Source organism: Oxyura jamaicensis, chromosome 10 (genome assembly GCF_011077185.1).
Source record: "Oxyura jamaicensis isolate SHBP4307 breed ruddy duck chromosome 10, BPBGC_Ojam_1.0, whole genome shotgun sequence".
Lineage (NCBI taxonomy): Eukaryota > Metazoa > Chordata > Aves > Anseriformes > Anatidae > Oxyura > Oxyura jamaicensis.
Window position 1 is genome coordinate 3699199 of NC_048902.1, and position 140544 is coordinate 3839742.

Here is a 140544-nt window from a genome sequence, read left to right on the forward strand (position 1 = left end):
TCAGAGGGTGGGTAAGTCCCTTTTTTTTTTTTCATAAAGAGCTGGCTGTTGTGTATTTAATATCTTAAAATGTCAACATTAATTTCAGACAACTTAATATCTTATGTCTGTTTCTCTTTTCTCCAGAGCTATCCCCCGCATTCAGTCTCACCTACAGATATAAATGCCAGTCTTCCTCCAATGTCTAGCTTCCATCGTGGCAGTACCAGCAGTTCACCTTATGTAGCTGCCTCACACACTCCACCTGTCAACGGATCAGATAATATTCTGGGTAAAAAAACTCTTCCTGCATTGTTCTTCCTGCCTTTTTTTTAATTTACAAGAAAATGCAATTTAGGACTGCAACATGCACAAAGTTAATAAATTATGTTCATATAAGTAGTACTGGTGTTACAGTTTGCAGAGCTGCCATTTCCCCAATGTACTGTGCTGGAGAAAGGCAGGAAGACTGTTTCTTTGGGCTTCAGGGAGCTTTATAAACTGTATCATAAATTCCTCCCTTAACTGATTTGGAGATTACTGAGTAGCCAGTATGGTGGCTGGTTTAACCTCTTCCATGCTTGCCTAGAAATCACAAAATATAGTATGATGATCTGTTCTTTCCTTCCTCATCCTTTTGATCAGCTTGGGAAGAGTTAGAAGAAATGAAATGTATGCCTCCTGTTTTCAGTGTGCCTTTTTTTCTTTTCTCTTTTTTTTCCCCTGAAGATTGTAGATGTAATGATGCACTACATCTCTTTAGATACAGATGTGGAAATTAAATGGTTGTAGGTGACCTTTTTCAGTTTGATGGGATTTGCACTAGGCTTCATTTTAACTAAGCAGAATTTAGTTAGAGCGACTGTATTGGCTTGGATTTGGGAATACGTTTTAAATAGCGAGTGTTGGATGATTTGGGTTTCTGGTTTGAATGGTTCATACTCGCATCAAATGCAGTTTTTTTGACATTAGAAGTTGATTATTGCAGAAAGGAGATTCACTTTAAAGGGTCTGTCTTATACAGTAAATGAGATTTCAAAGGACTCAGGTCCTTCCTGTGTTTATATGGTTAGGTGTTCAGACATTCTTTTGTTTTGGTGTTTGGAGCAAAAGGGCACATCAAGCTGCTGACGTGCAACTAATGACAGGAGTGGCAGCAGCTTGGCGGTTAAGATCTTTTCAGGGATTTTCTAAAATAGACGTGAGAGTATAATATAGGGAACTAGAGCAGGGGAACAAGGAGATGTGCAAGGAGCTATTCAATGCATTCAGCTTCTAGAGTTAATGAAATGTGCAGCACTTCAGTGATAGCAGTTTAGGAATAAGCTGCAATGATATAATTAGTATTTCTATTTTCTCTTCACATTTCATTGAAATCAGTCTGTGATCTTAGACAGCAATTTTGGTCTTTTTTCTAACTACGTATACTTGTTGGTCCTTAAGTTATTATGGTGATACTGTGTTTGACTTTTAAGAGGAGAGCATATATATTTAATTGTTTTAATGAAATCTTTTAAGTACATTGAGAACTGATTCTATTCACACTGACTTCCTCAGAATCTCCATTTAAACGGTGGTTGTTCAACTGTATGTGATGAATAAAATAAGAATGAAAGATTTTCAGCTTGAAAAATAAGTGTTGGTTTGCTTTCCATGTTACAGGAAACAGAGGAAATGGTGCTGGAAGCTCACAGACAGGTGATGCGCTTGGAAAGGCATTGGCATCTGTGAGTAGAAGTTAAATATTCAGATCTTAAATGATGTATTTTGATCATAGCTTTTGATCATAGTTATTTGTGTTAATTTTGTAATACCAAATTCGGGGGGGGTTGGTCATGTGTGAAGATAATGTACTATGTCATATACAAGATAATCATCCCCAAGAAGGCAAGTGAAAAACTATGCTTTTATTTGTAGAAGACGAGTTTTGACTTATTTTTAAACAGCATTTGTCCTAGATTTTTTGGTCTCCTGAAAAAAGAAAGTTGTTTATACAAAGTAAAAGATAATCATAAAAAAGTTTAGATTTCTATTTTCTTTTCTATAGAGTTCTAGTTAGTCATATGTTTCTAACGTTACTCTTACAGCACATCTTGCCTCAAGGTTCAAATGCATTCTCGGTGGCCTTATAAAACTGAGAGGTTTTGAATGCTGTCTTGTGTAACTGTAACTTATGGAACAGGTTTTAAAATGCTATATGTGCATAAAGTTTGAATTTTAACCCTTGCTGGAGTCAGGTAAAACATTGCAAGTGCCTCCAGTCTGCTAACAATGTAATGCTATGTTTACATATGCATGTTTACAGTGATTATTTCAGTGTTAATACAGTTAAATTAAGAAATAATTTATACGGAATGGTGATTATTTTCAAAATAATATGTATCAATTAGGTCTTGTATTCAGTACCTGACTTAATTCTCATTATATGAGAATTTTCAGACTTAGAAGTGGTGACTGGGGAAGCGCTCTGTACTACTTGTGCTTGGCAAATAGACTAACTCTGATTCAAAAGAAATAAGTGACTACTATGCAGCCCCAAAAGAGTGTTGCATTCTGCTTCTGTTACCTCATACCAGCAAATGGAAATGTGCATAGTCGTGCAGATCCTATTACTCTGCATCCCTCAAAGGGTCGAATGTTAAAAGATCACCAGATCAGATAATGGCTGTGATGTCCATATTGGGTAGGAGAACTGTGACCTGCTGGCTTCGAGGAGAAAAATGTTGTCTCTGTTGCTTTTGGGGCATCGGCAAGTATACGACAACACACAAGCACAGAGGGCAGTTAACACTCCCTTTTTGTCTGTTTGAGACCTGTCAGAAAAGAACTGGGATCAGTTTGGCTCCTGGAAATGTAACGCTTATGCACTTTAGGCTGTCCATTACTCTGCAGATGTTTTAGGATGTCTGTTGTTCTGCAGCCCGACCAAAATTTGTGTTAAGTTTGACATGTCGGCCAGCAAGACCTGTGGGACTTTGTGATGTTTTCCATTGCTCTTTTTTTTTTTTTTAACATTTTTTTCTTGTCTTTTTATTGTTTTCCTATTTGAAAGATCCCCAGGTATCTTTGCCCAAGTCCCTAGCTTGAGAAATCCAGGCTGGTGTTTTGAGAAGAATTCTAAATGTATTGGGAGTGGAAGTCAGGGCAGAAATGTTTAATCTAACTGGTGGGTGGGCTTTGGTTGTCATAGAAACTTGTTTCTGTCATCCCGTGTTGCTGCTTGGCAGGAGCAGCCAGGTCATTCCATAAATCATTTCTGTCGGAGCTGATGGTGATGCATTCCATCTGCTCTATCAGTGCATGCCATAGTCTGCACACTTCAAATCCCTCGCCTCATCCATCTGCTCCCCCCGCGCCCCAACACGCACGCCCCCAGCACGCTTCTTGGGCTCCTTCAGGAGGGAGGGCAGCTCGCCCAGCCCTGCTGTGGGGAGGAGGGAGCTCCCCTGCCCAACAATTTAGCCCGCGTCGGTCTGGTGGGTATTAAGCCCCGGGTTCTTGTCCGGTTGGGCAAAGTTTCAGTTAAGTACTGCAGTTGTTGGAGAAGGCACGGTACGGCTTTCTGCTAGGATTTTGGACGCTACCGCTGCAACTGCTGAGAGGAATTTCTAGTTCTAAAATGCTGTTGGTGCACATCTTACAATAGGCCTTTCATGTGCGAAACATCAGAGGATACGACATTTGTTCTTCAGTTTAGGTATTAAAGACCATACAGAATAGTATGTGATTAAACATGTAAGGCCAGATAATACATTTGCAAAGGTTCTTTTATTTTAGGTTTAAGCCTGGATAATTGTGGTCTTAATCTCAGGGTAGGCAAGAAAGAGAATTGTACATGAAAGTATTTACACAAAGTTCCCAAAGCCCTGTGGATTATGCATTAGTTTGGATAATGAACTAGTATAGATAGAAAGAAAGGAAAATCTGGGTATTTGTGCCATTTCTAATGTGTTTCCCTGAACATTTGCCAGACAATAACCCTTTAAGATTGTGCCCATGGAGGGTTATATGGCAGGAGAAACATCTGGTTTATTTCATTGCCTAATGCCAAATCAAAACACTTGGTCTTTAATTTAGAGGAGATCAAACAGGAGGACTGTTTAACTTTGTTGATGATATCAGAGCTCTTTGTGATAACTTATGTTTTGATTCCTACCTCAGAACCAGGGTAAAGGCCTTTGTACCATCGGGTAGTTAAATAGCCACTGGTCCCCTAACAAAAGAAAAGAAAATGTAGGGAAGTTGACTTCTAAAAGTAATTCATGAATTAAGTTTCTTTGTTGCTTTAGACTCAATAACATTAGCATAACAAAGCCTAACTGAAATGTACACTGTAGTGTTTAAAAAATTGGACTAACAGCTCTGAGGTTTGGCTCTGCAGGCTCTCAATTGTATGGCTTTTGTCTAAGCGCCTTTTCATTAGACCCTGGCATATTGGCACCCTGCTGATTGGAATGGACCATGACTGATGGGAGGAGGAGTCTCATTTGTTGCAGTAAAATGAGTCATGTTACCGTTTAAGCCTGGCAGAAGGTGTCAGGGTTGTTCATCATTGGTCATTTAACAGTACGGCAGCCAGGGACTGCATGCGGGATGAATTCTGACTTCGTGTTTTATTTGTGGCTTCTTCTACTGTGGCTGCTGCTGCTGCTTATAAAATACAGTGAAATAAAATGGGCAGGTGATGTGCTGGAAAACAATCAGTTCCAAACAAAGCGTGAGCTCCTTTGTTATTCTGACAGAATTTTATTTTTTCAGTATCTTTTTATCTGTCTGTGGAACTCGACAGTTCTCAGCCTGGCACTGAGTGCCTGACCACAGTTTCTTTTATAGTGATGTAGTTTGTTCTCCTGGGTATGATTTTTGTGTCGTGTACAAAAGGGATGAGACGTTTCTATTAAGGAGGCGATGGTCTTTTCTAATGTGGGATAGGCCAGGAAGAAGCAGGTGGTTTTTTAGGTCCTGGTTCTGTCTCTTCACAAAATACAATATGCAACTTACCCAAGTCCCAGTTTATTGTGAGCTAAGTGTTGAACTGTCGTACTGGCTGTGTGAAGAGACATCAGCCACACTGCCAGTGAAGATTTTTTTTTAATTGCCATCTGATGACTAACAAATTGCGGTCTCTGCTCAAGTAAAACAGGTTTGAACTGGTGACCCATAAAAAAATATGTTCTAAAGTCCATAGCTAGCTTCTAAAACCATTTAATTCCCTTTGCCAAATGATTTTCAGGAGACTTTTTGAAATTTTCAGATTAAAGCTTTGGATGTTGTGTCTTGTATTTTTATCAGGACTTACTATGACATTAATAGCAAGGAATAAATTGTTGCAATTGGAGATTTAGTATCTAAAGGGAGCAATTGATACTGAAATAAGAGAGAAAAATTCTTTGTGCTGCAATATGTAGAAACAGCAACAACATTTCAGGTGGCTTTTATTTGAGAGGCACCAGTAGTAATGAGAGCTGAATGCTTTCCCCCCATTTTCTCTTGTGAAGAATTAATTTTTAATTTTTAGATGAATGTGACTGATAAAATCTTCTCTCTCTTATGACTGGGAAGTTGTTTTTCCTCATTTTTTGAAGATCTGTTTGTTGTAATTATCTGTGTACTGTTAACTCATTTATAATTCCCCTTCTGTGATTAAAAAAAACCTGTAGTTTGTGCTATTGGTAAAGTAGGAGGAAGTTCGATTTTGTGCCGTTATCAAATATGGGCTATGATTATTTTGACAACTACCTTAAAATTAAAGTTCTCTAGATGTTTTCAGAACATAGTAAAGCACAGCTCTTTTACTGTGTATCTGACATGTACTGACATAAAACCATCTTGTCTGTTCTTAGATTTATTCTCCTGATCATACCAGCAGTAGTTTTCCATCAAATCCATCAACACCAGTTGGATCACCATCGCCTCTTACAGGTAGAGACTAACTGTTGTCAATAACTTGTTTGTTTTTTTGAACACAGCCTCCTTGCAATCACTATGAAATCAGCAGTAGCTTCCCTGCATAATTGGTTCTATATTTTGTTTATTTTTCCATTGCACGGGATCTAGATTTGTAAATATTTTGTTATGAGCATTCGCTTAAATCCTGGCAACTGACTTTGAAAATTAGCTCTACTAAAACAATCTTTGAAAACATTGAGTAACCATATACTGTCATAGCTGTGATAATGTCTGGACAGAGAGGTACCACTGGAGAGAAAGCAATGAGCTATTTGTTGTTTCTGTTACTGCTAGTTTCTGAAGCTGTATGTAAAAACTGTGGCAACTTGCATTAAGAAACACAGCAGGTGTTTGTTCCTTCTCTGAAAAATAGAGTAGTTTGTGAGAGCATCCATTTTTTACACTTTTCATTCATATCTTTCATGAATGCTTTCATTCTACAGGAGAAGAATTTCTGACATTTTTCAAAATAAATGTGCTGTATTGCAGCCACCTCTGTCACCTGTGCTTTGTGTGTTACTGGTGTGAATGTGGAAAGAAGCATTCCAGCGTGGAGATGAACTGTGGGCAGCTGCCTACAGCTATTAGTGGGTAGTGCAGCTTTCACAGACACTGTGGCCTCAGCTGTCTAGTAAAAGTCGAACAGCTGTTCTCCATACAGAGAGGACTGTGAAAGCTCCATTGACTTAAATTTGTTGTTTAACAAAGAACTAGAATTACAAGCAAGATGATGTAACTTTAACCCTGTTCTTTCCTATAGTTCAATTTAAAGTTTATAAAACATTTCCCATTCTCTGTTTAGCATATTCCTACGGATTCCCGTCTGTTGGTCACTGTTCCGCGGGAGTTGTTTTTTGTTTTCTTTTTAATAAAATTAACTTGTAGTGAAAGATGTACACAATGAGTTTGGTTCAAAACTTACGTCATCTGGATGAATAAATCAGTAAAGTTATTGCATGCAAAGTAGTGTCATATGCATACATATATGAATATGCATATCTGTGTATATAACATCACTCAAAACTTGCATCATTTGTATTTCACCAGTGTTTAATGAGGACTGTTCTGGTTTTCTGTGTACTTAATGGATTAGTGAATATCTGACATGGCATACCTGAACAGCTGCTTTGGGCGTTTTTCCTGTAACTGGAAAATCCATGTTAAATTGAGTAATGATGGGATTAATGGGGTTTTTGATTTAGTGATTACTGTTGACAAAAATGTCTTGTGTATCCTTGTTGTGCTGAAAAGGCAGGTCAGACCAGAAAAAAATTATTCTTTTCTTGCTAGGACGAAAGCAAATGTTGTAAATAGCTCTGTGGCTGGAAGAAAAGTTCCAACATTTCCAAGTAGTTGCAAATTGAAGCTCCCAGTTTAAGTTCCCTGACTAGATACCACACATAAATTGGAGCATGAAAGAGCTACCTAAATTATGTTTTTAGAATGCAGGTTTTGAGGTCTCTGAAGCGTGGGGTTTCCCTTTGTCTGTTGATGCCTTTGTTGGAACCTCTATCAAACATAAAACTCCACAATTTGCACGTTGATTTGCATTCTTTACTCTGGATTCTGGTGGCTAAGACAGTAGTTTATAAAAGCAAATAATACTGAAATCCTTCTCAGCCACAAACTTAGCATCTGCTTTACAATTACACACACTGCCCTCCTCTCTCCCCCCTTTAATTTCAGCGCTGCAGAATTTATCAAGCCTTCGGTAAATTGCTCCAGTAGTTAATTACCTTCATTTATGAATCTGGACTTTTATCTTTGTTCCCAAATGAGTCGCTAAGAACACAATGAAGCACAATGAAAAGTAATTACTACTATATTTATTGTTACTTATACTCCCGGTAGCCATTTTCTGTCCTGACCCAAAAAGTTGCTGCAGATAAAACAAATGTCCGATGCATACTACAATAACGTATTTTGGAGCACTTTGTTCTTCACGGTGATTTTCTTGATTTTACAGTTAGTTCTTTGTTTACCTGGCATTCTTAGTGTTTTCGCTTTGACTAAGTCATACTTCATCTATTCCTCATCTGTAAATTACAACTGGGAGATAGTAACTTTGTGAGACATTCAGGTGCATAAGCTGATGTTGTAGTATTTGGCAGTTTTGTTACTGACTTTTTCTTAGCATGTATCAGGACTAACAATTTTTTTTTATTAATTGAAGTAAAAGCCTTGAAGACAACAGGATGAAAAGCCCCAAGAACCCTCATTTATTTAATTTCTAATTTTACATAAGCACACTTAGAGCTTAACTTCTTGCATAGTTTTAATGATCGTGTAGTTTCAATGCTGCATACGTGAAGTTTATATACAGATTGGGGTGGTGGGAGCTGTGGTATCCTAAGAATCCTTCTCCCAGGATCAGAGGTATTCAGAAGGGTTTGGGCAGTCTGGAGGATGCAGAAGCAGCCCCTTGCTGTCTCTGCTGCGTGTTTGTTTGAAAGGGGAGCAAGGGGATTAGGGCTGGGCAGGTTCTGAGGGGTTGAACAATACTACAGTGATTACTATCGATGACCCCTGTAAATCCTAGCACTTGCCCGGCTTATTTGTTTTTTTTTCATGCTGCTATGTTGGTGCTGCGCTAAAAGCTGCAGTTGTTAATTGCAGGGCTTGTGGTGCCAGGATGCTTTTTAACATAATTGGTGGATTTCATGAACAAACTTCTGTGAGGGGGAGTGGAATGAGGAAAGCAGGAAATCAGTGCCATCTGGCAACCTGCACAGACATGGAAACAGAATCTGCCACTGCTTGCAAAGAGCACTAGCGTTACTAGAGGTGTGGTGAGAAACTGCAGGTTGCTGTTGGGTTGTTCGTTTGAGAGGAGTTCTGGGTTTGGATTTCTGTTTTCGTTGTGATAAGTCCCACTCAGTTTTCTTCTGTGCTTTCCTTAAGGAAATCATACCTTTTTCCATTAAAAGAAATTCACCATCAAACTAGGTGCACAGGCTTACTGTTGTCCCTTGTTTTCTGTTCTTAACAGTTTGCCTTTCTGCTTAATGTTCAGCTGATGCTCTGCTGTGGGAAGCAGCATACCCAGTCCTGTTAGCAGCAAGCGCTCATTAAAGCCAAAACTATGGTCTTGTCTCTAAAAATGAAATTTTGACCAAATAAAAATTCAAACGTTGCAGTGAGTCAATGTATTCTTAAGCTATTTCATTACTACTTTGCAAAATCAAGCTGGACTCCAGGCGATATTTCAAGTTCAGGAGTGACAACAATGCAGGGGGAGACTGTACACCCAGACCCCAAGTAGCTGTGTGAAGTGAAAATTTGTAATTATAACCTTACTCACTGATGTATTTTAAGAGAATTTGAGTGCAGTTATGGTAGCTTTGGTCTTCTATGAAACCGGAGAAGTTTTATTTTTATTTTTTAATTGGAAAAGAAATATTTGAGTATTTTAATGGCTATGCAAGCTTTATTCCTTTTCCTAAGTAAACCACTTTCTTTAAAAGGTAACTACTTGCAGCCCTCTGAACAAAGGAACTCTAATGTTATTAAACCTTTTCCCAGTTTTCCAGACATAGAGCTCTGGCTGTTATTGAAAGAAAAAGCCCACAGGCTCTTCCTTTAATGAGCTGCTTTGGATTGTATGTCCATAATTTATTAATGTAATTGCTTTATTATTACATTTGTATGGCTGAAAGGAAGCTGTCTCTAATGGACATAGAATTTCATGTAGTATCTTTATAAAAGATGCATTATTAGTTGGTGAGAAAAATACATGTTGTACTACTTCAGGCTTTGTTTAAAAGTACTGCTTTATTAGTTATTGTGTTTCACGTGTAATTATTCCTAAATTTTACATGATAATAAGTTTTTTTCAGATTAGAATTGATACCTATTTGAAATTGCAGCGTATAGGTAACGTATATAATTAGGGAAATTGCAGTGTATAGGTAACGTATATAATTAGGGCTTTGTTGCACGACGATTCTTAAAGTGAAATGAAATCTGTTCCAATTTGCCTTGAGTATATCTGAAATAAGGAATGGAAATACCTTGTGTGTACTTTTACTCTTCTAAACTTGGAATGCATTATGATCTAAAATTTATTTTTCTAAATGGATAAGTAAAAATAGTAAAGAAGAAAAGTAAACAAGGTAGAGAAGCTTTTAGATCTAGTTTTAAGTTTTCTTCTTTCGTAGAGGGGTGTCACATGAAAATGTCTTTCCAGTTATTTTTGATTCAGTGTCCATTTGATTTCTTCACATATTTTTAATGTAAATTGTAATGCTGTTAAAGATATGCTTACATATACTGAACATAATCTGAAAAAAGAAATGAGCAGTCTTGTGGTGAGATTTGCAAAAGACAGGTATTTAAAGTACTACATGTATTCGTTTACTCCGTGGTTTTTTAACGTTGAAGTAGTTTGAAGATGTCACTGCTTTGTAATCAATGTGTCTAAGCCTACAGATGCCAGGAGATTTAAAAAAAAAAAAAAATGTCCCTTAATAAGGCAGAATGAAGGAATTTGTCCTCCTCTATAAACCCATATGTTGGCTTACCTTTATGCAGAGTATGTTGGTTTTAATTATGTTAAGAAATATAGCATCTGTTTCCTGCTTATGCTGCATAAATCTGTGACTTAACCTAGACGATTTTGACAGGTGCCAGTCAGTGGTCTAGGAGTGGAGGACAAGCCCCCTCATCTCCAAACTATGAAAACTCTCTACACTCCTTGGTAAGAGTTGCTGAAAGCAGCATAGTACTTCTTACTTAAGAGCTGAAGGCTTGTTTTTGTATAAATCCTGCATATCATTAAAGGAAGCAGTAGGATAGCATTACAAATGAATTCTTTGCTAACAAATGGCCTGTTCAGTTGAACAATATAAGACGTGCAGGGTGTGTCTTTCACCATCTGTTCCTTGGGCATGAGGCTTCTGTGCTGAGGACAGCTGGTGCTAAAGCACTGTTATGAGATTCTGGTACCTTTTCACAAATCCATAGCTAATTCTTATCTAAAGTTCAGTCTGCAGAAAAGATAAAGACTTCATGCCTTCGCATTTACTGGTCCTTCCCCCACTCTCCTTGAAATGGTAATCCCTTGGGCTTGTTTCATTACACCGTCATTAAAGTATTAGTCTATTTTTTTATTATTATTATTATTGGGGAATGTTCATTTATTAACTAGTGAAACATTTTTCAGGGAAAAAAAAAAAAAAAACAGGAAATAACCTACAGTATTGTAAACTGATGGATTTGGAGATTCAGCAGAAGATTTAAGTTACTAACTAATTTCTTAAATTTCTGATACAGCATCAGGAAGAAAAGGGGAAAATTTTGAGGGAACACTGAGAGGTTTTAAATACCTGTTAATATTTCTAGTTTCCACAGCTGTAATTCATTTTTTTTCCTAACAAGAACAAATTTAAGCTAAATCAGTTCACAATATTTTTGCAATTAAATATAATTGATATGTACATCCTAGAATCCTAACATAACTGCAGTGTTAAATATTAGCCTTTTCTTATCTTGATATAATCAGATTTCTGTTGCATTAACTTGACTAACAATTTATTGCTGACATGCACATCAGCTGTTTCCTCACCTCTTTTTTGAATTAATCTTAACCTGTGCTTTGCTTCCTGTTCTGTCTTGACTTTGCCAGAAAAATCGAGTTGAACAGCAACTTCACGAGCATTTGCAAGATGCAATGTCCTTCTTAAAGGATGTCTGTGAGGTACTATTTCACTTTAGATGGTGCCTTTTTGTGTTTCAATTAATGCTTCCTTCAGATTCCCTATTAAAACTTAAATTAGTGTAGCATATGACCCATCTTTTGACTCCAGCATTCTGCTCTTTCAGTTTCTAGAGAGCTGCGATGTCAGAATCTGTTTTGCTTTGCCTTTTTTGGTCTCTTTAAATAAAAGTAAATCTAAGACAGAGACCTATTCTGCAGTAACATAGAGAACTTGGTTTTATTTCTGAGATACCTAATCTGTTTAAAGATCAGTTTTAGAAAAACAGATTTAGAAAAACAGTAACTTTTGTCCAGTCTTTTTGTAATACAGCTTCTCAAAATGCCACTGCCTCTCCTAATTGTTACCAATGTGGTGAGGCTGATTTTATGATCATTCTTTCTTGTCCTGTATTAGACAGCTTGTTTTGTAGTACTTCCTTTTTTCTTGTTCATGCCATGTAATAGAAGCTAAGTAACATTAACCTTATAATAAGCTTCACTTTAAAAGCTGCCACCTATTTGTGGAATGAATGCTATCTCAAGCAAAATCTTCAGATACCTTTTCTTTTTCCTGTTTGTTTGTAGTGCTGGTAGGTGCTTTTGAAGTCTTTTGATACTGCATTTCATCTTCTGTCTTTAATGTCTCCAAGGTAGAAACTGTTCCAGTATAGTGAATCTGCAGATGCATTCAGTAATGACTGTTGGTGTTCCTCTTCAATCCCAACAGCAGTCTCGAATGGAGGATCGCTTGGACAGACTCGATGATGCCATTCATGTACTACGAAATCATGCTGTGGGGCCTTCAACAAGTCTATCAGGTGGCCATGGAGACATCCATAGCTTATTGGGACCATCCCACAATGGGCCAATTGGGAGCCTGAACTCAAATTATGGAGCATCTAGCCTTGTAACAACCAACAGACAAGCATCAATGGTAAAGATGTTTTTAAACGTGTATATCATTGTGCAGGGCAATTACAGCTGATGCTTTAAAGTTATCGTGGAGGCTGTTGCGTTAAAACTGTACTGTTAGATTCATATCTTATCAGGAAAAAAACTGCTAGAGATTCTCATAGAGGAAAAGGTGGCAGGCAATCTGCACCTGCTATGGGTTTCCAATTAGACGGTTGGGTGAGGGGTGGGCAGAAATGAGGGGGAGGAGAAAGATGGGAAAACTTAGACTTTGGCCTGGTCAGTGGCCCATAAAATCCTGCTGTGACCATATGCAGAAAGCTGAAACTTTCTGCTGAGAGCATTTCAGCTTATACATGCATTTTTTCCAGATGTGTAATAATTGGCAGAACAGTTTTCTCCTTGAAATGGTGAATAGGGAGATTGAATGGGAAGAGCAGTCAAGAAGGACTGAATTTCAAGTGTTCTGGTCTGGAAAAGCTGTTTATTGTAAATTGGAACTAGTCTTCAATAGCAGATGCTGGCAGAGGACTGGGAGGAAGCTGTTGGAATGTGGAACCATAGTGTGTGCAGGCTCAAAATTTTAACTTTTTTTTCTAAATGAAAAGGAGTTTGAGCCCAGCTGTAGTGTAAGTAACAATGAAGAGGAAGCAACTTCTAGATTAATCCCTAAGAAGAGTTAAATAACTCAGTCCATCTCTTTTAGTTTCTTTAAAAATGTGAGCTATTCTGGAAAAATGTCGTTAATTTTTCCATAGATCAGAAATATGTTAAAAGAATTATATAGTAAATGAAATCTCTTTGTAGAGTTGCTTACTTCCCTTTTTCTTCCTTTTCATTCAGCCCTTCTCAGAATGCTTACTGGAAAAAAAGCTTTTTAAAAACATGCCTATTTTAGTGGTGCCATGTGTTTGCATGTTTACAGTGTAATTTTAAAGACCAGTTACATGCTGTGAAATTTTCTGTTATAAAACATATTCACAGCTGGGTACTGCGTGATCAAGGCAAAATTTCACCTATCATCAAAATAATTAGGTACCCCAATTGCTGAAGGGTTTGTATTCTATAAAACAGAATTAGTTCCAGGCTCTCCTATTCGCACGTCACACATCCATTTATATTAATTTCAGAACCACTGCAGTAAACATCAAAAAGAACTGGCTACTTTCTATAAGCTGTGTGTGTCTGGGGACGTTTGGGAAGGGAGGTACTTTCCAATGGCATATCCAGCTTTAGGTTTCTATACAAGTTCACAGTTGCTTTTAGTAATGAAGGAAATGATACGTAAATACTTCAGAATTTTTTAGTGCTGCCTCATAGTATTTAATGAATGCTATTAAAGGGAAAGTTTTTACAGTGTTCTGAAATTTAGTCATAGAAAAGAAATCCTTTTTTTCCTAGGTCGTAATGGTGTGGGGTAAAATGAGTGACTGAAACTTGCAGTGACTAAATGGTTCTCTGGCTTGTGACACCTCCTCACACTGCTGCTAAGTCAGATACACATAATGCCCAAATGGACATAAGTCTCTGTTTCTGTTTTAGACTAAGCTGTGATATTTTTTTTTATCGACTCAGTTTTGATTAAAATAGGTGACAGTAGGAGATGACTCTCCAAAACAAATAAAGGCTCCGTGGCCTGCTGTAGTTTAATGTAGTTGTGTAATTTAAATGTAATGTAGGCTTGATTTATCATGTAGTGATTGATCTGCAGTTTTGACTGAAGGACGCTTGCTGCATGTCAGAAATATACTTATGTTAGGAAACTGAAAAAAAAAATGCTTTTGTGTTTATCCTCACTGGGTGAAACAAACTTGCGGATCTGTTTTGTCTTAAAATGTGAGTCAGCTAAAGAATTTCTTGGATTAACCTTAATTTTGTTACATCAGAAAAATTGGCTCCAACAGAAGGCATCCTGTTGTGGCCTTGCCTAGTCCCCAAAGAGCGCCCTTTGACATCATTTGCAATCACAGGATCCCAGCACAGTTTAGCATGGAACACTGAATTATGTACAGAGCAGAGGCTGGCACAGCTGGCTGTAGCGGTAACTGGTTTTATTAGTGACAACTGCATTGCAGTGATGCCCCAGAAATATGAGGTGTAATTCTGCAAGTATTCAGTTCTCAATTCATTTCCAAGTAGTTGTTCTAGTACTTGCTTTTCTTGAGATTGAGAATGTAGAAGAGCAGGAAATTTGACACACAGACAGACCTGTAAGAGATTTCAAACAGACCTGTAAGAGGTTTTGGTCAGAAATTAAATTCCTCTTTATTTTAGAGTCCATACCATGAAGTTTAAGAAAATACTACAGAACAGAAATACCAACATCGATAAGCTTGTTTCCCTATTTTTGTTTATTTGATGTGCTTGTAGGGCTTTTTGGTCAAGAAGTGTTTAGTGGGATTCAGCAATAAATGAAACTTCCTTGTTTGAGGGGGAGATATCTTTATACAAAACACTTTTGTTCTTTAGCAAAAAGAAAAAATAGAAAAATAAATTTAATTTCCCTTGAAGAAGATGATCTTGGCAGGAGGAGCTAGGAAATGAGTAATTTAACTCCTTTTTATGTAATTAGTGTAACCAGACATGGTTTTATTTTAACATTTGCTTAATTTTTGAGCCAGATTTATTTTAAAACTCTAGTTGACTTCATTTCCTGTTCACTCTGAATGGTCTTGTTTTCTTTTTAGCTAGGCTGTCCATTAGACTTATTCAAATAGATTTTTAATATCTCAAACTCATCAAATATTTGCTAAGTGGCCTTTGAAGTTGATTTGTATTTTATTTCATGTATTATTGGAAAGTTAAGTAGTAATACTCTTTTTGTTCTTACTCAAGCTGCTTTTTATTTGTCATTGCAATACAGTGGAAAAAGAACAGCCTGAATTGATTAAAAATAAATAAATAAAGGGCCTCTGGAAACTCAGTTAAGGATGAAACTCAATCCTCAAGTTAGAGGGTTTTTTTCCAGGTACAACAGGAATCTAAAAAAAAAATAGTGCTCTCCCTCTGCCCGCCCCTGCCTGCTCTAGCGTAGTCACAAAGGGGAGAGTTCAGCAGCTTTGCCCACACCAGCCTCTGCTCGTGTCTCCGGTGCTCGTATTTCTCTGCAGATTGTGCTCCTAGTGAACAACTTGGAGCTGCCCAAAGTGTAAAAACCTTGGTTCCAGAGCCCTTCTGCTCGTCCTTCTGGTATTTGCTGTAGTTCAAATGATGTTTATGACCATGACTGATTCTTTTTGCCAGTTCACAAAAGCTTTTATCACTAAGTTTAAAATTGGTAATCAAACAGAAGCACAAGCTGCAGAGCTGATGTTAACAGGAGAAAGGATTTCATTTTGCCACGTCACCGAGCTCTCCGTGCAGCAGTGTGTCGCCACTTGCTGTGCTCTGTCCAGTTTTTATTTAGTTGTCAAAAACACCCGGTTTTCTGGTTTAGATCCCAAATCTTACTGCTTAAATCAACTGGAAGAAGTTGTGCACTTCGTAAATTTTGTGTCCGAGTGTCTGCAGGTTGTCTGACGTGCTGCAAGGCTTTCTTGACGTGCATTAAAAAGATGCAGCTCACCCAGTAAATTACAACGTGACGGTCTTGCCTACAGGACTACTATTTTCCTTGAACTGTGATTTCCCCGACGGGGATACAACTTCACTGGTTTGCTTTGAACCCTAAATACGTACTAGGCTGTCGGTACGTACAAAAATAGGCAGCGGTGAACCCCGAAGCGATCCGAGCGTCCTGCGGCGGGTGCGGTTTCCGTGCTGGTTGCTTCTCCTTTCCCAACCCGTTACGGCTGCGGCGTGCGGGACGGGAACGCGGCCTCTCAGCGCGCCTTCCCCGCTGGGCCCGAGGGCTCGGGGCAGGGATTGCGGCGGAGGGACGGCGAGGGCGAGGCGCGGCGAGGCCCGGCGGGTCGTGCGGGAGCGGGCCCGGCCGCGGGCCGCAGCTGTATGCAAATGGCGGCCGGCCCGCACCTGGCGCTGCCGCCGCCCGGCCCCGCTGCGCGACGGGGGGGGGGGGGGGGCGCGGCCCCCCCCCGCGGGGCCTGGGCGGCCTGAGGGGAGGACAGCCCCCGGCGGGGGGGATTTTCTAGGGCCGCGGAGATCGGAGATGAAAACTTGACGTGGTGGTCGGTTTTGTAACGGTGTAGCTCCTAAGGTTCCCGCATAACGCTCGTTAATCTGAACTGTATGCTTTGAGTTTGTAAACCTCTTTACAGAACCAAGACGTGGGCTTGAATGCAGTTTTTATTTCTGATCTATTTTCTGCCTGTATCAGAATGGATTTGTTAATCTGTCGCTTCTAGATTAGCTCTAGATTTGAGAGTTGCCAGGGTTCTGGCAGCTGTTAGGTTTGTGCACAGCTTTAAGAAATTTTTGCCTCCCCCCGCCTCCAAGACTAAGATGGGGGGGGGGGGGGGAACTGCCCTCAACGTGATGAATAGTTTGTAGCTTGAATAAAAGCACCCTCGTGTGTTAGGACTTAAGCGTGACCAGAAGAACAAAATAAAACCCAACCTGAAGGGCAGAACCAGCAAAAGGCTGGGTTTTGTAAGTTGCAGGGAGCGTGAGTTCCACCTTCACCTTGGAAGGGTTTCTCTCTTGGCTGGAAGAGCCACGTCCTGCCCCTTACCTCTGGGGAACTCGAGACGCTCACAAGAACTGGGAGGACCGTATCCCTTAGAAATCCTTCCAAACAAAGCTTATGGCATAAAGGAAGACAAAACGTACTTTAAGAAGCACAGATACCCTGCAGTATGCGAGGTTTTCCACAGAACTGCAGAATCTGTGGCAGCCCAGAATGACCTGATACGAGCTGTGGGTTGGCAGGGTTGCAGAGGGGGTGGTCCCCCCCTTCCTTTCTTGTTCGTGTGTGTTAGCTTACAGGAACGAGTGTGTATTAAACAAAGGATAAACTTGCATAGGGGTATTTATCTCTCTCTGGGTAAAATCCATACTAAGACATGAAAGGTAAAAGCTGCATTAATTACTCAAGAGGGATTCAAAGCTCAGCAGTTTACTAGGATTGAAGGATTTATTGAAAAACAGTGGTTCTCATGTGTAACTCCAGGCAATAAACCTATTTAATTAAAGGCTTAATCTTCTAGTTGACATGTTTGCTACTGTTCCAATAAAAAGCTTCATCTGTAGCCAATTTTTGTAACTATACAAATAATAGTAGAATCCCTCATCTTTGTTCTTTTTTTTTTAACTGTTTAATTGCATTATGTTGGTTACGTTATAAATATTTAAAGGACTTCTGTCTCTTTAGGAATCAAGAGCCTTAAATGGCCCATATTCCAATTTATTTAAATTCAGGCAGTTTGTCTTTTACCTCTTCCATTTTCAGACTAAAGAATAGTATTCTTTTAATAGATGTTTGCATTGATAACAGTATTCTGTATTCAGCACCAGGGTTGTTGCTTTTTTAAAATAAATTTGCCTCTTCAAGCTATATATTTGCACTCACAGCTACATTACATAAGTATAATTTATTAAAGTTCTTGCAAGATTGAGGTTGTTTTTTTTTTTTTTTTTTTTTTTTTTTTTTTTTACAATTTCTTCTCAATACTTCTTAAAAATTTAATTGTGTTATATTATGAAAGAAATTATGTATTACATGCAGGGGGTTGTAGGAATAGTTAGATGCCTGGATTATTTTCATATGATAAGATTCAGTAATGGAAATAGACCCAATGTGTTTACCTGAGGAAAAATATTAAAGTGAATAAAATAATATTTTGAAATTAGATGTATCTTTTCCTACTCCTATTTTAGCAATCAGGAAGTGAGGAGACTTTTTTTTGTGTGTGTGTTTGTCTATATTTAAGTGTGTGTTTGTGTACACGTATATATATACATACACGTTCACAAGCAGTGAAAATTACTCTTCCCTGTGATTTTCATTAAAGGATCAAAATTTTATGAGTACTACAGTTGATAGCCATAATAGTTTAAAGCAATCTAATGTTACTCAAATCTTACAATCAGGTATAAATCAAGAATAAAGTTCTGTAGTGATCTGTGGGATAATATTGAAAAAAATTGCTATGTTGCTACATTATTCCAAACAGGTGTTGGTCATTGTTTGAAGCATAGCTTAATCCAATATGCTGTAATCAAGTGGTTTAGTGTAACAGCATCTTTCAACTAAATCTCTCCCTTACTGAGGTAGAACTTGAACTCTGGTCTCTAATCCAGCAAATACTTTGTCTTTTGAACTTCCAGTTTGGACTGTTTATTTGAATCACATATTTGACTGAAATGTTTGCTTTGTTTTTCTTTAGGTTGGGACTCATCGGGAAGAAAGTGTCAGCCTCAACAGCAACCATTCAGTTCTTCCCAGTTCAGTTTCTGCTCAGAGCACAGAACTAAATCATAAAACACAAGACAGCTACAGAGGTAAATTTCCAGCAATATTAAAAGCTCAATGGTGTCAGTAATAATGTAGAGCCAGGGAGCGTACAGACCTTGGTAAATGTGCATCAGTACAGAAAGGGGATAGGAACATAAGAAGAGTTGAGAAATGAGAATTAACTTCAATTCTAAATCCTATAAACTACCACTGTTAGGGTTTCCTGCAAAAACTTGGAGGGCATCCCTGTGTTGGGCTTGTCCCTGTATAGTTTCAGTAGAACGCTTTGCATTACAGCTGCCTTATAGCTTAAGATGCCATAATGCCGTTTGCAGCGTGGCAGCCATTTCCAAATCAGCCAGGAGGGTTGCAGAGTGAGCTGATGACTGATTTCAATCTGGCCAATGAAAGGAAGTCTCTCCACACAACTGTTTACAGTTCGCTCAATTTTTAGCCTAAAGAAGTAAGCTATAGGAAACAGAAGTCAGCTTATTCATTAACATGCTTGCTCCATTTAGGGATGTGTATTGCAGATTTGGCCTAGCCCCAAGCCTCTGTCACTGCAGCTATGCCCTTAGATTTGCAGCCCAGACCCGAGGTGCAAATTTTCTTACTTTGCAGAATGACCTTCTGTATTTTACAGTGTCTTTCTCTGGTCAAGCTACTCTTGATTATTACAATTCCTTTACAACCTCACGACACGTGTCCAAGTACAGCAGTGTTACCAGGATATCTTTTACTTCTGTTACCAGAGCATGGTTCCTTGTGTTGGCTTCCCAAACTTGCTGTGTTCTGGCCTGCCATCTGCAATATCTGCTTAAGGTTCAGTTACAGGTAGAAATACTCCACTCCTGTGATAGTCACACTGGTCTGTTTGCTTGCAGCGTTGTCAGGTGGCTTGCAGAGCCAGTCTGTGGCTATAGGTCCAACAGAAATCAAGTCTGAACATAAGGAGAAGGATGAAAATATACATGAACCCCCCTCATCGGATGACATGAAATCAGATGATGAGTCCTCCCAGAAGGATATCAAGGTTTCATCTAGAGGCAGAACAAGGTGGGTCACTGACATGAGCTACTGAATTTGTGTTTAATTAGCGCTCTGTGTAAGTTGTAGATTGTCTTTAAGTTTAATAAGTTTATTTCAAAGCTTTTGCATTACCTCTGTGCATATGAAATATAAAGACAGATAGCTTACAGTACTTGTATCTATTTGAATGGAAGATTTTTTTTTCCAGGAAAATCACCTGAAAATTATGCATTCCGTTGTGTAAGTGCCTTGCCTATAGTCTGCCTAAAGAGATAACTAGCATAAAAGAGACAGTCCTGTCCAGTGTAGAGGATGGAAGTGTCCCAGACATGAAATCCTTGTACCTAGGCCAGGGCTCCTCTTCTAAATGGGAGCCAGTAGTTGTGGAGAACAGTGGCCTGAAAAACTATAGACTGGGGTGAATATGATATGTACATACAATTTCAGAACTCTTTTTCCCTCCTCAAACCACAGACCAAAACAGCTGGAACTCACACCAGGTAAAATGCTTCTGGATCTGCCAAATAGGCCTGACACAAGCGTTGAAATTTGAGATAACAGTGAACGATCTGAAACTTGCAACCACAGGCAGTGGAGTCTATAGCATCACAGCTGCTTAATGACATTTTAGTATATTAATTTTAGTGGAGGAGAGGCTTTGTAGCAGTTTTCGACTTAAATGAACAGTCCTATATGTGGGGGGAAAATAAGGCTACACAACTTAGTATAGTAATTTTAAGTGAAATTAAAAAAAAAATTAAATGTAATTGTTCAGGCCTACCTTGGACATTAAAAGAAAGAAAAGTTTTCAAACTGACCAGGTAGATCTTTAACAAAATTAAAATGTTTTAAATAAGCGCATTAAATTGAAAACTACTTGAATAACTTTTTGTATAAGCTGACATATTGGAAACCAGCAAAAGCTGTTGGTTGAAAATGATTTATTCTTCACCTGAAAAGATGGCTGAGTATCTCTAACTATTTGAACGTGTGTCAGTAATTGAATAAAGCAGTAGTTGGGGTATTTCTTTTGCTTCAAGGGGCCAGCACACTGTACTTTCCTGGAATCATTTACCTTCTGTAGACAATATCGTGTGGATATTCTTCAGGCAGAAGCCATTGAACGTTCATTTACAGGAAATTACAGGAACAGCAAGAATTACTTTTGAGTACTTAAACATTAATTTCTAACGTTTTTTTGCTTATTTATAGTTCAATATACAATAGAGTAAATGGGAAGAAGTTTTAATTTCATCAGCTGAGAATTCTGAACTAGCACAGTGACTTGTTTGAAGTCCAAGTGAAATTTCAATATACTTCTATTTACACTTTCTTGCAGCAGTACTAATGAAGATGAGGATTTAAACCCTGAGCAGAAAATAGAAAGAGAAAAGGAGAGGAGAATGGCAAATAACGCTAGAGAACGTTTGCGTGTACGAGATATTAATGAGGCATTTAAAGAACTTGGCCGAATGTGTCAGCTTCATCTGAAGAGTGAAAAACCACAGACAAAACTGCTTATTCTTCACCAGGCTGTGGCAGTCATCCTCAGTCTAGAGCAGCAAGTGAGAGGTTAGTAGCTCGTCATTGTGCTGTGGCAATTTGCAGGGTGGCTTTGTTCATGGAACAGTGTTGGTCTCCTGTAATCTGCACAACTCAACGCAAATCACTAAGGGCACGTTAGCTGTTCTGTAACTATGTCGAAATTCTTTAGGAAAAGCAAGGAATTGCTTTCAATTAAAAGAAAGGAAGGATGGGAGTGTTAGGTTTATATTTTTTTATGTATTTTCCTAGCCGTTTTGCTATCCAAGTTTTCTAGGCAAACCAGTTAACTAAAACATTTACACGTCTTGCTTTACATTTCAAAAAGTGCTTATTTAGTAGTACAGAAACTTTATCAAAAATAAGGGATGTGATTTAAGATGAACCCCACACGACTGAAATTTAAAAATGCGGCGAATTTAACTGCATTTACTTAGCTTTTTGCATTAAGCATAGTTCGGGGAGGAAACCTGCAGCTACTTGAATTGAATCGAGGTTGGTTTTGCATGTATTTTCTTTCCCTGGTCCCTTTTGATTTTTCCAGGGAAGAAATAGGCTTATCAATAGTTGCAGAAGGAAGAATTCTTTTTGCAGTTCACTGTCTTTAAGGAAAAATACTTCCTCTGGGAATCACGTTTAGATCTTCAACTGTTCCGTTTTCATTTGTTGGTGAAGCTACTGATGACTTTTAATCTCACTTAATGACAGAGGTGTTAAAATTGTGAGACACCTCTGTCCCTCAGGTGGCTGTCACTGAAACTGGTGAGCATTCTTTTACTTTGCTCCCTTGGACTATAGAATAACCGTCTTCCTTTGGTACCTCACTGATGTAAGCGCATCAATAACTCGAATTCTTTCAGATGTGGATGTGGTCAGTTGCTTAATGTGCTTCATCTTTGAGTCACTGATGTCACTGAAGGGTGTCAGTGTTTTCTTTTTGTGTACGTTATTTTCATTTTCAAAGTTGTGGCTTGCCGTAGGTAAAAGCAATTGGTTAGTCTATTGGAAGCTACAGAGTGAGTTTCCTAATGCAAGCTTAGCTACTTCATGGTAAGGATGAGACGCAAAGGGTTTTCAGAGTTGTACCGACAGAACTGTTAATAAAAGGCGCTGTCTCCAGTCAGAGATCTTGCATGGAATATGCAGAAACTGTGATTATGCTGCAGACAAATGAGATTAAAGTTACCAGAGCTTTGTGTGGCACCAGCTAGTCTTGGCATCTCTGAGACTTTGACCTTGGGAGTTTTTTGGTCTGAAAATGCTTGCCTTGCTCTGGAAGATAAGATTGACTATTATGAAGAAGTCAGAAGAACATAAATGAAGCATGTTTTAAGGACTGAAAAACATGAGGTCCATCTCCCTACTCTTACAGGCCATACAAAGCTCTGCATTAAAATGAATGAGATCGCTTTTGCCTTGGTTGCTTCCATACTTTATGCCTGTATTAGAAATCTTTTCCTAAATGTATTGGCAGTTAATTTGGACTTAACTTTATAGACAGTTTAAATCAAGATTTTTCCCTTCCTCATGTTTACATCTCACCTTGTACTTTCCGCACTGTGCATTTGAAGAAGACTGTCACAAGCACACCATGCCTCTTGTGAGAGACTGCATTCCTCATATTCTCTCTGGTCTTTCTTCGCACCTGTTCCAAGCTCGATTAAGTATCCTAAAACTGAGTGCCCAGAGCTTTGTGTGGTATCCAGAGCTTTTGCCAGTGCATTATATAATAGCATAAACCATTTCCTCTCTCTGCTGGTAAAGCATCTTCTCATTTTTTGATTAGTGCTATTCAAAATGAAACATTTCAGATGTTAAGCTTTAACTGTAGGCTAGCATTTTTATCTCCGTTTCCTAAATCACTGTAAATTAACTTCCTTTCAAAGTTTCCATATAATTACATCTTCTTTAAAACTTAAAGGCCAGCCACATTTAAACTAAGAAAACTGTAGTTCAGAAAAGTTACTTTTTATTTTTTTTCCCAGCAGACTCTTTGTGAGTGATCATCTTACGAATTCCAGTAGGAGGCTGTTGATAATGGTTTGAGTGGAAGGACAATTAGCAAGTCTGTGCAAAACTGCCTCTGTCAGATTTGCTAGAGAAACACCCTGTAAGATGAAGAGGGTTCAGCAGACTGCAGTTATTAGTGGGGCATCAGTGCTGTAGAAGGGAAGGGCTAAGAGTTCCTGTACTGAGCTCGTGCTGTCTGCTCTGTTCTGGCAGTTACTTTACAGTTAAAAACATACTCGCAATCCTAAACTGCAAAACACAGTTCACTGATAACAAGAAAAATACCTCGAAATGCTGATTAAATTCAATATACACTGAGGAGAAAAATCACTTCTTTCAATTGACAGAATATGTTGCATACCTTTGTGTCTTTCTGGCACTGAGATTTGTCTGTTGTCTTGATTCATGAAAAGCCATTTTGAAGGACAGAAACAGGTGACTTTTAGGAGCTGTAAACTATTTGAAAACTAGATTCACATCTACATCTCTGAAGCTAACTGGAGAAGATGAAACATACTGATGGAAATATTTTGATAGTTAGTCCACAGCTGGCTATTATAAAGTAGTGGCTTTATAATGTGAGGGGAAATAAGTTTTTTTTAAAAATAACCTTTTTGCTCTATATGACTGAATTGGAAGAATATGATGATAACCAAGATGGGCGGCAGAGAATTAGCGAGTTAAGAAATTCTGCCTTCTCTAATGAGCTAATACTTAGGGTGAAGAAAGAAGCGTTAGCATGACTAAAAGCAGTGTGATGTCAGAAGGGTTGGTATGACTTCAGCATAAAATGCAAAAATGTGTTTCATTTTGTTGTAAACGGCGGACATTTTTCTCTCAGCTTGTACTTCTAGCTACTTTTTGTAACAAGGGAGGCAATTTTTTGTTCTTCAATATTTTTGAAGGTGTACCTAGGCAGGTAGTAAGTTGTGTGTTTTGTTGTGTTTATTATTATTATTATTTGTTTGTTTTAAAATAGTAATCTATGAGTTGGACTTTCAGTAGGGCTCGTCTGCAGCTTTAGGCACCTGGGCTTTAACACAGGGCTGTAAGTACTCAGGAAGAGGAAGCTGCAGTGCTATTTTTACTGCAGTGATTAATGTGTTGATACTCCCTTTGGTATCAGCATACAGGATGTTAAGAATCATTTTTCTGTTACAGAGCGAAACCTAAATCCTAAAGCAGCCTGCCTTAAGAGAAGGGAAGAAGAAAAAGTTTCTGCCGTATCGGCAGAGCCGCCAACACCACACCCAGGAAGCCACCCTGGCCTGAGTGAAACTACCAACCCTATGGGTCATATGTGAACACCAGCCAGGTATGTCTTGTCTAGAGCGGGGTGGCTCTGGTAACATTTCTTCTGTTTGTTGCTTTTTATTGGCTAAAATTGGGAAGACCTAGATACCTTTATTCTCAGCTACTGCGCTGTCATAAGTACAAACTTCTTGATGCAGCTAAATACTTCCCTGTTTCTGAGCATGAGAAAAAGCATGCAGATTAATGTAGTTTTATAATAAAACAGAAAAACAGGAAATTTTAGTGAAATTCTCTCCATTTGCATCTGTTTTTACTGATGGTTATGTCTCTTGGCTCAGGTGGCCTTCTTGGAATGACATGAGAGGAATAGATAACAGCCTGCTAGATAAGCCAAGAATAATAGAGATGAATTATACATCTTTAAGTGGTCTAAATATCACCTCAGTTCACTTAAAAATCCGTGCATTGTGTCCCAGGGCTGGTAGAAGCGGTTGGAGGTACTTCTCATCTGAGAGAGGTTTGCTGTCTGGCTTAGGGCCAGTCGTTTTCACTCCTATCACTTGCCCAGCAGAGACCACGAACTACCTTAGCTATCTCCACTGATACGGATCGTGAATTAAGACTTAAAAAGCAATGCTAACAGCTTTGCAAGACAAAAGTGTTTCCAAATGCTCCAAATAGTTCAGTATGAGATGGCTCATTTAAAACAGGCTGGTGGGAAGGCCTTATGGCAATGAGTCTTTTCTTTCTGAAATTGTTGATTTGGGTTTTATTGTGTGGTATTTATCTTTCTTTGTTAAGTGGGAAAAAAATGTCTTTAGCAAGAAAAAATGCTAGATATTCCATGTCTTTAAAACAGTAGTGTTGTTGCCACTTTCAAAAGAGTTATCTACACAGATCTGGTTCGGTGCTGTTCAGTGCCCTGATTTTCATCTGAAATCATCTGAAAATTTAATGCTTTGGCAGGGTGCTTCTGTTGTTGTTTATATAGACAGTTTCATTTCTATTTTAGCTTAAGGTAAGAGTATCTTGCCAGAATGTATCCCATGGAAGTGTATTATTTCCTGGTGTTCTTTACAAAGCAACAGAATGGCATTTAAATCAAGCCTTATTTGAGTTAGAACTTCCCCCATTTTCTTACAGGCAGCTTCTTTCTTCATCAGCTAGATGGATTTATTTATTTGTCTATTTTTAAGGAAAATAAGGTGATATGAATTCCTTTATTTTACATATATATATATACACACCAGAGCAAAAGGCTGTTTTTGATTAGATAATTTTTGATTTACAGATTTTGTATTTTGTTTCTTGCCATATTTCAAAAGTTTCTTTGCTTTCATAAGAGGCACTTTCAAAAACACAGCACTATGAAATAGCAATAATTCTGCAAGATGACTAAAGCATGAAGTTGACATGAGAAGATTGTTACAGGCTCTTTAGGTACAGGGTAATGCCTACCTTCAACAGAAGTGATTTAAATTAGGTACCGTCTCTTGCACATTTTACAAATAAGAGTACAAGAGTCAAAGTTGAATGAAATTGCAGTTTCTTACGTCTGAGTTTCACAGATAATAATCTTTCTCCTATACCCAAAGAGTCTAAATACACACCTTTTCTGAGGGTAAGCTGTTCAAGCTCAGTAACTCTCAGAAAAGCAGACCGTTATCTAGCTTTTATTTCTGATCTGGTTTACTTCATGCTGGTTTGGCATCCTTATTAGTTTGAGAGAACCACAATACAGCAGTTCCATATTTTTAACCAAACTAAACTGTTGAACTTAGGAATTGTGGTAAAGGTTTTTAACTGCTTTTACAGTAGAAAAGTAAAAAGTGTCCTGTTTTTATAACTTGTTTCTAGGATGTGAAGGTTTTAGTAACTGCTCGGTTGCATGGCTAAAGCTAGTTTGTTGATGTAAATGTGGTTCATAGCAGAGTGCCAGTAACTGAGCAGGATGGGGATGGAGCTGCCTTACCTTCCGCATCAGATCAGAGATCTGATAGCTTTTATGGAATTGCTGTGTGTGATGGATATGCTTTGGGGAAAAAGACTTCGGACCCCTCGATGTGATTTTCTTTTGCACTTAACTGACTGAAAATGCCCTAAATTACATTTAAAATTAATTCAATAGTGTCATATTATGCTTCTTTTCCTAATACTCTTTTGATCTCCCAAATCTCTTTCTAGAATTCCAGAATTATTGGTAGGATACACAGAAGGTGACCTTTCTTCACAAGGACACAGACAACTAACGTTATATGAAGACACAAACCTGACAGGAGAAAACACTTGAAGCAAGAAACCCAAATGCAATCTTATGATCAAAGCTACTGGTCAACACCTGCATCAGGATTGAAGATACAAGATCTTCAGATAGAATTTCAGCCCGTGAAATACTCTGAACATATCATTCTGTTGCAAGCAGTGTGTCGCTTCTGCACAATCAGAGACTGTTGTGATCTCTCCACTCATTGTGGAAGTTGCCTTGTGCCTAAACTGAATTGACAAATGCATTGTAACTACAAATTTTATTTATTGTTATGGAACTGTAAAGGTCTACATATAAAGGGAAAAGTTAACATGTTAAAAGCTGATAAAATTTCAGCTGGATGCCAGCATTTACTAAAGCTGTTCACATTCAGAGAACAAAGCAGTGACAACCGTCGACCCGTAGCATTCCCAGCATACCTATTAGTGTCTTAAAAAAGGAAGGGAAAAGTCTTTTGTTGTCCTTTCCTCTCCTTTTGCCATATGACTAGTGTTTTCCATGCAATAGGAAACTATTCCTTGGTATAGCTTTTTTTATGTTATTTTTGGTCTCTGGTAATCTGAACAGTTATGGTCATAGTTCCCCCTCCATGCTGAGCTCCATGGTTCAAGCCAGTAAGAGGCCTCCTGAAGGCTGCATGCAGGCAGGAGCAATACTGTGACCATAACATTTCTTAGATTTAAAAATTGATTTTTATTTTCCCTCAGACTTTCCTCAAATGTTTTTTTTTCTAATTATAAACAAAACCTTTTTAGGCTTCTAGGCTTCATAGTAAAGCTTGTAACGTGAAGTGTAAATTGGGTGGGGAGAATCTACTTTGTTAGAGTTGCTTTGTTTTCCGAGCAGTAAGTACTACATATAGTACATGTAAAGTGTTAGCTGTACGTAAGCACAAAATGCATTAAAATACAAAGGAGATTTTTTTCAGGCTGCAATTTTGGTGAATAGTAAAATCCTAAATTCACCGTGGCAGGTAGTGTGATGATATCACCACCAGTAAGGTGGGCTTATTTAACTAATGGAATATAAGAGCAATGGTCACCGACTTTTCCTTACTGTATACATCAATTATCTTGTCATTTTTGTATGGCTTGTCAGTGGAGAAAAAAATCCATGTGAATCAAGTGCAAACAAATGACCCCTCCCAAGCCATATTAGCATTAAAATGTTAATCCACCAGAACAGTGTCCATAAGTATTCCTTTGTCACAAATGTGTTGAAATGGTTAAAATCCCTTTGAACTTCCATGGAAACTGTCTTCCACTGCAATGACCATGGGAGGAAATTTCCTAAGCCAAGGTTGTCTGAGCTATTGTTATATAGTGCATCGTTCATCACTGGCAATTGGTTCACACACAAACCAGGAACAAAACAATATTTTTTATGAAGTCATTTAATTTGAAAGAACAAAAGCTGGATTGTTAAAATAAACTAATGAATTTAAGCTCATGTTTTGGATGGTTCCTAACAAAACAGTTTGTGAAATTAGTGGACTCATTTCTATTACTTTAATTTGCATATACCATCAATAACACCTGATTATATCTGTGGCCTTGTTCTTCATTTCAGTGTTTTATCAGCTAAAAAAAATTTGTTGCTTATGACGTGTGAAAGTGATCACGTGCCACTGCCTGGCCTTTTTCCTTCTAAGCTTGTTGTCTTTTTGGCTATATTAGACTTTGCAGTATGCCCAGAAGCTTTCCTTCATAAAATAGAAAGAAAAAAACATTTGGCTTATTTTTCACTGTAGCTAGTCTTTTATACAATAATCTTGTAAGAAAATTTCTTGAATTCTAAATATTACTCTTTCTAGATTTTTGAAATCGAAAAAGTTTTCAGTAAAAAGTTTCTTACTTTATTTTACTATATTAGGTAGTAAAAATGTAGGGTTATTTACCATAACCTGTTCATTAATATCAGAAATTTACAATAGCATTGTAAGACCATAGTAGGGTTCTAGCATACCGTGTAGTACCTATGGAGTATTGTAAGAGCTAATTGTCCGAGATGAATTGCTTCTCATCTTGTTCTCCAGTTTCCATTGTTGGTTTATTGCAGATTTGTACCCTGTGTCAAATTTCAAGGTATTGCTGATAAACCTTTCCAACCAGCAGCAAGAAGTTCAAAAAATTTCTGTCAATGTAACAGAAAACACTATGTATATAACATTTATGTAGCAATAAATGTGCCATCTTTTTTTAACATGGTAAATCAGTGAGTTTTTTAAATTTCTCTCTCCTCTTAGGTAATGTGCTGCTTGAAAAACACTGGCAAAGCATCATCTGCCTTTATCCGAATAAAACCTAACAGACATTTTCAAAGCACACAGCGTGAGTGGCAGGTGTGAGAAGTGGTCTTGCTGTTCTCCTTGAAGCCAATGCAGAAATTCCCACTGAGCTGAGGAGGAGCAGCACCTAACCTGCGTGCGTTCACAAAAGGAATTGCACAGGCAGATAGCAAACAGGGCAGAAGCCGCTCCTGTAGGTGCGTGCCTACTGCTGTGTCTTGCTCCTTCACTTTGCCTGTCCTTAAGATGGATTTCTAAGATCTAAGCCCCCTTTGCACATTGAAGTTCACAGTGCTGAGTTGCTTCTGAATTGTTTCATGCACCTGTGCAGATTATATGGAAAAAACGTCTGCGGCTTAATCTTGAAATTAAAATGATCAAATTTCCTACCATTTTTCTTCCTAGTGCAAATGAAAGAAAACAGAAGTGTACAATGGTCAAGGTGTACAAAATCAGACAGAAATCTTCATGCAATTTCTAATTAACAACTGTTTAGGCTACAAAATTCAAGCAAAAAGCAACTCCAGTTTTGTAGAATCTTTGTTTTTCTTCAACTCTCCTCTAAAGTAAATATTCCTGGGAAAAACTCATCAGACAAAAAGGCAGATAGAAATGCCATACGTACAACTTAAGTGTTGAACGGAATGTGGTGTATGCCAGTCAGCATGGCTACCGCGTGCTGCCTCGTTTCCCATGCTCGGTAGTGTCGTTTCTCTGCGATGATTGTTATGTTCTAGCTGAGGTTGTAAAAGGCTTGTCAGCGTAGTTACACCGGGAAGTCTTTCTAATATGTCAGAATTTCTATCACAGGCACGTCCCTAAGGTGGTCTAGCCAAATACGGGAGATGAGGCCCAGCCAGGTAAGTGTCCTTCAGTTGTTAACATTTATTAGTAGCTGTGAAAGAGATGCCTTGGTTCCCTCCCCAGCTCAATGTAGAATCTTAAATTCTAAATTAGTCCAGTAGTAATTCTAAATCCAGGCTTTTGAGTATTCATCATCACTCCTGTCCTCTTATTTTTGGGTGAGTCTTGCAAGTCTGTCACATTTTCGGACAGTACAAATGGCATTTTCCCAATCTTTCTTTTCTTTACCACACTTTGCTATCTTGTTTGCATATATTTTCTGATCACCGATCATTCATTCCTCTTTTTTTTTACATTTCCTTCTTTTTCTGCATTTTATTACTTGCTCCCTTTTTTGACTGGAAGAGGGGCATGTTGGGATACCCTTAAGTAGATAAGATTGTGCTAAGAATCTCTGAGCAGAATCTGCAATACTGCGGTAAGTTCTCCTGTAAACTTAAAGCATCGGGAAAGTCTTAAAATGGACTCCCATCTTTCTTTATCCAGCACTAGGTAAAAACTGTTATAAAAATACGATTCTAGATTCTTCATAGAAGAGTTAACATTTTCCCCATTAACATCAGGAAATCTCAGCAAACCAAAACACAAATCTCTTTTTAAAAGCCTAGGTACTAGAAAGTAAAGTTTGTTTTTGCTTTTCATTGGTAACACTCATACCTTGTGTGTTCTAGTATAGGTAACCTGTTGACACTGAAATGTCCTGTAGAAGGAAGAAATAACATGTCCCAGTTTTAAAGCCTAGCAGCATTTCCAGAATGGGATGTAAAAAGGCCCAACAGAGATGATTAAGGCAAGGTGCAGGCAGAGCTGAGCTCCACCGTGCAGCTGCCCAGGTCCCGGGGCATCGCCAGCCTGGGGATGGAGCCTCAGCCCTGCAGAGGTGCTGCCCTGCCTCCTGCTGCTCGCCTGCCCACTGCAGCAAGGCAGAGTCCCTGAAGCGGTGCCGCATGCAGAGTATGGGACCTGGCAGAACGTGCGGAAATGGTGCTAACAGGGACTGCGGCTATCCTCCTTTGTCTTCCCTCTGGGTCTCCTCTGTCAAACTGCAGATAAGTCAGGTGCCATTTGCAGGAAGAGTTTTGTACTGTTTCAGCAACATTTGTTTTTCTGAATGGTTAATCCCACCATCAACACGGATGCCATAGCAAAATCATGAGAGTTTATCCCCTTGTGAAAACACAAATGTCCTGTTCAAGTGATACCCCAAGCAACTGCATGTGCATGTTCGGCATGACTTCAGCTGGTGTAGATGTTTGATTGCAGCCACCTGGGAATGTTTGTATTGGACATAAACTGCACAGATCAGGCCTAAGGCTCCAAAACTGCAAATCATCTGGGTTGTAAAAGGAATCCCTATCAATTCTCCTAATCCTGAATTTTCAAACTTTCCGAGGCAATTAACAGTGTCTGTTAATGCTGTTAACAAAGAACTGATTTAAAAAATAAAAAATAAAAAACAAATCTTAGAGTGGTACCAAATATCAATCCAGATAGAAATCTCATCAAAAAGTTGATCGTAACTGATCCTGGAGGGCAGATCTGTTAGAAAGTCAGTGGCTGTGCTAAATGTTTCGGAAATCTGGTTATTTCAGTTAAACAGAGGAATAATGACATCAAAGCAGTTTCATTTTCAGGAGAGATCCACTGGTTTTTTAGAGTATCATCTAAATGAAATAGTTTTTTTAAAAAGGAATGAAATATAAACTACATCAGTAAGAAAAGTAACTGTTGCTCAGTGTGATTGAACAGATGAGAAAGTAATTTCCATTTAGCTCAAAATTCAGTCGATATTAGACAGACTCCTGCTAGTCCTGGATTTACAGAAAACTGTGAGAGACATCCATGCAGATCATATAGCTGGAGCAAATTCTGTGCTATTTCTCTTCCCCTCAAAGCTCTGAATAACATATTAAGTTACATTTGTTTTGCAAAACTCAACAATTCACATCTTTTAAAAATCCCGGAGGAAGTAAATGGGCATCATAGTAAAACTTTGGTACAAAATGAATACACACCACCTTCTTGCTAACTTGGTAACAGATTTTTGTCCCTATTTTCTTATTTGTCTGCTGAGGCTTTTTCTGTCTGCCTTTGCTAAATGTTAATGGCTAAGACTTGGGAAATGCCAGAGCAGATTGATCTAGTTTGCTAGGTCACTTATTTACATACAAAGAAATTTGATGGGTCCTTACAGAAATTCTGACACAAAATTGTGCACTTACTCGGCTCCTCTCTATCCAGCCTGCAAAGAGGAGAAAGAAATAGTGGTGGTGGAAATGTAGAAGTTTGGTGTTTCATAATCAAATATGACCAAAGAACTTTGATCAACATGAGTAACTGTAGCAATCATTACAAAAATAAGTTCTCCAAACCAAGTTAAGAATCCAGCTGTAGAATGAGAAGTCTGAGTAATAGAACATCACTCAGCCTTTTACTCCCCAGCACTCCTAAATGAGCAGAGACGAACAGTACTGGAAGCATTAACTTACCACAGAAGCAGAAACAACCACTAGCCATAATTTGTGTTTATTAGAAAGACATCAAATAGCCAAAGTTTTCCATATCTGATCATTTGCTTAGGTCCAAACTTCCAATCTATATTTCAAAGAACAGAGCGGATAATTTCCAAATTGGTGAGGCTATTCCTGTGCTACTTGCTCCTGTTCAAATTGTTTCTGTTCATTCAGTTTTTTGTTTGTTTGTTTTTGTTTGTTTTTCCTTCAACTTTTACATTAGAACAAGCTTTTAAATAAATCTCGCAAAAAAAGAAATACCCTTATCAGCATCTCGTCCCCTTCCTCTTGGCTTAATTTTGTTTGCTGCATGACCAGAACAGGTGCTGCAGACTACTCTCGAATGACGTTCTCTGACCATTGAAACACTGCTTTCAAAATCAGATGAGTCATTTGGGGGCATTTGTGGACTATGTTTACTGTACTGGCCTCATTCACTCAAGCTAGAACCTCAGTTTGCTAGAACAAAAAGTACTCATCTCAAAAAAAATTTGAGCGTGTTTCGAGTTGTCATCAGAACAGTCAGTGGACACTTGCAAAAACTGAAGAAGGCATCGCAATATTTTCTTTTAAAGGTGACAAAGAAAGGAAGGAAGTCTTGCAGATACACTCTAAGTTGTGTTTGTACAGTACCTAGCAGAAGAGAGCTCACAAATGATCCTATGTATGATACAAAGACGCAAATGCTAATGTATTTAATTATAAATATAACAGCTAAAGTCCATTAATTCTTAACACTACCTAATTAAAACAAATGCACACAGTATCAATTTAAAGTCCATGGCTCTGTTTCTAGCTTTAAAAGAGTAACAATTAAATGCCCATTTAACTTGTTTATATGATTAATCAATAGCTGAAAGTGTAATTATACACAAAGTTTTTTAAATGCTCTTTCCTTTCCTAGCACGCAAGAACATAAAATTCAAGTACAATAACGACATCCAATATAAATTAGTGCCTGTCATTATCCTGTTATATAGAAGTATAAAAATGTATCAGTAGAGTTCTTGATATAAAGTATTTTTATATAGAGATATAAACACAGAAACTGCATTTATAGGAGCATCAGGGGTATAAGGGAAACAAGTGTGAATGAAACCAAAAATAGCATGTGTCTGCTGTACTTTGCTGTCTATTTTTCTGGCTTAGTTATTTTACATATCCAGGATAACTGATGAAAAATAACCAAAACTGCACACCACTTAATTCTACAGTTTCTGTAACTGTTGGCTTTTTAACTGCAAGGTTGTGCAAACCGAGCTTTCTCTACACACTTCCATTGGTCTTCCTGGACTACCACCTTCCCTTGCCTCTGTCCTGTCCCCCTGCCCCTGCCCCGCCAGCTCAATTCCACTGCCTCCAAATACATTTTCTAAATAATACTGGTTATGAAAAAGCTTCAAACTCTCAGTTTCCTGGTAGATGCCCCTGCTGCTTACCTAATGAAATGATTAATGTAGTATAGGCCTACCATGCCAGTGTGAAGAGCAGTGGTGAGATTTAACAATACGAGGTTTCTTCTAGTTTCCACGGGTGTTAGAGGCAGTTCTGCCCCTCATACCTGTGCCGCTTCTTGCCTGGCCCCTTGGTAACAGACTGTTACCATTCTCATTTCCAAACAGTAATTTATGGGCAGTAAAATTCTGTAGTAACAAAGAAGAAATATATACAAACCAACAGTTCTTAATCGATTTATCAGAAAGGCTAGGTTATTTTTGCTGCAAAACCTTAGAGATTTCAACACAAATTCTCAGGATGGTTCCCATGGTTAAATTCTGTAAAGTAATAAGTGCTAAAAACAGGAATTAAAATTAGAAAGCAACAGGCAACCTGGGTAACCATCTCTAACTGTACAGATAAGGATGCCATGCCAAGACACAGATGAAATGATTTGGGGATATGGAGGTTGTTCCACTGGTGGACCGTGCATGCCCCTCTTACTGACCACCTTCCTCTCACTCTTTCCTAGTCATGTCCACGCTTGGTGTGCTTCATATACCTCGTCATAAATCAGTTCCTAAACTCCTTAAGGTATCTGCTTCTTTCCTTGTCACAAATACAAATGGTAAAAGATTATCAATAACCTGTTCATTAGAAGAAAAAAAAAACGCCACAATTTAGCCCACGTATGTTTTCAATTTATTTCACATTATTCTGTAATATTTTAAGCTCCATATGGAACAATGAGAAGGACATCTGAAGGAATTTTCATCTTAGATCTAAGTTGCGGTATTATAACCATATAATTCTTCCCTTCTATATGTTTGCTGGAGTAATTTTTAGTCACCCCATCCCATTAAAATTCCCTCCGCCCAAAGGCCCTTGATCCCATATGTACAGTTTATGCATGGTCCCATTTGAGTGGGCATACTTTTGCATTTTGTACTGAGTTCATATTTTTTTCTTCACAGGTCAGAAATCTGAAGCTCACAGATCTTTCTGGGTGTTCCACAATTCACAAGGTAAGGATATGTGCAACAGGTCAAATTGTTAAGCTTCACTGCTGCGTTTTTATTAGAGAACTGGAGACAGAAATACCAATATAAAGACTTACTTCACTTCTCTCTAAGCGAAAAGAAAACTGCGTTTGAGAGCAGGAGGGTGGGTGTGGGAAAGTAAGTATATTGCATCTGTGATTTTATGAAGTGATTTGGAGACATCTATTTTGCAACAACTGGGAAGAAACTGGGTGGGTGGTGTAGAAGAGGGGGAATTGTGAAGACCAAATGTTTAGCTGTATTCAATTGTAAACAGAGTGATAGTCAGTAAACAGCCTCTCTGAGGAGAGCAATTAATAGGCACATGTGAAGAGATGGAAAAGAAGATGTATCCTTCTTCATCAGACATGAAAGAGCAGGCTGGACAGTGAGAAATTAAGCATACTCCAAGGAGGCCACACAGCTGAGTGTACATTCAGCTATGAAATGTAATGAGCTAGGAAAAGGAGGAGTGAGGGGGTAAGATAGGCAGTAAGAAAGGAGCTGTAAAGTAACAAAGCACAGAGCAACTTGTTCTGCGAGGAAGGGAGCAGGAGTAGGGAGCAGGGAGGTCTGAGCAGGTCAGCTCTTTCTGTGGAGGGGTCAAGTTGCAGAGTTTTGCAGGATTATAAAGAGTGATAAGATAACTCAGTAGGTAGCCACAAAAATAAGATAAGAAAACAGAGGAGGAGCCACTGACATAAATGGCGCTTCACTGTGATTCCTCTGCCTCTTGCTACATCTGAAAGCAGAAACCTGTGGCACTTGGCCAGTTTGACAGGGAAAGCGATAAAAATAAATTACATCCTCTGTTTCCAATACAGACTGAGATGTTTCCAAAAGAGTGGGGGAAGGGTTCTTTACAGGGCAGAAAGGTACTCACAAGATCCAAAACTCATTGTCTGTTCTCTATAAAGTGGTGTCACAACTGACTCCACAACATATGTACTCAGCTCCAAACGGGGATTTGGAACATTCCAACTCTGGGACCGGCTGATTTCGTGAACGTTCAGCTGAAAGAGAAATCCAAGTTCAAAATGAAGCAAATGTTCTTTTTTGTCTCTCAAAGAGCACACATGAAGCTGAGAAGAACAAAACAGAGAACCTGAGGCCAAGCAGTCTGAGATTCCCAGTGTCCTGGGTGGTCTTTACTGTTAAGTTCTATTAGTGTCATGTGTGAAGAATGTTTTCCTACAAAACCTGACCAAAACTGGGATAAGATAGATTTTCCCAACTATTTTGATTTACAGTTCAGCATGAGCAGAATGCATATATAGTAGCAGTATTTTTTTGGTCTAAAGTTGCAAACCAGGTTTTGTACCCCCAGTTTAAATGGAGCCTACAGAAGCAGGTCCTATCTGAGTTTCTTGGCACAAGTGGATGTGCATTTTTGCTGAATAGGCAGCTTCAGCAAGATTAACTAACCTGAGACACAGCACTAACAGAGTATTTTTGCAAGGAGGAAAAGAAACCCTGTCCTCTTGCATAAGCTGTATTCTCAGGTTTGATATGTTCTGTGTGGATCCAGAGAAACTGAAGAATGCCATGACTTCTTCAAACCTTTTGGTAGATGTATACCTGCAGGTGATGCATGGAGGAAAAAGATTTCTTGTCACCTACAGGAATCACATCCGTGGGTGACATAAGGCATGGGAGGACTATGCATCTTAGCCAGCTGTCCTGTGTTTAGGACCATGCAATTGCCCTGGTAGTTATCTTCTACCACTTTCCCACTCAGAAAGCAGTCCAAGTTCTCCATTTAGCCACATATTACAGACTAAGCCATCAGTTCCACATGAACTAGAAATCAAAAGTGGATCTGGTCTTATGGATCCAGAATAAATATATTATTCATCTTACCTGCCCGATTTGTTTCATACCACTAGTGATTTTCCCAGAGACTGATTCTGCATATGACTAATGGCATTTTTGTAGGGTCAGACATTCCAAAGTTGTCTATTCAAGGGAAGAAATTTCATGTTTCAGCAACTGCAAAATGTTGGCTGCAGTTACTACAAAGAATGGAATTGCAGTTAGTCTCCTACAATCTTTATAGGCATGCCTGAAAAACAAAGATGTCAATATTGCAAGTCTGAGAGGTCGGTAAGGCAGTGTCCTTTGCTGACAGACAACAGACTGTGCATGCCTCAATACTCCCACTTGCTGGGCTGGTAGAAATAATGTTTATTGTGTGGGCAGAGCAGCTTCATTTTTAGGGCAGGGGTGCTGCCTCTGTGGTTCTTTGGAATCCTCTTTGCCAGAAAGCAACCCTGTATTATCCTCCAGAGATCAGCCAGGGCTGCTCTCCCATCTGTTCCTGGATCTGCACCTGTTTTTCATTTTTACCAATAGTGGCCACATGGCCTAAGACTGGGGAATACAAAGAAGAAAATGAATGTGTAGTTGAGGCACTGGGGGGCTGGACTTAAAAGTTCTGAGTTCAAATCCTGACTGTGCTGCATAAACTTGGTGAGTCCTTTAATTTCTGTCTGACTTAACCTTATCTGTGAAAGACGGAAGGGAATGATTATGGGGCCTCCTCTTAAACTTTTTAAACAAAGAATTGGAGTAAATTGTTCTTTCCTCTTTGCTTGTATATCACCTAGCACAAAAGCCTTTTACAGAAGTGGAAACTCAATGAAATGCGTCATTGATGATTATGAAGATCAAACGTGTCTCCCATCCATTTCCTTTGCATTCTGTAAAATAGAAAGGAATTTCCTTAGAAAAATTGCTCAATTTCATGTGTATATGGCAATACATCTTAGACATAGCTCCAGTAACACAGAACTGGGTACACAAGGGTATTTTGAGTGTTTATCTGCAACTGCAATGTGTAAATCCAGTGTAGTCATTCTTTGTTGATCTGGGGCTGAATCATAGTCTAGCTGTAGAATCATATTCAGCTTCAGAGACATACAGAGGTAGCATGCATATCAATTCCATGCCTCCCTCATGTCTTGCACTGAACATCTTTAATTTGCCATTCTACACTTCTTTATACTCCTTACACTCGCTTAGAAAAGAGAGAAAACATTGCCCCTTCTGCCTGCTCATTTTATTACTTGCTTCATCAGCCACACTGTGTTTACACTCTAGTACAACAGTTTGGCTGCAGCTTGTGTTGATAGCCTGTAGATTGCTTGAGACTAGATAAAGAGGGTAACTACTGTCAGGTGCCATGACAATTCTCAGCAGAACATGGTAATGCCATGCAAACTGGGGACATGCTGACCTTGCTGAATGTTGTCAGCTTCCTTAATAGTCTCTTAAAGTGCTCAGAATCAGAGAGCCTTGAAAGTCACTCTTTGTGAATTCCCACCACAGGTACCTCTGATGTGAAGAATCCTCTCCCAGTTTTTCTGGCCTAACAGGGGATTTAATTCACTACAGCTGTTCGTAGAGCTGTTTTTCACTTTGAGCTTCATTCAAGTTCTATTGAAAGCTGCTGGGATTTGTCATTGACTTCAGTGGAATTAGGCTTAGGCCTTTATCAGAAAGTTTGCTGTTTGCTGCAAGTTTGATTTCCATGTGATATATCTGGAAGCTTTCAATTATCACAGTGCCTTTGAAATGGGAAATTGACAAACTGTTATCTCTCAGAGCTTGTCGGGTTCAGGTTGGTCCCATCAGATCACAAGCAAATTTGTGCCCAGTGAAGATGCTATTGAGTTTTTTACATTTGATCCTTATTTCAGGATTTATTATTATTATTTAAAAAAAAAAAAAAAATCAGTCACACTGTCCCTTTCCTTATTGAATAATTCCTTTACATCTTACCTGTAAACTCCTTTGCAGGTAAGAGGTGCAGGATTATGCAATTGCCATTTGAAAAAAATACTGTTACGTAAAAACTGTAAAATTCTCTTATAGTCTCCTCAGCATCCATAGCTTCTGCTGCTTCAGAGACAAGGCAGAAGTGAACTTTGTCTTGATTTTAGTTCATGAAATACAGAGTCAATGATGATTCCAGTACCAGCCACCAGTTGCTTATCTGTAACTGAGTGCCCTGTTAACTATCAAGAAACTTTAAAAGCATTTTTTTTCATACATCCATAAATGTTTTGTTAATAAACGTCAAATAAAATTGTCCAGCTATTGTTTTCTTGCCCAAGGCCTTCCCTTTCTCTTTGTGTATTGGTAACAAATTATTTTTGCTTCCCTTTTAATTAAATGCAAACATTCTTAATTCTTCAGAAACCCTGGAAAACATTTTTTAGAAGAGTAGATGCCTTTTCGATTTTTGCAGTGATTTCATCCTGCAAAATCATAGGCCATAGCTTATTCGTAAATGTAGCCTACGTGTTCATTTTTTCTTGCATTTTAGGACTGGCCTTTAGATCAGGTTATTATTTTATTTAGAATGATGAAAGATGAAATGCACCCACATATGTGCACACCCACACCCTACAGAGCTAATATACTTGGCTAGGAATCAGCTACTGATTTAGCTTGTGGCTGAACTCCTACCAGTCCTTCTAGTGTGATGGAGAACATTTTTGCCTCCCATGTTGGACTCTTTGTATTACTATGGAACAGTTTTTCATTCCCCTAGTTTCACATGTTTCACTTCCAGCTGCATCAAGGGACTAAACAGGTATCATTAGGCTGCAAAAAGTGAATGTGGCAAGTGAGAGTGGGGAAGGAGTGCTGCATGAATGCATTCAAGGGTAGAATCACAAAAAAATGTGAATATGAAGGCAGTGTCAGAATGCAGCTGCTGCTTTGGGGAAGGCGGTAAAGGAGGAGAGAGACTCTGCCAGCCTGCAGGGTGTATATGAATAAGGTGTAGCTGCAGTATAAGAGGGTGGTTTTGCAAGTGTACTAATTGCTGAATTCTGTGCTTTAAAAACTCTGCAGAGTTTTGCACACAGGCATCTTCCCTCATCATTCCAAAAGCCAGAAGGGAGAAAGGAATTCCTCAAATTACACAGCCAAGAAGAGCTATGTTCATACTGTTAGAGATCAGGAAGTGGAAGGGTATGGGGTTTGTCACAATCACAGGTACTTCCTATGGGCTGAAAACAGAAGGGGGAAGTTATATTTACTTAGTTTCTTTCTGCATAGCCTAGCCTTGCCTATCTACTTTTGGAGGCCTTTCTTTCTATTTACTTTAACAAATAGAAATGAGCATGGCATGACCTCAAATGAAGGTGAGAAAATTTTATTATTGTTGTAATGAGGTATCTTTGTAACAGGTTAGATTATCTTATTCATCTGGTTAAATTGCTTGCCATGATATCTTGTATTTTTAACATGTTATAATCAGGAAAAGTAATTTGGTAATTCTGGCAACCAGAGTGATACCTGATGAATGAGACTCTTCACTGCCAAAAGATTTTGGATTTATAATAAAATATGTAATTGCACACATATTCAACACTTGGGCAATATATTTCTGTTAAAGTGCCCAGTCCCATCTCTATTAAAGTAAATGGAAAATCTAATTTTTTTTTTTAAATCAATGGAGATCTAAACATTAGGCTGATATGAGGAAGATCTGTCAGATAGTCTAATGGGGGAATTTGACTGTCCCCCCTCTCTTTTAGCATTTTGCAAAACTTTTGAGTGGAATAAATTAGGAATTAGGTCATTTGGTTTTGATTTCTAAACATCAGGTAGCTCAGTTTGAGATACTGCCCCACTTGGACAATTCAGGAGCATCCTTCACAACATGCCAGTCAATCGTGCTGGATCTTCAGTATATAAGATTTATGGTAAAGAAACAAGAAAGCAGACATCCATGAATCTGTAATTTTTATACATTGTAAGGAGGATAATACCATAAATCTAATATGTCACTGTGAGCCCAAATTAAAATTGTTTTGCACTTGAGACTTGATGTCTGATTTTGTCTGAAATTTGTAATAAGGAAATGGGCAGGTATTTTGCATGACTCATGGATTAGGTGTTTTGTGTCAGTTTCAGAAAACTTCAAGAGACTTGAATACCATGTTATCCTAAACGCTACCTATTCACAAGTGCTGTGGCCCAAAGAGGCTGTTACGGTCATTTATTGTGACCTGCAAGCTGCAGAGCACCTCCTATAGTTGTTACAGGGGTCCATACCTCTCAGTGCAACCAATACATAGTTATTAGAAGTCAAGAGTGTGGGTCAAGGTACTACACTGAATTATGGCAAGCCCACTGCAATCTGAGGTTACTTTTCCTCAGTGTTTAAAATTTGTTTCCCATCTCTCATCTGAACTCATTTTTTTATTATTATTATTATTTTATGTTACTGGATGTTGCTCTGTCTTCACCTGTGCCTACTGTTAGACCAAATACCTCTATAGTATCTCCTTGTATATTCTTATGCACTGCAATCAACTTTTTTACTTTTTCTTCTTAACCACATTCAAAGTCAAATAAATTATTTCTGATCTTCATTCATTCCTAACTCTATATTTTGCATTTTCATGGTTTGGATTATACCAATTCACCTAGCTGCTACTGACCTGAATCACCAATCAACAAAGTGACTTTTAAATTTTGCTTTAGCTTCATGTGTTTGTATTTTCATTGTGTCAGCAAAATGATTACAAACAATTAGTTTTCTTGCTTTTAAAATGATCTTAGTAAAATTAGGCCTTGGATGGAAAGATATTTGACAGAAATTTGTAAACATGCTTTGTTTCGTATATAAAATGCTGTTGTAACATTTGCTTTTCTGGTCTTACTCTTTATTTACTGCAGTTTTTGACATCTGTCCCTGTCTCTTTTCATCAAATATTTATCTGCAGCAGCTGAAAGAACCTCATTTGTTTTAATTAAAAGTAAGACCACCAAGCTGGGATCACATCCTCAGCTCTTCCATGGCTTGCAGAGACAGTAGATCTTGTGAGGTTTTCCTGAGGGTGGCCCACTGACAGGCTTTCCTCCACTGCCTGTATCCTTCTTTTTTTGCACCGTGTTTATTTTTGGAAAGACAAATGTAATCAGAGCCACATTCTGGACAAAGAAACTTTTTGCAGTTAACATGCATGAGAAAGAAGGAAGATCATGTTGTGGTGTGTTTGGTGCTACATTGTAAGAATCCATTTTTTAATTTGAGTCTTCTGGAATGGAGTTATTGCCACAGAAACAGGGGAATTGTCATAGCAATAAAGCCTAAAAAGCCTAAAAAAAATAATAGAAAAAACTTCAGAACTATACCTTCTATGTCTTCTAAGGGGCAAAAAAGCCAAAAAAGTCAACTGGCTTTCTAGAGCCAGTGGTACACAGGAAGGATCAATTGACATAAAGTTAGCAGTGACCCCCAGAACACATGCAGTTGGTATTATGCTCTTTGGGAATAATACTGGGGCATTTAGTGAAAACACTTCTTTTTGACAGAGATCTGTCACCAAAGAAGGAAGTGATAAACTGCTATCTTTTTTCATTCCTACAATGTCAGTTTGAAAATACAATGCTATCACTACATATAATTCTGTTAATTCAGTTAAATCCTGAAAGGACTGTCAGACCCAAAAGGCAAAACTCTGGCCTTGTGAAAATCAGTGACAAAAATACCAGTTGATTTTAAAAGATGCCAAAATAGCATCAGAGTATTTTTATTTTACTCCAAAAATAAAATATGATTTCCCATACCGATCCTACTGTTCAGACAGTGAACTCCATCACTGCGATACCTTTTGTGTTTTGGCTTTTATTTTGAATGCAAATACTAAGTGATACAGGAATATGGTACTTTGAAGTGCCGATGGCTTTCTGTTAATGGCTTGGGAATACGGCTAGCACAGCTGCCTCCATATTGCTTGCGAACTAAATTCCTGTTTACTTTGCAAAACTTGGTGACAGAGTATTAGTAATAACTTCTGAAATTCTTTCATTTGAAGTCATCTTTTTAAAAATTATGAAATCACTTCAGGAAAGATAAACATAGCTAGTGCATTAACTGTCCCAGTTGAAACATCTGGACTCTAAAACTATAGGTTCAGAACTCTCAGCAAAATTCACCAGGTATATCTGCTCAGTATTAACAGGGCCAAGTTCGTAGCATTTTTCTTAAGAGGGATTTGGACCAGAGCCCAAAGTTTCCCTCCTTGATGATAATCTACACATCACTGTGACGTTACTTTCCTGCTCAAACACACATACATACAGCATATACACAGTCTCGCTTGTGTTTTTCATCGTTACAGCTGCAGTATGAACAATGTTGGACCAAGCAGGGAGAGCAATAGCAGCTGGAGAAAGCTTTACTACAGACACATTAAGGAGTGAAGTGCTATGTCTCCCCTGGAAGTGAGATAAACTAGAATGATAAAGCAACTTTCTGTGTTCCATTTGTGGAGACTGCACTTGCTAGTGAATCCACTCCTGCACTGACAAAAAAAAAAAAAAAAAAGGAAAGATCCCATCTTTGGGACCCCCAAATATTGTTTAACCAATGTGGGATGCTCTGATGAAAGATTGTCTTGTAAATGAAAGAATGCCATAAAAATTGTAGCTGTGCTTACTGATCGCAGTGTAACTAAGTGATTAACATCCACTGAAAGGTGAATGTCTGGTTGGTATCAGGATTCCTTTAATAACATATGGACATGGAAGCTTAGTGATTCACAGACCATGCCCAGAGCGACTGTAGCACCCATGGCTACACAAAAGTTGGTAATTGGTTCTCAGGGAGAAAGGATAAGTTCTTTAAAATTAAAAATTGTGTTAAAAAAAGAGAGGGAAGGAAGGAACAAAGAAAATACAGTACACCATTGTCCTAGCATGAAAATGTATTTGAACAAGTACTACAGCAGCTGATTCAAACTGAGGTTTATAGAGACATTGTGCTCATTCATGAGAAGCCTTACTTTACTTGATGCTCCAAATTAAGATTTCCAGGCATCCCATTTAATCTTCTAATCCAATAATCCTAAAATCCAGCAATTAAAGAATGTTTTGACAAAGCAACCTGAGGCTCATTCCTCTAATTATGCTGCACAGTTTAAGCTCACTGACTTCAAATACGTAGGTTTGCCCCTGTAAAACATATACACAATGCATCTGAGTTTACTAGATTAAGAGACACTTCTGCAGAATGCAGCCTATTAACAGCTTGGACAGAGCTGAAACGCGATCAAGACATTACCACTCTGTAGAAACTGTCCACATACGAATTATGTTTCCTTGCTGTGAATGAATGCAATTATAGTTCTAATACCAAGACATAGCTGAGATCAACTACTATTAAAAACAAAACAAAACAAAACAAACTATTAAACTATTAACAAAATAGTATTTAATAAACAGCTTCTAGAAATCCTTCTCATTCTGTCATGTGGGTTGGATTTGTCTTTAAGCTCTGGTGTTTTCCATCAGAAAGTGTGGAGTCGGATCATTCAGAATGAGAGACATGAAATACTGTTCCGGTAGAGAAGCCATGGGGAGACTGGAAAATTTGGTGATGCAGATAATTTATATTATGTGTTGCTTAACTGAAGATAATAACAAAAATACTTCTACATGTTCTTCCTGTGCTAGAATTGTGCTTTGTCAAGCCCAGTTAATGCTCTTTCCTGTTCTGTTCTTAGACGTTAAATCATTCCTTCCTTTATTGAGCTTGTTTTTTGATTTGGTAGCTGGTATGTCCGCTAACAGATATCTACTAAATCCAGACTATCTCTCTGTCATAAAGGACCTGAGACACCTTCCTGAGACACTAGTTTGACAGCTTGCCCCTTGCAGTCTTGCCACTATACACAAGAATCTGCACTGCTGGAACCAACCTAGACAGACCAACTTCCCACATTGGACTCACTCTCTGGAAGGAAGTCCCAGTGACTAAGACCTACACCAAGTTCTTCCTTGTGTTCCACTCCATGTTCTGATTGTCAGTCTGCTTTGCTTGTCTGATTGTAATGGTTCTGTGGGAGGATCTTTAAATCTGCAAAAACGATTCCCTGAAACAAAGTGACGAACAAATTAGGAACTTGACTAATATCTGAAATGGCTGGTAGATGTTACTGGAGGGTGGCTGCGTTTCTGGCACCATACCAAAAAAAAGTAGAATGAGGAAAAGGTGGGGAGGAGCTTACCAGGCATCAAGTGATAACCCAAATTCTTTTATTTTCCTCAGTTGAAGATGCTGCGGGTTGAAGATGGAAAGACTGGTGAATACCTGGGAATAGAATTACACAGCAGGCCTGAGGTAAGCAAAAGAACTGCTGGACTTGTGGAGAGGAATGCAAAAGGATTTGCACTACGTGGTAACATATGAGAAAAAAATGGAATGTAACAGTTTGCCCCAGTAGCTGAAAGAGAAACTAAAGGATGCATTGAACCTGTTGTAGCAGAAAATGTATAGCAAAAATGTATAGGAATATTTATATGATATAATGTATAGGAATACAAATGTTAAGGAATACAAAAAGTAAATTGTAATCTCTAAGCAGCAAAGGCCCTGTAGATGATGTTCTGGGTGCTTAAAGTGGGTTCAAAAGGTATTCATTTCCAACAGGCCTTGAGATGCCTTTTCAGAATCCTAAATCAGGCTTGGTTAAACATAAAGCCTGCACTATTGCAGTCTGATGCAGCATGTCTCTGGCAAACTACTTGTTTGCTAGCGAAACAAATTACAATATTTTCTTTGTGAGCTCTGTTGACCTTCAACCTAGTAAGAGGATAAAATGTTAAAAAGCACAGAAATAGACAAGAGCATTTTTTACAAGTGGAACCTTCATAATAGCAAGACTATGTCTGTGTGACAGGAGGACTTGGGTTGTTTGCTGTTTGTTTTGGGGATTTAAGAGGGTAATGAACAAAGCGATTGCAGGAGACAAAGATATGCAGCTTTTTTGTTGTCCCAGCAATCTAGGGGAATTGAATCCACTGGAGCGCCCGGAGTTCATTCTTATAATCCCTTCATTAACCCTTGTATTCAATGAACCCTCAATTTTCCACTGGATGTGAATTGCATTTTGCTTGTGTCTGCGTCCACACTTTTCTTTCAATTTAATGTTGTGTAGGTTCTTTGTAGTTTTTCTTTCCTTTCAGATACACCTTTTTATTATCAGGCCATGTCCAGTTTTTCCAAGGTTGACAGCATTACTATTAAGAAATGCAGAGTAAAGTGATATTATTCAAGTGACCATGCTGAGTCTTTCCTCTTTTCCTGATGGTCTCCCATTGCTTCTCTGACTTGTGATTTTTGTGTTCTTATTTTATACACACTTTTTGCAATTCTTTAATCAGAAGCTAGGGGGTTAATTATTTTGTATCATATACATATTGTACAGGCTGAGAGGAAAGCCAAAGATGAGCAATGTTACTCTTGGGTAAACACATTCACCCATATCAAACACTCCTCATTCTAAAAAGGTGTTGCTATGCACCTGCTGTTTTAATTCGTACTACCTTATTAAAATCAAAACAAAGTGTCAGTTCTGGAAACAGCTAGACTGAGGGAAGACAATGACTATGCTCCAGTCAATGCCAAAACAGTCTGCTGGGACCAAATCCCTTCCTGTGAGGCACTGAAATGGGCTCTTTCTGCCCATATTTACTCAGAAAAAACTTTGTGTAAATTGGTAGTGCTTCAAATGTTCTGTCTGCCAACAGGAGAATCATACATTTTGTTACCTGTAAAGTGGGGGGATACAGGTCACTGACTGGACGAGTGAAAAGGAGTTATTCCAGGAGGTACATACAGCACCTGTTTTAATTTCATGTTGCAGTGCTGCTGATATCCTGTTCTGTGTCCCAGAATATGAGATAGTAATATGTATTACTTCAGCTTGGAAAAGATGAAAAAGAAAACATTGCTTATCAATAAACATAGACGAAACTGTTCCTCGGAAATCAGGTGACCTGAAACTTGGCTTTAGCAACTCTAAGTCTTTGGAAAAAAAAGTGTGCATTAATTTTCATAATTTGAACAGCATGTAAATAGAGATTTTTTGAAGGTTTAAGATGAACAAAGACTTTTCAAGTACAAGTCCATCAGATGCTTAATTGCAATGAAGAAAAAAGAATGAAATACAAATGTCAAAGTACACACAGAAGAATACTCCAGGAATATCTGCAACTATTTAGTGAATAACTGAAGAGATCAGACCTGCTTTCCAAGTCTAGAAATTCTTTAGTACACAGATGGTCTAGAATTCAGTGGGAACAAAAGTATCACATCATAAGTCAGTTGTTTAACATACTCTGTGTTTATATAAACTATGGGTAGACATAGCATTACTGTAATGTCATGGTTGAGAAATAAGGCACTCAGAGGTCAGAAAATGCAGCACAGGTCAAACCACAATCATAATTCTTCCTTTTTTTTTTGCTTTTGCATGAAAATATGAGATTGGATGTTCCACCGACTTATGTCAGGGCCCTGAGTGCACTAATAGGACATGATGGCCTTGACCAGACTCACCTGGGACTTCCACCTCACCCATGGCCTCAGGGGCTTCATTTAAGCTCAGCCTTTGGCTTTCAGTCCCTATCGTATGCTATGAGCTATGCTATAGGTGTGCTTAGTATCTGGGTTTCGGATTAGCCCTTGCTGCTACTCTTGAACCTTCCCTGCTCTGTTGCTGTGGGACAGGGCCCTACCTGGTGAGGTTTCTGCTGTGCTGGCTAGTGTCATGTTTGGCTTCTTATGCAGGTACCGTCCCACACTGTACCCTGATGACTTGTGCTTTATGTTACCGTTAATGCTTCTAAAGAGTGAGAGTGTGACTTTCCTGCGAGGTCCTACCTTCCCCGGAAAGACTTGGAGGCTAAGTCTGGATTCAGACTTTGCAGGTATGGTTCACCAGTAAAGGGATGAAAAGCAGTTATTAAAATAACTACTGCAATAGGGTGATAATGTGATATTGATGAATTGTAAAAAAACATCTTTAAGAAAATGTATTTTTTCAAAATCTTGAAGAATATTTAAGAGTTAAAATTTGTATAAGATCTTACAAAACAATTTTTACTGGCCTCCCAAAATTTGGCTTTCTCTTTAATATTTGTTTTCAAGAATTTCTAGCCTTTAGTTATGAAACCTGAAATTCTTTTTAGCCAAAAGACAACTTAATAATTTGGTGGTTATAAACTTGTGTCAGAAATACACAAGTGCTCCATCTCTGCTTTTTTCTAAGTTCAGCAGTTTAATAGAAAAGTCTTTTAAAAGACAGGAGGTGAAAAATTTAGCATCTTTGAATTCAGTGGCTCCTGGTGATTTCAAGTGGCCAAGACCTTACCCAATAGCTAAAACAGAAAGATCATTCTGCCAAATGAAATGTTTCCAGAGGAGGAACGGGGGAAAAAAAAAAAAAGGAGGAGATGTCTCCTGGCAAGAATTACAATGCACAAGAGAAACCTGACTGACAGAAGAGATACTGCTCAAAAACATTCTCATGGACAAAATATGTGCTTACTTTGCACAGCCAAGGAAACTTCAAGTATTTGAGAAAGAGGGGGGAGTAGGGGTAAAGCCTTAATCTGTTATGTGTTAGTGAGGTATAGCTAGAAAGCAACAATCAGTGGCTCTGGGATCGGCAGTGTGAAAGCTCAGGTCAGTACCTAAGCAGTCTTTACTCTGTTAAAGTTGATTTGTAAGTTCCAAGATGAAATTGTAAAGACTTTTTCAGAGTTGGAAAAATCTGAAGTCAAAAAGAGACTGAGGGGAAGAAAAAAGGCATCAAAAGAAAAATAAATAAATAATGGTCTTTTGAAGTTTTATATTTAAGGAAAGGGCTGGATTTGTGCCTTTAAAGCAAACCTTCTTGATGCTACAAATCCAAAAAACTCACTGTGGCCAAAAGCCACATTGCATGTACTTACATTTGAGAGGAAGGGGGAGGGAGATCAGTTCACAAGCAGGAAATGGCTTCCAGGTGTCTTCTCTATGCCGGCACACAACTTGATCAGTACAATCCAGTGATGGCAGGCTCAATACTCCTAGCTATGTTGCCCTTTCTCAGGGATTTAGTCTATCTGTGCCTTATCACTGCCCTTCTCATGACAAAGCATGACTCTGGCTCTGGAGCTATGCTTGAACTGCTTGCAGGCTACAGGTGACTGACAAAGTTACAGGCAGGCTTTCACCTTTGAGTATGAGCATGTGGAAATAAGCGGGGTACAAATACATATGGCTACATCTGTATATGCACTCATACCCTTGTGAATAGAAGTTGAAAACATCTATTTCTGGAGCTGGACAACAAAATCAGGCACTCTCCTTCTTGTGTTGTAGAAGGAAGGAAGTAATTATATGTGGCACTCTTTCCCTCTCAGCACTCTGTACAGCTCGTGAAGGTGGAGAAAAAGATCTGTTTCATTTATTCTATTCCAATGTCTCATCTGTCCATTGCCTCCACCCCACTTCTCTAGTAGCAGAAATACTTTCTTGTTGGATATTATGCTTTCATTGTGCAAGTATTGTGAGAAGAGTTTTCTGAAACCTAATTCCAGCTTGTTAGTTAAGAATGTAACAAAAAATAATGAATTTATATATCTAACACAGAAGAAGTTAAAGAGTACACCTTAAAACTTTGTTTTGACCTTTTCCTCATGGAAAAGTTTGAATTTGTAGTATAAAACAGACAGAAAACAGACAGAAAAGTGCTGCTCTCCATTCTACAACATTATTTACATTAGTATGAGACTGTCACGATGCAGTAAAATATCATTTTTTTTGAAGTTGTATTCTGTGTTGGCTAATTTTTTGGTTTTTCAGTAAACCAGAATCAATTAAAAACTCATCACAGACCATGATGTTGGGGGGGGGGGGGGGGCCGAGTAGGAGAAGGGGGGAAGAAATAATAATAATAATAATAATAAAGTAATATTTTGAATATATGGTACTTCCAACAAGAGAGCATTTATTTGGCTGCAGAAACAATGAATAGCTGCATTCTCAGTACTGATGAAAACTTCTCCATTGTTGTCTCAAGAGATATTGTTTTCACTGTGTTCCCCAGAGGATCATTCTAAACAAACTCCTTAAGGTCTGAATTCAAGTGTAAAAGTTTTAGTGACTATTTTATTTTTAAAGCCGGATGAAAGTATTGCAGTTCCTTAGCTTGGAAAATGATATACAGAACGATAGCTCGAAGACATTCTCATGGACGAAACATGTCTGTGACACAACAGCAGCTTTCTAGCACAAAAGAAGGATTAATAGAGCAGCAAGAAGTTTAACTTTTTTTTTTTTTTTTTTTACACATGCAAATATTCAAAAAAAAAAAAAGTCCTAGAAAAAAGTAATCTGAATTACAGAAATTGGCAACGTATTTTCACGTCATTACAAAAAGCATTATACCAGCCAGCACCCTTCCTACTCAGACAATGTCTGTAAGTTGTGGAATGGCAAATGTTACAAGCCTGTATTGTGTTATTTATTAACATTTAATGTGGCAGATCTGTAAGGAGTCAATCAACAAATTTCTCTTCTGTCATTGTGTTTTCTGACAGTAACAAACATGCTGATGCTACAATGCTCCTACATCACATTCTGCGTCTTTGTATGCCAGCACTGTATATTCAGTTGCTGTTGATTTTATGAAGCTCTGAGACATTTCCACATGGGAGCAGGGTCACATTTCTGTTTTTATTGTTCCACTATAGCTTTTAGTACTGTAACTTACTGTCTTTACTTCTCGGTTCATAAGACACCCTGAGAAGCTTGAAGCTGTAGCCTACCAATTCTGTTGTCAAAACAGGAAAATTGGCTGACAAGAATTATCTCTCTGAGTATCTAGTTACATTACCCACTTTTTGTCCAACTGTTTAGCTTCTTCCCAGATCTGACTGTTTCAAAATTAACCATACTACTCCTGCACCATATGTTCAGATGCCCCAAGGGAGAACGGAGTTGTTTTTCAATTGGCTCACTGTCTTTTAATGAGGCAGGGGACTTGTGACCTCTGTGCGTGGTGGCTGATAAATGGTAAGATGTACCCACACGTACTCACAGAAAACCTGCAAACACAAATGTGTTGTGGATAATCTCTAGCATTTACTAGGGAAAAGCAATCTTGTGTGCAAACACTTAATCAAAAAGCTAATGCTTAATAGTATGTGATTTTAAACTGCCCATACACAAGTCTGTCAACATTTATTTCCAGGTTCTCTGATCCTCTTTATTAGTTTCCTGTCTTGCTTTCATCTTTACCAAGTCACAGAAAGTTGTTGTTGTTTTTGTGTATTTTTTTCCCTTTTGTTAATAAATAATTTTTCCTCTTCAAATCTGTTTGTATTTCTTAAGGATTTGAAAAGGTTAAAAATGTTTTTCACGCTACTGAAGGAAAAGCGTGTGCTTAAACAAAAAGTGTTATGTAACTTATATAGAATAATATCACATGCTAGACCTTTATGTTAGGATCTGATCAGATAAATGAGCTTTGCCTTCATTAAAAGCTCTAATCTTGATTATAGTCAGGGCAGCCTTTAAATAACAACTCCAGAGTTTTCCTCTAAAGGATCTTTTATGTTCTGGTCTGGAATTTTTCAAATAACTAAGAGGTTTTGTTTTGTTTTGTTTTTTGGGGGGGAAACAAAAGCAAAATTTTCTTCCTGACCATTTTTTTTAAATAATTGGGTGATCATGGAAAAACTTCCCCTTGGCTCTTAACTGGGAGTTATAAATACCCACAAGCCAAATCCTAGTCTGGGTTTATTTCTATTTTCTTTTTCCAAGATCTCCTTTCTGGAGATGTGTTTGAGCCTTAGATCTCTTGCCTGTATTGTTACAGAACTGATGAAAGTCTGAGATCTCAATCAAAGGCTTAACAAAACAATAATCCTCTATTGCCCTAATTCTTCTCTGAAACATCTCTCTCTGACAAGAACAGTCCTTAAGCTTTTACATCTTTCTCTGCTTAAAATTACTTTCCTAATTAGAAAGAATTGTTTCCTTCCCAAGTCTTTGTGCCTGAAGAGCACTGTACTTATTGGAAAGAGTGTCTCAGCTCTTTAGCCTCCCTTTCCCCCAATATTGTGACAGTGATAACACTTCACATCCCTCAAAAATTCCAACTTCCTTTTTTAACACACAGAAGAATTCAGTAACATTCTTTACAATAAGCCTAATTCCATTTGTAGCAAGAATCACACAGATTTCATGCTTAATGTAATCACTTCCAAGGAAAACATATTTTAAAATAATTATCTTTTTCAGATATATACATTTTATAGACTTCTATACTTTGACACTTTAGGACATTATTTAACAGGAATTAGAATCAGAATGTGTGCATGCAGTATAGGCAGAATTAGTTGAGTATTACACATTAAGTAGGGAATGTAAAACAGATTTCCATACCAGAGGATTTGTTTACTTTTTTTCAGCTCAGCAGCTGTTCATCCTTACAGGTGATGAGGCCCCATTTCAAGAAGTTGCTTATGCAGGAATAGTACTAGTAGCTTCAAGTGTCTAAGTAATCCTGCACATCCTGAATTGGACACAAGCTCAGATGCCAGCCTGACTAGGCTTCAGTCATAATAAATTTACCTGCCAGCAAATTTTAGTGTGCTAACTGCTGACATGGACTACACCCATGGAAGAAGCTCCTGACAAGCTGCAACAAGATTTAGGAAGGTTCTGAAAAACTTAGTCATAGGGCATAAATAAATCATTGTGTGCTATTAAAGAAGATGAATTTGAGTCTAGCTCAATACCAAATAGTTCACGCTGAATGAGATGACTCTATTAACTGGTGCAGATTTGAATAGCATCTGAATGAAACTTGTTAGTGCCTTTACAATGAAGTCTGCAACATGAAGATGTGATGATGGCCATGGTTTATATGACTAAGCGGTTGTTATACCAACCTAGCCAGCAGGCATTACTGCACCTGATTTGACTGCCTTTCTTCAGAAGTGAACAGAAACAGCTGTTCAAACAGCTGAATGTCTTTTCCTATCCCTGTGACTACCATTGTTTTAATCTGAGAAGAGTGGTTGAAGCTGGAGTAATGATCTCTTCTGCACTTACCAGTAACCCAGTGTAGAGATGCCACTAGTGACACATGACAGGGTCTTCAATTCATCTCCCCTGGAAATGGACCATTTTTCCTCATTCAAATTCCCATCTCAGTAAGGACACTGCAATCATAGAAAAAGTCCAGAAGTTAAGAGTGATTAAAGACAAAATGGAGAGGCTTTCATGCAACAGATGTGTGAAACCTGGTGCTACTGAGCTGAGATTGTAAGTAACTAAGATCGTGAGGTTGCATAATGCAATGAATATCATTATAAATATTTTAGCACTGTCCTACTGAAAAAGAAGACAGCATATAGTAAAAAATAATTGGATTAAAAAAATAAGGTTTTACAAGATCTCTCACTCATCTGGGTAACTAAATGCAACAGTATATTAATCTAGTGACATTAAAATATAGCAAAATAATTAAATGAGTTACAATATCTTCTTATATTTGCTTGGCCAGATATCTTTCTCTCCAGAAAAAAATGTTGATTATTAGTTGGGAATATAAAGAAAGTCTTTATGTACTCTGGGCACACATTGTATTTTTAATTTGAGGGAAGACAAACGTTCTGGGAAGTAATTGCTTTATTCTGAGAGTACTCACTCTTTATAGTGAGGTACTCCTAAAATCACTTCTGAAAACCTTTGAATGTGTGGATTTACGTTTTTGGAATTCTAAGTTTTGTTTTTGTGACAGATGCTACTTACACCTTTCTATTGACACCAGAAGATGAATGTAGAATAAGTTGTTTCTATTTGCTTTGCAATTGGTCACAGTTCTACATAGAAGTTTTATATTTCTGACTAAAATCTAGTTTTGTATATATCATTAATGATTAACACAGGTGTCTGTGCTCTAAAAAGGTCTTCTAAATGAAGGGTTACCCTGTAACAGCTTATATAGTTTGGCAGGTATGCTATTGGAATACAAGAGAAAGTGAAGGAAGGTTTCTTTTTTCTCAAAGTCTCAGTCTGCTAGAGGCCATTTGTTGCTCTAATGAAGATAGCAGATTGAGAAGAGAAACTTGTGCATCTGGGCAAGTGATAAGATTAGAACAGAGAAGTGCTGAATTGACCTGAAACCTAACAAAATCTACAAAACAGATCTGATCTTTCTGAAGAGCCAGTGCAGACCAGCAGAAATGTCAGAGTAGAGAGGCCATAGAGAAAACTCCAAGTGCAAGGTGACTGCATCAACAGTAGTCATGGCAATGGGAAAATTCTCTGGATTGACAACAAATAAACTGATCAGGGAAAATAAACTCAACAGCTTTACAGGTCCATATGAAAACTTGGAGGAAGCTGAAATGCACAGCAAAGCCAGCTGGCTGTTCCTGAGGGTGGGCCCACTGCCAGACAGCTGTGACAGGAGGGAGCCAGCCCCAGTAGCCACCCCTAGATGACCTGGGCTACCCTGGGATTGACTGATAGTCTTTATTGGTAAGGGAGAAGTTGAATACGCTTTGTGCAAATAGCTGCGGATTCTGTTATTCATTATCTAAATATATTTATACAGTCAGTGTCCCACAGTCTGTTGTGTTCCAAAACAATCAATAGTAGAAAAACCTCTCTGTAAGAGCACAAGAAGAAGTGTAATCCATTTTTTCCTCCTTGAGAGAAGTTGGAAGGGGAACTCTGAGCAAGAGCTTTGAGACAGCTTACCAAAAAGAATCTTAGATCCTCTTTGCTGCTAATTTAGAAATTGAGGTTTTGAGCCTCTGCTGTGATTACTTTTTTTTATTATTATTATTTTCTAATGTGATTGATTGTTTATTTTCTAAATGAATAATGCCTCCTTTAATACTCTAGCTTCACATATGTAAAACTGAATGCCTGGATCTGGCTGGCTGTAATTTAAGGATATGTTTTAAAGACAGGCTAACATTCTGATCACAAAAGAAAGCTATCGGAGGCACTGCATGAAAAGTACAGGTTAGAAAATTCGCAAAAGTAGATTTGTCTTTCTTCAAAGATTAGGGATATCTCTGTAGTGAAGTGTTAGAAGACACACAAATGTGAAGACACTGCCAGCTGCCTCTGCTGTTTCAACAACACTAAACAAATATTTTCATTGTACTCTGAAAGAGAAGCGTCACTGACCCCCCTACCACTCTTACATTTTAGTATGGGTTGTTAAAAAAAAAACAAACAAGCAAGTATAAGATATATATGTTAGGATGCCATATGACCTCACATTCATGGATTTCAGAAAGGAAAAGATGAGTGTTTCCACATATTCTTTTTTTTATTCTAGTGAAAAGAGTGAAACTCATTTTCAGTATCCAGAGTGTCTACACCTGGGGCCTAGATGAAGGGAAGTAGGTAAATAGTTCCAAGTAATTAATGTAATGGCTCAGAGGGGCCACAGAAGCAAAGAGGAGTTTCCCCATTTTAAATGTTTGCCTTCATGCCTTGCCCAAAGCAAAACAAGCTATCTGTCTTCTGGTTTGCATTCTCCCAGTGAAAGGTTCCATTTGTCTTATTGTCATTCCAACATATGCATCGTTTACAGCTTTCACTGCTTAAAATATGTAAGTACTGTACAATGCAAGATCTTTGTTTGAGCTTTTAAGTTCTTCTAGAATTGTGGACTATTTTTAAAAAAGGAACCAGTAAAGGCAAGTTCAATTTAGACAGTTGGGTAACTTTTGAGAGTGGCTACAGGTTAGGTAAGCAGAGACTTTGGTATCATGATGCTTTACTCCACAATTAAATGGCATCACCTCTTTCCGCACTGGGTGACAGAGGATCTACCACAGAAATTACCAAAACTGATAGGTTATACCCAGACTGGCCGTTCTTAAAGACTGAAGAAAGGGTGATGGGTCTTGAGTTCCATGTTTCTGACATTCAAGTCCTTTAATGTGAGTTGTAGAGATGTGAAAATCTCCAAAATATATTTCTGAAGTCTCTCTTACAGTTAAAAATGTATGCCAATCTTTTCTCACAAATATTTTACCTGGTAGCTCGGTGCTTAGAAGATAAGTGATTAGAATAAATCTGGTTCAAGTCTTGACTCTTACTTGATTTGCATTTCTAACTTCCTGTTTTGAGAATCCCAGAAACAGGGATGTTTAGGTGATACCCTACTAGATTCTCCTACAGAAGTGAAAACACTGCCCATTAGAAATGCTGCAATGGAAAGAGAATTAAGCATGACTCATAATAGTCATCAAAACTGGGGGAAGCCTAGACATTTGTTTCTTCAAATTAGTACTTAGTACTAAATCCTGAGGAAGGTAAGCCCTATAAGACAAACTCCCTGTCTTCAGTCCATCTTTGTGTTCCCTGCAGTTGCATGGCTTGTATCAAGAGTATTTTCCAACACAGGACCTCAGACAACTATAGAGGAGACTTACCTGATGTATGGGGTAGTTCATATTGCCAGCTCTCACAAAAACAGAATTTTATTTGACTATTCACATGGCAAGCCTGTAGTCACAGTCCTAGATAACATAAAGTCCCATTTGTATGATGTAATACGCAAACATGTTAAGGGACATGCCCTAACCTGCAAGTTGATAGAATGATGAATTTGATGTGGAAACTGGATTGCAAAAGGCCAAGACCTCATTAGAAGCCAGCAAACATTTGTTAGGCTTGGTTTGCATTTGAAAGGTTTCCTAATGTAGTAATCTTGGCATAGTCTCCCCAGAGTAGATGCTGCTGAAGTTACTCAAAAAAGGTTAGAGGGATTCCCTAGACAAAACAAGCTGCACTGACTTGTGTGCTCTGAACAGAGCTTATAGTAGAGCTGTAGGTTTTGTTTTGTTTTTGATAAAAAAAAAAATGCCAAGAGTAACAGCCTTTGTGACACTGTAACTATAACAAATATCTTCTTCAGACCTGGTCTCAAATGAGTGACCACCTGTAAAAGTTTCTTTAGCTAAGGCCATATCTAAGAGTACCTCCTCAGCATAGGTATACAAATCCAATATAAGAAGGGAAGTAATTGTTGTTAGGAAAAAAATAGATTAGGAACACTCTGTTTCTGCAGCATATGTTTCATCTCCAAGCATAATTGCCTATACAAGAGAAAGTAGTTTAGCTGTTCTAAGTGTATGTTAACAGTATAGTCCTTTTTTTTTTTTTTTGAAACAGTCATGTCAGTCAAAGTTCACACCTGATCAACTATATGACTGACAGGGCAGTGCTTGCAGAAGCCTACAACCTAGTCATGGTCTCACAGAAAAGGTCCAGACCTCAGAACTATTAACTCTAAAGCTGGCTTAATGCAATTCTTACTATTGAAGTCAAATTCTTATCTTTCCATGTTTGCAGGCTCTACCCTCTCTGGAAAGAGGTAACATTTCTCAAGCATATAGAATTAACTGAATAATTTGTTGGCTGTAATGAGGGGAACTTAGAATTCTATATTAAAATGTAAACATATACATATGTATAAGGCTGAAGAAAAAAACAGCAGGACAAACTTTAATTTAGTCTGTTGCATCTAGGATATTTTTCCCGGGTAATTCAGTTAAAGAGGTATAAAAAACGTATCTTGGAAGAAAGGTGGAGCAATCAACCAAACTACAAAGTAAATCCACCAACCAAAGTAAAATAAAATAAAGTGAAATTCTTCCCAACAGAATTCCAGATAGCACAATGTGGGAGCATCAACTTCACTTAACTAAAGAAGTTTTGTGAATATTTAAATGACTTCTTTGGAACTTTAAGATCTTATCCAGGTTTGAATGGCCTTGCAACTAAAAATACACTCTATTTAGTATTTCTTTCAACTTGTTTTAGACAGCATCAATGGTTTTCTCAGAAGATACTATCATTGTTTGGCAAAAACATACTTGCAAAAATAAACCAACTGCAGAAAAATTTCCGGGGATGTATTTGGATACAGATGTGGACAGTGACTCTTGCCCACATACAAAATAAAAGACTAGCTGTGTAACAATTTTATTTGCTAAATGTAAGCATCCTAACATTGATAAACTTTGCAGAAAGGGAAACTGATTGCAGAATATTACTACCATCACTAGTACTTTAAGAGCACCCTCTACAGTCACGAAATGCTATTTAACCAGGAAAAACTTAGGCCAACAGTAAACAGTATTAACTGAAAACTGGAGTATCGGTTAAGTTTCTCAGCATAGCATCAAATATTTATGAACAGATCTTTGAGTGTTTGAAGCCCCAGTAAAGACAAGTAGACTTTGCATGAGTGTCAAAGATAGATTCTATTTTGTCACTGAAGCCTCCGTGTTTGAAGATTTGAGGATACCTTAAAAGTTCTGGGCTGATTCACAATTAGGCTGTAAAGTTATTCTCTAGACGATGAATGACTGTGGGATCTGAAATGGAAACACAGGTTGGTATTTGTTATTTCAAAAGAAAGCAAGGAATAAACCATAGTAAAGGCCAAGATGAACTAATTTGCCGGAGTCTGTTTCATTTGCTTTTTCCTGGTTTTAGTTCACAGAATACTTTTTTAAGAGTTGTACAAAACAATAATTATTTCAGATCACAATCGAAACTGAAAAAAATAATTTCAAAAAATCTCCATAAAATGCTTATACAAATGTACATTCTACTGTACAAATACTTATGTTTTGCTTTATTTGGAGGTTTGGTTAACAATTGTCATAAAGCACATTACAAGTCCTTCCTGGAAGTACAAATTGAGGAGATAAGATTTTCATATACTACCCTTCAGCAAGCTCTCAATTTCATGCAAACCCTTCCACTGGCTCCTAACGTGGTGAATCTGACACTATGGCAGTGTTATTTGTTATTTCAGCGTAACTCTTTTTTATAGATAAAATCTTTCATCTATTGCTTATTTATTTTTCAAATATATACAAAATATATATTTTTTTCAGTTAGGAGACAGTAGACCTTATTCTGCTATGGTTTTCACCGTCCAAGTGAGTAAAAAAAAAAAAAAAAAAAAAAAAAAAAAAAAAAGTATGTTGTCACGTTGTTTTACTTTTCCTTGAAAAAGAAAGGGGCTTCCAGACCACGCCCTCATTTCCCCCCCCTTCCTTTTCCCCCCTCTTTAGTCTCCAAGTGGTATGTTCAGCTCTAAGTATTTCTCCATGTTAAAATTTGAATAACTGTTCATGTTGTATTTAAATGAGTGGGATTGAAGAAGGAATTTTAAGTTAAGCACGTGCTTGAGCAGTCTTCTGCGTGAGGCCTGACAAGAAAAACCTATAAATGCTGAAAATTCCAATCCTCTAAGACCTGTATTCTTTAATGTGTCTTCCTGGGTTTTGCCTAAATTTGCAAAGATGCTAATATTTTCTCATCTTCAGTGCACTGGTAGTTAAGATACTGCATGAGAATCAGGAGTGATGTGTAACCTCTAAAATAGAAGGAGCAATAACCTTGTGAGTAGATCCTTAATGTTTCTTATATTGGGCATCTCTGAAATGTTGTATCTCTGAAATATTGATTCATAAAACTACCTACATTGTCTTCCCTCACCTGATTAAAAGGGGTAGCTAGAGATAAGAAAATATCTTAAAAATATTTAAAATAATACTTTTTTTCGGTCTTTTTTTTTTCCCTAAATTAATCAGATATTTGTCGAAGGAGCAGAATGGTTAAAATAATTAAATCCACCAGGTGGTGCTATTGCACAACATCATAAAAGTATACTTGCCGACATACCAAAATTGTTACGTCGAAAGGTTTTGAATCAGATGCTTCCACAGACTTCCATAAGCGTGAAAATGTTTCCTTATTTTTGTGCAAAAGTCGGGGAACAAAAAGAAGTAATTAAGATATTTATGAATGCCTATGGGGGCTGGGGGGGGGGGAGTGAATGGTTTTAGCAACATATTTTTACATGGGGTATAGGCAATTTTCTCTCCGTTCTAAAAGTTACTTGAGTCTAAAGAATATAGTTAACATTTTACCTCTCTATGGAAATAATTTGATTTCAGTGGAAATTGAGAGTCTTGTCTGGATATTGGTCCTAACTCTTATCAAAGGCACATCACATTTTTAAGATAGCTGAATATGATGCAAATCCTCATGTGACTTACAGGACTAATTCGTAGATACATTATGTAAATTTAACTTCATCCTCGTATATCAACAGTACATTTTAAAATACAAAATAGTAATTTTTAATTTATGTTCTAGTTTCCTTGGTATGCTAGTTATGTTTTAAAATGCCTGCATACCCTAAAACAAAATAATCTCCTACATAAATTGCAAATAAAAGAAATTTACTTAAAGATAAAAATATGATTTGAATTTTTTTATTCTGAGAAACACAGAATATATTCAGTCTCCAGAATGTAATATTTTGGATGCCATACAGGCCTGAATATTGAGAATATTTATGTTAGACTAACCTTTAAATGATTAAGTCTTCTTAACATTAGGCATATGAATATTATTTTTTGTATTATGGACAAAACTGTTAAATTCCTCAGTCTCTGCATTACCTTGCTATGATAGGTTTTTATTTCAACATAGTACATCCTGTATTCTTTTTTTGTATGTGATTAAATCTTTTGTCTACTTAAGTTGAACCATTTTGTGGTATGGATGTATAATATCTGCTTGGAGCTCAGTAATGCCAAGTAAGATGCCCTAATACTGAGGGCATTATTATAAAACAGATAAGAGCAATAGCTTTTGAGAGCTACACCCATGAAGAAATTTGGAGCCATTCAATTTCCTATAATGCTAATTCAATGATGAAGTAACCAGTATTTATGATTGCAATGAGTGAAACAATGCTGCATTTAAACTTTCTTCATATAAAGACACTGATAATGCTATCAAATTATTAACCTTGCATATTTGTGCAAAATGGAAACCCTGTCTATGCTACCTGCTAAAAAAAAAAAAAAAAGTTTCTGTGCATGGGCACAGCTGAATGCAGGAAAGCTGATCTTGTCCAAACAGGGCTCTGTACAGTTACAGTGGTTTCTGGAACTTTAATGTAGATGTGCTTGGTAGTATCTAGGATTTGTACAGGCTTTTCTTAGGAAAAAAAAAAAAAAAAGTCTTTACTAACAACAATAAAAATAAAAAATATAAAAAACAAACACCAAACTCACCGCCGAGGAAGAGGGGGGGAGGGGGACTAACAAAGGTGGAAAAAGAATGGCCTCCCTTTAGTGATCCTGGGAGGAAGCAGAGGTCATACATTAAAAACCATCTGGTAAAAGTGTAAAATTAAATTTCTTCCAACAACCTAAATTCTCCTCTGGAATTAAATTTATACCAGAGTAATTTAATATTTTAAATACAGCTGTTCCTTGGTGTTCTGTGCTACCCAAAATGCTGTAATTTTTATAAAAGCATACTTTCCATGCTCATTCCACTCAAAAGTGCCTAAGATTTGTATAAATGGCTGAGAATAAATATAGATACAATTTTAGAATCAACTCTGTTTAACATAAAATGTTTTGAGGAAACAAGTCAGTGAAAGTAATGTTAGAGATTAGAAAGAAGACCTGAATTTGACAACTGTTTCTTGAAACAAGAAATAGATGAAAATATCTATTTAGTATCTTATTGAATATACTAATAACAGGGATAATTTTGCTACTTCTGAAGCAATAGACATCTAGACTTTTATAATGAGAAAATTTGCAATATATATTGTAAAAGATGAGTCAGAAATGGTGTTTCAAAGTACTTATATAGTGTGATTATTGAATCAGATCCTTTCCTGTGAGGAAATCAGAAGACTAATAAAAAGTCATAGTTCAGTTCAATGTGTAGTCTAATGGCAAGAGATAGAGGTGCATATTACTTGGAACCAAGCATGGCCCTATAAAACCAAACTTACAATACAGTCTGACTGTAGAAAGGAGAGCTGAATTTAGTGAGTGCTATACAATAGCCAAGCTGTGCTGGAGTAGCTACCAGCTGGAATTAATCTACAGCACAAGCTGCTAGAGCATTACTGTTTGTTTTTGCTTTAGCTGCATGCTCCATTTTGTATTGAGTTTCACAACTGCTTGATAATACACTGCCTGGACTGAGAGACATTAATCATAGTGTTGAGCCATTTTTGTAAACAAGGACCAAAGCCTTTATTTAAAGAAGAGGAAAACTAAGTGGCTGAGGGTGGGAAAGGAAATGGTAGCCTGCACTGAGATGATATTCTGTATGCGACCTAACTCCACCTTCAGTGCAATTTTACCTTATTACTGTATTTGTATGCATTCCTTCAAAGATTCTTACCTCACCAGACAACCTTGTGTTTTTGCAGTATTCCAGCTGGACTATAGCTCTTACTGAACAAAGTCATAATGCTTTTGCAGCATTACTACACCAAGTGGTCCTATAACTCATGTTTGGTGTATGCCAAAGATCTGTAAGTAACTGCTTGGCAAAATGTTTGACTGAAACTACATTTTTCTTGGACATTTAAAAGTTCAGATTAAACCTTCCACAAGGGCTTATAAAGTTTAGGATAGAATTTTGAGTCAAAATCCAGTGAAAGCTCTCTCTTTCAGTCTAAATGGGATGCTCACAGTCTAAATGGGAGTTTTAGCAATTGTTCTGGTCCCATCTTTGACTTCTTAAAATACAAAATATATAATATGAAACAACTTCCATGAAACTCAGTAATGCAGGAGAATAGTTTCCTAAGCACTTTAATACTGAGCATTCCACCTAGCAATTGCACTGCCTCCTGAGCTGCTAGCTGATATGTAATGTATTGTGAAAAAAATAGACTCCATAATAATGGCTATTAGTCATCATAACTTGGTTGTTTTAGCAAGAAAATAGTATTTTATGCTGTTTTCTGGTTTGCTTCTAAGTGCAACAGAAATGTATTATTGTATAACACTTCTGATTAGCACCTGTTTTAATTAAAATCTAACAATAACCTGAAAATTATAGGTGTATGCACCTCTTTACTGAACTATTTTCTTGCCTATACAGTTCCGTCACACATTACAAAACTACAGTAAGAGACTGAACAAACTGTCAGCCTAATTCTTCACACTTTAATTGTAATAAAATACAGACATGTACGTGTATCTGTGAGCTCAGCTGACTGACATCTGCCACATGGTTCATGTAACTGAGGAAAATGGTTTAATTACTGTTGTTTCTTCCCATTCTTTGATTCTCAGTTTTACCAATTAGAGGGGGGTTGGAGGGTAAACCTTGTGTACATTTTGAAAACAGCAGTGAAAGGAGCTAAGCAAACTATATAAATCTTTTACTTAAATAGCTCCAGGATTAGTCATGGGCTCCGATTATGTGAAAAATATATATGAAAAGGAAGTGCCAAAATACATAGAAAAAAAAACCAAGGCGGCAACAAAAGTTCTGGCCATTCTGGCTCATACGCATTTTCTGTCAGATCAACTTAATACATCAAAAGCAGAAAAATCTGAAATAGTACAACTATGGCTTTCCTTTCAACAAGCATTTTGAAGAATGAATTTAGCGCATTATGTATAGATGCATTTTTCCACAACAGCAGTCTATATAAACCCTATCACCCTAATACTTCCATCCCCTTACCAAAGGAAAACATTCAAATGTCTGCAAACACCTCATTAGTTGGTTCTTTAGAAAATTGTTTAGAATTTTTCTAACTACCAGTTTACAGTTTGACTGATTAACCACCAGTATAGTATTTTATCACAAGCTACTGCTGTCATATTGCTACTTATCAACATATTTTGCTTTATCTCATTTTGCTGTTCTGGCAGGTACAAGTACAGACTTAGAATACTAGAGACAGACTTAGAATACTAGAGAATGTATGTTTCTTTACCTTCTCAAAGTGCACTTATTTCTTAATGTGTTATAGATTAGTGTGAACTGTAGTATTTTTTTTTTCCCAGCATAGAACCTAAAACTGGATCAGGTGCCCCAGAAATGCCTTTATTAATGTTTTATTGGGAGTAGTCACTTTTCTCATTGAACCTCTTCTCTTTACACATCCTAAGATGGGCATTCTCTACCACGAATCCATATAATTCCTTAAAGTTTGCATTGTAGGCATTTGCTAACTAGGCTTTTTTTTTTTTTTTTTTTGACATATACGTGACAGCAGAGCAGCTGTGGCATAAATGTGAGGAGCCGTGATCTCCTGTACAGCTGCACTTGAAAGACATGTGCCTATCCATGCTGTTCTCCAGCAGAACAAGTCTGTAAATGGTTTTCATGACTTAAATACTGAATTATTCCTTTTTGCGTTCACTGCCCTGTATTTCTCTGCCTATTCTTGACAGACCTATTAATATTTTTCTTTCCATGTATATTTATTTATTTATTTTTGTCAGTGCTGCTTGGTTTAGGTGGTTCAAATCTTGAGAACGAATTTCTGATAGTGTAAAATATTAACTGCGGCCCAACTTGTGCGTTGCTTATGGTCACTCCAGGTTTTCTTGTTAGTTTCTTTGAACGACGCTTATAAACTCGGGTCCTTAGCCTTCCTTAGCCTTCCTTCAGGTACGGGTGAAGGGGGACCGAAGACATCGTGAAAATCACCCAGAAGAAGGCAGCCTCGGCGTGCCCAGAGGTGGCGGTGCCTGTGCTCTCCCCGTCTGATCCAGCCGGCGGCCCGGCCCCTCGGCCTTTCCCTCACCTCCACCCGCTCGGCCCGGCCCTGCCCGGAGCCGCCTCAGCTCCTCCCGCTGACGGGGGAGAACAGCCCCGGCCGCCGGGCGGCCCCCAGCAGGCGGTACCTGCGCCCGGCGCTGGGCTGCAGCTGCAGAGGATTATTCTGGCCGCCCCTTTTCGTCCTGGCACCGTTTCCCGCAGCCTGAACAAAGCAGGAGCTGTTGCGCGTGGGTTTGTTTGTTTTTGTGTTGTTTTCCGCCGTTCGCGGTTTATAGGAGTGCTTTGGCCGCTCCGGCCTGAGGCAGGCCCGCGCTCCCCTCAGGGAGCCCGTGGGCGGGAATCGGCCGCGCGCGCGCCCGAGGCCGCCCCTCGCTCACCTGAGGGAGCGCCCCCGCAGGGCTCCGCCCGGCCCGGCTCGGCACGGCCCGGCCCGGCCCTGGACCCCTCCCCCGCAGGAGGGGGCGGGCGGTTGGCGCTCGGCTCCGGCGGCGAGCGCGGCACGAAGTTGTTGGGGATCCCGCTCGGAGGACGGGTGAGGAGAGGCGGCGGCGCGGGGAGCCGGGGGGGGCCGGGCGCGGCGGCGGCATCGCGGATCTCCTCACGGGGCCGGCACCGCGTAGCGGGGACGAGAAGCGCGGGGCTCCGCCGCGCCCCGTTCACCACCACCGCTCCGGAGGCCGAGGGCGCCGAGCTCTGTCCGGGCGTGAGGGAAGAGCGGCGCGGCTCTCCCCGAGGGCCGGCCGGGAGGGCGCGGGGCGCCTCAGCGGGAGCCTTGCCCTCAGGTGGGCTGAGGGGGCGCTGAGGGGAGCTGGGGGCCGGGGGCCGCCCGCATTCCTCGGGGGATTCCTGGCATTCCTGAGCTGGGGTTACTCGGGCTTCTTCAGCTCCCTTTTACGCCCCGAACGAGCGAATTTTTGGGAAAGGGTGTGTCCGCGCCGTGTGTGTTCGGCTCCGTGGGAAAGGCTGCGAGTGGCGGTTCAGCCATTTCATTCTTCTTCCCAATTAACTTCGCATCTGATCCAATTTATGTCCCTCCCATGCGATGACAACTTTATGGGGAGATCAGTGCTGCCATAAAACTTTTGTGGTGAATTTGGATTAGCATCTGCAGTTGACAAAAGAATAGTTGTACAGCTTTTATCTTAGTTTTTCACTTTTGTGAGTGTCGAGTTGTCGTTTTTTTTTTCTATTCTTTTTTTATTCCGAGGCAAAATATTTTTCAAAAATTCCCTGCAGTACAGTTGGAATAATTATCACGGTAGAAATAGTGGATACCTCTCCTGGAAGGTGGTTTTGTTTCTCTGAACATCTACTTGCATGCATTCACGCAAGGTGAATCCTGTAGATGACTCAGAAGCCCCTTAGGATGTAATGATTTGTGGTATCTGTACGGAAGGTACTCATGTGAGGGATTTTGTGTCTGATGCTTTTTCTGACAACAAATGATGTCACATCTCATCGGTAAGGTTCACTTTATAAAGCTGGTTTTAACAGACCTTTAAAACTTCGATAAAAGTTTTATGAAAACGGCAAAAACCACTGATTACTTTTTTTTAAGGTGCTTTATGAGAACTTGTTTTGCTAGCAATTATTTTGTCTAGAAATGCCATTATTAAATTCTCTTTTTTCTCTCACTCAGAATAAATCTCCTTATGCACACAGTGTGTACTAAACCAGGTGTGATTACTGTTGATTAATATAAGGGTATACCATGTAGCTAATACATTTTTTTTTTTGCCTTTCTTTTTTCTTTTACTGGAGTGTAAGCTAGAACTCAGGTCTTTTTTTGTGAAAAGATTATAAATGGAAAGAAATCTTGCATGCGGTATTGGGATGTACCAGTGGTAGCGTGGTAAGCAGAATGTTATACCAAGGGATTAAAAAAGTGTGTCATGTCATGAGTGACAATTAAAATACCTTTTATTGCGTATTATTATTTGCCTGAGAAATAGTCAGCTATATTTGCATCTGGATCTAGAGCAGAATATAGTATTATCTGTGTAGCTGTTCATAGGTTTTAAACAGAAAACTCAGTAATATTGCTTTCTAATATTTCTTCTTCTGATTTAAAATTGATGTAAGATAGTAAGATGGATTATCTTTCACGTAATAGAAGATAATCATTAGAAGATTTTTTTCAGGTTAATATTGAGATTTCTTATAATCATCTGGTATTCTGCATGTACATTTTTGAACTATAGGGGTGTTTTTCAAATGTATTAATCATTGCTTAAATATATATATATATAGTTCATTTACATACACCTTAGGTTGCAGTTGACAACTGTTTTTAAGCCCACTTGAGAGCAAATGCACACTGGAAAGGATTATTTTTTGTTGATGTCCATTATGTTATGAAAGTAATGAAGAAGCCAGGGTAATCATTGCTAATCTATGTGCTTACAGAATTTGTGGTGATATCCCAAACAGACTGTTTTAGGCTGCCTGAATTGCCTTCAAGCAGACCAACTTAGTATAATTTCTGTTAATTGCATTATTTAGATTCTCACTGTCACTGATAAAATGTCTGAGAGTGCACTTAGGTTTCCTCCGATGGGGTATACACGGCGGGTGTGGAGTTCAGTTTATGGTAAAAATGGTTTGTGATGCTGTGGTGGAGTGAGGTGCTGAGGTAAAATTCCTGTGAGGGAGCTTTACCTCAGTAAAAGGATGCCAGAGCAGGAACAAAGGATTTGTGACAATATTTTGTTTCTTTTGTATTGTGTAATAGGAAGTTGATCTTTCTGGCAGTATTGGTGAAACTGGTTTGTCTAGAGTGTGCAATGTCACCTGAAATGTGTAGGTGAAATGGTGTGACCTCAAACTTGAATTTTTAAATTGTTATGGAGCAATGTGAGATGAACATACTTACAGAGCTTTGTTCAAATTAATTTATTCAGCCTGGACTACAGTGGGCAGGTTATTAGTTTAAAAATAGCTGCCTTAAGGATTTGGGGGCCTAGTAATTCTGCTGATGTTAGAAATTGACCAAAAGTAGTCCAGCATAGTTTCATTCTGCAGCCTGGTGTTTTACCACTTCTGTTTTCTTAAAGACACAGTCGTAGTGATTTTGATGACGTTATTATCTGTCGTTTTTACTACGTTGAAAGTTGAAATTGTATGTTTTGATGTCACGCATGCAAACCTGATTATGTCAAATGATGTTCAGCCTAGGGTAGTAAGAGAGGTCTATGTGTCTTAATAGAGGGGATGTATTAGCAATCTGGTCAAGATCACTGCTGGCAGGTTCCCGAAAAATGACAATGAACACTAAAATTGTGGGAACATTTTTCCCACCTCTGCACTATGTCTATACTGAACAGCAGCAGAAATTACAGAGCTGCATACTGTCTTGGTGTTCAGATAAAGCAGGCTTAATGACCAACTGTGTCTTGAATGGCCAGGATGTGGTGAAGATACTGGAATTTCTAACAAACTGTACTGGGGAATATGGTGATCTTGATGCATACTCAGCTTAGGTTTGGCATTTCACGGGTGGTTTTTGCATGTCTTGAATGCTGTGTTGGTAGTTTGTGCTTTAAAATTGCTTGAGGGAAAGTACTTTTTGTATTCATGGAGTGATTGTTTCAGGCATGTTTATCTGGAAACATTAACACCTTTTAGAAACTACTTTGACCTCGATTCTCAGAGTCATTTAAATCTAAATGGTAACATTTTTCAGCATATCTGAGTATGACAACGTAATGTTTAAGCCTGAAAAATTAACATGTTAGGAATATATGTGTTGTAGATCTAGTGAAGTGGTAGTCATGGAGTCACTACTGTTTGGGATTAGAGCTCAGTGTGTTTGCTGTGACCTTGAACCATCTCTGCCAACAGAGCTGGCAGCCTCCTTGAAGGAGTTTATCCAAGTGTAGCCTTAAATCCTTCTGGTTTATTTGAAACAGAATGAATGACAAAATCCACAGCCAAAGATTTTAAGTACCTAGTGTAGTTTTTCTTTGTATGCCTTTAACTAAATTTTTAGCCGAGATGAACTGTGCTTTTAAAATGAAATTAATCCATCTTTTGTATTTCCAAGATCCAGTAACCCCATTGACAGTAACAGATCTAAAATGAACGTTCTATAATAATTTTATCATGTTCTACTTTATTGTGTTAAGATCAGAGAGCAATGAGGAATAGAGGTGATTGGAAAAACACTTTAGAGAGCTCTTCCACTTAAAAACAAAAGCACAACAACAGAAAACAACCCAAACCACCAGCAAGACTGGTAAGACTGGAAGATGCCTCATTTATTACCGCCACTGCCCCTTCTTTGAGGGTCTCCGTGCTGTGAGGGGCCGGCATGCCAGGAGCGCTGCCAGGAGCGTTACCATTCAGATAGCCACATGCCTCCCAGCCGTCTGAGCATGACAAGAGTTTGACTCCAGGCATCTGCAGAGCTTAATAATTCTTCAGTTATATGTAAATTACTTACACTATTTTAATGTAGCTAAAATGCCATTCTGGAAACTATGAATATGCTACGAACAGGGGACTGGTTGGCTAGGCTGTCTTTGGTTACGCTTTCATATGTATGTGCGTGCACATCCCATTTTTGTGGGTGTGCACGTGTGCATGCATGAAGTGTCACAGACACTTGCAGATAGTGTATAAGCAATTCTGTTGAAGGCTACATAAAAGTGGGTAACAAAATTTGAGCTTTGATGTAGAGGTTATGTGAATCAAGCTCAGAATATTTTGTTCGGCCTTTAGAAGCTGTGAATGGGTTGGGGTTTGCCGTCATGGAGTCCTTTGCAGACCATTAGCTGTATAGAACAGCTGGAACAAATGTCTAGTATTTGCTCCCCTAATTGGTGCAACAGCAGCAGCCTTTATTTACAAGAACAATTGGAATGTAATGCTACCTTACAATTCCACAAACACTTTAACCCTCATAAAGAAGCAGGCCTACCTCTAATTTCCCCCCGCCCCCCCCCCCAGCTTCACACCCTCCAGTGGGAAGGCAGAAGAGCCAGGGTTGCGGGAGCTGGTTAAGCTTGAGCTCAGTGTAGGAGCACGGTCCACACTGGGCAGCTCTGGCCGTGTAGGCTCTGTAAGCCTCCGAAGTGATGTGGTCCTGGCGGAGCAGTCCAGCTTGCCGTGGAGCTCCCTAGTCCCTGCCTATGCCTCTGTGACCGAGCGTGATGATATCATCTTGTTGTCTTGTGGTGGCTGGGCTCAGCGCCCACAGTTCTGACTGTGTATTTAAATTCTAAAATGCATGGTTGAGTTAGTTGAAAGAAGCTAGATGGGTATGAAGCCAAGTGTTTAAAGAATACAATGTAATTAAGACAAAGCTTAACAATAGAAATATGGGAGCCATAACCGGCTTGAATACACGTGAAGCTGTGGCCCTGTGTTGACTGAGTAAATAAGACTACTAGAGTCTACTTTATATGTAGTTTTTGTACTTAAATGGTTATGAATATCTTCTTAGAGACAAACGGTTTTGTGTATGTCTTCATATAGGTTAGTTAGTACATTTTGGTCTCTGCATGCAGTTTTACTAGTATTGTGCCTCCTTAATTTTATTTAGAAATAAGCTACGCTCATAAAATCAAGGTTACGCTGGTTGCATGTGTTGTAGATCAGTTTTATTGCTGTAACTGTGATTTGTACAGTGAACATTATATTTTTTGTGTGAAAATACTGAAGGTAATCTTGTGGTATGTGACATTTAAAGACAGGGAATAATTTTGGAGTAGGGTAACGCTTTTTAAAAGTAATATTAAAAATAATTTTATGTTCTGGAAGCACTGGCAAAACTTTTTAATGAAGGTTGCTCTCTTTCCATTTTTTGAGAAGGGCTTTCTAAAAGACACTTTCATTTTAACAGAGTTGAGATTTTTGCCTGAGACTGTACAAACTATCAACAGGATACCCTTTTCTATTTAAACAATAATGGTGTCATTGGGATGTAATAAGATAATTTCCTTTGGAACAAAATACAAAGTTTCTAACACTGACAATTGGAGGAAAATGTAGTGAAACAACATAGAATCTCTTGTGGAGTGAGTCTAATCACATCAGATGTTTGGATACAGACCAGCTATTGTATTTAAAAACACAAACTCCTTTTAGAATCTATAAGTATCCTTGTGTTACTCGTCTGTTGTTTCTGTCAATTCTATAGATATATGCACTCTGATAAACTAGAAGAGACTATATAAAAGTTCAATTTACTGACTTTATTTTTTTTAACCTTTTCTTTTGTGAGTTTGTCATAAAAAAGGAAAAATTGAGTATTCATATCATGTGATAATTAACTCTGAGATAAGTATTTACAAGGTTTTCTTGTTTGCTTTCTCTCTGAATTTAAAGTTTATAAAAGTTAATTGTGCTGCAGTGGTGTCAGGATACTTGGCAAGCTGATAGCCCCAGTAGGTTGGATTCAGTGCTGCTGGCAAAGAAGAGCTTGTACAGCTCTGTTAGCCTCTGTGGGACACAAAATACTATAGTGGTATAAATACACCTATATAAAGCTTGTACAAATATAACTATTAAGAAACAAGTGTAATGCTCCATGTTCCTCCAGTGATTTTACTGAATACCGTATTGTACATGACCTGGGACAAGCTGAGACAGCAGACATGAATCGATTTCTTGAAACTGTATTTCAGATATAAGTTGTTTTCTGTGTTAGTAGCATTTTAATGTGTTTCTAGCTTCTGATTGATTGCTTAGGATTTGGGAGAATCTAGAAACTTATTATCTCAGTAAAGAAAAATACAGCTTTTTAATTAATGATACAGAATTTGTATTGCAGTGGTAATACAGTTTATAATAGTGAAAATAGAGGAATTTGGAGTTCTCTTAATATTTATTGTCGTTAACAAAAATCAAGGCTTTGATTTCTATTCAGCAAGCGAGGTTTTCAGGTCATACCGTATTTCTTTTGGGGATAAATCCTGTGAAATTATGACTAATTGAATTCATACATAGCAGATTAAGAAATTGAGATATGTGCTATTTCCTTTTCTTCATTCAAACTTATGACAATTTATGAGACCTGAGGATCTGCCAAAATATCTTGTTGTTGACTCACAGCCACTGAAGCAGATTTTCCTTTTGAAAAAAAATAATAAACAAAACCTGCTAGTTGTCACACAGTTCAAGCATTTAGCTGATCTGTCACATACTTTCAAAGGACTAACATTATGTTGTACATTTGAGACATTGAGACTTCCTCACACAGAACATTTTTCAGCCAGAGGGAGTATGAACCAAGTGGTAAGCAAACGAACAGTGTTGTTAGGCCCAGCCTTTGCTCTAACTCATTTTTTTCTGTTCACAATCTTTCTTAAATGCAGCTCTCTTCTGGTCCTTGAAGAGGTGGCTATTAATATTCTGGTTTATTGGTTGAGCATCTGAATTAATATTTGGGCAGAATTGTGAAACTGAAATCCCTATCTCTAAGGCAGAAGATCTTAGACTTACCAATGTACTACGCTGCTTCCAGGATAAATTTATAAAGTAATACTTGTAGTCCTTGCTAGCCTACCCGCAGCTACTTGCTTCCACTAACAGCTGTGGAAGAAAAGTGTTATTTTGAGTTTTTCCTCCTGTAGGGAAGTCTGGCATGGCATCCCTAGGCTGCTGTCTGAAATCTGGACAGAGAATGATATTTTCCATGGAACAGAAATGAAAGTAATTGATTCAGAAACATTGAAATTTCGCCCCACTAAAATGTATTGCTGTGTTAGCATACATCTTTCTGTCCTCTGCACTTCTCTGTGGGTCAGTTTTCCTGGCTGGACTTTAGGCACAAACCTATTTGTATCCTGGTTTGGAGGCTGGAATTTTTACTTTCAAAGGGAGAGGTGTTGTTGTTGTTTTTAAGGTCAGAAGTGTGCAAAGTATTTTGAATATTATCAGTTTGCCTCAGAACTGTTTCACTATCTCATTTTATAGTCCCAAATCTAGAACTTTCAAATTTTACTTTTATCCCTTCCACTCTCCTGTAAGCAGGAGACCAAGTAAACTCAGCTACGCCAGTTATTTTCCCTATAGACTAAAAGGAACAGACTGCAGCCCTGGCCCATTTTCCTTTGGCAGAAAGTCTCAAATTATAGGCAGCATTGAGTGATGTAGCTTCCCCTTATGCTTGCAATGTGTATTTATGAGATTGTGTTCCACCAAGTGTAAAAACATTACAGTTTTGGTCTTTCCATGAATTATCCTGTCTGCTTCCTTTGCTGTACCTTCACAGTATGCAAGTTTTCCTTCCTCTTCTCTCCCCAAGTTATTTCCTGTCCTTTCTTCATAGCACTGTATTGACCAAACACCCACTTTGTCTGATGTTGATGGTGCTTTCTGAACTGTCAGCTGGAGAGCAAACTCAGAGTTATGTAAAGCTGGAATACATATCTTACAGTTCCTTCCTGTCTTTTTGCTGTGCATGTGTGAAAAATCTGAACTAAGCATCCATCAACTGTTACATCCCTCTTTTCTTTTTTTTATGGGTCGGGCTGTGTAAGTTCAAGATTTTCAAAAGTGATTCTACAGCTTTAAGATTCTTTTTCATTCATCCAAGAGCAAGAATTAGTAAAAAGCCAAATAACTCAAGGGCAAGGGCATTTAGCTAAATTCATTCCTCTGCAAAGGAGATAATGGTATGCCCTAATCCTCCTTTAATGAAAAATCTTTAGCTGATTCAGTTTTAGGAGTCTCGGGCTTATAATATTGGAGTTCACGTATTTCTGTCATCAAGAGAGCCAGGGAGGAGTCCTAGTGCAATGGGAAAAGTGGAGAAGTGAGATCCTTTTTATTCTTCCATATTTCTTCACTGGATGTATGCAAAAGGAGCGCATACACTGTACATACAGTATACATACTGTAACACAGTACCTGTGAAGGATCTGTGGCTCTTAGACATGGGCAGGGAACGTATCTGGTGGTGGGACCAGTAATAGTGCCAGTCAGCCAGTCAATAGTGCCACGTGCCAGTCAGCATCCCTGGGTTATGTCCCAGCAGTCTATCCAGCACAGCTAGACAGCTCGACTGCTGGAAGCAGAAAGTGAGAGGTGCTTTGTTGCAGACATGCTACAGGCATGCTTAGTAAGGAGGGTATAGGAGACAGGAAACAGAAGAACAAACTTCATATGCAGAGCATGGCATTTAACAGGACCGGGAAACCACGCTTTTGGATAAATCTGTCTTCTAGATTTGTCTAGAGAAGAACTGAAATGGATGAGCGGACACATTTCCATGCCTTTGTGATGCAGTCATGTTAGGAAGGCTGCAGAGCTGCTGGAGGAAACAGCCATCTCTGGCACAGAAATATGTTTCTCAAAAGCACTCTTTTTTTCTTTGTGTTGGCAGGGAGAACAGTAGGGGTTCCAAATTACAGGGATTTTATTTTGTAACATTGGTCTCAAATAACTCCTGGTAGCTAGCATTAAAATAGGTCGCATTAGCTGTGAAAGGACATGTTCTGGAGGCAGTATAAAAAATGTTCTTGACAGTTAAATCTTCAGTGTTCCTGTCCTGTGGTACTTTGCAAAGTATCGTATCACTGAAGAACAAACTGCTACAGAAGAACATTCAGAGTATTGAATTTTCAGACGTTAGGCCCTCTCCTGACAAGTTCCCTTTCTGAACAGCAACGTTTCCATTTTTGGCAAAAATAAGTTAAGAAAAATGAGACCATTTCTCAGAAATTATAAAATATGGCACTTTCATACCAACGGAGGCCAGTGTTTTAAGTGATTGTTTGAAAGTCTTTGTAAAGGCTTATTTTAAAAAGAAATCATTAAAACTGAAAGACCTGAACAGCTTTGAGTGCTACTTTTTTGTTTGTTTACAAAAGCATTAAGCTTGAGCTGCACCAAGGCCATGTTGTTGCCAGAATACGTGATCTCGTTATTCCCTCAGTTGCTGATCTGATAGAAAATTGCCTTTTTTCTTTCCAGATCAGTAAAGCTGGTCTGGGTCACTGTGCAGCTGCATGGTTGTTGGCTTTGTCATAAAAAGAACGGGGTTTGTACAGCTGAGATAACGGGATGCCAAAACAGCAGCTCTTAGGGGGTAGAGTGTCATGGCCTGTGTTGTTCTAAGCCAGCTGCTAAAACGCAACGTTGAAATGAAGTAAGCACCCTTCAGAGCCATGTGTTCTGAACTTTTCAAGGAGATACATGATTGAAAATGACTCTTTTGCTGAAATCTGAAATAAAGGTGATTACCTGGGAAATAGAGTGAATCCTCTCTGATGACACGTGTAAAACATAACGCATGGAGCAGATTTGCTTTGCTTGTGTCTGACTGTGATTCCTGGATCTTTAATTCTCTGTTCTTTTGGACTTGCTTGAGATGCAAAAGGCTTTATTGAGCTTGTTGATCAATAAATCCAGCTGCCTAAGTGTATCTGGTGTAACTGGAGAAAATTAGACTCTTTCTTTTCTGGAGCGTTTGCAAATTTTCAAGTAAAACTTTGTTGCTCAATAGTTTGACTAGTGAGCAGCACGTAAAGTTACCAGGCAGATGTAAATATACTTTCACTGTTCTGAACTGCAACTTTTCATCTCTGAAAGATATTGGTGGTTGCATGTCCTTGACTATATTCTCTGTCATTTTGGTAAGTGGAATATTTTCAGAGTAAAATGATTTCTTGAAGAAGTTATTTTATATGTCCTGATTAATTTGTAGGTGCTGTTGTGACATACAAGAGATAAGAACTGTCTTCGTAAAATAATAATATGACAGTGTCCTACTGAATTAACAATTTATGCATAATCATTATTCTGTTTTCTGGAAAGAAAAAAGCCTCTCATTTTGTATTCTTTTAAAAAAAATCCTTTGATACTGCAAATTATTACTAACAAGATCATATAATGCAAAATTGAAAGTATTGGTGTGGCAGAAAACCTGGACTCAAGATCTGTGTCTCCCTCAATAATAAAAAAACACTTTCTATTTTTGATAAGTAGTTGCAATGAAATAACAAGCAGCCACACAAATAGGAAAAATCTCTTCTTAAGTACTGTTAAAATATCTAACCTCTTTTCATAAGCTTAAGAGTAAACAGACTGTTCTGTCATAACATTTGAGAGCTTTGGCAGCCTTAAAGAAGATTAAAACTAGACAGTTTTAGCTGTCAGTGCCCCCAGCTGCCTGCCACTCCCCTCTATCACGTCAGAACTTATTTCGTTTGTAGTACAGAAAACAAGGCTGATTGCATTTACCTAGTGTGCCAAGCTGCAAATTTTCATGGCTGAGGTGTGCCCACACAAATGGTTCAGGAGTTCCTGTTTGGGAGATGGTGACGTCCATCAGAGGAGTGGGGTAGACAGATGGTGGAGTCACAGCGTCAGTCCTCTCATCCTGATCTATTGCTGTAAGCCTGCCAAAGTCTGGGATGCCAACTATGAAACGTGTGTGTAAAAATGACTGACTATAATTACACAATTAACATCATTAGAGCTTTTAAGTTTTCTTTGGAAAGGGTGTGTATTAGTAAACACGCTAGACTTTTTTAATTAAAAAAAAGTTTACAATATTGAAAAAACAGTGTTTTCATGTATTGTAAAATAACACTTTGATATTACGTAGATCATTCACTGGTCGGACGTTTAATAAAACAGGAACTCTAAGTAAAGCCTTCAGATATTTGAATGATTGGGCCAGCTGTCTTATTTTCTTGTATATATGTTTTTCAGTTATGAAAAATAAAATGTTTTATTTAAAAATGTTTTTAAACTTTGTTTTCTATAAGATTTTATCATTTTATGTAATAAAATGAAGTATTTTAATACTCACAAACAAAACAAATGCACTTATTTCTTTGTAGTCTTTAAGAGACAAAAAAAAAAAAATACTACTGGTTACTTTTAACTAGATTGTTAACCTAACTACTGTTTCCACTATTTGCCCCAGGGATGGGGCATCCACAGCTTCACTGGGTAACCTGGGCCAGTGCCTCACTGCCCTCTGAGTGAAGAATTTCTTCCTTATCTAGTCTAAACTTACAGTCATTTAGTTTAGAAACCCCTTGCCCTGTGTCACTATACTCCCTGATAAAGTCTCACCCCAAAGAGACTTTCTCTATAAGAATGGAAAGCATAAAAGCTTCAAAATGCTAACTTTATTTGAAAACAAGTTTTGAACTTTAAAAAATACTTATTTTTTGTTGCATTGAGCAAATAACAATTTTGAGTTATTGATAAATGTAGCTAGATCTCAACAGGTTAAAGAACAGAGTAGAGAACCTGATTTCATTTCCAATCTCCAGTTACCATTTATTAGATCAGCATAGCCTGGTTCCTTTGTAGTGCATATGCTGAGTTGCTGATCTGTATTGTCCTGTTTCTTTTTTCCTCCATTGTTTTCATAGCTAGCATCAGTGCAGCTCAGTAGCTGATTTCAGTGCTCTGGTCAAAAACCCACCAAATCAATGGCGATCACTTAATTGACTTCTGTGTGCCTAGAATAAGCTCTTGTTATTTTTACTTCGTCATTTTGTCTCTGCTTACACACAGAAACAGTGTAATTAATATGAGCTGTTATAAGTAATCATAAAGGAAGGCCAAATAATATGGAAAAATACAAAGAACAGAAGCCCAAGATAATGAAATGTATAGGTACTGTGGTTTCTGTGTTCTCCCTCCTGCATTTTCGACTTCTTGTAGTCTTTGCTGGCTCATCTCTGCTTTTCCCTTCGTTATGTTTCTCTTCGTACTCCAAGAAGTCTTAAAAAGAGATCAAATTTGTAGTGTCAATTTATTTCCCTTTACTAAGTGATCTTAGCCCCTGTGATAACTAGCTCACTAAATCTTTTTGTATCTAAGAAGAACTTAAACAGTGAGAATACGTTTTTATTTCCTGCATCAAAATAATCAATTATTATGTAGCATTGTATTTAGAGAAGCATATTTCATCAAACTCTCAAATGAAATGAGGCTGCTGTTGAGGAAGAGCTGGCAGTGTTTTTATTGGGAGAAGATTTTTATTGGGGCGGTGTTTTTATTGGGAAGAAGGTTTTTGAGGGGAGAAAGAAGAAATGGTTAGAAACTAGCATACTATTAATATGCAACCAAACTTTCTAATTCAATCTCAGGAAAAATAAAAAATCTGCTGTTTTTTAGAATATCTGAGGGAGATGATTCGCACTCAGATGCACAGGTGAGCGAAACTTGCTGCAGAGGTTTGTTCTTTTTTCAATGAGACATCCTGTTTCCCTTTAATTATTATTCATTGTCATTTAGTAATCTTGGTTTTGTCAAGCTTCAGTGATTACTCAACTCTCCAGCTCAGTTCAAAAGTTTATTCCTTTCAGGTTTTGCATCAGTCTGACAGAGTCTGGAGTTCCATTCTTCTAAAGACACAGCTCTTAGTGTGTCTGCATTGCCTTGGCTACTGTTAACTTCTAAAACACTCATAATACACAACAGACAGTGAAGTACAAATACTCACAAAAGCAGCTCTTACAGAAAGGAAGAATGGAGTTTAGTATTAAAAGTGCAGGTAGCATTTAATTTTACTGTTTTCTAGAACTGAAACAGTTTTGGCACATATGGCCTGTGCTTCACATTCCTGTTGCTCCTGAAAAAAAAAAAAAAAAAAAAAAAAAAAGTACTACCAACCTTGGAAATACAAGCATTATTTTTCCATTTTTGTTGCATAGCAAAGCATCTATTTTAAAATATCAGCTTGTTCTCTGAAACAAGCCCACAGCTGGAAGACTGTTAAATTATTTGTAGCAAAGTTGATGGTTATGGATGACTGAGAGACAGATTAAAAAGTTTATTTTCAAATGTCTTTAGAAACAAATTGTATTTTTTTACTGTGAAATGGGATAGAGTGACATAAAGTCGCCATGGGGTGACAAAGTTAGGGGAAGCAGTGACCTTTCCACTTCTGAAAACAACTGTTGAAAGCAAAGTACAAAGTACATACAAATGGAACTCTAAGGCATGAGGATATTGACTTCTCTTACAGTGCTTTAAGTACATAAAACTCACAACCTAAAACTGCCTGCTTGTGGTTTGCTTTCCTGGGATTATGTTTACATATTCATATGGCTGATACTAACTTTTGGCTACAAAATCAGCATTGGCTTGTGAAGGGTACGATCTTTCAGTACATATAATGGCAATACCCAAAATAAAAGCTGTCTTGACTCCAAAATAAATAAATAAATAAATAAAATTGCACTAGGATTGGTTATAAGTGAAGTCATTTGATTCCAAAGCAACCAGCACCAACTCTGCATAGGTAATCTTGACTGTTGTTATTTCATAACATTTACATTCATAAAATAACATTATCTTTCACCCAGAATTGGTCAGTCAGTTGTTTGTTTAACAATGTGTATGCTTTGGACCTTGTATAGCTTGTAGATTGATTTTATTGCATGTTACTGTTAGTCTTCAGAGTTGTACTTAATGGCTGATTAAAGTAATTAATGAAATAATCGAAAGTATTTAAAACAATTGATTTTGGTAACTTTTTTCTATTCAGCTGCAATCCTCAGACAATCATGGAGCCGTATTTTCCTGGTTTTAAGCACATGCAGCAGGACTATGAAGTTACTCTTGAACTTGCAAGTGAGGAGACTCAGAAAAATAGGAATGCACAGAATTCTAAGACGGGATCTTATGGTGTCAGTATTAGAGTTCAAGGAATTGATGGACATCCTTACATAGTACTAAATAACACAGAAGGATGTTTGTCAGAAAATCCTCCTCCTCCTGGAAAAGATCAGAAGGTCACTTCTCAGACTGCAAGCAAGCCATCCACAGAATCCAATACTGCTTTTACATTGGAGGACAAAAACAGTGAACACACAGAGTTTCCTGGAACACAGCTTGTTCAACCCTGCATGTTTAAAAACCTCAAGATAACCAACCTGGATGAAAAAGAAAATGGAATATCAGATTTTAGAGATGTATTGCCAAAATCCTCCAATTTGTTGAACTTTCAAAGACATCCTGAGCTTTTACAGCCTTATGATCCTGAGAAGAATAACTTGAGCTTGGATAGTTACCAGTCTTCCATGTGCAGTAAATCTACATCTTTTGCAAAAAAAGAAGATAAAACTGAAGCAAAGCCTTGGATTTCCTCATCTAAAGTAGTGTCCCTACAGAAAACAAATACATATCTCGCAGAGTCAGCCACAGCAAATTCCAAAAAAGTACCTTTAAACCGGGCGGTAGACATAGAAGACCAAAATAAGCAGGTGTTTGATTGTCCCAGTAGCACTATCAGCCCAAGTGAAGTGCATGTTTCAGAATTGTTTTCATCTACAGGAGGATCCCCATGTGCTAGTCCTATTGCTTATCCGGAAACTAGAAAACCTAGACCAGATGTCCTTCCCTTCCGCAGACAAGATTCAGCTGGGCCAGTGTTAGATGACTCACGAAGATCATCGTCCTCATCAGCTACTCCCACTTCTGCAAATTCCTTGTACAGATTTTTACTTGATGACCAAGAGTATGCAATCTATGCAGACAATGTTAACCGGCATGAAAACAGAAGATACATCCCATTTTTACCTGGAACTGGTCGTGATATTGACACCGGCTCCCTTCCAGGAGTAGATCAGCTAATTGAGAAGTTTGATAAGAAAGTTGATCCTCACAGAAGAGGTAGGTCAGGAAAAAGGAATAGAATTCATCCAGATGATCGTAAAAGATCAAGAAGTGTTGACAGTGCCTTGCCATTAGGGTTTGATATAAATTCAAATAATTTGGGTGAATTCAGTAAAAGCTTGGGTAAGTCAGCTGAGCACTTGCTAAGACCATCTAAAGTTTGCCTCCATAAGCAGTTATCCAGAGAGCAAAAGCCACCTTCCAAAGACATGAAAATTTCTGCTCGAAGTATTGGAAAACTGCAAACGCCTGATAAAGACTCTCAGAACAGTCATTTCAGTTCTTTGCAGTATCATAAGCAAAATGGAGTTAATACTGAGAGCTTCACGTTTAGATCATCCACACTACCAGGACAGAATAAGAGAGATGAAGTTAGAACAGTAACTTCAACTCTGTTGTTGCCAAACCGAATCACAATTCCATCAGATTCAGGAGCCAAGAAGATTCCTGTAAAAACATTTTCATCTGTCCCTAATACACAGGTAATTTTGAATTTACTCTTTAAGTTATGTTTTGCATTGTAGCATAATAAAATTCTTGTATCGTTAAATGCATATGTTTCTGTCGTTCATTAGAACAAAATCCAATCATGTACTATTTCTAATTAGTAAATACAAAAATTGTTCCTGTAGTTGAGGAAATGTGTTTTGAAAAACAGTATTATTCTTGTCTGGGTGGAGGAAGATGGTGGGGACAAGGAGGATTATTGTAAATAATGTTGTGATGATTCTTAAGCAGAATGCCGAAATCTGTGGAACTTTAGACACAATGGTGTTCTATCCTTTAGTGTAGTGTATACTTCCTTCTTGCAGTAAGCTAAAACTCCAATGAATCTTAGAGAACTCGAGGTCCATAGTACATAAACTTCTTCATAATAGAATAGAATGGAGAATTTCAACTGGAAAGGTTGTATTTACAACTCTGTTAGGATTATACTTTTTGACATTGTATCTTGTCCTTTTAGGCAACTCCTGATCTCTTAAAAGGCCAGCAAGATATTACACAGCAAACAAATGAAGAGACTGCTAAACAGATACTTTACAATTACCTTAAAGAAGGGTTAGTAAACATAACTAACTTTTAGAGGGGAGGTTATGTTTTCTCAACATTTTTCTATTACATTTAAAATTTGAAATGGTAAAATCAAAGCTATAACTAAATGGAATGACTGTTTCAAAGTTTTGTATCTCAACTATGTCTTTTAAGGCATTATAGGATCTCAAAATACCTAGCTAGTCAGGATATAATATCTTACATAAGATACTGTTCAAGATTTGATTAAAAGTACTTGAAATCTGTGAATCAGAATGTTTTGTCTTTTAAATACTTAAGGTGTTAAACTTAAGTGATATGGATGTTCATGAAGAATTCAAATCATGCCTGATGGGAGTGTAAGCTTGTGGTTTATAAAACAGAAAATATATATATATATATTTTAAGAATTTACAGAAATTCTTTTGTTGTTTACACAATACCTTCTCCACCAGGAACCTTGTTACTTGATATTTTCTAATGATAGCTTATTGAAAGGTGAGGAAGGAAGGACAAATGAATTAAAATACACATGATGCGCTCAAATTTCTTTGCACTGCTGAACTTTCTTAGGTACAACTGTACTGATGTAGCAGTTTTTGGCAGCTGTTTAAGAGAGTTTTAATGGTGCAGTAGTCAGGACTTGAAAAACCTAGTAGTAATTACTTTTAATTTCTGTATGTTTGTTGAATAATATATGTGCTGAATACCTGTCTTTCCACAGCTATAGTCTTGTAGAAGAGAGCTGCAATTAAAGAGTTCAGTGATACTTTTATAGAAAATATTTGAAATTTGAATTGTTAACAACCTTCCTTCAGAAGATTTAATGAAATCATAGTTGAGATAATTTGACTTATTTTTATAGTAGATTTTTATGGTTGTGATTTTCAGTGGTTTGGACGCTTATTTTGAATTTGTTTTGATGTTAATGAAATAGTGCCTTTGATCACATCATTGCTTACTTGTCTGTGTTTTAGAAGTGCTGATAATGATGATGCAACAAAGAGGAAAGTCAACTTGGTTTTTGAGAAAATTCAAACATTAAAGTCAAGAGCTGCTGGAAAGACACCGGTAATTTTTTATTTACTTTTTAATGTTTGGGCTTATTTCATAGTGATGCAGTGTTCAAGCAGTGCTTTACAAGTTTGAATCCCCTCACTGACTTCAATGAGACCATTCTTGTAGTTTCCCAGTGGTGTAGCTTAATGTTAATCATGCACTGAAGAGCCTTATGGGAAAGATTTTTGTTTACAATTTAAAAAAGAAGGTAAAGGAGTCTGCTATGAGAAAGAAAAAAGAAATGCAAACTTAACAGTAAATCTCGCAGACATCAAAAGGTTGTTAGATCGAAGAAAAAGCTAATGTATGCAGCTTTTAAGAATAACCTTGGAACATCTTTTCATTATAATGATGTAAATTGATACCTAAATAGAGAGTGTTTTAATGTGCAATTTAGAAAACCAGCTAGGATATTGTTTAAAAGCCATATTACACTAATATCATTTGACAATCGCCTTCTTAAAATGTTTTTGTTTCCTGCCATGTGGTGCACTGCTTTTTTAGGTCTAAAGCAAGGGGAAGAAGCGTCCAATTGTTGAAGTGATAGCATAAGAAAGACTAAATGCTTACTTTTGGTGATTATTTAATTCTGGGCTATAATTAGTTAAAATGAAAATATAAAACACATTTTTAGAAGTTACAGAAAATTAATTTGAAAATCTGTTTTGACACATGAGCATGCATCCCTTTGATGTCTGTTTTGTGTGGTGGTATCTCAGTGAAATTTGTCCCCAACTATTAGTGATTTAATTTAGCTGTTGCCTAATTTGAATATTTTTAGGTTTGTAATGTTTTCTGTGTTGGCAACCTACCTGGAGCCATTATTAAGAATTTTAATGAAAATCAAATTGTGGTTCTTTTGAAAATGTTAGCTTGGTTTGACCCATATGAAAAGTCCAAGATGAGCTCAGGCAGTTGATGCCACACTTTATTAGTGTTGCTTGTAGTTTCACTTTAGATTTTAAAAGGAAATTGTCAAAGAACATCTTGGCTTTGTTGGAATAAGTATCTCTATTTAATTGCAGGTTTCTGATTCTTCAGCTGAAGTAAAAGCGTTGGTGGAGCAAAAAACAGAACTTGAAAGGAAAGTGGAAGAATTACAGAAAAAACTGGATCTAGAAATCAGGGTACTGCCCTTTTTTGTTATAAAGTTTTTGTCAAATATACTTTTCTAAGTAAGTGACAACTGATCAACAAGTTGATTTGTTTGTATTAGAAAAGGGTATCTTTTGCTCAATTTTCTAATGAATTTTCTGTTTGAGATTTAAATATTAGGAATGTTTTGTAAACTGTTGTTGCTTACGTAATCATAATATTTTTGCATTGCTTGTTGCAATGTGCAGTGCATGTGTTCTAAAATGTTCTGTATGAAAGCCAGTAAGTTTTAGATTAAAACCTGTTAATGTTCCTCTGTGAGTGGCCAAATGTGTCTGGGTATATCAGATAACTGGAGCTGTTTTGTTTCATATTCTTTTTGTCCAGACACACCGATGCTTTTGCAGAAGACTTTTAAAGTGTCATTGTTCATGACAGTTACCCTTTCTAGGAAATTGCTTCCTTCTCAGTAGTACTTGAGAAGAAATTTGGCACCGTGAATATAAATATTAGGCAGACGTACATAAAGTTTCTTAGGTATCTGCTGAGGGAGATTTTAATCTGTTGACTGGGAGACCTATATGGAGTGGGAGACAAAATATATTACTCAGAAGCTGTTTATTAATTAAAGCATTACTTCAGTGCTGAATCCAAAGTAATTAAGTATAGCCTTGCTCTGAAAACATGGGTAGGACAGACTGGTTTCTTTCAGTTTGCATTCTGAATCACAGAATCACGGAACTGTAGGGGTTGGAAGGGATCTCGAAAGATCATCGGGTCCAACCCCCCCTGCCAAAGCAGGTTCCTTAGAGCAGGCTGCCCAAGTAGGCGTCCAGACGGGCCTTGAATATCTCCAGAGAAGGAGACTCCACAGCCTCCCTGGGCAGCCTTTTCCAGTGCTCTCTCACCATGAAGAAGTTCTTTCTCATGTTGGTGCGGAACTTCCTTTGCTCCATTACCCCTTGTCCTGTCCCCACAAACCACTGAAAAGAGGTTGGCCTAATCCCTCTGTCTCCCACACCTCAGGTATTTATACACATTGATGAGATCCCATCTCAGTCTTCTTTTCTCCAGGCTGAACAGACCCAGGTCTCTCAGCCTTTCTTCATAGGGAAGATGCTCCAGGCCCTGTATCATCTTTGTGGCCCTCCGCTGCACTCTTTCCAGAAGATCCCTGTCTCTTCTTTGTACTGGGGAGCCCAGAACTGAACACAGTACTCCAGGTGAGGCCTGACCAGGGCAGAGTAGAGGGGGAGGATCACCTCCCTTGACCTGCTGGCCACGCTTCTTTTAATGCACGCCAGGATCCCATTGGCCTTTTTGGCCACCAGGGCACACTGCTGTCTCATGGTCAACCTGTCGTCCACCAGGACCCCCAGGTCCTTCTCCTCAGAGCTCGACTCCAGCAGGTTGTCCCCCAGTCTGTACTGATAGGTCTGGTTGTTCCTTCCCAGGTGCAGGACTCTACACTTGCTCTTACTAAACCTCATTTGGTTTCTTCCTGCCCATCTCTCCAGCCTGTCCAGGTCTTGCTGAATGGCAGCACAGCCTTCTGGCGTGTCAGCCACTCCTCCTACCTTTGTGTCATTGGTATACTTGCTGAGGGCAGACACTATTCCCTCATCAAGGTCGTCGATGAAGATGTTGAATAAGACCGAACCCAGCACCGATCCCTGGGGAACACCGCTAGTCACAGGTCTCCAGCCGGACTCTGCACCACTGATTGCCACCCTCTGAGCTCAGCCAGTCAACCAGTTCTCAACCCACCTCACTGTCCACTCTTCTATCCCACCCTTTCTCAGCTTTGCTAGCAGGATGTCATGGGAGACAGTATCAAAAGCCTTGTTAAAGTCAAGGTAGATTACATCCACTGCTCTCCCTCCATCTACCTGCTGGTGATGCCATCATAGAAGGCAACAAGGTTGGTCGAGCATGACTTCTCCATGGTGAATCCATGCTGACTACTCCTCATAACCTTCTTCTCTTCCAATTGTTTGGAGATGGCATCCAGAACAAGCTGTTCCCACACCTTTTCAGGGACAGAGGTGAGACTAACTGGCCTGTAGTTTCCTGGATCCTCCTTCTTGCCCTTCTCGAAGACTGGAGTGACATTGGCTATCCTCCAGTCTTCAGGCACCTCTCCTGTTCTCCAGGACCTTTCAAAGATGATAGAGAGCAGTTTGGCGATCACCTCTGCCAGCTCCATTAGCACATGTGGATGCATCCCATGGGAACCCATGGATTTGTGTGTGTTGAGCCCACTCACATGCTCCCGAACCACTCTCTTGTTAACCGGGGGGGGAGCCCTCCATTTCCCAGACCCTTTCTCCTCCCTCCAGGATTGAGGAGTCCGGGGGGGAGTTCTTGAAGCAAAGAATGAAGCAAAGAAAGCATTCAGTATCTCTGCCTTCTCGGCGTCTCCCATTACGAGGACACCCCCCTTGTTCAACAAGGGACCCACGTTATCCCTAGTCTTCCTTTCACTGTTTACATACTTAAAAACAAACAAACAAACAAGCAAACTTCTTATTATCCTTTATCTCTTTTGCAAGCCTCATCTCTAGGTGGGCTTTAGCCTTCCTCGTCATGTCCCTGCAGGCCCTGACAACACTTCTATACTACTCCCAAGGGGATAGGCCCTTTTTCCACATTTCGTCAACCTTCCTCTTCCTTTTGATCTTATTCATGAGCTCGTTGCTCATCCACACAGGTTTCCTGCCCCCCTTCCCCGATTTCCTACTCTTAGGGATGTACCGATCCTGAGCTTGGAAGAAGTGCTGTTTAAATGTTGCCCAGCTCTCACAAGCACCCTTGCCTTCTGGCAACCTAGCCCATGAGATACCTCCAAGCAGGTCCCAGAAGAGATCGAAGTTGGCTCTCCGAAAGTCCAGGGTAGCAATCCTGCTTTTAGCCTTACTTTTTCTGAGTCCTAATAAAAATCAATATACTTGAAACTGATGAGGAAACTTCACACTTGTCACAAAAATTGAAAAGCTGTGGTTAGTGTGTTTTAATAACAGTTTCAATATTTTAATATTCATAACAATGAGTACTTCTGCAAAAGAAAAATATCAAAGCCTTGAAATGGCTCCTTTCATAAAATAAGTCTATAATTTCTTTATGCTTAGTATATTATCTTGCTTAACTTTTGGTGTACAAAAAATAGAATCAGCAAAATTCAAAAGAGGAGAGAGATGCTACACGAGCAAGCCTGAAAGATCTTCAGTTCCAGCTTGATGAAAGTATATGTGAAAGAGATGCCTTAAAAAAGAAGCTGGAAGAAAACGAGAAGGAACTCCGTCAGAACCTAGAGGAGTGAGTTCATTTTTGAGAACTTATTAGTTGGAATTTATACCTTTACTTAAACTTTTTAATTTAAACATACCTGTGTCTTCAGAAGATATTAATTGAATCAGACAGTGATGTTTGGTATTGTAGGAAATGTTTCTACTGTTTAAAAATAGCTTATTTTTTTAATATCTTGAAGGAAAAGAAAAATTGCTGATTTATAGTTGTCTTCTTGTTGCAAGTTGCTTTTAATATTTCATAGTCATAGTATATAGTTTTAAACTTTAAAATACAGAAAAAAATAGTGCTTTAGTCAAGAATATTGTACCAGGTTTAAAATATAATGCAAGTTTCTATTTAAATGTCTACTTAAAAGAATTTTCATTTTTTCCCTCTGACATTTCATTGTTCTGCCTCATATATCCCATTCCCTTGTGGGCAACATGGGAATAGATACTTGTATCTTTTAGTACTTGGGAGAACCAATCAGTATTTCTGCCATTAAAAGAAAAAATCCTCTCTGATTTTTCCTGATGAGGCTTTTTCAAGTGAAGATGGAACAGGAACAACACCAGACTGAGATCAGAGATCTTCAAGACCAGCTCTCTGAGATGCATGATGAACTGGATAATGCAAAACATACCGATGAAGGGGAGAAAGAGATTCTGATTGAGGTTAGTTATAAAATACTACAAGTAAGATAACTTAACGTAACTTACTTAAAGTTAAAATAAGTCCATGTCTGATCCAAAAATAAAGCCCAAATTCTAACTATTTGGTTCTTTTTAGTCAAGGCTGTAATTTCAAAACTTGATGACAGCAGGAGAAATAGGAAATGCATTTGGTGCCATAGCATGTTATAAATGCCATATGTTGAAATAAATTATGGAACAGTTTCAAAAGTACCTGCTTAAAAGACAGAAACAATGGATTAAATGGGTGGGGTAAGTTCTTAAATCCAGCTGCCAACAAGAAGAACTAAGAGAAGGGAAAGGAGAGTGTACAGGCTGAGGGTACTAACATCAAAACTAATTGAAAATGCACTGCTAAATACAAGGGCATGGGTGTATACATAATCATGAGAAAGATATGCTATGAGCCAGCTTCCCCCATGCTGTGAATAGCTAGAGGGACTTTGACTTTCCAAGAGAGCCTCTCCTACCTCTACTCTTTTGGTACGTAAATTTACCAGTCACCCAGTTCTCACCACTTGACAGAAAGCGCTTCCCCTGCTTTTTCATAATTTGCTGGCAGGTATTGCACAGTTTGCAGTCTGACACTTCACTTTATAAGTAAATTTGGAATTCTCCAAGAATAGAATACTACTGCTTGTTGGGTCACTGGGAGACCTTCCTTATTGCTAGATAAAAACTAAATGTATCAGGCTTTTACATTTGAAATAAAGGGTCAAGAATCTGGCTAGTGAGTTAAAAATAAAATTACAGAAATAGAAAGCAATAAAGTATGTTACCAATAGCATATCTACATAGTATTCTATTCTTCTTGCATTTGTTAAGGAACTTAAGTATTAAGGTAGTGCCTTACCTGGTGGTCAGCTGGAAGTTTGAGGTGAGCCAGGTGCAGCAGAATTGAAGGCTGTCCACAGCAGATTCACTGACTGTACGCTTCCTTCCCAGCAATGTGGTGAGGGGAAACGACTTCTGGGGAGAACACTGTGGTGGGAAAAAGGGTCTAAAGGCATGGATTTGGTTGGGAAGCGCTTGTTTTGCCCTCAACCCCTCCAGGTGTTCAACTGTTCTAACTTGCAGAAACAACTTTAATCTTTCCAACAAAAAGTCAACAAGGAATTATTGTGTTCACTTCTACTGCAGTGTAGGAAACAAAGATTTTTATTTGTTCTCATCTGCCTCCTTGCAACTGAAGGTAGGACTGAGGGATTTTTTAAAATGAAGCTTTTAGGTTTACTCCTGCTTTATTCATAGGAAGTGTAGCATCAATCTTTTTATAGTTCTGTAGCATCAAATACATAACTGATGTTTTATATAATGGGTCGATATGTTGCACTTCTAGTAGTCTTGGGTTCTAGTAGATTTGTAGCACTCTATAATAAAGTTGCAAATAATATATTGGTCATAAGAAATGAAGCTGCTCTGGGAAGCTTATTCTTAATTGCTTTCCCTCTCTGAAAAAAAAGAACAGTCATCAGAGCCATCTATGAGACAATTGTGTTTATTTTTGATTTTAATGAACTTTAGGAGCTGATGCAAATGAAGCAGGATCTGCAAGAAGTATTAATAGCGAAAGAACAACAAGAAGAAATTTTGAGAAAGAGAGAGCGAGAGCTTACTGCTTTAAAAGGAGCACTAAAAGAAGAAGTATCTAGCCATGACATGGAGATGGATAAACTTAAAGAACAACATGATAAAGAATTGCTTGATCTACAGCAGAGCCTGGAGAAAGCAACACAGGTGAAAGAAGTGATTACAATTAATCTTTACAGGGAAAAATACCTATCACAGATGTCCCTTAGTAGATGCTTTCAGATCCTAAAATTTTTAGCAAAATAAATAGGTATATTTGGGCTAGGAGATTCTTTGCTGCTGACAATGAGTTTTATTTCATACGCTTTAACTGTGGCAAAAAATCAAAACATTGCATAAGTTGTGACCCTTTCTTCAAAGTTTTGGACTGTTTGACATGTTTTTTGACATGCTTAATTTTGCTTCATTGCATACTTTGAGAGAGAATGGATGAGATTATGGTACAGAGGGCCACTTGCTTGTCTTGGGTAGAATGGCATCATCAAAACCTTGAGGATGCCCCAAAGATCACCAGAATGCCTTGCTAGTGATGCTGGTGAAAGCAGTTTTGAATCTTCTAGTAGTTATCTGCAGTTCTTTACTGCCTGCTGTTCCTACCATCAGCTCCTTGTGTCCCGTTCTGTTCCTTGGTTGCATTGTCCCACCCTGCCCCTTGAACTACTTAACCAGTATTTTTTTGTTTTATTTTATTGGATTAATCTTGTTTACTGGGTGGCCTAATGTGTGTCAGCACAAGGAAAACAGTGGGGAGCGGGTGTTCTGAACCAGCAAGGGAGAAAAGGGACTGAATGAATTCCATTCCACCATCAGCAGGGAGTCTTTGTGAGCAGAAGAGTAGGAGCAGTTTTCTGAAGTGCTTATCTGGTACTGTTTTTCAATATATGTCCTCAGTGAAGTTATCATAGCAGAAGACAGCAGCTAGGAACAGATTTTTTTTTTTTTTTTTTTTTTGGTAAGGGAATGAGTCTTGTGAAATTTTGAGTATTTTTACAATGATAATTATTTGTCTTTTCTGTATCTCTTTCATTTTATTCATGTAAAATATTTGATGTTTTTAAAAGCAAGCTGTGCTTGACCAATGTATCAAAATTGTAGGCCCAATTTTATGCTTAGAAGTGTTTGTGCTAATTTATACCTTTTTCTCCCGCCTCAGTGGTGTTGGGTGAGTTGCAGCTACTGTGCTAGTTATGGCTGTAAGCATAGTGTAGAACTGAATTAAAATTAATCTTGAAAGAAGTTTCCAAAGCTTTGTGTGCTTTATGAGCAAAATAGGATCTTGTGTAGAAGATGCTGGATAGATAATGCACAGCTGAATTCAGAGAAAGAGTATTCTTAAAATTGTTTTAACATGTCCTGTTTTCTTCAGCAGTTAGAGAAATTTATATGCACTGGTTTGTATATGCAGCCTAGGATTTCTACTTGAGATTGTTTGACTTTACTTAAATGTGTTGTTTCTCTTTGTTTATATCATCATGAAGGTATTTGACTCATCTGAGCTTGAACCAAATTCTTTTTTTTTCCTTTGAGGAAGAACTAGAACAACTAAATCTACTTTTTATTATTATTATTATACAGTAATTGTAGTGACAGCTTAACCTCAGTGAACCATCTTTCAAAGTTACTGCTTGGTGATTTACTGTATTTCAATTATGGAACTGTAATTATGATTGACAAGAAATGAAAGAGTAGTCTGTTAGGCATAACAATAACAGTCTGGGAAATGGCTCAATGGCTGGGCTGTTGTAGCTTAGATAGTTTTAAATAGCATTTCCTTCAGATTTTTTTTTGCTTGCATGTTACAGTCTATAATAATATATGTAATCAGATGTTCAAAAGTTAAATTTAATTCATTAATGTTTCTCTAAGCACAAGTTTTACTCTTGCATTTCTACTTATGTGATCTTTGGGTTTTATTCTAAGAAAAACTTCTATCATGCTTAATGGGAAGGTTTTAGTAGCCTTAATTATATCTGAAACCCAGCACTATCTCTGTGCCTGCTGGCTGAGATTATTCATTGTGTTTGATAAATTAACTATCAGGAAAGTAAAACTGGTCCATCTGGAGTTGGATGAGTGATCTGCAGTGATCTTACATAAGGTATTAATTATTGGTTTTATAATTTATCTGGAATACCAAGCACGGTGTGAAAATAATGGTTTATATAATTGAAGCTGATTGACATGTTAAGAACTTTTTTTTTTTTTTACATTATTACAAGATGGAAGGATTTATATTGGATGGTGGAATATAAGAAGTTTACATCAAAGATAAGTGAAAAGTGCCATTCTGTTTTATTTAATGAGGAAAACTGGTGTGTAAATAGTGTTTCTGAAACAGAAAATAATGATAGCAATATTTCATAGATGTGAGTATACTGAAATCTGTGTGTACCTGGTTGTTAGTTCCTATGTTACTTCTATATTACACAAATTGGTACACTGAGTGAAGTTGCTTTGTGATGTATATTAGGCCTAAAAGGAAATATTTGCAGGGAAAAACAAAATAATTTTTGTGCCAGTGTTAAATCAGCAGAATTTTTCAGCTACTGCAGATATCAGGTTGGTTGGTCAGTGGTGCAGAGTATATTCATTCTGTATGATTAGCATGACTCCCAGATCTGTTTAAAATCACATTAGAAACATACTAATGGTTATCTGAATAGAGAATAGAGGGGGGAGGGTATTTGCCATGTGCAATTCTGTCTCATGCTCAGTGATGTGGTAGTTTTTTGATTTTGTTTGCTTGCTTTTCCATAGAGACAGTTACATAAAGCCACAGATCTTAAGATCTTCATTTTATTTGATACAATTTAGCAAGGTAACTCTTTTTTTTTTTTTTTTTTGTTATACCTTCTGCTTGTGGTCTTTTTGAAATAGCTGTGATGGTTCCTAACTTCATTGCATGTTTATTAAGTCTGAGATCAGACTATTTCCATTCAGTAAAAGTTTTCTGCTTCCTTACCACACCTGTGTAGGATAATGTATATCTTTAATTCAGTAAGAAATTTAAGAGTAATATATTTCTAAATAACAAGAGATGACTTCATCACTTCAAGTGCTAGAGAATAAAAGAGTATGAATCTCCACCACTGTAATGTAGTACAAAAATGTATATTATTTAATCTGAACCTCCAACAAAATAGGATAGAATTGTACTACTTAACCAGGAGTGCTGTGTCAGAAAAGGGTCACTGTTTCAGTAAGATTTGGGAATAATTTCTGGAATGTTACACTGTAGGAAGAAAGCTGTAGCAAACTGCAACCAGCTCAGGGAAGTGCAGTTGCAAACTACACAGAACCGTGGAATTTGAATAGCAGGCTACACAAATTATGTTGTTCCAAAAAAGCTGTAGCTACTGCCTTACAATAGTCTAGGGCTGACCTTGACCAATTTCTTCAGGGTTTGTAATACTTCTGACCTCATTCACAGAGTGTTAGAACAGACACTCAACCTTTAGAAGCAGATTCCTTTATCAAAACGTTTAAGAATGCAGTGAAGTTTGTGGTCATGTGAGCCCTCACTGATACACATGTGTTAAGCTGTGGTATGATTAAAGAGAAGAAGGAATTTTAGCAGAGCAAGTGGTAGGAACAGCAAAAGACCATGGTTACCTTCTTCCCAGGTTACAAACCAAATGCTACTCCTTTAAAATAGGTAAATACACAAAATCATAAAGTTCTGCATGTCACAGATGAGATAAAGCTTTTTTTTAAAGCCTTTTTTTTTTTTTTCATCCATCTGTATGAGTGGTTGTGAGTTTAGGCAAATTTAGCACAGAGCTGTAAAGAACTTTGAAATGGAAGTGAATAGAATATATTTTCTGCTTGACCTGATAATATATTTCTTCTGCTCTATGTGGAAGAATTGATTAGCTTTAAAGAAGCTTAAGAAAAACTAGATTAAGTGTCATGAATGATACTGACATATACCATGTATGCCCTTCTTGTAGAAATGGCTTGGCATATGTAGTGTAAATGTAAAATAAAACATAATTAAATTTATTATACTCTCAGAATCTGTTTTGGAATAGTGGTACACAAACACCACGTGGTGGTTGTCCAAGTGACTCAGGGTAAAAAGAAGACATCAGCTGACGGTGGAGCATCACGGAGGCGCTTTGGTCCACAAAGTGATAAGTAAATTTAATTTATATAAACTGTCAAATGATACACATGTAAAATTATTTCAAGCTCTTCATATAAAAATAATAGGCTCCCAACTAACTGGTACCATGCTAGGGTGAAATCTTGGGCTTATAATAAATAGCTCTGTAAACACATCATACTGATAGCAACAGAACAAATTATGTAACAGGAATTACATGGACATAAGAACATTGTTGTGCCCTTGTGTTCATGTATCCATACTCATCTCTAGTCTGCATCCTGAATGTTATGTCTAAGTCTCATCTGCTCACCTCAGACAATCTGCATAACAATTGGAAAAAATTTAGAGAAGATCGTCTAGGATTCCAGGTACCACTAGTGGATTTTTCTTTCCTTTGCTTGCCTGAGGCAGCCTTTGCCATATTGAGATAATGCTGGGTTTGGTTTATATGGTAGAAGCCAGCTGATAGAGGTCAGTTATTAACTGCTCTAAACTGTATGCAGAGTTGAAGGATAGTGGAGCAACTGGTCCAAGTCAGTATTTCCTCTTTTGTGACCTGGCTTTCCCCCTTCCCAGTCTTTCATTTTCAGCCTTCCTTTACTAGCTCTGTAAAAGCCTGGTATGTTTTTGATCAATTTCCAGTGTGGTTCTGCAAACAGTTGGGATGGTGGGAAAAGGAGAATGCACAGCCAGATAAGTGTTACGGTAGAAGGAAGGGTGCAGGCACTCCTGAAATAGGGATGAGTATTGGAAGCATCCTGATATATGGAAATGATATATGGAAAATCTGGGAGGCAGATCTGAGTTGTTTTGCTGTGTCTGTTCTGCGCATGGAAAGGAAGTTGTTTGGTGGTCATCATGTATGTTTTTAGTCATCCGTTAAATGAAATACGAAACAAATTGTGGAATACTGGCTGTGTTGTCAAGAAGAATAAGAAACATGCCTGTATAACATGCCAAAGATGGATGTTTTTATACTGTATGTAGAGTTAAGAAAGCCTCTGACCAAAACTGTCCTGTAAAGTTCTCTGAGCTGTATTGCTTCATATCTAAACACAGTGGAGGAAAAATCTATTTTATCTACAGTAGTCATTTGATAGCATTGTGAATCTGATTTGGTTGGGACCATTTCAATGGCTGGGTTGGGAACGGGTAGGTTTTGTTTTGTTTTTCTTTTCTTTTTGAAAGTTGGTGAGAGCCTGTGGGGTCAGATACTTTTTTAATACCATCAAGAGAATCTATAATCCTTATCAGCAGAAGACAGTGTATTGTCCTGTAAGAAGTATGAGTTTCTTTATGTACGTGTGTGAAGTGTTAGACTAAGCAAGTCCATTCAGTGTGGTAAAATATGAACACTTAACCAGTTAATATTTTACTCTAGTTTTGCAACAATTTCCGACCTTGAAAAAAAACTGTTAGTATAAGCCAGTCTGAGTATGTCATGTACATAGCTAAGAGGATAATAGGACATGGGTATAGCTATTTGTTGAAAGGTTAATGCTTTTCTGGCTCCGGATATCCTAACTGTGTAAATGTTAGGATGTGCTTAAATTGGGAAATCTTGTTTAGTATGTTCTCTGTAAAAAGGAGTTTAATTCTCAGTTTTATAATGTAGGCCTTTACATCTTTCATTACATCTTATAAATCAAAATTGAAATAGTTTTGGAAATAGTGTTAAGGATATTATACCATTTAGATCAGTGAAAATGGCCTGGCAAGAAGGAAAGTCTTGTCTCAACTGTCACAGGTGAATGATTTTTAACCAATTAATAGAATGACTTTAGCTGAAATGGAAGGAAAAATAGCCTGACCTGTTTATAAATTTATACATTTCCTTATTGAGTAATCCCTTGAAGTACAGCTGAGGATTCAGGTTGGTTGCAGTGTAGCTCACTAGGAGATAAAACTACACTGAAACACAACACTGACCCTTTTAATATGTAACTAATGATAGTTAAATTCCAGGGGCTGAGCCATGTATTACAAGTAGGCTAAACCTCCTTTTAAAATTATGGAAAGAACGAATATAATCAGTTCAAGGTAGAAAAGTAGTAAGTAAAGCCAGTTAGACAATTTAGTCTCTTCCAATTTTTTTACTTTTTGGTAGCAATAAAAATCCATTTTGCTTTCAGATGGCCTTCATATTCCATTTTAAGAGTTAAGAGATTTTATTATTATTATTGCTAAACAATGTTACTGTTTCATTCATCTGAGGGACCTCCAACTATTATAAGAAATTGTGTCTACGGTAAAAAGAATTGCCAAAGTGGGGAAAAATACCTGAACTACAAACAGAACTACAAATAGAATTAAAGACCTGTTATTTACATTCATGAGCTTTAAAAACTGGATGACCATACCTGAATAACACACATTTCAGAAGTTTTCTTTACTGAAGAGGTAGTAAGAATTGGCAATCAGAGGGCTGTCCCTGTGTTGAGGCTCATTCTTGCTTAGACCCCTTTTCAATATGTCTTTTCCCTTGGTTATGTTTTGGGGTATGGTTGCTTTTTTTTTCTTTTCAAATCACCTCCATGTTAGCTAGGAAAAAACAGTGTCTAGTTGTTTTATTTAAACTTGATTTATTTACACACAAAAAGGAGAGGAAAGGACAAAAGAAAGAGTATTGATTTCTCTGTAACTGCATCTCCTTCAGCATCATCTGGGGGAACTGGGTAGATCTGAATCTGTGAACTCACATAAATCTTTCTACATGTAGTTCAAGAAGCTTAATAACTTATCCAGCACCAACCTGAAAAGGTGGCCCAGAAGATTTTAGAGTTTTCAGCAGAGAATATCTTCCCTGATACCTTAAATGTTCCACACCAGGAACAAAGTGAAGGGAGCAGCCACACCATTCCCTTTTTTTTCAGAAGGTTTTGGAAGATTATCATGTCATTTACTTTGATTCCACACGTATAACGTATAAATATGAAAAGAGTATCTGAAAGCCTGTTACTTCCATTAGAAAACCTTTATTTGTGCTGTAGTCCATTCTGTATGGAGATTGATTCTTTAGATTTGTACTTCAAGTATGGTGATTAGAGAATGAACAGTTAATTGGTTGAATTCAGTTTTAGTCAGCTGAACTTTATTCAAAATATAAAATTTTGAAATTTTATAAAATATAATTTTTTCTGAAATTTACGTGTAGTCAGAAAATTTGGCTAACTTGTACCTAATCAACATTGAACTTAAACAAAATGTAACAGTTTTAATAAGCTGTGAATGAGGCACTTAGCTTCCCCTCATTAGCCCCTTCCATATTGTGTGTAAAAGGTCTCTAAAGGTCGTGTGCTGCACAGTCACTGCTGAAGGGGAATTTCACCAGCTGAAACACCTAAGTCAGCCCTAACCATTTTTTTTAATGATCAGTTACACAACCACTCATGTTTTTGCCAGTGTTAAGGGTGTGGTAGAAAAGAAGGTGTGGAGCTACAGAACATTTTCTGCATTCCTATCAAAGAACTTTTTTTCTCTACTTAGATGGAAATAGAATATTTCATTTGAATCTCCAGAACCATGTTTGTGTGTTCTCTCCAGTTTCTTTAGGTTTGACATAGTAATTGGTAGTGGGAAGGATTTTGGTATCTTTTGTGCTGAGCTCCACCTCTGATTCTTTTCACTGCTTTCACCAAAGTTGAGAGTAGGATGGTATATAAATACATTTGCTTCAACAAAATGTTCTGACTCTTGTTACACAAATATTTATTGCTTTATTAATACTTTGTCTTGATTAATTTTAGTATACTTAAAAATATTTCTGCACATGCATACAACTATATGAAAGGACACAAAAGAAAACTTCATTAAACTCATTTTTTGTCAGGCAAAACACCTGAAAAAAAGTGAGGGAATTGAATTCCACTGCTGAAGTTCCCTTATGGAGAATAACTTCCTTAGGCCCAAAGCTGAAAACTGAACGTGACATGCATATGAACCAAAGCAGTTGTGACTATGTGGGCTCAGAAGAGCAGACCTAAGCCAGGTTAAACTTTATAAATCAGGTGCACATACCAAATCAAACAGTAAACAGGTGCATGCATTCTCATATCTTCTTCTCATCAGCTACAAGTTAAAAGTAGCTTTGTACTCTTGAATGAAATATTCTAACATCATATTTTATCAACATAGTTCAGACTTTGGTCTGTTCCTCCACTCAGTACATACTAATAAAAACTTATTCAGCAGACAGAAAATTATGTCAACTGTTTCACAAACTTAAATTCTCCACATAGCTGCAAGTTCAGTGAGTAACATTTTGCTGTGAAACCCACAGATCCATTCAAATGCACTTGTCATTTAGGTTAAATTTTCTTGATGAGGCTTCGAATATTTAGAATAGCTACCTTTAATCCTACTATGTGACTGAAAGAATCGTTTATAAGTCTCTCAGTCTACATGATGACTTAATCCAGTTTAATTTCAGAAATTTTGGAAACTGAGATAAGCAAATTTAAAGTTAGGCCATACTAGCAGGTGTATGAAGAGGTGTTACCCTGATCAAGATATGTGTGTTAGAAATAGTACACTGAAGTTTACCAGTATATCTTGCTTCCCTTACTGTGAGGTGAAGTGAAACCAGCTTTAACCACAAAAGCACAAGTTTGCCTGTATAGAACATGGGCTGTGTGTCCCAAGGAAATTTAACAGAAATGTATAACTTGCATTCCTAGTTTTCAGAATCCTTAGCTTTGTCCATGAAGTGGTTCTTTAAATTTCTGTTTTTGTTACAAATGTAATGTCTGTTCCTTAGAAATGCAGTATTTTGCTATAGTTAGAGGAAACAAATACAGCATCCAGTATGTGAGCTTTTTTTTTTCAGTGGCAGATTTTGTACTTAGTACTGTATTTTCACAGAATCACAGAATCATCTAGGTTGGAAGAGACCTCCAAGATCACCCAGTCCTACCTCTGACCTAACACTAACAAGTCTTCCACTAAACCATATCCCTAAGCTCTACATCTAAACGTCTTTTAAAGACCTCCAGGGATGGTGACTCAATCACTTCCCTGGGCAGCCTATTCCAGTGACTAACAACCCATTCAGTAAAGAAGTTCTTCCTAATATCCAACCTAAACCACCTAAACCTCCCCTAGCGCAACTTTAGCCCGTTCCCCCTCGTCCTGTCACCAGGCATGTGGGAGAACAGACCAACCCCCACCTAGCTACAGCCTCCTTTCAGGTACCTGTAGAGTGCGATAAGGTCGCCCCTGAGCCTCCTCTTCTCCAGGCTAAACAGTCCCAGCTCCCTCAGCCGCTCCTCGTAAGCCTTGTTCTCCAGACCCCTCACCAGCTTCGTTGCCCTTCTCTGGACTCGCTCGAGCACCTCCATGTCCTTCTTGTAGCGAGGGGCCCAAAACTGAACACAGTACTTGAGGTGCGGCCTCACCAGAGCTGAGTACAGGGGGACAATCACTTCCCTGGACCTGCTGGCCACACTGTTTCTAATGCAAGCCAGGATGCTGCTGGCCTTCTTGGCCGCCTGAGCACACTGCTGGCTCATATTCAGCCGACTGTCAACCACTACTCCCAGGTCCTTCTCTGCCTGGCAGCTTTCTAACCACACATCTCCCAGCCTGTAGCACTGTTTGGGGTTGTTGTGCCCCAGGTGCAGGACCCGGCACTTGGCCTTGTTGAACTTCATGCAGTTGACCTCGGCCCATCGGCCCAGCCTCTCCAGATCCTCCTGCAGAACCTTCCTACCCTCGAGCAGATCAACACACGCACCTAACTTGGTGTCGTCTGCAAACTTGCTGAGGGTGCACTCGATCCCCTCATCCAGCTCATCGATAAAGATATTAAAGAGGACTGGCCCCGGTACCGAGCCCTGGGGGACTCCACTAGTGACCGGCCTCCAACTGGATTTAACTCCATTCGCCACGACTCTTTGGCCTGGCTACCCAGCCAGTTTCTAACCCAACGAAAGCGTATGCCAGTCCAAGGCAAGAGCAGCCAGTTTCTTGAGGAGAATGCTGTGGGAAACGGTGTGAAAAGCCTTAATGAAGTCAAGATATTTTCTGATACCTCATATGATTTTGCACTCTGCCTGTGTGGCTTGTGATTTTCACTACTGTGTGCTCTTTGATATAAGAATCAAATCATTACCACTTGAATCTCTTTTATCTCTCAAACTTCCTTCCTTTAAAGAAGCTGAGTGCCTATAACCATGATAATACAGATGTAGTTTAGGCAGTCACTGAGGACTTTGCATTGTGGGACATCATTACAACTGTTTACTTTCTTCTAGATAGGCTTCTTCTCTTTTTATTTTCAGCTTTTCTCAGAAGTCTGCAATCCGTTTCCAACTTTTTACCTAATGTCTTTAGCTTAAATCTGCTGATAAGGCTTGCTCAGTCTTAAATCATGAGTTTAAACATGATAAAACTACAGTTTGAGAAAGCATAATAAAATGAGAAAGTATAATAAAATGTTTCATGCGTTCAGAAATATGAATAAGAAGGTATGAAAGTGTGTAAGAAGTCTACAAGTAACAGGTATTAAGATGAAAGTGTTATTGTTTCAAAGATAGAAAAGGTGGAGATTTGGGTGCAAAACAGCCTAACCATAGTGAGTAGAAGACACTGAATGACCTGAAAGACTGAATGAGGTTAGACAAATTGGAAGGAAAGATCAAGAAAATGCAGGCAAGCAAACACAATGAAAATGCTGTAGAGTTTTTACCTTACATAAATGTAATGATATTACACTTATTGGTAAGACATTTGTTTATTAAAACATACTGCAAAAATTAGTAAGGGGGAATAAGAAATCATGAGCGTGTTTTATATAACACAAGGAAGAAACTGTAATCTTGGATTTGAGATGATTTTAAGATCCAAAAAACCCACTTCAATACTTTTAACACCCCCCACCTCCTTTTTTTTTATTATGGCAAATATTCCTGAATATACAGTATTTCCTTCCAGCTTTTGTCATGAAGAATCTTGCTTAACCAGTTTTATCTGTTTTGTGCTCTGATGTGTTTACATACATAATCTCATTTCAGCTCTCTGAAGAGGGTCATCCACAATCCAGTGAACAAAAGGTCGTGTTATATTAACAATATGTTTGTTAATGTTTCATTTTCACCTTAAATGAGTACTTTCTGACCTTTACTCTGTTCTGTTACCATAGGCTTAATTTGTATAAACTTTAGTTAAAATGATTGACAAAACTTTACCAACATCCCCAAATATTAATTATAACAATTCTGAAGTCTCAACTACTGTTGGCGCCCATGCTTAATTCATTGATATAGTCATAGGGTTTTTTCTTTTTCCTATCTAAACCCATCTGTGGTTTGGAGACGTGAAGCTACATGTGCATTTTCTACTCAAAGAACATCTGAATTCTATTTGTGTAATTTGATTTCATTTAAATTTCACTATCAAATTGAAGATGCTCATATTGTTGATTTTTTTAATATCATCCTGAATGTTATCTGAGAGGTGCTCTTTCATGTCTTACATGTACAGTTGTGTAAGGTAAAAATAGGATAGGATAAATACTTCTGTGTTCCTTTTCAGGCTTATCTGAAACTAGTTGAAAAGATATTGAAAAATAATGTATCGTGATAGTTGAATTTCAAAGAAAATGTCTTTCCCCGAAAGATAAGTAAGAAAAATGACCACTCTGACTACAATGTAGTAAAGATCCCCATATATACTAAGAGTTGTCGTAACCTTTTGAAAAAGTGTGTGTGTATTTATTTATTGTTGGTATCTTTCATGACATACTCTTTCAGGGTAAAATAAAATAATTTTGTAATTAACACGTCAGAGAGTTTGTTTGGGAATAGTATGTTCATGTGAAAGTGTAACCCTTATAATAAGGCCAAGGTCATTAGAGTTCTGTGGAGATGTGCCAGTTAAGTACTGGTCACACAGGCTGCTCAAACTTTAGATTTTACATATATATCCAATTGGTTTCCAGGATTTTATATAAGGCTTATGGATAATGCTTGCAACTTGCTCTACCTGTATTACTCTACCTTTTATACAGATTCACCCTGTATCTTGGAAACTTACTGAAATACATCATGAAAAAGGAGGAAGAATACCAGTTCAGTTTAATTTTAGTGGGTATCCTCAGTGCATACAGTAAGACAGGGGGAGCAGATCTCTAGATATCACAATATCAGTGTAGGCTGAAATTAATTTTGAACCTCTTAGGTTAAAAAACGTATGTGCATGTATGTAGATTTGAGGGGGCTGTTTTTTTTTGTTTGTTTGTTTGTTTTTGGTGTGTGTGTACTTCTAAGAAAATAAAGCTTCCTGTGTTGGGAAATCAGATCAAAACAGAGTAGATGAGGTATGATAGATCAGGTACAGCATGTGTCTGCTTCAGTCCTCTTGCTGCGCAGCCCTGCGTAGGCGTTTGGATGAAAAAGAACAGACAAATCAACATTCCTTTCCTTGAACTCCCCAGCATGCCTCGGCTGCTTTCACTCAGCTGCAGAAAGGGGAAATCAGACAAAAAGGAGCCTCTGGTAGAGTGCTTGCTAATTAGTAAAACTTTGCTGTATGCAAAAAGCAAAAACTAAATTAATATATAAATGCTATTGAAAAGGATGTGAGAACTTAAAGCATCAGCAGAAACCTATTTCATAGCTTTTTAACTGTCATATACTTGGAAGAACAAGTTTTTTCAGTATTTTCAAAAGACTAGAACTTGTCAGCCTGCTTATGCTGCCAGTTTTTGTGTAAGTTCATTGACCCTGTAGACAGTCTGAGTGTTTTCTGAGTTACTGCTTTATCAAACTAATTTGCATGTTTTTAAAGCTGTTGCTTGCTAGAAAACAACCTAGTGAGGGCACACTTTGTAAACACCCTTTTACAGAACTTTGCTTATCCCTTTGGAAGGGAGGAGGGGAGAATCAGGACCTACAATCAAAAGTAACATAACTGAAAGAGATTTTTGTGCTTTCCTAAAATATTTCACAAAGTAGTGTCTTACCAAGCTACTCTGGAGGATTTGTTTTCACTCAGATAAACATGACTTCACATGCAAAAATGCTATGCCTCAGTAATTAACGTGTGATTACCTAATCACCAGATAATGTAGAGGCCAAAGTTATAAATGGATTCAGAAAAGATGAGAGAAATTAATGGATGATGCATTCATGCAGGGAAAGATGAGATGTGGGAGTGTGTTATGGTTCTACCTATAGTTGTTCCATTTTTTCCATAAACATCTGCTGTGGCCACTGCTGCAGAAAATACTGGTCTAGATTGAGTCATATGGTAGTAGTTCTGGTGCTCTTGCTATTATTTAAAGTTTTAATGCAGGAGGTGGTGAGCCTATACACAAGAACCAGATCTTTTTATGGAGTTACCGCTTTGTATCAGACTCTGAAAGCTCAAGAGCAAGAAGGAAAAAAACATCTGATTCATTTTTTTTTTTAAATGGGATTCTTACTAATAAATCAATGAAGAACAAAGAATTAGGGGTTTAGAAGTACATACCTGGTCTGTGTAATATAACAGCATAGGTAGTATAGCAATATAGATACATACCTTGACTTACAGTTTCCACAATAGTAACAAATGAAATGCACAGTCTTTTAAATGGGAGAGTGTGTTTCAGGAGAGGGTAAGTGGTGAGACAGAGGTGATAATTAACTCTGAGAAGTTGCGTGCTGCAACTTTAGGCAGTTGCCCTGCCAAAAAATCTGTAACTACATGTGATAAATTGTGATAAGTAGTTTATTTTAATTTTGTCTTTGTGTTGTGTATTTATTCCTGTTTCTGAAATAATATACAAAGTGTATCTGTTTGAATACAAGGTGAACTCAGTAGCTAAACTCCTTCCATCCTCAGGCAGTGACTGGAAACCAAGCAGAACTTCTACTGAATAAGCATAGCCCCAAGTGTGGGTTGTAAGATATGCAGATAGAGCTGCACCAACACCACTGTAAGGTACTTCCAGTCTCTGCTGCTTGTTCATGCCTGCTCACTGTCTGCTGTGCTGTGCTGGCATAGCCTTTTGTGGAACCATGTTTTGAGATGGATTGGGGCATTTCTTCCAGTAACACCTCAACCTGCCCCCCACCCTTTTATCTCAGTCAAGATAATTTCTTTATAAATAAATACACTTGTGTATTTATATACATATATACACATACGTGTTTATATGTGTATCTTAAATTTGATTCTGTTCCCAACGCTGATTCACTGTGCAGCTCCAGATACAGCTGAATGTAGAATGCTGTACATTTGTGTTTGGAATGGGCAATGGGGCAAGACTGCCTAAATTTTGTGCTGCTGTGGGAGACACTCCTCACCAATATGTTATTTCTTCAGTGGCCATATGTCTTTTGATATCTGTTTGAGTTTTTTAGATTACTTGTAAATACTGAACACTGGGATGTGATCATGCAAGTAATTTAAGGCAATAAAGAAGTAGTTCAAGTAAAAATATGCAATGGCAGGCATGAGATTGTTTGTGTACTGTTACTTTATCATGTAGCCATGCCAGAGGAAAAAAAAAAAAAACACCTTCCTTGTGTGTTCTCCTACAGTAATCTTGAAAATACATTTTTGTAATTATATGCATTTTAATTTTAATTCTTTGATGTTTTAATGCTATATCCTAGCTACATTTGCTGTGGTGCTATGTGAAACTTCTGTCGGAAAATAACATCCATTCATTTTGCTTTTTTAAAAACATTGCATAATTTGTTTTCACTAGAATGCTGCTGTCCTTGCTAGTGAAAGAAACACTGCAGAAGAGATGCGAAATAGTATAGAAAATCAAGTCAAGGAGCTGACGAAGGAAAATGAACAGTTGAAAAGAACAGTTGATGAGCTAGAGAGTAAAAATGAAGCGTTGCATAAACAATTTGATAATGTGAAAGGAGAAGAAGATTCAGTGAAGGAAAAAATAACGAAATATGAGGTAAGCTGAGAAAACAACCTCCTAAAGTAGTCTCCTTCCTGTTGTCATGTAGAGAAGTGTAAATGGGAAATATAAGGTAACCAGTACATGTTTTGTACTTTTATATGCACTTGTTAAGTAATACTGGTTGTCTGTTCGTTTTCAGATGTCAGATTAGAGGCCTTGTATCTAACTATATCAAATAATATAATTGCAGGAAGAGAAGCAACAATTAGAAGAAGCTTTGAAACATGCTGAAAATGAGGCAAAAGATTTGGTGGTGTTAAAAAGATCTTTGGAAAGCCAGCTAGAAGATATGCAGGTAAGAACAAGAGCAATTTGGAATACTTAAATTTTCAATTTCCTATTTACCTGAATCACCATTGCTTTCTACACTGACATCTCACTAACTTTCTGCACATACACATCTAGAATTAATCAAGGCCAGAGAACTATTAGCAATTATACGCTGTCCCAAGGAGTATGATTGTGCTCAGAGTGCACATACAAACTGTTTGAATGTAAGTTGAAAAGTAGTTGCTCTTTGGAAAGAAATGATAATACATACATACACCAAGATACAATAACATGTACACCAAAAGCTTTTGCTTTTTCCAGTCACTGAAAAAGGTAGTCAACCAGAAGGAGATTCTGGAAGGTGACAGGTTCTTTACTGGGTCCAGGAAATGCTTAGTCCTGTGATTTTTATGGTACATCAGCTGGCTCAACAGATAAGATGATGATTTACAGGATAGACATGGGTATGAGAGATTTCAACAGATGTGGGAAAATGAGAACATGGATACTTGAAATTCAATTCTCATGATATTCTGAAGCAGAGTTGCTACTGTAAGTTCATAGTTGAACTAACTAAAAGTAAACTCAGTGAAATGGAAATTTCTCCCTGGAATAGGTCTGGTATTTAGGATTGCATTTTCTGTTAGAATAATTATGATTAAAACTTCACAGCACTCTCTTAATTTTAGTAATGTATTTAAGATTTGTTTTCTGATCCTTCTTAATAATAAGCAGTGGAAATAAAATGAGGATGGAAATGGGAAGATGCAATACATAAGAAGTACAATTTTTCTTTTCAGGACATCAGAGTATAACTCAAAAGACAAAAAGCTATATTTCAGTCCTGCTACATTATCTGGAGATCAGGCAAAAGTTAGCAAGACCTGAGGAAAACTGAGGTGACCCACTGTTTGCGTCAGGCCTCCTGTTATTATTTTCTTTAAATATTGTCATTATTCAGATCTATATATTGGTAATTGCCCTAGTTAGTAGAAGATTTTTTTTTTCCTCATATAAGTAACTTTTTTTTTCATAACTCTGGAATAGAAAAACTGATCAGATTAGCTCTGATGTTTAAAGCCTTTTCAGCATACTGCAAATGCAAAAACTTCCCATTGGCACCATTATTCTGCCTCAATATAGTTCACTGATCTGTGCCTGCCCGGTTTGTTTCTCAAGGATGTGTAAACAAAAAGTAAAGTTAAATGATCTGTGAAAAGCTGATGGAGAGGGGCACATGATGTTTTTATAGCCTGCTCTAATATGGCGTGCTAGCAGGGTCCCAAGAATTCAGCAGCTTTTAGAACTAAAGTACTGAAGTTCAACCTTTTCAAGGTTCTTAAAATCCTTTGGTGCAATCTAAAGTAATTCTGTCGTAGATTTAGGCTTTGTAAAACAACATCTACTAGCCCCCAGCATGTTTTAGTTTTATGAATACACCTCTTAGGCCCCTGCCATTAATTCCTATTTGTGTCAGAGGTATCTTTGTTCATAGGTTATATAGGCAGGTGAGAAAGAGAACAGATTTAAAGAAATCTCTAACTTTTAACGTTTGATCATGTACTTTCTTTTGTGATTCTGATCTATCTTGCCTTTGTGATTAGTGATTTTTACTTTATTTGTGATTCTGATCTATCTTGCCTACGGAAATGCTAATGTATTTGCACATTTAAAGCTTTTTGAAGTGTAAAGCTACTTGAAGTAAGCACCATCAATATTAGTTATTCAGCAAAACTCTAAATTTCCAATAACAAAACTAAAATTTAACACTGTGTTTTGGAATGCTTTTTATAACTTACGATGATTTTAATTATTTACGTTTTTCTTTTGGAGCAATTTAAACTATTTGTAATCTGGTTTCGGTCAGTTTAATTGTGCCTCTCAGACTTCATAAAAAACAAATTCCTTCCTAATCTTGTAGTTTCTATTTACAGTAGGGCCATTAAGGTATTTTATTATGAAGGGAGAATGAAGAAGTGAGGGTTCCAACTTTTTTTTTTTTAAGTTAAGCTTTGTGTTAAAGTTACAAGAACAGGTGGTATTACTGCTGCACAGGAGTGCTATATAACATTCCTTTAAAACCTTAGAAAAGAGGGTCCATTTTCATTATATGTATCTTTTAATTTACTGCAGGAGAACATTCAACGTATTTCGCAGGAACGGCAACAGTTAACCCAACAGTTAAAAGATGAAATTCACCAGAAGGAACAGCTGAAGAAGATAAAGAGTGAAATGGAAAATGAACAATGGCAATTGAACAAGACCATTGAAAAGTTAAAGGAGGAGGTATGAGCTCACTTCGAAGAGGCTGCTATTAGTCTCTTCAACTTAGGAACTATCAATACAAGCTCTCGGGGCTGGAACTGTAGTTGGAACACTTATCTCAAAATCCTGTTGTAAAGCAGTTCTGTTTTATTAAAACAAGATCCTAGGTTTTAGTTGAGATCTAATGTATACTACAGACCAAAGCCAGTTCTTGGTCAGCTGTATTTCAGAGACTGACAGCTGATTTTCAAATCACTTCTGCATTAGAGCCTTAGTTTACCATCTATGTGTAAATCATACAACTTAACACTGATATGCTGAAGTGTGACTATACAGTTAATTTCTTTGTGAATGTTTATTTGAAGCTGGAGACAAAAAACATTTGGTGTATTAATCATGACAGAACTTTTTGTAGCACTGTTTTAAGGAAAAAAAAAAAAGTGTACATTTTTCCCAGATGGCTGGAGTGGTAGAGGTCTCAAGAACATCAACTCTGGAGCTTCAGAGCCAGCTTGATGAATACAAGGAGAAAAATCGCAGGGAACTTGCAGATGTGCAGAGACAATTGAAAGAGAAAAACCTTGAGGTAGAAAAATCACGCCTGACAACCATGAGAATGCAGGATGAGGTAATGACTCATAAGTTCAGTGACAAATTTTAACCTTTGACCTAAAATTCTGCTCAGATTATTTTCAAGACAATGACTGTTTGCTACCACAATTTTGTATACTTCTCAGGAGAGACTGATCTCAATCAATGTGCTTTTGTGTTTCGTTCTTCATAATGATGATCAGTGTGTTACTGCCAGGGAAATGGCTTCCTAGATATGACAGATAACTGCAGTGTTTAATGGATGAATGTCTCTAAGTGATATGACAAGTATTCCATTAATGACCTGCAGCTCTTTTAATGCCTGCTGCTGAAGGAATTGGGAATATAGAAGTATTTTTAATTAAAAAACAACAACAACAAACACAAAAAACAAACAGCACCAAAACAAACCAGCAGCTATGTTACACTCTTCCCCTTAACAAACTTGTTTGAAATTCAGCTTAAAAGAACAGTAAGAAAAGAAGTAGAAGTAATAGAGTAAAGTGTGGTTCCTGTATGTTATTGTCTTCTGTATATATTCCATTCAGTGATGGAGAGCTTTTGTAAGAGGATGGAGAGTCATAATGAAATATGAAAGATAAAATTGGGATATTGAGAACATGTCTCTTCAGATACTTCAGATAACTTTATTGAGTACATGACCTTGTTAGAATAGGAAATGTTTCTTCTCAGCAAATAGCCCTGATACAACTAGCATATCTAGGTATGTTAGTAATTGTGGCATCGGTTTAATGTTGTCATTGATATACCTCAGACAGTATAAACTACATACTTAAAAGCTGAAATATTGGTAGTCTAAAAAGGAGAAGAATATTGTGAAATTTCCAAACATATAGATACTTACAAAATTGTAAAATTTGCGCTTGCTGTAATTGGGTATAAATATATCGATAAATATACTACTATGCAGAATTGTGACTGCAAAACTTGTAGTTTGAAACATCTCTAGAGCTGATGACTTCAATCTATGTTTATTTTCTTGGTGCCATCTTGTGGATACAACAAAAATTACCATGAAAAGCATGTCATTTGGTTCAATTCCAATTACACTTCTGGATCTGTCGTGATTGTAGTCAGTCCCCTTTACTGACACATTGCTTGTTTATTGAAAATGTAGTATGTAGCATGTTATCATGCTATCTTTTTGTTTCAGATGCGTCTCATGGAAGAAAACTTGAGAGACCACCAGAGAGCTCAAGATGAAGCAATAACAAAAACTCAGCTGCTGGAACAGACTGTGAAAGGCTTGGAATATGAACTGGAGGTCAAAAACCACTTAAAAGATGATCGGGCAAGACAAATCAAATTAATGGAGGTAAAAAACCTTATTAGAGTTGTTTAAAATAATGTTATTTCATATGAATTCTGTCAGAAGGAACAAAATAACATTGTGGAAAATTCATGAAGTATTAATGCAGGACTTTTTGGTATATTCTTAAGGAGATCTGTTAGCAAATTCATCATAGCATAATGTGTTCTAAATTGCACTTGTTCTTTCATTACTTTCTTTAAATTGCTTTTAAACTAATTTTCATTAATCAGGCAAAATTCTAAAATTTTCATTCATAGACCCCTCAGAACTTCAAAAGTTCTTAGAAGTATAAATTCTGTTTAGCATTTAATACTGATTCATTTCATGAGCCTAAATAGCATAGCTATTCTAACTATGTTGTTATGGGTTAGGTTCATAATTGTTCAGGTTAATTAAACTGTCATTTAACTTTCATAAACAAATGCTTTTATACATTTTACTCATTGTGATTAATGGAAATAAATATGTCTTCCAAATGTGTGATATAACTTAAAAAGTCTTAAAACAGTCTCTAGAAACATGTCTTTAATTGCAAACTTTTACTTTCTTGAAATTGGAGTGATTAAAAATAATATTTATATTTTGCTTCTGTTAGAGAAACAATTTAGTTTTAAAGTCTTATCTATTACCATTTTTTTCCTAGATTCTGTACTTCAGAGACATTTTCCTTTTGAAGTCTATTCTTTCAAACTGTTTTGAGTCCTTAAAGTTTAAGGAAGAATGGCCTGGTAGCAATCCAGAGAGGATGGGAGAATAGTATGTTGAAATTACTTTTCTTTGTTCCATTTAGGACAAATTATCTCACCTGGAACTTGAGCTTGATGAAGAAAAGAATAATTCAGATTTGTTGTCTGAGAGAATCAGTAGATGCAGAGAACAGGTACTCAAATGAGTTTACATTGTTCAAGGTTCATAAACATGATTAAATATACTCCTCTATATCATCAAAGAATATTTTTTCCTATTTTCCTAACTGGAAAAATGAAACACATGTGAGTTATTAATAGCCCAGGATCCATCCACAAAAGTAATTTCATATCATTAAGAGAACCCTGACTTATTATTTCTATTGCTGTAGACATTCATATTCTGTACATTCTTTGAAAAATATGTAGTGTTTTACCCACTCAATTTTTGAACTAGAGCTAGCTCAATCTCTTAGAGCATTGTAAAATAGAAGATACTTAATTTGAGCCTGTACATGAGGGTCTAGAAAATGTTCTGTGGCTTAGTTTAATTCTAAAAGATACGAAACTGATGCATAACTCATTAGAGCATGTCTGTTACTGTAGCTTTGTATTAAGTATCATATCTCATTAGTGATTTCCTAGAATCTGGGTGACAATATGCACTGAGGTACAACCCATAATTGTCTATTCTGTTTTCATTTTTCTTTCTGTAGAAAAAATAATTGCTGAAATTCTACAGAACAGCTTTAATTTCAGAGCGAGAATAGAATATAACGTCTTAGTTTCAGTCTTAAATGAAATGGTTTCTTCCAGTGAGACAGAGTTTTAAAGTGAGACAGAGAGAGTTCCTTTTGTGCATCCTTGAAACACCAAGGCACCCATACTACTCTGTTGGGACTCAGGTTACTGAGATTCTGTTTGACTGCAGTAGAGTCTTCTGATATTATTTCACTGGTATTGTACAGACTCAGAGTTAGTGGGTGAAATAGAATGTGAAGGACCCATAATAATCTGGGGTCATGCTATTGTTAAATTAGGAAGTCTTTTATGCTGGAGTTTTTGCCTGTGTTGTAAGCCTGGGATAAAAGAACCTTACTGATAGCTGCACTGGTGAGTACCATAGTAACTTAACTTGCTAGCTAAATAGAAATCTAAAATACAGATGGGTGACAAAAGTGTTACATAATGAGTAAAATAAATGTTTATTTTGAGGTCTGGAGTTTCTCATTTCATGCATGAGTTACAAAGGTTGCTTTGTTTTGATTTAATGCCAGAATGACTAAGTAGTCAAATTACTAAAGAGTATTTCAGGGTCTGCTAAGCATTTATAATGACATGAGAAATGATAATGGATTTGTTTTGGTAATAACTGTGTTTCTGTAACTTTTTTCTTCAATTTTAAATATATTTTTAATACACTAATAATGAAGTATAATACTCAAATTTCTACTAAAAACAAATTGAAATGACTACTTATATTTTACATAAAGCTAAACATTTGAATAAACGCTGCCAAGGCTAATGGTTCACATTTCATTTACTGTGAAATGTTATCCCCTTTCTTAATTTAAATACACTTCTGAATCTGGGAATGGCTGCATGAGACGTTCTCATCTTCCCTACCTCATTCTTGAGAAGTACCACAACCTTGTGAAAACTTCAATTTTTACTGGTTTCCTACTTTACAAAAAATCCGTGAGCTTCACTGAAAATTCAGCTGATCTGGATTCATCATTCCATCTTTCTGCTTTTCTTATGCGATTGCTGATACACAAGGAATCCTGTTCTTCAGCTGTAATCTGTTTATATAAGATAGGAAAGTGCTTGTGGGAAAGAAGTGGTCTCCATCTACCTCTGTGAATAAATACTCTCTTACTAAAAAATCTCTGGAGTGAGTGCCAGTAACTTTGCTCACTTCTGCATTGATTTAGCTTAAAGGTGAGATTTTCAGTAACTTTTAGTCCTTTACAGTAACAATTGTGAGTCTCTAATATATTAAAAAGAAATATGCTAAGGAAAAAAAAAAATCTTATCCTTGTCTTCAATACTTCGGTGTCCTTTTTATTGCAGAACTTTATTTTAATCTTTAATATCTTGTAGCTATTATGTTTTGAAAAAAATCATAACTGCAGAAATGTCATCTTGATCCTCTGTTGCATCTTCTTCATCTTCATCGAAGTTGGTCTTAACTTATTCCTGGGCCCTTCTCATTACTGAAGAAAGCATTAGACCCTCTCTGTTGCTGGGAGGAAGTCTTTAACATATTTTTCAAGAAAGATGGATCATATCCTATTGGTTTTTAAATAAGTTATTAGCAGCACTAACAAACATGCATAGAAAGCTAGAGTGCGAAAGGAGCAGAAACAGAACACATCTTAATATCTGATGTTTTTGTCCACAAACAAATGAAATGAAATACCATTTTGTTTTTGCACACAGAATTGAAAAACACTTAAGATAGCCTCATCAGTGATTGCGTTCTGTGGAAATGCAAACATGAATCTATTGACTTCAGAGTTGTTTCCTGGAAGTGTGAAGTATAGACTATTTAGTTTCCATGGCAATTTTAGAACAAATTCAGGAAGATAAAGTTGCATTGACTTGGATCATCCACTTTCTTTTAGTAAAGCATTCCCCATGGATAGCTAGCTGTACACCTGCTCCTTAGCTGGCACCAGGTGTGGGAGGCAAGCAAATGAAAAAGGGGAAATGAAGGTTGCTTTTCAATTATGAAGGATAAAAAGGTTTTGTTTGCCTTTAGCCTCTTTGTTAAATACCTTTTATATACTTGCAAACTGAGCTTACATACTAGGTTAATATATATATATAGAGAGAGAGGCATATATATATACATTTTTTTCCCACTAACAGGAAACAGTCTGAGAACCAAGTGTGAGATGGTAATAAAATCTAAAAATTAAAAATGAAATTATATTCACTAATAATTAAATTAACAGCTGCTTCTAATCCTAAAGCTGGCACAAAAAATGCTGTATGTCTAATAAAACTTGGTAGAATCTGATGCTTCTCTCAATTCTTTGTTGCTAGCATTCTTCAAATCCAGCTGTGATAACTGTTGCCTTAAGCTACAGAGCTAGTTTATTCTTTTAACATAATTAGAATATATTGAAGGTAGAACGTGAAGCACAAAGCTCTGCATGGTACATAAGTGAAATGTTTGAGCGCATTGTAGCAGACAACTGTTTTTCCTTGGTGCATGTTAATAATGTTTACTAAAGAAAAGTACAAGAAGACTGAAAACAGTTTCCATTTCCTCCAGCAAGAACTGTCCTGCTCCTCTTCTCTTTTTACAAGCTCTTTTATATTTTTCCACCTTGTGATCCTAATCAGATATAGTGCTTTTTCATTCTACCCCTGTTTTTTCATGAGATTGCTTTTAAAATAACGTGTCCAACAACAGCAGCAATCTTCTTGGAATTATAATTGTCCTCTAAATAATTCCTTAATTTGAGGTCTGGGGAAGATTGCACAAATTTGTCACAGCTTTCGAGCACAGTAAGAGCACAATAGAACTTCAGAGTGGTCCATTAAATGAGTTCTTAAGTATAACAAAAACCCTTTCTTCAGTTTTTAATTAGTCATTCACTTTACTGCAAATTTTGCTTAATTTTTTCTGTGTCTGTCTTCATTGGCTAAAGCAATTTCAGTAGAATAAATGTGTATATAATCCCTCACATGAGATTTTTTTTTCTGTATATATGTCTAGATCTGCATATACATGGAAAAATGTAATATATGTACATAGAAATAAGCTCTTATGTGAGAGTTTACCTACATATGTAATCTAATCTATATATATAATACACACACACAGAATAAGTATGTATAAGAGCTGCATTTATTCATTAAATAGTCCTTCAGAATGTGTTGGTGCTCATTCTCTCCCATAAGTGAGATGCTGGATCATATCACCACAGCTCTTGCAGATTGTCTAAGGCTCTTTTTGAAATCCTTGTTTAAACTAGATGGGTTTATGTTATCTGGAAGTTACTTGATCCAGTAATTGCCCCTTTAAAGATATTTTCCTAGAGCACAGGAGAGTAAAGATTTAAGCGCTCTGTCATTACATAACTTGGCTGATATTTAATTAGCGTATTTAAAGAAAACGAGAAGTCAATGTCTCTCAGCTTCTGGGCAACAATGAAAGCTTTTAGAGGAAATTAACCAGCTGTTGCCAGAGCACAGCCATGTGCTAGCATTTGTAGTCCAGTATCTGGTATGACCTTAGTTTTCAGGAATGCCTTCTGCTCTGAAAAGATACTGACATAACATATGCAACTGCATGCATTACCACCGTTATTTGTATTCGTATATTGGTTTCAAAGCTATAGAAGCAATGTAAATTACTTATTTTAAACATGTTCGCTGAAAATGTGGCTTTTAATACTACATTAAAAAAAAAAAAAGCCTAGGGTAATATTTTGTGTGCTCTGTTTATTTAACCTTCATATTTTCAGCATTGCCTTTTTGTTTATTTTGTTTTGTTTTTGCTTAGTGGAATAAATCTGTAATTTAGAGCTATCTAACTGGTGATGTGTTTATGCAAGTTCCTACGTAACTGTTGTAAAGTAGAGTAGAATGCTGTGGCCACTGAAATCTTGGCTATTTTTTTTTGATGTTACAGTACTGACACAGACATTCACTGAGTTCCCCAGGTGATACTTACCATAGTAAACATTGTGCAGGAAATGGCACGAATGCTTTGGTAACATTAGCTGTGCCTGCAAAGGCATTTGTGAAGACTTGAAGGCAATCTCAGCAGGAATGAGAGGGAAGAAAAGTATTTCAGCATTGCAGACTTTTTCCGTTAGTCCAGAAGTTTCAATAACAGGTGTCAGGCAGTTTAGAGTTTCTCTCTGATCTTCAGATTATTTTTTTCAGTCAAGTCAAAAGTGAGATAAAGCAAACAAATTATGTATTTTATATTGATTCTGTATGGAGCAGGTAGGTTTTTTAATCATCTTACATAGGGAGAATGTATTTTCCTTTTGTTATTGAATATGCAACTGAAATATTTACAGAAACGGTAGCAAAAGGTGGTTTTCTGTTTGTTTGTTTGTTTTAAAACAAATAAGCAAGCAACACTTCACCACCCAGACCCAGAAGTCAGTGCTTTCCTGGTATATGCAAGACATACAACTGACCATTTAAAGGGGGAGAAAGATGTTAATATCCAGTGTGCATCAGAGCCTGTTGGAAAACCTTTTTTAATTTATTTATTTACACAGTCATAGAAAACTAATTGTAGAGTTTTTCTGCGGATACCAGTTTATGTGCTTAGTAAGGTCAAACTTTAAAGTAGACTTGCCAGCAGATTAAATGCTAATCAGTTCTTTAGACTTAAGTATGAGGAAAACAACTGTAGAAGGTGTTTGAACACTGATGTGACGTTCTGGAATTCAGCACCCTGCCACATGACTTGTCTCTGTGATATAGAGTTCAGTACCCTGCTACAGAATATGCATATATATATATATATATATATATATATATATATATGTACGTATATCAGCAGCAGTACCCCATGTGGCTGGAAGATGCCTGGAAAAACAACTGAGAATAACACAGGCTTCTCCAAGGGGGAAAAATTTAGTCCAAGATAGTAATTGTAAACTTTATTTGAAATCATGCATATGTCTTGATTTCTAAGAAAGAGCAACATTTTTCTCTTTGTGTAGATACATGTAGTTTATATACACACACACATATATATATGTATATATACACACATATATACACATTATTGTATAGACATATATAAACTGAATCTTTTATTAAAATTTCCATCTTTTTTTTCTGCAATAGATTGAACAAATGAGGACAGAGCTACTTCAGGAAAGAGCTACAAAGCAAGACTTGGAGTGTGATAAAATTTCGTTGGAAAGACAGGTAATTTTGGCTGCCATACCATCATATCAACAAAGTAACAAGCCAGGTGGCTGTCTACACTAGGAAATTCAAATAAGTGTTTAAGGAATGCAGTATGCAGTAGCTGGCACTATCCCACCAGAGTGCACTGCTGGAAGTATGCGTTAGTAAGCATAGATTAAAATCTATGAGTATCTTAACATTGATACTCAAAAGAAAATATTATAATCCTAAATTAATTCTGTCCTTAGTATGTTTTCGTCTTTCTATACACCCCCTTTTTAGTTTGAGGTTTGTCACAGCTTATATATTTTATATGCTACAGACTCGTACTGTACATTCATCGATTTATGCAATCTAATAGGCCGTTGTGTTGCAGTAAGTACAGGCATCTCTATATTGCACAAATTCTGCCTATAAATTTGAGGGTCAAAGAAATTAAAAATTGGAAGTGTGGCAGTTGTTTGGTATACTTGTTTGTAGAATAAAAATGTGTTATCAACATAGAAACTTTAAAAAAGAACATATGCAGAGAAGACTGTAGAATGTCAAATACACTTATCCAATTTAACTATCAACTCTTTGTCTGCTTTTGGAGGAGCTGTCCTTCAAACTCTTAACAGTACTTCAGAAACATTGTTGAAGGTAGATTGTAATTTCAAGCAAACCTTTGGCTGAATACTTTTTTTCCTTAAGAGCAAACAAGTGAAAAAGTGACATGCCTTTTAAAGAAAAGATACAGATTTGATAGAAAACTGCTACTCTCTGTCTAGGAAGGAACAAAATTCATATGTTTCAGTATCTATGATGGAAAGTGTATTAAAATATTTATTAGCTTTTTGCAATATGTCTATTCTGCAGCTCAGTGGTCTTTGAAAGCAAGGCTATCACAGCCCACAGCAGAGATAGAGAGGAAGGGTATCTTAGCAAGTGATAGTTTTACCAACAGTCTCAAGAACAGAAAACAGATTGTAATGGGAACATGTTTATACCAAACAGAACATGTTTATACCAAATTCCTAACTTGGTGGCTTAAATTATGTGAAGTTAATCCTATTTTAATTAATTATTTGAGAAGAAAGAATGCCACCTACTGGTATATCCCATGCACATTCTTTTATTTTTATCTGTGACTTTTCTATCATAACTTTTTAGTGTTTGAAATCTGAGATCATAGTTTGAAGTTCTCTAAAAAAAAATTTATTTTATGGTCTTCATGTAGCTATTTTTTTTTCCCTGAGACTTTATAAGATCTCCACTGAAAACAGGGCTAGGTTCCCCATTCCTTATAAAGATTTAAAGTGCAAATCTGAGCAAAAAATGTGCTTTTATGAATCCTGCACCTTTCAAAGACACTTTTTTTTTTTTTCCAAACCACTTATCTAGTAGGAGAAACACAACAACACTGGAGCAGATTTGATACAGTAAAGTGCTATTGGATATAAATAATTTATTTTTCTATTTGTTTTATCCATACAACAGGTGTGGAATACAACATCTGAAAAAAGAACTAAGCTTGGAAAATAAGACAGGTCTAAAACTATTTGGAAAATATTACCATATTAAAAATGCAAGTGGAAGGGGGCTTAGAACCATATGAAGTTCAAGGGGCCCCTTTAAGTCTAAAATTTTGTCTTATGTTTGACACTAAGCTCTTTTCAATAAAATAATAAAATAGAGGATGTGTTGACTCTTCACTGCCTAGACCTCCAGTAAAATCTCCTTGGCTCTCCTTCTGTATTCACTAAATCAATAATTTGCGTATCACTTTTTGTTTTTCTGAAGCAATTTGTTTTGTGTTAAGATGATATTTCTTAATATGAACAAGCATGTAGTAATCATGTCTGTTCCAATTATAGAACAAGGACTTAAAGAGCCGAATCCTTCACCTGGAAGGTTCTTACCGATCCAGTAAAGAGGGACTTGTTGCTCAAATGGAAGCAAGGATCACAGAGCTAGAAGAACGTCTTGAAAATGAAGAGAGGTAAAGCTAGTTCTGTTAAGATTAAAACATGTATGTTTGTGTATGTTAATATGGCCTCTTGCTAATATTAGATATCTAATACAACAAATTTGTCTTTTTTTCACAAGCAACAAATTAAAGCAGTTACTGTTTCATGTAAGTGTTGCAGGTTTTCTTTTTGGAAAAAAAAAATAAAAAAAGACTAGAAATTGCCTTAAATTTAAAACTGTGCACACTGATAACAAGGTTACATATGTCATTATTGTGTCTATGTCTGATATCAGTAACAAACTTAGAAATACTAACTGTAGTTGAACATTTCAGTTGTCATATTCACTTCATTGTTTAATCTTGGAGGAATATATTCTTTATCTAAATATTGCAAGGCATCAGTAAATCGAAGCAAGGATCATTAGTGTTTATTTAACTCATAATATTGCTAGGAAGTTATCTTGGCAGGATTGGAAGTATTTCAGCTCCTTTTCTTACAAGGTTGTCCGCTGTTTGTTTTTCCAGGGATAGGGCTAATTTCCAACTAAATAACCGCAGACTTGAGAGAAAAGTGAAGGAGTTAATGTTGCAAGTAGATGATGAACATCTCTCATTGACTGACCAAAAGGACCAGGTAGAGGGAAAGACTAATATGCTACTAGGAATAATATCAGATATTTGCATAAATCATCCTATGTACAAGATATTTCAGAAGAATATAGGTAGATACTGATTATTCTGTTCTTTATGAAGTTCCATTTAATCAGATATGCAGTTTCCATTGTCATCATGTTCTTTTGCCTTGTACTAAGTTACTAATTTCTAAAATTATGAAAATGAAGCACTTACAGATGCAATACTGTAGTTGTTTTAAGAAATTAAGCCAATAGCAGTCAGTATATGATCTGTATGTGATAGGATGCAATATAAATGTGATATTATTATTATTTATATATTCTATATCGTGACCATAAAATTTTGTTTAAAGAAAGAAGCTATTTATTATTACATACAGTCTCTAAGTATTACATATATAGAGATATTCTAATACCAAGGTGTTGTGCCATTTCTGTGGTCTTTGTTGATTCACTGCTTAAAACATGTTTTGTTTCAGTATCTGAGTCAAGTAGTAAATATTATACCTAGAGAATGAACAGTGTGTTTCAAAAAGCAAACGTCTCTTGTGGGAACGATCTTGTAAAATCCTCTGGGCTTAAAAATATATATTTCTTTATAGTATTTGTCTGGTAAAGTTGCTTGGCCATCTTGCTGTTTTACTCTATCAAAGCAGTATTTGCTTGTTACAAACAAACAAAACTATCCCATCAAAACTTTTCTCAGTTGAATGCTGGGTTTTGAATATTTCTGAAGCATGTTATTACAGTGTCATTACACTGGCAAAGTTGTGTCTTTATTCTCCCTCTCATAGATGCTGGAAGAATAAAATTCCTTTATTAAAATAGTCCTCTAATCAGCTGACATGTAAATATTTCAGTTGAGTTTGCGTTTGAAAGCAATGAAACGTCAAGTTGAAGAAGCTGAAGAAGAAATAGACAGACTGGAAAGTGCTAAAAAGAAACTTCAGAGAGAACTTGAAGAGCAACTAGATATAAATGAACAATTGCAAGGACAACTTAATGCTGCAAAGAAGGAACTAAGGTAGGATGATTTGGCAGACATTACAATTTGTGTTACTTGCTACTTGATCTCTTGCTCCTTTAGTCCCCGAGCAGGAGGCTTCCTGTAACAGACCTCAAGTTTTTTACAAGCAGACAGAGTTTGAGGCAGAGCTGTGAAACTCTTCCGTGTTTCCTTATCCTACAGATATTCTCCAATTCCTTTCAGGGTGCTCTAGGTGGCCAAACATTTTCTCTGTATAGTCACTGAGGCATGGGATAAAAAGTAGAAAAAAGTGGTAGGACTTTGCACTCCTGTCATTTGTAGTGACAAAGATTTCCTGCTGATGTCTGGGAGGAACAGCTATCATGTGTTTAGTTTTCCTCAGGCATCACTGAACATCTCAGTGTGCAAAGGGTATGGTTTCCCCTGGCTGTGAGTTTAGTTAGATGTGCTAGAAAATATGATTGACTGATCTTCATTCTCTTGCATGTTTCTTTTATGTAAGCTATGGTCTATGTTAAACTGCCTTTATAAGAACACAAGTCTCGGACATCCTTTAAAAAAAGCAAGCGCTACCTGTCAATGTTATATGCTTTGCAAAAGTGTTCTGTGTACAGATGTGCAGTTTAATAGCACAGATGTATTTTTGTTTTAGTAGACGAAAGAAGTCACCAAGTAAAATGCTGACTGATTTTGATGATGATGATGATGACGATGATGATGAGTTCAGCACGGATGGCGATAGTCTCTGTGAAGTGCCTTCAGGAAATAACTTTTCAAAAGATGATGACACAAAAAACTAAAGTATTGAATCTATGATTCCTTGAAACTAGTGTAAGAATAACCTAAATTATCAAGAAACTGAATATTCTAGAAGCCAAATGCCATAAAGGGATGTAAGACTTGCAAATTTAATGTTTCCATTCATACTGTGCCATTTTCTTATTTAGATATCCTCTGTTTATTATAGAAAACAGGATTGCATTATAAAACAACTATAAAACTTGGTTATGTATAACTACTACTGAAAACACGGGGATAATGTTTCACATTGGAAATGCGACTTTACTAAAATTCGGTTTAAGTAAAGAGCCATTTGTAAGTAATTTAAAATTAGTCTGTAGTTATTAAAATATTTTCCCTAAAATTAAAGAAGCCACAGACAATTATTTAGTAATTGTAAGTACAAAGGAATGATGTATAGAATGTAAATATTTTAAATCAGATCTTTTTATTGACTACTTTAGTGCTATTTTGTAAAGCTTCAAAAATTATATAAATCAGTTTCATATGTAAAATACCTAAATGTATACTGAATATTATATTTGGGTTTTAACAAAACAAAAAAGAATATATTTTTGTGCGTTACAGAGCAGATTCACAGTTCCTGAGCCAGGAAGTACATTCTAATTTTAAAAACAGTGCAAGTTTTATTGTATATGTGTTAAGATCAAGTGCTAATTCTGCCTGTTGTCTTTAAAGAGGCCATCACATGTGCATGACAAGTGAGGGTTGCCTACTACTTTTTTGTAAGCTATTTGGGAAGCTTTCTGTCCATAGGAGGGAGAGATGAGAATGAAGTCAGTTACTACTTGGCATTTTTCATTTCCTGAAATGGACTCCATGCTGCAAGGGGCGCACAGCACTGTAGGCCTGCTCTTTCGAGGGCACCAGGACAGACTAACCTTAAAGTCTCTAAGGAGTCCCGCAAGAAATTGCATCCAGGAAACAAAAGTATGTAATCTGATTTTTCCTTTTAACCTGTTCTTGAACATCTATTTGTAACATGTTGCAGTGTATGACCATATATGCAGATATATATTAGCTTTTCAGTTTATAGAAATATCTGCGTTTTGGATGATCCATCTGTTGAACAAACTTTGTGGGAAATCAAAAAAGAAAAAAGGCATTGCAGATTTAATTTTAAAAGCCTATTCCATTTTATTGCTAAAAATATTTTTGTTGTTTATCTTACATCATTTTTGCTCCTTTGCAAATCTAGAATTTTAAGGAAAGGCACTGCAATGTTATTTTATTAATAAACCATAGCTATGTTCTCTCTTGTTATTAGTATTTGTCCCCAGTTACATATAACTGAACACTTTTCATTGAATGTGCCCACTACTAGTTTATTGTAATTGTAAAAATACTTAACCTGGAGTTCCTGGGAGCTTCCAATACTCCCACAACAGTATCTACTGAAGAGGACAAATTTAACAGCGCTGAAAGTAAGGCTGATAACCTTGCTTAACTCAAAAGTTCTGACAATGGAGCATCCATTTTCATATGATTATGTGAAATGAAACTCCTGCCTGGCAGATCAGAAATATATTCATACATAGCAGATTACAGACTCTGTTGCCATATAATTCCCTTCAAATTGATTTTGATGGATTGAGATATATGGGAACTAACATGAACCGAGTAGTAGTTATAATCATCTGTCTCTGAATCTTGTACATCTTTTCAGGTAGTTTAGAGCCTCCATCATGTAATTTTTCTGCAGTACCAGCTTTACTATTTTGGCAACGTCAAAACAGCCCTTCTTCTAGGAAGATCTGCACTATACTGTATTGACCATCATTGTATAACCTGCTGTGATTTATTCTATGTTTCATTAACATGTTTGTGTAGACTTAACTTTAATCAACTGGTTCCAATTTTCAGTTCTGTTCTGGTACTCTGTCCTAATGTTCATAGATAACTATTATTTCAAATCACTGGGAGAAAATCACAATATTGCAGCTACCTCCAGTTACACTAAACTGTAAAAGAAAAATTCACTTCAAATAAACAGTAAGTCAGCTCCCGCTGTTCTTGTATGGTGCATTTAGCTCGATATGACAACTGAATTTCATATGGAAGATGTGTAAGTTTAAAGTAGAAGAAGAAAGTAATTATCTGAGAAACACTAATGCTCTTGAAAGGGTTTCAAGAGTGATCCTGTCTGTTACACCTTGCCACTCCCTGTTATGTCGTCATCAGAAGAACTGTCCTTTGCTTTTTCCTTTAGACTTGGAAATGGCATTTCCTCTAACAAGTTCTCAAATTATATGACTAAAATCAAAGAAAATCTTAAGATATTGGAAAGGGCATTTCAACTCATTTGCAAAACAATCTGTTCTGTTGCAATCCATGATGCTCTCTGAAGTGGATCACATTGGTAATATGGGCTGGTTTATTTAAAAAGTCTTTCCAAGGAAGTCAGACAATCCTACTGTATTCTGTTCTGGAAGTTATGCTTTGTCACCTCTCTATTTGCAGTGCCTCTTTTCTACTTGTCAGATCATTTGTTACCAAAATGCAACTACCATCATCCATTCACTGACCTACGTTTTGTGTACGATAACCATTTTAGCTATGGTGAGGACAGGGTCTCAATCTTGATTGCTACAAAAAGCATTAGTAATAGTTCAAGGAAGTGTGAGTTTACTCAGTTCATCTCATGGCAGTTTTTGATCAAAATCATCAAGGCTCTTGAACCATAAAAGCTGGCAATGGGAGAATATGTGAAGAACCATGGATTTGAAATATTTCCTAGAACACTGTACAACATCAGAACTTTTGGTGTATTACAAAATCATTACTTGAAGTGTTAGCTGTAGAGGCCTTCCATTTTCTTTGACAGTACCGTAGTATCTTATAAACGAACAGACCTAAGCCTGATCATTTCTGATGTGAACCTAACTTGATGCCTGATACAGTGAATACTTCTCTTTCAAGTGTAGGTAATCTGTGATGAGCATTGCACGTTGTGTCCTCTGTGGAATTAATGGCCTTTCATATCCCAATGAGATTATGACCACTAGTATGTGGTGAGAGATAAACCTTCTATAAAAATATTTCCTCCCATTAAAATTCTCTTCTGCCTGCATGAATTCTGCATGTTGGACTATGGTAGGCCTAGGAAAGCATGAGGCTCCACTTTTGTAGTTTGGAGAACAGTTAACTAGTTAACTTCTACAGGAGTGTTTTGTTGTTTTAAGTCACTAGAATTAACAACTGCTCCAAGATCTTTCAGTGGCAATTGATATACAATGCAAAATATGTAAATGCAAAACCAAAGAAGCAAACAAAAATATCCTGCCCTCCACAAACTTTTCACTCACTATCCAAGTAATGAAATCAAGCGTATTCTTCATGTGTAATGGATTTTAATGCCTTTGCATTTGGAAGGCATCTCTTTTCATAAAACAATTAAGGTCTTTCAGAGATTGTCTCTTTTTCTTGCATGGAAAAAGAAAAAGGAAAGTGTCTTCTTCCTCATACTGTATCTGCTTTCCTGCATCTCACCTGATTTAAGGAAAAGCCTATACTGTACAAACACTTTCATAATTCAACATTATTAGTTGCTTTTTGTTGTTCAATTATCAGGCAGTGTCGTCCCCCCCCCCCCCCCGTACAGTCTCCTGGTGATGAGACTATAACCTGTTGATTAATCTGCCTTATTCCTCTGATTTATACTCATTCTTTTCAACTTCCTTTTTCCTAGTTAAATAATCTGTTCTGATTTATAATTGATTTTCTCCAAAAGCCATGTGCATTCCTCATTTTTTACAGACCAGCTGTATGCTTTGCTGAGTGAGCTACATGGTGCAATAGTTGCAGCGGTTTGGCCTTTTCTGCTTTACACAACATATTTCAGTAACTAAGTGTTGATGCTTTTAGCTTATTGAAGCTTTTCTTATCCTGCGACTGAAGAAACACATTTCAGCTGCTTCATTTCTAGCAACTGCAATTATCAAGTAACATTGCAGAATATTCAAAGACTTTGCTGAAAGAGCAACATTCTGTAGAGATTGTCAGGGTTTTACACATTTAAGTTGTTCTTATTTGTAAAAGGGGCTGATTAGGTCATATGTTTAACCCACCGACCCCGCTGTGATATAGTGGGGAAAACTTGTTTGTTACTTCAAAACTTATTCCAGAGGACTGGATTATTGAGAAAAAGATAAAGAAATGTTAACAGGAAGGTTTTTAATAGTAAATGTTTTTCTCTCAACATGTAAGAAAGGAAGCACTTAGGAGAAGAAAGGGAGTAAATTTCAACAGACAAGGTCAAGGGCAGTAGTGAAATGGGCTCACCTACCTCCAGAGAAGTGTGACAACTCTTTCCTGCTTAGTACCAGTGAAGTTCATGTGAGGGCAGCAAGAGACTGCGTGCATGGTGTAAGTGGAAACATCCAATCTTTTCTTCTACCAACAATTTGCTGTTCTATTCAGATTCTGAAGCTTTATGACATTAGCAGAAAAACAGGCAAGGAAAAAGAATGACTTAAATTCTGAGCACAGGTGGATGATGAAAGTTTAAGGTCTCTGTTGCCAACAGGAAACTGTAGGAACACTTACAGGTGAGTGCAGAGAAGGAACTCATTACAGGTAATGAGTTTTTTCTGTGCTTTCTCTACACTTCTCTTTCTTCAGCAGCTTTCTGAACAATTTTATATATATATATATATATAAAGGGTTACAAAGCTATGTTTGCTAGCATCAAGCAGTTATTTTATTTAGTTTCATGCAGTTTGAACAGGATGAAACCTACCAACAGCATAACGTGAAGTAAAGGAGAAAATACAGATGGTGAGAAAGATCAATGCAAGATGCGGTTCTAGTCTGTTGGATTTTGACCTATCATTTACTCCCCTTAAAAAACCTGGTGCTAGAAATAAATCACTTAAGCCAACTTAAACCAAAAGATACCTAACAAGTTGGGATGGACATAAGATTTTATTTCCAGGGAAAACCCTGTGAAGCTTCAAGATTAAGGGACGGTAGGGAACGTACTGAAGTATTGTTAGGAAATATCTATTTCCTGTATGCCTCTGTCTCAAGAGAGTACAGGTAAGATGAATGATTGTGATGAAAATGGAGCAGCATTTATACATATATATATGTGTGTGTATATTTCTGTGAATTCACTATTAACGGAGACTGATTAACTGCATACTGCTGTGCAGTGTGGGTATTTCTGCAAAGCAGAACTCCTTCAGACCTTGGGATACCAAGGTGTCTGCCAGTATCAGAAGCACCTACTTTGTATGGCTCTCTTTGTATCTTTTCTTTTTTTTCAAAAAGAAATCGTGTGTATAATTCTCTGCTTTTTCTTGAGTTTGGCTTTTGTTCGAAGATGGATGTGTTTACTGCTTTGCTTTTCTGGGCAAGGTAAGGAAAGCATTGCTGCCCTTGAAGTGGAAAGAGAAAGGAGACTGTTTGGGATTCAGCCCTCTGAAACCCAGTCTCTGCCAGAAATGGGCATTAACTTTCTAGAAAGCAGTTCCACTCTGCATATGAGAGCTGAGATGTTGATTAAAAATTCACTTAAAAGACCCACAGTGTTAGTATGCTCAGCTCAGGCTGGCCTTGTTTTCCTGGGAAATAAGGACTGGGAACTAGAAATTGACTTGAGTGAAGCTTCCAGCATGTGATTTCTGCACTATAGACGAGAGTGAGCTTGGTATACTTTTAATTTTGTTGTCTTTTGGTTAAAGTAGAACAAATCCTATTTAAGTAAAAAGGACAAATTGCATATACATGTAAACAGATGAAGCATGCAAAAGCAAATGCACACATGCATACTGAAGGCAGAGAGCTAAGTGTGCATCTCTGCAAGTGGTGCCTGCTTGGAATTCAGTAGCTACTGTCACACTACTGTTAGTATAAATCCTTTCCAGGAAAGAGCACCTTCAGCCGAGGCAGATTCTTGGATATTGTGTATGTAAAAGAGTCCCAACAATCCTCTTCACTTGTCTTTTAAACACTTAGCAAAAGGAAAAGAAAGGAAGCTGAACTGTCCAGAAAAGACAGCATGGTTTAATAGTTGAAGTGGAGCACTGGGAGCCAGGAGGATTTTGGTTTCTAATCAATTTGAGCTGCTGGTTCACTCTGTGACCTCCTTGTATTTTTGTAAACATGCCTAGAAGATGACGCACAACACTAGACCTCCTTGAAAACTTTATACTGTGTTTACATTGAAGCTTCATGGATAAGAATATTAGGAGGAAATGCCAAGAATCTTATTATTCAGTGAATCTGATTTTCCAGCAAATCTGCTTGCTGTGCTGTTTAGCCATTTGCCCTGCAGACTCTTATGCTGCAATGCTTCATAAGTAGGGAACTATATCACTTGCCATGCATTTGAGACTGAAGGTCTTGTGCTGGCTGTGCAATAACAGCAGGATCTGTGGAATGTCTTTGCTACAGAGGTAAAGCCCTACGTCTAGATTTCCTTGCAGTTTCAAGTTTGTTTTTCTTCAAACAAAACCAAAATGGTTTATTGTGTTACAGGCAGAATGGTTATGAAAAGAGGGAAGGAAAAAAATAAAATAAGTCTAATAAAACTATATAAAAGCTGTAACCTTAGCCAACCAAAGCGAGGATGCTTCCTGAATGGAGCTATGTTTACTTTAAACACAGCTTACTGAGCCTTGTTATTTCAGTACATATTGTGTGTGGTGTCCAGCTATTTTAAAGATAAGATCAGATTCACAATTCAGATCAAAATATCTCTCCCGGCTGTGAACTTCTTAAGCATTGCTAAGAGTCACAATGGAAGGCTGTGGTCTATGCAGTGCTGTATGACTGTGCACACGGATAAATATTTGTCAGGTTGTCCAAGGCGGCCTGAGCCTCCTCTAAAGATCAGGAGAATTCATATCATCAGTTCGCCTGGCATCCTTTGGCTATGAAACTTTTTCAGATGGACTTAATTTAACAAGCACAGTGGGATAAGCAGAGAAAGGAATGAGTAAGAAATAGGGCCACTACAGCCCCTACCCATATGAGGGGAAAGGAGCCTATGCAGGTGTGTGCCCAATAAATCTCCTGTATGCATGCTATGGTATACGTAATCAACCACCTTTCCCCTTCTGCGTCTTGCTAGCTTCTCTGCTAAGAAAGGGACCGATAGTGGCATTGGGAAATACCTACTCACTAAGCTAGAGTCCTTCATATCCTCTCTGCAGGAGAAAGGTAACTAAGTTTGCACATATATAACAGACCAACTCAATATGCTTACAGAATCAACTATTTGTTTTTAAAATGAGACAGTTGCCCTTTAAAGACAAATATATATCAATAAGTGTGTTTGCAATAAGTTCCATGAAGGCATTGTTTCAAAGACAAAACTGGCTTTTCATCAGACCTGCCCCCATTTCATGGCAAAAATCTTGACTACACGTATAGGATTTTATTTTACTTACGTTTTTAGCTTATGTCCACAAGTGAAATGAGAGGCAGGCACTATCTGATCCAGCCTGACATCAGAGCAGTAGTACTGGAAATGTCCTGATGCACTGTGGGTGTGGCCTTAAGCACCGATCATTCAGCTTGTTTGAGCAAAATAATGAGCTTTTTGTAGTCATGTAGCTACCACTTACCTAGCCTCTTGTTGCGATATGTTTGTAATCGCCTGGAGGAATTTTACTGCAGAGCTTCACAGTGCTGTTTCCGAGAAGTCATGTGCTTATGACATAAGCCTCAGGATCCCATATATAAACTGCAGCATCTGTTGATGTCTGTGTGCCATCAAATGAATGATATTAGCAGTTTTATTTGAAGGGTAGGGGGTAGTGCAGGTGACAGAAGGCAAGTGAGCACCTGGAATCCCAGTGGGGCAGGAAGTCTACCTAGATTTGTTTTGTACAGTGTCAAGCCTACCACGCAGGATGAGTAACTCCTGGGTAGAGTAGGTCTACCCACTGAGTAATGAAATAAACCCCTATCTCCTACACCTGCCAAGCCGAGAACATCAGACTAATTTCACAAATTCTTATAAATCTTGCAGTTTTAGTTTTTCTTCTCAAGAACATAAGGATACCAACTAGCATGGGACATACTGGTGATACCCATGATACAAACTGCAAGCACACTTTCCCAAAGCCTACTGGCAATGACATGCTGCTGATCACAACCGGAGTGTGCACAGCTGTTTGCTGCCCCAGACTACCCGTAAGGCCCTTTGAGAACACTCTGCAGCAGTGCAGAGAATCAGATAAAAGCAGCACATTCATAGCTCTGATTGGCACTTTATCTAGTCAGTGCAATGGTTCTCATCGCATTTATAACTTCTACAAATTTAGAAATAATATGGAGGAAAAAATTGAGATTGATACTCATTAACTTTTCTGCTCCTCTGAAACTTTTCATTGCTCAGCAGAGATTGACATTCTTGGCTCTTGAGAAAAATGAAACAAAACGCCAGGGAACAGGGAAAGCTTCAATGTAAGTTTTCCAGAGAGAAGTCTTAAACGTGAGAAGTCTTAACGTGGGAACTGCAGTCAAGACTGCAAGATGCTTCAGATGAATTGTTCTCATCAACAAGGAAAGGAGCCATAAACCTCAGAAGAAAGGAAGCCGAGAGTAGGGGAGCACACCCCGCAGGTGGCAGCAGAGAGCAGGCAGTAATAGTCCCAAACGTCCTGCCAATGCAAGTCTTAATCCCAGTTTGCAGGTATATTTTAATACATCATGAATTGTATTTAATGACATAATGCACTCTCTGCACTGTGACTGTGTGCATTTGCCAAAATACAGGATTTTGTTGCAAAGAATCTCACACTCGGATCTGCGAAGCTGGTGACCACTACCAGCGGCAGTCATAATTTGCCCAGTGGCACTGCTGCCTTATTTTGTTGCTGACATCATTCAGTATAATGAGGGTGGTAAAAGTCATCCCTTAGCACTGCTAAGCAGCCAGGAAGTCCTGCTGTGGCTGTCATTCCAGATGAGGTATTGCATCCTCTTTGATGACTTCTGTTAATTATGGTCTAATAGTATATATTTTGTCCTGTTTTCCTGGGCAGAAACTCACGTGGAGCTGACTGTTATACTCCCTCTGCAAAGAGGGTTCATATATAAATCAGCCTAAAGGAGGTCTTGAGAAGCTAAAGTATATCTTGAAGCTTGGGAAACTTGAGGTTGAGCTCCAGCCACAGCACAGATTTCTTGCAAGCTGGAGGATATTATTTAAAAATCTCCTTGGATATTTAATATTCTCTTTGGTTATCAATTCTTCACCAACGTAGCACAGGACAGAACAAAGCCAGGCTGCCATTCTGAGAAGTATGCCCTACAGAAAGTGATCTGCTCAATGAAGATCCTTCTCAGTATAGAACTATAGTCAAAATAGCGTTTAAGATATTAAGGTGAGTGAAGTGACTAAAGTGAAAAGGGGTGTGATGCTTTCCTATAGAAGTGCTGCTGCTGTAAAAAGTACTCAAATATACTATTGCATCATTAGAACAGATTCACAGAAAACTGATGATGGTCCCAGGTCTGGAGAACTTAATTTGAAGAGCACCTGGATATACTGAACTTGTTCAGAGGTTTGTAGTGTGTGATGAAGGACACAAAGAGCATTGATCAACATCTACTCTACTCTGTCTTGTAACGCTGTGGCACAGAGACCATCACTAGAAGGGAGTAAGAAGTATCAAAAACTGGTGCTTTTGTATACAGCATATAGAGTTCCACAGACTGTGGAACTCTCTGGTGCTGATGATGACAATTTAGCAAGAAGCAGAAGTTTCATAATTGGTAAGAATACCCACTATTCATGAAAATGTATCATCAGACTTTACTAAACCTATAGCTCAGAAAGTAAGCTAATTTGTAATGATTAGAAATCCAGGGAAATATTTAGAGGGAATGGGAAGATAATTAATATCTGTCTCTTGTGGAGTTCTTACATCTCTCTCTCTGAAACAGGAAATCCTGGCCACTGACAAGGTAGACAGCTCTGATGCAGTCTCAGCATCTGTACTACTCTGTATAAGAGCAAGTGATGATCTGAGAAACAGTGTGAGGTAGTTAGTGTCTAGAGCTGGACTACAACTTGAGAGAGACAATTTCTCGGAAACTGAGTTGTCTTTTGCCTCAAAACTTCAAGGTACTTTCAAACAAATGATTTCCAGCATCATTTTAGATCTGAGTTCATTCCACCTAACTTCAGGCACTGACCTAGAAAGGCGTCAGCAATGTAATAGAAATATGAGTGTGTTTGAGCTTTTGTTAGGGGTTATTTTGCTGTGATCTTTCTCAGAAGTTTCCCCTTTTTTCATCTGACATGACATGATCCTTGTATCTCTCCCTTTCACAGAAACCAAGACCTGTTTGATGCTTGTTTACTGGGATATAGATCAACACCAGTGACCAGTCCATTTGCAAAGATACTGCTTGTGAAGTGCAGAACGTGACCTCTGCAGACTAGTGAATTTTGAGGGGTCACCATTTCACTGTGTGGACCCTAAAAGTTACTCCACTTTTCTAGAATTCACACAAGACAGTAATGAACTGTGGTGAAATGAGTATGATTTATTTACAGATTTTACGTTAGCCATGTCATCAGGAATTTGTCGTGTTTAATAGGTGATTGAGATCATAGTTTCTACTTGAACAGGTTCCCCTGTTTGTATCATGGAGTTCTGTACAAAATCGTGCTCTTCTTGTCCAAAGGAAAACTCAGAATTTCCACAAAGCTAAAAGCTAATATTTTTTGAAGATTTTGCATTAAAATGATCAGATGGTGTTGACCAAAATACAGATAAACTTTCAGTCACAACAATTACAAGTGTCTAGACCATATGTGGCTACAGAAACACTGGAATTCCAAGTTATATCTATGTAACAGGGTAAGTCATTGCATTATAACCTGTGTGTTGCTGTTGCAAAGTTGTTGCTGGTACCAAAATAGGGTAACTTAAAGGTAGGCAAGGAACCTGACCTGTATACTTCAGCTATTTCTGGTATTAGTGCAAGAAAAATAAACTATATCAGCCAGAAAAGGTTAAAAACTGAAGACTTTGTATAGGTTCTGTAGATCAGTGAAATGAAAGACAATTGATCTGTGCCAGCACAAGTAGATTCCAAATAATCTTAAAGCTATGTGGTTGTCAGTATATGCTCAAGGAGGCTCTGGAACTGGGCTAGTAGCGAGTAAATAAAATAAAACAACAACCACCAAACTTATTTCAGATATCTTTAGTGCTGATGTTAATTTGTATCTGTTTGTGCTTGTCCTGCACTGCAAAAATCCAGCCTAGAGATGAGGAAGTTAATGTCAGGTTCCCACTGGGGTCAAAACTTCAGCCAAATATCCAATTATGTGTTCCAATTTGCTATTTTTCTAGGTCCCTCTGTTGCCATCAAAGGATCACCTTTATAATTAAATGATTCTAAATCTCGGGGTGAGATACTGTTTATAGTTACAACGGATTAATATAGAGACGTTATTGTATTATACAGGAAGATTTGGACAACTGTTGTAGTACCCCAAAAGTTTTCTTGATATATTCAAGAATATATATTCAACCATCTTCAGCTGTGGTTTATGAACACATTGGCTGCTGTCCCCTCTCATGAGTCAAGGAAAAGAAAAAACTATTTTATTGAGAAACCTGTTTCAACTCGTCACCTTAAGGACAGGGACAGAAATGCTCAGTGGGCATAAAATTCTAGAGGTTGTTTCAACCACTTTTGTCTAGTGGTTAATTCTATAGGATCTGTTTGTTTAACTGTATTCAACAGAACGCCAAACATATATTAACATAAGAGAACCCTAAAATTCATAGAGATACTGTAACTCCAGTAATATGAGAAGTTGGAAATGTACCAAAATTCTTTCTTAAGAGCCTGTTAGCCTGTGTGTGGTCAGAATATTTTGGTGTATTTTGCATTCTAACAATTTAGCAAAAGTAAAGTGTGTGTCATAGGATAGCTGATTGAAGATGATGTCTGGTGTTCGTTACTTCCCCTAGAAGGTTTACTCAAATAAACCAAGCTAGAAAATGAACAGACAACACTTGCTTTCTTTTATCCAGTATATGCAATTAATGTATTACTTGATTATAGTCTCTGTACAACACCTGTAGAACTTACTGGGAATTTTGCTATTGATTTTAGAGGCAGGAGGATTGGGCCTTACTATTAGTCCTTTGTTGAAAGTCAGAAATATAGAAATTTCCAGGGACAGAGTGATGGTCTAACATCCTGTTTTCAATAGTGGACAATTCCCAGTGCCCCTCAGGAAGGCAAATCCCCTCCTCTCTTTCCCCTGCGCAGTCTAGAGTCAGTTGTGTCACAGGAGACTAGTATCAGTCTCTCTAACAATTGCTAGCCATGTGGGTAAACCTAACTGATAACTCTGACTGAATTTGTGCTAGCTAGTTCACTGTTCTTGCCTGACCGAAACCTGATCCTGTACATACATCGTACCTCCTTCCTTCAATACTAGCAACTTCTTTGTTCAGTGACCTGCAATGGCAATGGACCTCCAGGTTAATTATAAAAAGCAATAAGATAGTTCTTTTGTACTACTTTAATTCTATTAACCCACATTAATATCCAGAGCACCTCCGTTTACTTCTTGGTTATTATCAGGCAGATGCCTGTGAAAATAAGAGTAGAAGTAGGGCAATTGTCTTTTGGCGATATTCTGTGTCTTTCTATTCTTATTCTGCATCAGGGAGAATAGGTGTTCCAGACAGGGCTGTTCTAGGCATTCATTTCTCTCCATATGCCTCTTTTACCTGCTTTCTCTGCTTATATTAACACTGCAGTTCTAAAATCAGCAAGGTTATATTGTACGAACTAAAAGATGTGGTTAATCAACTGTTAGGCATATGACTGTGTATGTGTGTATTAAGAGAAAATAACCTTTGAATTAGACAATTTTAATGGGAAAAGAACACTCCTTGCTGAAGGTGCATTTTGTTATAAATACAGAAGCCTTCTAGTGATATTTTTCCATGCTGAAATACTTCTGCAAAAATTAAGTGTGCAGCTGGGAAGAATTTAAAGACACTTCTTGAGATACGCCCTTTCTGTTTCCCTCTGCCAGGTGAAGATGAAATTCTGCCAGGGCAAGCTATAGACCAACTCAAGGAGGACTAATAGATTCTCTTGTGTTAGTTATGCAGTCCAGATGGTTTGGTAGCTTGTCAAGCTTTCAGGTAACACCTTTGGAAGATTTCCAGAGGTGGGGATGGTGCTCTATTAACCTATAATAAATAAATGTCTTGAAGAAATAATCTGGATAGGCCAGAAGTGCAACAAAATGCCTGAGCATGGTGAAGTTATGAGAAAGGGAAAGGATAACAATTAATTATGGAAATCCAATTTTCCAGTCAACATTAATCATGCTTTTATAAATACCGTATATCTACAAAATTAAATATATATTATTAAAATTTGGTTGGGGAACTTAAAGACTTCATCAGCAGACATGGTTTGAAATTCTTTTACAGAAGCATGGTGGAAGCACTAGCGACAGGGCTCAGGCATTTGAATAGAAAGAGTAAGATAAAATGGAGTTGAATTATGCAAAAGAGGAGTGGCCCTCCCCAGAGCCTGCAAAGAGTTTGTCATAACATAGAGTCACTTACTGTGCACTCCTTTCTGCATATTTTTTCTGCATTTCTCTTGGATACAAGTAGAGGTAAAATGTAGGCCCATTTTGAAACACGGGGAAAGATTTTAGTGGGTATTTCCTCCTTCCAGATCTCCTTATTGGAATAAATTTACAGAGTAAGTCAAAACTCCATGGAAATTAATGGCTCTTTCAAGTCATTTCCAAGGTCTTTTGACAGGGTACTCACTACATTTTTTTGTGTGTTATTCTCTGCAGAGAGGAACCTGATAGGAATAAATCCACCGAGGGAATGGTTTAATTTCAGAATAGAAACTTTATTTCTGAATTACGAGCAATCTTGCAAACTGGTTAATTTCCTTTTGTAGACCAGCATTTGTCACCCAAAGCCAAAGGTTTACTTGGATTTCACACTGTCATCAGACAGTCAGAATGTCAGGAAATCCTGCTGCACTGGTTCAGGTCACCGATACCGGTTTCATCCATTTTAAAGGCTGTAGTATTTCTTGAAAGTGACTTCCTGGAATAATTCACATCTCTTGTTCTGTGAACAAGACCCAGAACTATGCTTCTGTCAGCTGCATTCTTGCTAACTAGGTGATGAACCATATGCAGTTGAAGGAAAAACATGCTCTTCCCCCTGGGCTGAAGAGGATGACATGCAAGAAATGTGAGGAGTGGCCATCCAGACTCACGGATACAGTGTATGACCAAATACATAAGTGGCTAGGTGTGTGAATACATTTCCTTCCTAAGACTGGGACACTGGTTAGAGGGGCATTTTCCTAAGTAATATTTAGTCACTATGACTGAGCTTTTAGTAAGTGCCCTTAACTATTTAGTCCTCCCTATATACTCCCTCCTAATAACTTCACCTCAGTTAGGCCCAATGATATCTTCGGTATGGATTATAACTTTACTTCTTTTTTGATTACTATAATGGCTTGTGCACAGAGGAAAGTAGACAGTTCTTGATGGGATAAAATTTTTTCCTTATGCTGTAGATACAGATAGGTCCACTAGAATGTTTTTTAGGGCTGGAGGGACCAAAGTTTTCCTGATGATAGTCGCCTGAGATCAAAGATCAGTATGGTCTGGTGTTTTATGGTTAAAATTCCCACCCTTCCACCTTATTTTCTTTTTGCATGATTTCTAGTAAACATTTTAGTAGTATTTAGACAGAAAATAAAAGAATGAGATCTTCCACTTCACAAATTTTATGCATGGCTCCTTGTGTCAGCTATGGGTGTGAACAGGCAATGGGCTGGGAAAATCACTAATAATTATCACTAAAATAATATCATATCATATCAATATCATATCAATATCGTATCATATCAATAAAATAATATCACTAAAATAAAAAAGTGTCATGAGCATCATTCTGAAATGGGGAACATGGAAGAATGAAGGCCTTAAACCAGGTCTAAAACCAGGCACAGCCAGACAATGAAGAACTTTTGTAGTATATGTGCAGGTACTCAAGAGAATGCCTGTTTGCTTTTATTGATTAGAAAAATATTCCATCATCCTCTGCCCTGAAGTAGGGCTGAAGTCTGCTACTTTTTATTCCAGGCTTCTATCATAAAATGGAACAGAAGGTAGTTTTTCCCCCTTCTTCCTCTTCTGTTTCATTTCCTATGGAGAAATAAAGAACTAAGGCAAAATCTTCCCCTTTGCAAGTTGGAAGTAAAATATATGCATTGATTTCCTGTCTTTAACACTCTCGGTCCCTGAAACATGTCCATTACTCTCATCTGTAGAACTTGTACTTCACACTTTACCTCTGCCTAAAATTTACTTGTTTCCTGCCACAATAACAGGACTGAAAAAATAACCTTTTGGAAGAGATCTATCCTTTGATATTATCTCTAGGGAGTGGAATAGTTTTAAAAGCAACTACCCAACGATATAACTGTGGTGCTAATGGTGGGCGTGCCTGTTTTTGCTCTCCTACCTACCTTAACCAGTTCAATTACATGACCTGGCCAAGTCACACCCCTGCATGAGCAATGCTGCTGCTCCTATGCTGCGTTATTTTTACCTGATGTTTATATTCAACTGTCCTGCTTGCATAGCATAGGCTGACTAAAACAAAGCCTGCTGCTGAAGGAAAAATGACAGGCTTCTAGAACTGAGTATCTATCTCAGGGCACATTGCTATGGGCTGTGACCATATGCTAACTGACTAGGAGATTCATGTGAAAGAGGAAATAGTGAAGATGAATCAAGGGGTGGTACTTCTGCTGAATAGGAACTGAACCGATGCCCTACATGCTTCAGCAAAATGGGAGGTGGTGCTACCTAGAGACCTAAGAGTTAGTGACTGAAAAATGACAAAACTGTTTTCTTTCTTTCATGTGCAGCCACGTATTTCTGATAAATGCAACTGTGCTACATTTGTCTCTATATATTTAATATCTGTCTTAACAGTAGATTTCAGTAAACTGCAACCCTTTATTTTAATAAAACAAAGGTCATGGCTATAGCTATGTAAATATTATGACTTATAGACATGCTCAATCAAAACCCCTTCCAAACAAAGCTGAAAACATGCCTCTCTAGGGCTTTGCACCTTTCTCTAAAATCTTAACTATAATTTTTATTTCACTCTAAGTTGCTTTTTAGCACTCTAAGTCTGCAATTCTTAGTTACCAGCCATAATCCTCATTGTTCTCACTAGCTGCTAAATGCACAAACAGCATGAAATACACAAAGATGCATACATGTGCATAAAGGTACATGGCAGAATCCTGTTGCTGTTACCATTACCTAAGTAGCTTTGATGGCTGGTTCTGCATTCTTGTCCAGATATGAATTTGAGTGACAAACCCATTCTGTTTTGTCCTTTCTGTCTCTTCTACAGGAAATGATAGTTACCATTGCCTTGTATTATTTATTTATTGAACTATCTAGGATTCTGAGAGTTCATTGCTACATAGTTGAAAAAGTACTTTGAGAACCTCAGCAGGAAGATGGATTGTAATTAGGATGTAAGAAAACAATTACAAACAGAAAGCATTAAGAGAAAAAATGTTACTGCAGAGATAGTCAGTGACTGATGACCAGTAAAAGTGGAATTGAGCTGCTACTGTAGGTAACTCCAGGAATTTTTTGATTTAGTTCAACTATAACTGAAATAATCACATAAAATGGGTACTGAAGGCTTTGCAAAATAAAATGTATATTCTGCATTTCAAAGTCCTGGTATAGGAATTCCTAATTATAGACGTGTGTATGTGAGATCAGCAGGGGAGGTTCTGAGCTTCTGTAGTAATCCTGTAGTAGCCATGTACTGAGAGTGTTACGTGACAGCAAACAGTTATGTCAAAAGGTTTGAGAAGTGATTTGATGCTTGTAGCTAAACCAAGCTGGATATACTGATAGCTATGCTATGTCACTTCAAAAGGCTAACTGCAAACCAGACTAGCTCCAAAATGTAGCAAAGGCGTATTTGCCACTGCAAGATACAAACATTGCTCAAGACCAGAACTGTACAATATTATACTTTGGTTTGTATATTGCATATAATGAAGCCTACGACTATAGAGTTTGGAGGCTCAGTTTCAGATGACCATCCCCTAACAAGCTGTTTTATGTCTGTTAACAGGCCAGCGTTTTCATGCTAGCTGTAATGCCCAAAAAAGAAAGTTTGAGAATTACATGATGCTGTGCATATGTGTGCACATCTATAAAATACATATCTAGTGCATATCTATAAAATACAAAGGTGAAAGCTAGCCAGAGGCAGGGGGGAATAATAATAATAAATAAATAAATAAATAAAAAGTACAGCTCTGAGGAAAAATAGGTGATCAAGCCCACGGGTCTTAACAAGTCTGGTTCTGAAATATTTTATATGCATCTGTCCGTTTGACAGTCTTTGCTATAAATGGGTTTCATGCCTTCGGGATGAAGAAGGCAGAATAGATTTTAATCCCTCTGGAAAGTGAAGACTATTAGAAGTTAATTATAACACCTCATTTTTGTAGCAATACAAATGGGAATTTATAACCTTAATGACCATTTGTGTAAGTTCTTGCACAATTTGTAACTCCACAATTATTCCCCGATCCCACAGGACTAATATTCCAGCTGATAAGGTTTTACTGGGATTTTTCCTCTGGACTCTGTCAGCTGTTAGTCTGTAGATGGAGGGAAGACATTGATGAAAAAAATGAGCCTTTTAACATGGCCACATTGAGGCAAGTTGTTAAGGTAAGGCCAGGCTGCCTAGTCCAACAGTATTGCTGACACAGTTTGCTGTTCTGTGAGAGGAGACCTGTTCCCTGCTCCATGTATTGTATGTCCTGTTGCTCATCTTGTGACTTTTAACATTAAGGCCTGTTGTTTCTGTGACACTGTTTCATTTTTCCTGCAGCATAATGGCCTTTTACCTCCTAGACAAGTGATGCTGGTGTAAAAAAGGTACTTACACTTCAAATTTGGTACAGTTTCTGTATAATCACATTAGCTGTTTCACAACAAGTATTGCCCTAGATATTCACGTTATAGTGTCAGCTTGTAATTAACCTGCTGTTCTCTTGGATCATTGCATTCACAAAGCACTGTAAGGTTTTGAACTAAAAGCTCATCCACCTTTTTCAGATTATTTTCTGCCACCACATTGTAAAGAGTCTGAGCAGTCTGTATGGCTGTGTGTATGTTTTATGCAGTCGGTACAAGTGTAAAAATACAAAGAATAGTGTTGGTTTAGTCAAACTAATCAAGTGGTGATTTACTTTCCATTCCCCCATCCTGTTTCTGTAGTGCCACGTCCAAAGCACAGACGGCAAGAAGTGCCTGCAGAAGGGTGCTATGACCCTTGCAGGGAGTAAGAGCTGTAAATCCTGGCAAATCTACTTCAGACTTTATCACAGCCAGCCAGGTAGGGTCATGGGTCCAAGCTGAAACCAAGCAGATGTTTCTCCCTCATCTCTCAGGGATTGAAAGAGGGAGAGGATTGTCTATGGCGTGTCACTTCTTGACTTAAGTCTCCATGGGGGCTGAGAGAGAAAGCAAACCTTAAAATTCAAGGACCTCCCGAGTCAAGTCAGTAGCTGTATAGATATATATGTGATTTACAGTCCTTGTAGCTTGTCTTCCATGAGTTTATCCAACTGCTTTTTGAGAGCATTTATACCTTTCATAAGCAGAGTATCCACTGCCATTATTTAATTTTGTACATAGATATGGTGCCTGATTGATTTCAAATCCATTGTTTGCAAGGGTAGGAAGTAAAGAATCGCTATTCCCCACTCACTTCTGCATACCAGTCATGACTTTTGAAGCCTCTGTTGCCCTCTCCCCGCTACTGTTTTTGTCAAAGCTGAAGATCCCAAGTTTCTTTATCCTGTCTTCATACAAAAACAATTCTGCAACTTTGAACTTTTTTGCAGCCCTTCTATGTATGTCTCACATTTCTGCAACATCTTATCTTGAGCGTCTTATTTCATACCTGGGGTACCAGGTGTTCGTTCAATACCAGCAGCTCCATCCATAATCTCTGTAGTGTATCTGAGCTTTTGGGAGGGAGAAAACGTTGTTATTCCAAATGTTGCTTCCATGCAAAGAGATGTTTGTTTGGTAAGGTTTGGTGTTTTTTGGTTTGGTTTGTTTTGGATTTGTTTGTTTGTTTTTGAGTCTCACGTCTACAGATTGTTTTCTGTCTTGGCAGAGCTTAGAGATTATGAGGCATTTTCAAATGTTTCCTATGCACACAGGACCACACATCCCGCAGAATGGCTGAAGTGGGTGCATGGTGGGTGCATGGGATACACAGCCAATTAAATTAGCAAGGTAGAAAGCGAGTTAGACTCTTTACTACCCTTGTGCAGCTTGCTGCTTTCGGGAAAGGGAAGGAGATGATTCATAGAGCATCCAAACAAAAGCAGAATACTAACTGTGCATACAGGTTATTCTTTCTTAGAGGATTTTAATTTGGGGGTATGCCCAAAAGCAGAAGATCCTCCAGTTGAAAGAGATACTGGTATATGAGGCAGACGGCCTGCTACTATTTCCTAAGAAGCAGGAAAAGCTGCTAGCAAATCAGACAAAGCTAAGAAAACTGGATTTGTATTATTGGTCTTTGTATTATCCATGGACAAGTCTTTTCTGTCCATCTGCACCAAAAAGATTTCCATCAAATTAATAGTAATTCTCAAAGCTGATGCAGACCATGCAAGTTCTCCCAGAGATCCGATTATTGTACCTCACCTCATCATACTGTTGGGCATGGGAAGAAAGGTCCTTTCCCGTAGTGTGCTGCAAGTTTAGTTTCTGTGCCTGTTCTTGGAAAAGCACATCTCCTGTCTGTGCCTGGCAATGACTAGAAAGCCCTGTGGACACACATTTTCTCAGAGGGGAAAGAAGTTCTGAAGGCACAGCTTCTCACTAATAAGGAGAACTTCACAGGTATGTGAACTTCTTCCTACCTGAAACCACACAAAGGCCATCAGCTGGCTGCACACCAGCATTTAAGCTGAGACATTTCTGCTTGTCAGAATGACCAGGAACGGGTAGTGACCGCTGCTGAGAGACAGCCCAGCAAGAAAGTGACATACTTGTGGAAAAACACATCCCTGTTATTGAAAGGGATCCTCCACCTGCAACCCCCCTCTGAAAGCAGGATTGCTGCTGTGAGTTATGACAACGGATGATTCGTACGGAAATGTGATTGTGGGCATGAGACATCTTCACACAGAATGGTAGAGGTAACATTCAGCCCAACTTGCGAGAAATCCAAGTACCAGTGGTTGTTCTGGCTCTTTTGCCGGGTGCTGTATTACCTTCCTCAGGTGGAGAATAGAACAGTAGCTGGGAAAACACAAAAGACTGAATCCTAAGTGCGGACCTTTCATTCCCTCCTCCAGGCCTGCACAACACTTTCTTCCTCTCTTCCTCAGATCATACCATGTTGATGGCTCAGCATCTTGCCCTGGTGGCTCAGCCTCTTGCCCTAGGGACAGGGAACTGAGAGATGGAAGAGAATGGACACTTTGAGGGTGAGGCACCAGTAGCTCAGTGGGTAGCAAATTACTTCCCTTTCTTTGTCATTCTCCGTATCAGGAAGCAGCACGTAGCCGCAGCAGTGTGCTCCTTAGCATCGTAGTGGTCAAGGACACCACATAGCCATAAGCGTACTCTTTCGTGGTCTTAATTATTTCAAGGTAATTACAGGGAGAGAAATGATAATCTGTCTCAAAACTGCCATTCCATGTATTTGTTCTGCGTTTTGTTCCCCACACCAGCCTCTCCTTTTGGCTGTGACTTCCCCGGTTCCCAGGGGCTGTGCCGCTGCTGCCAGATGCCCGGAGCTGCAGGAGCGCTGGGTGCGGGTGCACCCGGGGCCGCAGGGCCGTGCGGCTCGCGGCGTTCCCGTGGGGCAGGTCCCGGAAGAGCCGACGCAGCCCCCATGCTCAAGTCCGAACCCAGGACCGTAAATCGCCCGCTCGCTGCCGGCTGCCTCCGGGGCCCCACGCTCACCTCCCCGCCGGCCCTCGCGGGCTGAGCACTCGGCGGCGGACACGGGAGCCTTAACCCCCCCGCCGGCCCCCCCGGGACTTCCTCCCAGGCGAGGGGCTCGCCCGAGCGGCTCAGCAGCCGAGCGGCCGCCGCTCCGGGCCCGCCCCGCTCGGGGCAGCCGCTGCGCAGCCC

At 37.8% G+C, this 140544-nt stretch overlaps 3 protein-coding genes and 2 long non-coding RNA genes across 19 annotated transcripts in view; 4 read left to right on the plus strand and 1 right to left on the minus strand.

The window, feature by feature from the left end:
• The window catches only part of TCF12 (transcription factor 12), a 163534-nt gene extending 134335 nt beyond the window's left edge, over positions 1 to 29199 (plus strand). For 2 of the 7 annotated variants that reach the window (XM_035336277.1, XM_035336284.1), the window contains 11 exons: positions 127 to 271; positions 1642 to 1706; positions 5823 to 5901; positions 10551 to 10624; positions 11552 to 11623; positions 12351 to 12557; positions 18820 to 18934; positions 19772 to 19943; positions 21256 to 21488; positions 24630 to 24783; positions 26907 to 29199. In XM_035336277.1, the coding sequence (XP_035192168.1) occupies positions 127 to 271; positions 1642 to 1706; positions 5823 to 5901; positions 10551 to 10624; positions 11552 to 11623; positions 12351 to 12557; positions 18820 to 18934; positions 19772 to 19943; positions 21256 to 21488; positions 24630 to 24772 (1305 nt within the window). In that variant the 3' untranslated portion in view covers positions 24773 to 24783; positions 26907 to 29199. The remainder of the gene's footprint in view (positions 1 to 126; positions 272 to 1641; positions 1707 to 5822; positions 5902 to 10550; positions 10625 to 11551; positions 11624 to 12350; positions 12558 to 18819; positions 18935 to 19771; positions 19944 to 21255; positions 21489 to 24629; positions 24784 to 26906) is intronic. The other 5 variants (XM_035336279.1, XM_035336278.1, XM_035336283.1 and 2 more) reach the window with 5 other exon arrangements.
• On the plus strand, positions 8036 to 10365 carry LOC118172393. Its single transcript, XR_004753675.1, has 2 exons — positions 8036 to 9801; positions 9837 to 10365. It is a non-coding gene; the product is annotated as an uncharacterized LOC118172393 (long non-coding RNA).
• A 23746-nt stretch (positions 29200 to 52945) lies between the features above and the next one.
• Positions 52946 to 65076, minus strand: LOC118172395. Its single transcript, XR_004753678.1, has 3 exons — positions 64680 to 65076; positions 58277 to 58346; positions 52946 to 53153 (listed from the first exon to the last, which is right to left on the minus strand). It is a non-coding gene; the product is annotated as an uncharacterized LOC118172395 (long non-coding RNA).
• CGNL1 (cingulin like 1) lies at positions 64660 to 121640 on the plus strand. 8 transcript variants are annotated; one of them, XM_035336287.1, is made up of 19 exons: positions 64660 to 64765; positions 79016 to 80627; positions 81110 to 81204; positions 82155 to 82248; positions 83262 to 83363; positions 86498 to 86646; positions 87158 to 87293; positions 88836 to 89048; positions 103703 to 103909; positions 104106 to 104210; positions 106319 to 106471; positions 106908 to 107078; positions 108216 to 108377; positions 109165 to 109254; positions 114890 to 114973; positions 116812 to 116936; positions 117432 to 117540; positions 118402 to 118565; positions 119182 to 120417. In XM_035336287.1, the coding sequence occupies exons 2-19, from the start codon at positions 79035 to 79037 to the stop codon at positions 119327 to 119329; spliced, it is 3900 nt and encodes a 1299-aa protein (XP_035192178.1). In that variant the 5' UTR covers positions 64660 to 64765; positions 79016 to 79034; the 3' UTR covers positions 119330 to 120417. The 8 variants fall into 8 exon arrangements, 6 of the variants coding, with proteins under 6 accessions (XP_035192178.1, XP_035192177.1, XP_035192179.1 ...); XM_035336286.1 differs by lacking the exon at positions 64660 to 64765 and adding an exon at positions 65379 to 65641; XM_035336288.1 differs by lacking the exon at positions 64660 to 64765 and adding an exon at positions 74537 to 74734.
• Positions 121641 to 133459: 11819 nt separating this feature from the next.
• LOC118171982 (myocardial zonula adherens protein-like) overlaps positions 133460 to 140544 on the plus strand; it is a 61820-nt gene continuing 54735 nt past the window's right edge. For both annotated transcript variants that reach the window (XM_035335555.1, XM_035335553.1), the window contains exons 1-2: positions 133460 to 133618; positions 136970 to 137106. In XM_035335555.1, the coding sequence (XP_035191446.1) occupies positions 133489 to 133618; positions 136970 to 137106 (267 nt within the window). In that variant the 5' untranslated portion in view covers positions 133460 to 133488. The remainder of the gene's footprint in view (positions 133619 to 136969; positions 137107 to 140544) is intronic.

What these genes read in the sequence shown, in the direction of transcription:
- CGNL1 (XM_035336287.1), top strand. Translation starts at nt 79,035, where the DNA reads ATGGAGCCGTATTTTCCTGGTTTTAAGCACATGCAGCAGGACTATGAA. An exon ending in GAGCTGCTGGAAAGACACCG is followed by an intron (nt 82,249 to 83,261) that starts GTAATTTTTTAT and finishes ATTTAATTGCAG; the next exon opens with GTTTCTGATTCTTCAGCTGA. An exon ending in GCCTGGAGAAAGCAACACAG is followed by an intron (nt 89,049 to 103,702) that starts GTGAAAGAAGTG and finishes TGTTTTCACTAG; the next exon opens with AATGCTGCTGTCCTTGCTAG.